Source organism: Herpailurus yagouaroundi, unplaced genomic scaffold (assembly GCF_014898765.1).
Source record: "Herpailurus yagouaroundi ecotype Mexico unplaced genomic scaffold, PumYag 140, whole genome shotgun sequence".
Classification (NCBI taxonomy): domain Eukaryota; kingdom Metazoa; phylum Chordata; class Mammalia; order Carnivora; family Felidae; genus Herpailurus; species Herpailurus yagouaroundi.
Window position 1 is genome coordinate 62,901,106 of NW_024412395.1, and position 144,179 is coordinate 63,045,284.

Genomic DNA, 144,179 nt, shown 5'->3' on the forward strand with positions numbered 1-144,179 from the left:
TGCATACTACTCTTTTTGAAGTTTTAGCCTTTCTTCAATGGCCAACTTAGTTTCTATTGATTCTTGTTTTCTCCAACTGCCCCAGACCTCATTCAAAAGTCAGATAATATTTTATTTTAAATCTATACCACCTATTTGGAACTCACAGTGTGTTCAGTCTCATTATTAATTAATCCTTAATTATTAATTAATGAGAAATACTCATTTCTGTGTATGTGCCTGTATGTGCTGTATTCCCAACCATGTCTAAGCTTCATGAGATCAGAGACTATGCCCATTATTTCTTGGCATCTCTGGATCTTAGAAGACACAAGATTATATATGTGTTATTCCATGAGAGATTTGAGGTAGCACAAAACATTCAAAAGGGTTATAAAATGTCAATAAAACTCTGGAGCACAGAAAGTATAAACTGAAATGGGAAGCCACACATAAAGAGGAAAGAAGTACAAAGTATAAAATAGGAAAATACAGATTGTAAGAATATATTTTTAAATTTCTAAATATTGAGCTACATATTTGACTCTAAGATAACGGATTTGAGATACATATGCTATTCCTGGTAACCTAAGTGAAAAAGGAGATATGGCCAATTGTAAATTACTGTTGAAAGAGGGAAGAATTTTCAGTAGAAGCAAATCTATTTCCTACCACTAAATGCTTTACAGTGCAGGACTAAGAAATATATTAGAGAATGTCCCTAGTAGCATTTGCATGTCAAATACGGTGATGGACTTATGAGGCTGTTTCTTATAGCACCCATCAATAAAGGGCATGATACCAAACACAATAGTGAATGTCATTTTATAGAGGGTCAAGATTCAGTAGTCATTTTCTTATTGTTTTCAAATAGGGTAAGAAAAAAATAATAATCAGAGCAATAACATAATTGGAGCAATGCATATACTTCGAACAGTCATTAATACCTAATATTCTTTTAACCTGACTTCTGAGTTAGGCTAGATGGTGGAGAGTTTAAGGGTGTAGATAGCTATGTATTTGACACGTGACATCATATAGGGAGATGGCACAAGATAAAGCACACAGGCTCTGCCACTTATTTACTGTAGAATACCGGGTAAGTTACTTAAGTTATCTTTGCTTTGATTCATCTATAAAATGAGAATAATAATAGTACCTATTTCATTGACTTTATGTGACCATTATAGCAGTAATACTAATAAGGTTCTTGGAAACTTACTTACTTAGAAACTTACTGCTATAAAACTGGTTGCTCATTCATTTTACATAGATAGTAATGTTGAAATACATAAAAATTGAGATTGTGGACTGGGGTTTTTATTTCAATAGAGGCCCACAGATCATTCAATTCTTCCTGATTACGAAGAGAATGGCAAGAGCTATTAACATTGATGAAACTTTTACTTTGTAATTCACAATTTTAGAATCATGTTTTTCATATGTTTTCTTTTAAAATTTGGGTCACTGAGGTCTTATCAAGTGGGAGAGAATGGAAAATGCAAATGCAAATATTTTCAATATAATTCAACAGATCAAATCAAAGAAGAGATAGTGTGACAAGACAAAAGCTTAAGAAAATGGCAAATAGTCATCTACGAACTTTGAGATCTTGGGGACTCATTTAACCTCTTATTATTTCTATTTCTTTATCTAAAGTGAATGTGGAATTGTGAAGGCAAATGTCATGAGTTATAAGAAGGATAATCTCTCTCTATGTCATTGTTAAAATGAAGATCCTGGTAAAATACAAGAACTGCTTGTTAGTGAATCAAAGGTAATATACAGTGATACTTTCCTGTTATGTTACAGTGAAAGAATGTGCTAAACGCTGAGTTATACAACAAATTTATATTTAAAAACAATAATATTTAAAATGTATATAAAATAATCATACGACTTCACTCATGTGAGGACTTTAAGACACAGAACAGATGAACATAAGGGAAGGGAAGCAAAAACAATATAAAAACAGGGAGGAGGACAAAACATAAGACTCTTAAATATGGAGAACAAACAGAGGGTTACTGGAGAGATTGTGGGGGGGGGGGGGGATGGGCTAAATGGATAAGGGGCATTAAGGAATCTACTCCTGAAATCATTGTTGCACTATGTGCTAACTTGGATGTAAATTTAAAAATAAATTAATTAAAAAAGTAAATTATATAAGGTTAGTTCATTTTAAAAAATGAATAAAATATATATATGTTTAAATATATAATATATTTTTAAATACTATCAGCATAAAAATTACTTTAAATTTCAGTAAAATTGATGTCTGAGAGTAACAACAAAACCTGAACAATTTTCAGGTCTCTAATGCAGTAGCAACTTATTGGGAAGGGAATCAGGATCCATTATGCCAGCAGAATCCTAAATATACCACCTAGCAATAACTCAACCCTATCTCATTATCCAGAAGAGGTCCTTTTTAAAATTGACCTTTTTCTGTGTTAACTTCCTAAGAAGAGCTAATTGTCATCTTTGTAAGACCTCATGATAGTCCACAGATCATCATTTCTCTTATATGTAAGGTATCATCTGGCTCCTATTGGAAAGATAATTTCAGAATGTTTCATAAGCTTCTAAAAAGCAGAGACCGTGGTTTTTATCTCTCTATAGATTTAGGAAATGATGCTGTGCCTGACATTCGACAACTATTCAGTAATTCTTTATTATTGAGAGAGTGGAAGTCAGCAAGATGTCTTTCCAGGAGTATATTTTATGAGATGGAGGAAATGGGAAGAGTGAGTGTTCCCTAAAGAGGAGTGGTGGAGAGATTCATACAATAATGTCTCCTTTTCTCTCAGCCAAGGAGAATGCTTCAGGAAGGTAACTGAAAGTATCTGGTAAGGGAGAAAGGCAAGAGTAGAAAGTTGTTTAAACCTCTATTTGTTTAAACAGCCAGCCTTCTCTTCAGAATTGAGACTTACCTTAAGGCGTAAGGCAATATATCAGTCCTGCACCTACTAAGAAATTGTTTGTTTCATTATAAAACCTATTGCTAAACATTTATATAGTCTATATGGTGTTTTAGAAGTGAATAACAAACAATCTCATATGCCACCACTGGAGGAGATAACTACATCCAATCTTCACTCTGAAAAGTGATAATTAAAAAAAAAGAATTAAGTATCTAACTTGCCTTTTTGGGAAGCCTAATTCATCACCATTTTTAAATTGCCAATGAAATACTAATTTATTCAAATATCAAATAATGTTAAAACCACTTGGGGTAAGGATGGTAGGGAGCAGGCTTTGCCCCACATGTTATTCCATAGTTTGCTTGGGAATTATGTAATATCTTTTACAGCACAGACATTTGACTGTGCTTTCTGAGCAAACTCTTGGAAGGACAACCTGCCTTATGTGCCTTTTGGGAACTAATATAAAGTCAACACTGATGAAATATTCCTGCCAAAAACATTTCATCTTATATACTTAAAATTTACTAACAGGATAGATTTTTTTTAATTTATATCCAAATTAGTTAGCATATACTGCAACAATGATTTCAGGAATAGATTCCTTAATTCCCCTTACCCATTTAGCCCATCCCTTCTCCCACAGTAACCCTCTGTTTGTTCTCCATATTTAAGAGTCTCTTATGTTTTGTCCCCCTCCCTGTTTTTATATTATTTTTGCTTCCCTTCCCTTATGTTCATCCAGTCTGTGTCTTAAAGTCCTCATATGAGTGAAGTCATCTGACATTTGTCTTTCTCTGACTGACTAATTTCACTTAGCATAATACCCTCTAGTTCCATCCACATGGTTGCAAATGGCAAGCTTTCATTCTTTTTGATTGCCGAGTAATACTCCATTGTATATATATACCACATCTTCTTTATCCATTCATCCATCGATAGACATTTGGGCTCTTTCCAAACTTCAGCTATTGTTGATAGTGCTGCCATAAACATTGGGGTGCATGTACCCCTTCAAAACAGCATACATGTATCCCTTGGATAAATGCCTAGTAGTGCAATTGCTTGGTCATAGGTAATTCTATTTTCAGTTTTTTGAGGAACCTCCATACTTGTTTCCAGAGTGGCTGCACCAGCTTGCATTCCCTACAACAATGCAAAAGAGATCCTCTTTCTCCACATCCTCGCCAACATCTGTTGTTGCCTGAGTTGTTAAGGTTAGCCATTCTGACAGGTATAATGTGGTATTTCATTGTGGTTTTGATTTATATTTCCCTGATGATAAGTGATGTTGAGCATTTTTTCCTGTGTCGGTTGGCCATCTGGATGTCTTCCTTGGAGAAGTATCTATTCATGTCTTTTGCCCATTTCTTCACTGGATTATTTGTTTTTTTTTGGGTGTTGAGTTTGATCAGTTCTTTATAGATTTTAGATACTAACCCTTTATCTGATATGTCATTTGCAAATATCTTCTCCCATTCCATCGATTGCCTTTTACTTTTGCTGATTGTTTCCTTCACTGTGCAGAAGCTTTTTATTTTGATGAGGTCCCAGTAGTTCATTTTTGCTTTTGTTTCCCTTGCCTCCAGAGATGTGTTGAGTAAGAAGTTGCTGTGGGCAAGATCAAAGAGGTTTTTGCCTGATTTCTCCTCGAGGATTTTGATGGCTTCCTGTCTTACATTGAGTTTTGTAAGAGTTTTACATCCATTTTGAGTTTATTTATGTGTATGGTATAAGAAAGTGGTCCAGATTCATTCTTCTGCATGTCAGTGTCCAGTTTTCCCAGCACCACTTGCTGAAGAGACTGTCTTTATTCCATTGGGTATTCTTTCCTGCTTTGTCAAAGATTAGTTGGCCATATGTTTGTGGGTCCATTTCTGGGTTCTCTATTCTGTTCCATTGATCTGAGTGTCTGTTTTTGTGCCAACTAACAGGATAGATCTTAAATTAAACTTTTTCATCACTCTCTCTCTCTCTCTCTCTCTCTCTCTCTCTCTCTCTCTCTCTCTCTCTCTCTCTCTCTCTCTCTCTCTCTCACACACACACACACACACACACACACACACACACATGCAATGGTAACTATGTAGAAGTGATTCATGTTATTTACCTTGGTTATTATAATGATCTTTCCACAGTGTATACATGTATCAAAACATGAAATCCTACACCTTAAATATAATTTTATATGTCAAAGATATCTCGATAAAGTTATTTTTAAAAATCTCATCTGAATTGCATCAAGGCTTTAAACCTAACTTCTATCTTTACAGAAATAGAGGACATAGAAGAACAAACTGAATTGTACCATAAGGAAATCTTTTTTTCTTTCAAATCCAGAATGTATGCTATTCCTCAAAACAGTGTTTTCTCTTAAAAAGCCAGTGTCATGGAGTAAAACAAACATGGGAGATTGTGAGTAAACTAGAATAGATTCTAAGGGGACATAACAACCAAATGTAATTCAAGAACATTAAATAGATCCTGCTTTGAAAAAAATCACCTATTAAAGACATTTTGGAGACAGCTTGAGATATTTGTCTATGAATAAATAATATATGACAGTAGGGAATAGTTTTTCATTTTCTTAGTTATTATAATGGTATTGTAATTATGTAGAAGTTTGTTCTGATTTTTAATCCATGCTAGAATACTTAGTAAGTGTGATAATTTCTGCAATTTTTTTAAATGCTTTTTATTTTTTATTTTACTTTTTTGGAGAGAGAGAAAGACAGAGAGAAAGAGAGAGGCAGGCAGGGGAGGGGCAGAGGGAGAGGGAGAGAGAATCCTAAGCAGGCTCCACGCTCAGTGTGGATCCCGATGTGGGGCTCGATTTCATGATCCTGAGATCATGACCTCAGCCAAAATCAAGAGTCAGATGCTTAACTGACTGAGCCACCCAGGCACCCCTGCAATTTATTTTAAATGGTTCGTAAAAATATATTTTATATAATATATAAATTCTAACAATACAGAAATCAAATAGATTAAAAAACATGTATGCAAATATACATGCACAGTGCTATTATAGTGAGTGAAAGATATATATACATCTATAATATATGTACTGAAGTGCTTAAGAACACTTCTTACAAGATGATTCAAAAGGCTTCTTGTAAGAAAGGTTTATCACAGTATTATTTAAGTGAGTGGAACACATTCCCATTTTGTAATACTTATACAATGTGTTTACACACACACAGACAGACACACACATATTACATGTATCAAATATGGCAAAATGTTAACTTTGTTGAATCTTGGCTAAACGCATACAGGTGTCTAGTGAGCTATTTCACCTTTTCTGTATATTTGAAAGCTGATGTACATAAAAGGATTTTTATAAATTAATGATAAAACAAGCCAGAGAAAAGTAGTAACCCATTGAAATTAACCACCATCACTGTTGTTATTCATAACTCTTTGTTGATCACCTACTAGAACTAGAAACCACACTAGTTGCTATCATACATTATTCATTTTTTTAAATTTATATATGAAATTTATTGTCAAATTGGTTTCCATACAACACCCAGTGCTCATCCCAAAAGGTGCCCTCCTCAATACCCATCACCCACCCTCTCCTCCCTCCCACCCCCCATCAACCCTCAGTTTGCTCTCAGTTCTCAACAGTCTCTTATGCTTTGGCTCTCTCCCACTCTAACCTCTTTTTTTTTTTCCTTCCCCTCCCCCATGGGTTCCTGTTACGTTTCTCAGGATCCACATAAGAGTGAAACCATATGGTATCTGTCTTTCTCTGTATGGCTTATTTCACTTAGCATCACACTCTCCAGTTCCATCCACGTTGCTATAAAAGGCCATATTTCATTTTTTCTCATTGCCACGTAGTATTCCATAGTGTATATAAACCACAATTTCTTTATCCATTCATCAGTTGATGGACATTTAGGCTCTTTCCATAATTTGGCTATTGTTGAGAGTGCTGCTATGAACATTGGGGTACAAGTGCCCCTATGCATCAGTACTCCTGTGTCCCTTGGATAAATTCCTAGCAGTGCTATTGCTGGGTCATAGGGTAGGTCTATTTTTAATTTTCTGAGGAACCTCCACACTGCTTTCCAGAGCGGCTGCACCAATTTGCATTCCCACCAACAGTGCAAGAGGGTTCCCGTTTCTCCACATCCTCTCCAGCATCTATAGTCTCCTGATTTGTTCATTTTGGCCACTCTGACTGGCGTGAGGTGATACCTGAGTGTAGTTTTGATTTGTATTTCCCTGATGAGGAGCGACGCTGAACATCTTTTCATGTGCCTGTTGGCCATCCGGATGTCTTCTTTAGAGAAGTGTCTATTCATGTTTTCTGCCCATTTCTTCACTGGGTTATTTGCTTTTTGGGTGTGGAGTTTGGTGAGCTCTTTATAGATTTTGGATACTAGCCCTTTGTCCGATATGTCATTTGCAAATATCTTTTCCCATTCCGTTGGTTGCCTTTTAGTTTTGTTGGTTGTTTCCTTTGCTGTGCAGAAGCTTTTTATCTTCATAAGGTCCCAGTAATTCACTTTTGCTTTTAATTCCCTTGACTTTGGGGATGTGTCGAGGAAGAGATTGCTACGGCTGAGGTCAGAGAGGTCTTTTCCTGCTTTCTCCTCTAAAGTTTTCATGGTTTCCTGTCTCACATTCAGGTCCTTGATCCATTTTGAGTTTATTTTTGTGAATGGTGTGAGAAAGTGGTCTAGTTTCAACCTTCTGCATGTTGCTGTCCAGTTCTCCCAGCACCATTTGTTAAAGAGACTGTCTTTTTTCCATTGGATGTTCTTTCCTGCTTTGTCAAAGATGAGTTGGCCATACGTTTGTGGGTCTAGTTCTGGGGTTTCTATTCTATTCCATTGGTCTATGTGTCTGTTTTTGTGCCAATACCATGCTGTCTTGATGATGACAGCTTTGTAGTAGAGGCTAAAGTCTGGGATTGTGATGCCTCCTGCTTTGGTCTTCTTCTTCAAAATTACTTTGGCTATTCGGGGCCTTTTGTGGTTCCATATGAATTTTAGGATTGCTTGTTCTAGTTTCGAGAAGAATGCTGGTGCAATTTTGATTGGGATTGCATTGAATGTGTAGATAGCTTTGGGGCATATTGACATTTTGACAATATTTATTCTTCCAATCCATGAGCAGGGAATGTCTTTCCATTTCTTTAAATCTTCTTCAATTACCTTCATAAGCTTTCTATAGTTTTCAGCATACAGATCCTTTACATCTTTGGTTAGATTTATTCCTAGGTATTTTATGCTTCTTGGTGCAATTGTGAATGGGATCAGTTTCTTTATTTGTCTTTCTGTTGCTTCCTTGTCAGTGTATAAGAATGCAACTGATTTCTGTACATTGATTTTGTATCCTGCAACTTTGCTGAATTCATGTATCAGTTCTTGCAGACTTTTGGTGGAGTCTATCGGATTTTCAATGTATAATATCATGTCATCTGCAAAAAGCGAAAGCTTGACTTCATCTTTGCCAATTTTGATGCCTTTGATTTCCTTTTGTTGTCTGATTGCTGATGCTAGAACTTCCAGCACTATGTTAAACAACAGCAGTGAGAGTGGGCATCCCTGTCGTGTTCCTGATCTCAGGGAAAAAGCTCTCAGTTTTTCCCCGTTGAGGATGATGTTAGCTGTGGGCTTTTCATAAATGGCTTTTATGATCTTTAAGTATGTTCCTTCTATCCCGACTTTCTCAAGGGTTTTTATTAAGAAAGGGTGCTGGATTTTGTCAAAGGCCTTTTCTGCATCGATTGACAGGATCATATGGTTTTTCTCTTTTTTTTTGTTATGTGATGTATCACGTTGATTGATTTGCGAATGTTGAACCAGCCCTGCATCCCAGGAATGAATCCCACTTGATCATGGTGAATAATTCTTTTTATATGCCGTTGAATTCGATTTGCTAGTATCTTATTGAGAATTTTTGCATCCATATTCATCAGGGATATTGGCCTGTAGTTCTCTTTTTTACTGGGTCTCTGTCTGGTTTAGTAATCCAAGTAATACTGGCTTCATAGAATGAGTCTGGAAGTTTTCCTTCCCTTTCTATTTCTTGGAATAGCTTGAGAAGGATAGGTATTATCTCTGCTTTAAACGTCTGGTAGAACTCCCCTGGGAAGCCATCTGGTCCTGGACTCTTATTTGTTGGGAGATTTTTGATAACCGATTCAATTTCTTCGCTGGTTATGGGTCTGTTCAAGCTTTCTATTTCTTCCTGATTGAGTTTTGGAAGAGTGTGGGTGTTCAGGAATTTGTCCATTTCTTCCAGGTTGTCCAATTTGTTGGCATATAATTTTTCATAGTATTCCCTGATAATTGTTTGTATCTCTGAGGGATTGGTTGTAATAATTCCATTTCATTCATGATTTTATCTATTTGGGTCATCTCCCTTTTCTTTTTGAGAAGCCTGGCTAGAGGTTTGTCAATTTTGTTTATTTTTTCAAAAAAACCAACTCTTGGTTTCGTTGATCTGCTCTACAGTTTTTTTAGATTCTATATTGTTTATTTCTGCTCTGATCTTTATTATTTCTCTTCTTCTGCTAGGTTTAGGCTGCCTTTGCTGTTCTGCTTCTATTTCCTTTAGGTGTGCTGTTAGATTTTGTATTTGGGATTTTTCTTGTTTCTTGAGATAGGCCTGGATTGCAATGTACTTTCCTCTCAGGACTGCCTTCGCTGCGTCCCAAAGCGTTTGGATTGTTGTATTTTCATTTTCATTTGTTTCGATATATTTTTTAATTTCTTCTCTAATTGCCTGGTTGACCCACTCATTCTTTAGTAAGGTGTTCTTTAACCTCCATGCTTTTGGAGGTTTTCCAGACTTTTTTCTGTGGTTGATTTCAAGCTTCATAGCATTGTGGTCTGAAAGTATGCATGGTATGATTTCAATTCTTGTAAACTTATGAAGGGCTGTTTTGTGACCCAGTATATGATCTATCTTGGAGAATGTTCCATGTGCACTCGAGAAGAAAGTATATTCTGTTGCTTTGGGATGCAGAGTTCTAAATATATCTGTCAAGTCCATCTGATCCAATGTCTCATTCAGGGCCCTTGTTTCTTTATTGACCGTGTGTCTAGATGATCTATCCATTTCTGTAAGTGGGGTGTTAAAGTCCCCTGCAATTACCACATTCTTCTCAATAAGGTTGCTTATGTTTATGAGTAACTGTTTTATATATTTGGGCGCTCCGGTATTCGGCGCATTGACATTTATAATTGTTAGCTCTTCCTGATGGATAGACCCTGTCACTATTATATAATGTCCTTCTTCATCTCTTGTTACAGCCTTTAATTTAAAGTCTAGTTTGTCTGATATAAGTATGGCTACTCCAGCTTTCTTTTGGCTTCCGGTAGCATGATAAATAGTTCTCCATCCCCTCACTCTCAATCTAAAGGTGTCCTCAGGTCTAAAATGAGTCTCTTGTAGACAGCAAATAGATGGGTCTTGTTTTTTTATCCATTCTGATACCCTATGTCTTTTGGTTGGCGCATTTAATCCATTTACATTCAGTGTTATTATAGAAAGATATGGGTTTAGAGTCATTGTGATGTCTGTATGTTTTATGCTTGTAGTGATGTCTCTGGTACTTTGTCTCACAGGGTCCCCGTTAGGATCTCTTGTAGGGCTGGTTTAGTGGTGACAAATTCCTTCAGTTTTTGTTTGTTTGGGAAGACCTTTATCTCTCCTTCTATTCTAAATGACAGACTTGCTGGATAAAGGATTCTCGGCTGCATATTTTTTCTGTCTAGCACACTGAAAATCTCGTGCCAATTCTTTCTGGCCTGCCAAGTTTCAAAAGAGAGATCAGTCACGAGTCTTATAGGTCTCCCTTTATATGTGAGGGCACGTTTACCCCTTGCTGCTTTCAGAATTTTCTCTTTATCCTTGTATTTTGCCAGTTTCACTATGATATGTCGTGCAGAAGATCGATTCAAGTTACGTCTGAAGGGAGTTCTCTGTGCCTCTTGGATTTCAATGCCTTTTTCCTTCCCCACTTCAGGGAAGTTCTCAGCTATGATTTCTTCAAGTACCCCTTCAGCACCTTTCCCTCTCTCTTCCTCCTCTGGGATACCAATTATGCGTATATTATTTCCTTTTAGTGTATCACTTAGTTCTCTAATTTTCCCCTCATACTCCTGGATTTTTTTATCTCTCTTTTTCTCAGCTTCCTCTTTTTCCATAACTTCATCTTCTAGTTCACCTATTCTCTCCTCTGCCTCTTCAATCCGAGCCGTGGTGGTTTCCATTTTGTTATGCATTTCGTTTAAAGCGTTTTTCAGCTCCTCGTGACTGTTCCTTAGTCCCTTGATCTCTATAGCAAGAGATTCTCTGCTGTCAGCTCTACTGTTTTCAAGCCCAGCGATTAATTTTATGACTATTATTCTAAATTCACTTTCTGTTATATTATTTAAATCCTTTTTGATCAGCTCATTAGCTGTTGTTATTCCCTGGAGATTCTTCTGAGGGGAATTCTTCTGCTTGGTCATTTTGGATAGTCCCTGGCGTGGTGAGGACCTGCAGGGCACTTCCCCTGTGCTGTGGTGTATAACTGGATTGGTGGGCAGGGCCGCAGTCAGACCTGATGTCTGCCCCCAGCCCACCGCTGGGGCCACAGTCAGACTGGTATGTGCCTTCTCTTCCCCTCTCCTAGGGGCGGGATTCACTGTGGGGTGGGGTGGCCTGTCTGGGCTACTTGCACACTGCCAGGCTTGTGATGCTGGGGATCTGGCATCTTAGCTGGGGTGGGTAGGCAAGGTGCACAGGGGCAGGAGGGGCAGGCTTAGCTTGCTTCTCCTTAGGTGATCCACTTCAAGAGGGGCCCTGTGGCAGCAGGAAGGAGTCAGATCCGCTGCCGGAGGTTTGGCTCCGCAGAAGCGCAGAGTTGGGTGCTTGCGCGGAGCGAGCAAGTTCCCTGGCAGGAACTGGTTCTCTTTGGGATTTTGGCTGGGGGATGGGCGGGGGAGATGGCGCTGGTGAGGGCCTTTGTTCCCCACCAAACTGAGCTCTGTCGTCAGGGGGCTCAGCAGCTCTCCTTCCCTTTGTCCTCCAGCCTTCCCGCTTTCTGAGCAGAGCTGTTAACTTATGACCTCCCAGACGCTAAGTCGCGCTTGCTGTCGGAACACAGTCCGTCAGGCCCCTCCGCTTTTTGCAAGCCAGACTCGGGGGCTCTGCTTGGCCGGCGAGCCGCCCCTCCACCCCGGCTCCCTCCCGCCAGTCCGTGGAGCGCGCACCGCCTCGCTGCCCTTCCTACCCTCTCCTGTGGGCCTCTCGTCTGCGCTTGGCTCCGGCGACTCCGTTCTGCTAATCCTCTGGTGGTTTTCTGGGTTATTTAGGCAGGTGTAGGTGGAATCTAAGTGATCAGCAGGACGCGCGGTGAGCCCAGCGTCCTCCTACGCCGCCATCTTCCCTCTTCTCATTATTCATTTTTTAAAAATTGTGGTAAAATACTTTTTTAGAAGCATTTTCTTAATTATGGTAAAATACACATGACATAAAATTTACTATCTTAACCATTTTTATGCATACAATTCAATGGCATTTAGAACATTCACATTTTTGTGCAACCATTACCACCATCCATCTACAGAATTCTTTTCATTTTGCACAACTGAAACTCTATACCCATTAAACAATAACTTCTCATTTTCCCCTCCTCCCAGCCCCTGACAACCTCCATTCTAATTTTGGTCTCTATGAATTTGACTACTCTAGGTACCTCATACAGTGTTTGCTTTTTTGTGACCAACTTATTTCACTTAGCAAAATATCTTCAAAATTCATCCATGTCAAAATTTCCTTCCTTTTTAAGGCTGAATAACATTCCATTGCATGTATGTGTGTGTGTGTGTCTGTGTGTGTGTGTGTGGTATATATAGTGTATAACGTATTGAATTTTATTTATCCATTCATGCATTGATGGATACTTATATTATTTTCACCTTTTGGCTATTATGAATAACACTACTATGAACATGGGTATACAAATTATCCCTTTAAGATCCTGCTTTCACCTCTTTTGGATATATACCCAGAGTGTAATTGCTGAATTACATGGTACTTCTAGTTCACAGTTTTTAAGGAACTACCATACTTTTTTCATAGCAGATGCACCATTTTACATTTCCACAAACAGTACAGAGGGTCCCAATTTTTCCATATTCTTACCAACATCTCTTATTTTCTGAGTTTTTTTCATACTATCCATCTTAATGAGTATGAGATGGTATCAGTAGTTTTGTGGTTTTGATTCACATTTCTGTAGTGATTTGTGATGCTGAGCACCTTTCATGTGTCTATTGGCAATTTGTACGTCTTCTTTGAAGAAATGCTTATTCAGGTACTTTGCTCATTTTTAATTGAGTTATTTGTTTTATTGTTGTTGAGTTGTCAGAGTTCTTTATATATTCTAGATATTAACCCTGTATTGGGTGTATGATTTGCAAACATTTTATCCAATCCATGGGTTGCTTTTTCACATTATTGACTGTGCCATTTAATGCACAGAACTTTTTAATTTTGGTAAAGTGTAATTTATCTATTTTCTCCACTTTTGCAACCTGATTTGTTTTTCATATCACTCTGAGAGATTGATATTATAGCCACATTTTATACATGAATAAATTAAAGCTTGGGAGAAACAGTTAATGTGGACAGTTCCACCAACTACTACAAGGTGAGGCTGAGTTTCAAATTCAGTTCTGTGTGGCATCTTTCTACTAAACTATTCTGTAGTACTGGCTTCAATATTTATGCTGTTACAAAATTAAGAATTAATTAGAATAAACTTTCTGTGCCATCCTGAATGTGCAGATTTGTCAGTTCTACAAACATGGAGTTTGATTGAATTAAGAGAAATTCTTCCCCAGATGGCAGAGCTTGGACAGCCAAATGTCTCATATATTATCTTCTTTGACATATGAAGTACTTAGAAAAGGATAGTCACACAAGACTTATGACAGATTGTCATTTTTTGGAATGAAAAAGACAAGAGTTGAAGGGGTCAGATATTACTAAAGGAATTGTCTGAATGTGATAGCAGGTCTATTGTGTGAGATATTCTCAAAAATTACACTCAACAATCTGTAGAATTGCTAAAGAGAGTTGGATGTATACCTTCAAAGTAGATAAGAGTGAGGAATAATTTAGTTAAAATAAAAAGTATCTTTGCATAGAGACCATAAAGGAAGTTTTTTCCCTGTTTTCTGAACCATGAGCCTTAGTCTAGAAGGAGCCCAAGGCCATAAACTAACCCAAATCGTGTGTCCCACACAACAAAGCATAACCTGAATCTATTATCTTCTAAACTCCTTTCTATTTTTTGGAAGGGAAGAGGAAGCAAGTTTAAGGATCCTCCTTAATACCCTACATATCTGTCAAGCTTACCATCTGAGTTTCTTAAGAATTTTGTTCTGATTATAGGAGATAATGAAAACATTGCAATGAAGACTTAAAGGCTTCCAATATATCAGAAAGGCAATATTGTCTAATTTCAAAAAGAAACATCTACATTTAAAGGTTTAAATGACTAAGGTTTGGGCAATGAAATCTGGCAACATCGATTTTGAAATATACAGGTACTTTGACCAGAAGACTCACTTTTCATAAGCTTATTGTTTAACAGCCAAGAGGCCAGGGTGATTGGCAACAACCCTAATGCTCATCAATAGGGGAATGCTTGAATCGGTGCATTTAGACAATGGGAAATTATACTGCTAGTTTAAAAATAAATTAGATCTTTATGTATGAAATTGAAGAAATGAAATTTCTGTTCAATGAAAATAGCAAGTTATAGAAATGTATATATTTTGACCTTACTGTGAGCTCAGAAAGGAAGGGTAAACAGTGGAATGTTAACATGGATTACTTTAGGACTGGAGGAAGAGTTGAAGGAGATATGATCCATGTTTTTAGATCTCATATTGCCATCTTGTTGCAGCAACTAAGTACTACTTTGTAACTTTGCATATAGTAAAGAAAAGAATGTAAAATTCTGCTCTGGCCTTAAAAATACAATTCCTAAAATCAAATTCTAAGCAATGGAGTTATTCCACTTTCTTTTTCCTAAAAGGCACTTTGTTTTCTAATCACATATAAGGGGAAAAAAATGTTTTTACTTTGAGTGATATAAATAACACAAAAACAGTTTTGCAAGATCATGAACATTTAATTCTAACTTGGTTGAGTATGAGAGGGAAACAGTGAGCCTAACATATCCTAAAATAAATATCCTACCATGGATTTAAGAAATGCTTTTTGTTGGCCATTTGTGTTGGAAGGCAGAGATGCTTAATGGAGCATCAACTCTGCAGTCAGACTGCCTATATTCAAATCCTATCTGCCACTCACTTGCTGTGCAGGCACATAATGAATCTTCAGTAAATGAGTTAGGCACTCTCCTGTAGGATTCAGTCCCTGCTCTCCAATAGCCCATAGTGAAGCAGGGAGACAAACTTCTAAAAATTAACAAGTGAATAAGCTACTGAAAGATTCCTTCTGCAAAGGATCACAAATATTTTTAATTGTCCCTCAAGTGACATGGTCTGTGGGAGCTTGGAGATCAGCCAAGGACTATCAGTGTATATAGTCACTTACAATGTCATTGTTGGCATAAGTCTGAAAGGAGAGCAAATCTGAGAAGAGAAAGATGACTTTTTTCTCTCATACCTGGAAATAAGCATATGGTATATTCAGAAAGTTGAAATGAGAGACTTCCTGGGAAGATAACAGAGTAGGAGGATCCTAAGCTCACCTCGTGTCACAGATAAAACAACTAGATAACACCCGTAGCAGTGTAAATAACCCAGAACATGACCCAAAGACAGGCAGAACAGACTCTCCACAGCTAAATGTAGAGAAGAGCCACATCAAAGAGGGCAGGAAGGGTAAAGACATGGTGTAGAACAAAACTGACCCACAGAATTGTCCATAGTTAGGAAGAACGTGGTTGGTGCAGAGAAGGGAGAGGAGTAGGCCCCCAAACCAAGCATGAGGAAGATGAATCCACATAATATTTGGCTTTTAAAACCAGAAAGGCTTAACTCCACTAGTTCTTATAATCAGTGGGACTTAACACTTGAAACTTCAAAAATCAGCAGACTCAGCTCTGGGAGAGCCAGAAGGGTGAGAGAAAATTAAGTCCCTGCCCTTAAAGAGACAGCACAACAAAGAGCCCCACTGAGATACAGTATAGAGTCACCAGTACGAAAAATACCGGTACACGGGAAGGGGACTTATTTACTAATCTCAGTGCATGTGCTGTAGGGGCAAAGGTTCTTTGGGAAATTTCTCCAAGAACAAAAGAGCTGGTGAGTGTCATTTTCCATCCCCGCTCCCCAACCTAGATACGTGTACCCCTGCAGAAACCAACACAGTACCAGCACTCTCTACCTAGCTTGCTAACAGTGTGCCCACCCTCATATTTTTCTATGGTCCTGCCCCCTCCAACCCAGCAGATCTACCCAGAGTTTTCTCAGGCAGCTATAGGCCCCCTCCTGCAGCAGACCAGGGTGGACATTGGTGGCACCACATACCTCACCCCCATGTTCTCCTGTGGACCTGGCCCCACCTTTGATATCCCTTGGCTGAAATTCATCCAAAACAGTGCCATAAACCTGGCAGTGTGCAAGCAGCCCCAAGAGGCCAGCAGTGCTCCAAAGTGACTCCTGCCCCAGGAAAAGAGGAAGATAACCACACATACCCATCTGATTGCAGCCCTAACAGTGGGCCAGGGCAGATATTTGCTCTGACTGCAGGCCTTACCCACCAATGAAAACTTCTCAGGGGACAACACAGGGAAATTGCCTTGCAGTTAGTGCTACTATCTATGGCAATGCCTGGTCTGACCCAACTCAAGCCCAAGGCAGCACCAGACTGGCCCACTCACAGCACAAGGACCAAAACCTGCCCACAACAAACAAAAAGAGCCATTGCAGACAACCACATTGAAGGGAAAAGCATCTGAGCCACAAAAGTAGAGCACATACGACACACATAGAAAACATTAATGAAGCACCAGGTTTTGGTGAATAGGGAACATTGCACTGCAGGGCACTACAGGACCTCTTCTTCATAAGGCCAGTACTTTTAAGAGCAAGAGACATAGCTGACTTTCCTAACACATAGAAACAGACACAGCGAGTTAGAGAAAATGAGGAGAGAGAGGAATATGTCCCAAATGAAATAACAAGACAAAAATCACAGCAAAAAAGCTAAATGAAATAGATGAGCTATAGGCCTGGGACAGAATTTAAAGTAATGGTCATAAAGATACTCACTGGACTTGAGAAAAAAAGTGGAAGATCTCAGTGAGACCCTCAACAAAGAATTAACATAAAAAAAATTAAACAGAGATGAAGAACTCAATAACTGAGATTAATAATATACCAGAGGAAATAAATAGTAGACTAGAGGAAGTAGAATAATGGATTAGCAAACTGGGAGATAAAATAATGGAAAGTAATCAAGCTGAATAAGAAAGAGAAAAAAATAACAATTAATGAAAATAGATTAAAAGAATTCAGCAACACCATCAAACATAATAACATTTGCATTATAGGGATCCCAGAAGCACAAGAAAGAAAAATGGGCAGAACATTTATTTAAAAAAATAATAGCTGAAAATTTCCTGAATCTGGGGAAGGAAATAGAAATTCAGATCCAGAAGGCACAGAGAGCACCCAACAAAATCAACCCAAGGAGGTCCACACCAAGACTCATAGAATTTAAAATGGCAAAAAGTAATGGTAAAGATAGAACTCAGAAAGCAGCAAGAGAAAATAGCTCCATACAAGAGAAACCCAGTAAAGCTATTAGATGATTATTTTAGCAGAAACCAGAAGGGACTGGTATGATATATTCAAAGTGCTGAAAGAAAAAAAAAAACAGCAAGCAAGAATCTTCTTTCCAGCAATGCTATCATTCAGAGTAAATGGGGAGATAAAAAGTTTCCCAGACAAACAAAAGTTACCAAAATTCATGACCATTAAACCAGCCTTACAAGAAATGTTAAAAGGGACTCTTTGAAATATCAACAATAGCCAAATTATGGGAAGTGCATAAATGTCCATCAACTGATGAATGGACCACATCTTCTTTATCCATTGTATGTCTAAATATATATATATATGTGTGTGTGTGTATATGTGTGTGTATATATATATATAATATTCCATTGTGTGTGTGTATACACACACACACACACACACATACACACACACACACACACACACACACACACACACACACAATGGAATATTACTTGGCGATCAAAAAGAATGAAAGCTTGCCATTTGCAAAAACATGGATGGAACTAGAGTGTATTCTGCTAAGCAAAATAAGTCAGTCAGAGAAAGACAAATATATGATTTCACTTAAATGTGGAATTTAAGAAACAAAACACATGAACATAGGGGAAGAGAAGGAAAAAGAAGGTAAAAAGAGAGAGGGCAGCAAACCCTAAGACACTCTTAAATACAGAGAACAAACTGAGAGTTGTTGGAGGGGTATTAGGTAGGGAGATGGGCTAAATGGATGATGGCATTAGGAGGACACTTGGGATGAGCACTGGGCATTGTATGTAAGTGATGAATCACTAAATCCTATTTCTGAAATCATTATCACACTATATGCTAACTAACTTGGATTTAAATAAAGTTTTAAAAAAATAAATAAAAGACAAGTAGCAAAAAAAAAGGGGGGGTGGGGGTGAGGCAGGGACTCTGAGTGGAAAGGACAGACCATAAGTGGGAGTAAGAAAACTAAGAAGCACAAAAGCAGTAAAATTAAGTATATCTATTAAAAATCAGTCAAGGGATTCACAAAATAAAAGTATGTAAAGTATTGGGAAGAGAGGAGTAAAGAATGGATACAAACTTTAGCTGTCACAAACTTAATATAGACTGATACATGCACAAGATGTTATATATAAACCAATGATGATCACAAATGAAAAAACCAGTAGTAGAGATGCAAAAAATAAACAAAAGGAATCCAAGTATATTGCTAATGAAAGCCAGCAAACTGCAAGAGAGCAAGAGAAGCAAGAAACAGAGAAGAACTCAAATTCAACAAGACAAATAACAAAATGGCAATAAGTATGTGCCTATCAATAATTACTTTGAATGTAAATGGACTAAATGCTTCAATAAAAAACGTAGGATGACAGAATGGATTAAAAAACAAGATCCATTTATATACTGCCTACAAAAGACTCATTTCAGACCTAAAGACACATGCAGATTCAAAGTGAAGGGATGGAAAAACATGTATCATGCAAATAGAAGTGAAAAGAAAGCAGGGATAGATCAATACTTATATTGGATAAAATAGACTTTAAAACAAGAGGCAAAGGATGACACTATATAATCATAAAGGGAACAATCCAACAAGAAGATATAGTAACTGTATATATTTATGCACTTAACCCGGAAACACCCAAATGCATAAAGCATGTATGAAGACATAACAGAAGTAATCAATAGTAATACAATAATAGTAGGGGACTTGAACACTTTGTTTACATCAATGGAAACATCATCCAAAAAGAATGGAAAGATCATCCAAAAAGAATGACACACTGGGTCACATGTATGTAACACATATACTCAGAACATTCAAAACAGCAGAATACACATTCTTTCCCAGGGCATATGGAACATTCTCCAGAATAGATTGTATGTTAGCCACAAAACAAGTTTAAACAAATTAAAAAAGATTGAACTCATACCATACATCTTTCCTGATCACAACGTTATGAAACTAGAAATCAAACACAAGAAAAAATATGGAAAGAGCATAAATACTTTGGAGGTTAAATAACATGCTACTAAGCAGTGAATAGGTCAGCCAAGAAATCAAAGAGGAAATAAAAAATACATGGAGACAAATGAAAATGAAAACATAATAGTCCAAAATCTTTGGGATCTTGTTCTAAGAGGGAAGCTTATAGCAATACAGGTCTATTTCAAGAACCAAGAAAAAAATCTCAAATAAACAACCTAACCTTATACATAAAGGAGCTATAGAGGAACAAATAAAACCCAAAACCAGTAGAAGGAAGGAAATAAGAGCGACTAGAACAGAAACAAGTGAAATAGAAACAAAAAAACATAGGACAGATCAATGAAACCAGAAGCTAATTATTTGAAAAGATCAACAACATTAATAAACCTCTAGCCAGACTCATAATAAACACACACACACACACACACACACACACACACACACACACACACAGGAGGGGAGAGGACTCAAAATCAGAAATGAAAGAGGAGAAAGAGTAACTAACAACACAGAAATACAAAGAATTATAAGAGAATATTATAAATAATTATATGCCAACAAATTGGACAACCTAGAAGAAATGAATAAATTCCTAGAAACATAACCTCCCAAAATTGAATCAGGAAGACAGAAAATTTGAGGAGATTAATTACCAACAATAAAATTGAATCAGTAATCAAAAACTCCCAACAAGAAAAAGTCCAGGACCAGACAGCTTCACAGGCATTCAACAAACATTTACAGAGTTAATACCTATTCTTCTCAAATGATAGAAGAGGAAAAAAACTTCCAAATTCATTCTATGAGACTAGCATTACCCTGATACAAAAACCAGATAAAGACACCTCAAAAAAAGAGAACTACAGGCCAATGTTTCTGATGAAAATAGATGCAAAAAATCCTCAACAAAATATTAGCAAACCAAATCCAACAATACATTAAAAAAAATCATTCACAATCTAGTGGAAGATATTAATTAGATGCAAGAGTGGTTCACATCTGCAAATCAATCAACATGATACATCACATCAACAAGAGAAAGGTTAAAAATATGTGATCATTTCAATAGATGCAGAAAAAGTTTTTGACAAAGTACAACATCCATTCATGATTTAAAAAAAAACCCTCAATAAAATAGGTTTAGTGGGAATATACCTGAACATAATAAAGGCCATATATGAAAACCTACAGCTCACATCATACTCAATGGTGAAAAACTGAGAGCTTTTCCCCTAAGGTTAGGAACAAGACAAGGATGTCCACTCTCACCACTTTTATTCAACATGGTACTGGAAGTTCTAGCCAGAACAATCAGACAAGAAAATTTAATTAATTAATTAATTAATTAATTAGCATCCACATTGGTAAGGTAGAAGTAAAATTTTCACTATTTTCAAATGGCATGATATTAAATATAGAAAAGTTCAAGACTCCACCAAAAACTACTAGAACTTATAAATGAATTCGTAGGGTCCCAGGATACAAAATCAATATACAGAAATCTGTTGCATTTTTATGCACTAATAATGAAGTAGTAGAAAGAGAAATTAAGAAAACAATCCCACCCATAATTGCATTAAAAATAATAAAATACCTAGGGGCTCCTGGGTGCTCAGCCAGTTGAGCATCCAACTTCGGCTCAGGTCATGATCTCATAGTTTGTGAGTTCGAGCCCCGTGTCAGGCTCTGTGCTGACCACTCAGCTTGGAGCCTGCTTCAGATTCCATGTCTCCCTCTCTCTCTGCCCCTTCCCCACTTGCGCCCTATCTCTCTCTCTCTCTTTCTCTTTCAAAATTAAATTAAAACATTAAAAAACTAAAAATAAAGATAATTTAAAATAATAAAATACCTAGTAATAAACTTACCCAAGGAGGTGAAAGACCCATCCTCTGAAAACTATGAAAGTACGATGAAAGAAATTGAAGATGATACAAACAAATGGAAAGACACTCCATACTCATGGATTGGAAGAACAAATATTGTTGAAATGTCCACACTACTCAAAGCAATCTACAGATTTAATGCAATCTCTATCAAAATACCAATAGCATTTTTCACAGAACTAGAACAAATCATCCTAAATTTTGTGTGGAACCACAAAAGCTAAATAGCTAAAGTAAACATGAAAAAGAACAAAATGGAAGTATCACAATCCGGGCTTTCAAGATATACTATAAAGGGGCACCTGGGTGGCTAGTTGGTTAAGTGTCTGACTTTGGCTCAGGTTATGATCTTATAGTTCACGGGGTTCAAGCCCCACAATAGGCTCTGTGCTGACGCCTCAGAGCCTGGAGCCTGATTCAGATTCTGTGTCTCCCTCTCTTGCTGCCCTTCCCACCGCTCATGCTTTGTCTTAATCTCTCTCATAAATAAATAAATATTTTTTAAAAAATTTAAGATATACTACAAAGCTGAAATAATCAGCTGGTATGATACCAGCACAAAAATAGACATGTAGATCAATAGAAGAGAATAGAGAGCCCAGAAATTAAACCCATGATTATATGATCAATTAATCATCAACAGAGCAGGAAAGACTATGCAATGGGAAAAAAAGTCTCCTCAACAAATGGTGTTGGGAAAACTGGACAGCTACATACAAAACAATGTAACTGGAACACTTTCTTATACCATACACAAAATAAACTCAAAATGGATTAAGGACCTAAATGTAAGGCCTGAAACCATAACAATCTGAGAACAGAGCACAGGCAGTAATTTCTGTGACATTAGCCATAGGAATATTTTTCTAGATATGTCTCCCAAGACAAAGGAAACAAAAGCAAAATTAAACTATTGAGACTACATCAAAATAAAAAGCTTCTGCACAGCAAAGGAAACAAAAAACTAAAAGACAACCTACTGAATGGGAAAAGATATTTTCAAATGACATGTCAGATAAAGGGTTAGTATCCAAAATATATAAAGAACTTATATAATTCAACACCCAAAAAATAAATAATCCAATTTTAAAAATGGCAAAAAACATGAGCAGATATTTCTCCAAAGATGACTTCCAGATGGCCAACAGACACATGAAAAGATGCTCAAAATCACTCCTCATCAGGGAAATGCAAATCAAAACCACCATGAGATACCACCTGACATCTATCAGAATGGCTAACATCAAAAGCACAAGTGTTGTTGAGGATCTGGAGAAAAATGAACCCTCATGCTCTGTTGGTAAGAAAGCAAACTGGTGCAGCCACTGTGGAAAACAGTAGGGAAGTTCCCAAAAAATTAAAAATAGAATTATCATGATTCAGTTATTGCACTACTGGGTACTTACTGAAAGAATATGAAAACACTAATTTTAAAGGATATATGCATCCATATGTTTATAGCAGCATTATTTACAGTAACCAAGTATGGAAGCAATCCAAATGTCCATTGATAGATGAATGGATAAAGAAGTGGTATATATTCAAAGGAATATTACTCAGCTATAAAACAATGAAATTTTGCCATTTGCAGCAACATGAATGGATCTAGAGGGTATAAAGCTAAGTGAAATGTCAGTCAGAGAAAGACAAATATGATACGATTTCACTCATATGTGGAATTTTTAAAAAAATGAAGAAAGAGTCAAACCAAAAAAACAGACTCTTAACTATAGAGAACAAACTGGTGGTAACAGGGGGGTGAGTGGAAAAGATAGAGGATTAAGAGTACACTTCTCAGGATGAGCCCTGAGTAATATATAGAATTGTTGAATTACTATATCGTATACCTGAAACCAATATAACACTGTAATATTAACTCTACTGGAATTAAGATAAAAATTTTTAAGTTGGAGTTTTTAATTACTTTCATATAAATTTTTATAGCAAACCAATATAAACTAGAATGATTTGAATTTTAAAAAGATGACTTTGGGCATTCATTCCATGAGAAAAGCAAGTAGTAAGAAAATGTCTGTCTGGTAAAAACCTTTTTATTCCTACTGATGCCATCAGCACTTTATTTCATTAATGGCTCACCATAAGCACTACGATTTTATTAAATGCAGATAAATATCCAGACCTTATTTGTAATCCACTTAGGCTAATGACATTTGCAAAACAAACTGTAACTACTCCCTTAATTGCTAACAATAAATAAACATATTAACCATTTGAAATTCCTAAATTTACCTCTTCCATGACAATTCACCATATTCCAAAGAATCCCTTACAGGTTGAATTGTATGACCCAAGAAGGTATGTTGACAGCCTAACCTCCGATACCTCAAAATATGGCCTTATTTAGAAATAGAGTCATAGCACATGTAATTGATTGAGTTAAAATGAGGTCATATTTGAGTATGATCAACCCTTAATCCAATATGTCTGGTGTCTTTGCACCAGAGACACAGATACAGGAAGAACACCATGTGATGACAGAGGTGAAGACTGGAGTTATGCAGCTGCCACAAGCCAAGGAACACCAGAGATTCCCAGCTGACCACCAGAAGCTAGGAAGAGGCAGGAAAGGATTATCCTATAGACTTTAGAGGGAGAATGGCCCTGATGATACCTTAATTTTGGACTTCCAGCCTCCAGAACTGTTGCATGATGAACTTCTGGTGTTTAACACCCCAGTTTTGTTACTTGTTACAGCAAATCTAGGAAACAGATACATATTGCACCTTCATTACAGATGTAATCCTTCACCAGGCCAGCTGTGGTGAATTGCAGTGTATCTAAAATGCTTAGGATACTCTAATTTTAAACTTGATATAAAATCTTTTTTTTATAAATGACATAAAAATATTAATGAACTCTTTCCTATTACCAAGTCAAAATAAGATCCGTCATTCATAGGCTATTGAATTCTAGCCTCAAGAGCCATATTAGTTTTCTAGGGCTTCCATGATAAAATATCACAGAGTGGTTGGATGGCTTAAACAGCAGAATTTATTTTCTCACAGTTCTGGGGACAAGAAATCTGAGATCAAGGTGTTGATGGGGATGGTTTCTTCTGACGTTTGGTTGGTTCCTCCTTGGCTTGTAGATGGCCATCTTCTCCCAGTGTCTTCATAGGGTCTTCCCTGTTTTAAACCTAAAGAGAGGAACACAACAACCTTTTAACTTCAGTAGAGGGATAAGATGTGGATATGGGGGTGATAGGCATTGTATTTCAGCCCTAACTCTCATACAAATCCCATTTAGTCCTTAATATCTGGTGAAAATCACCTTGAAAGTAATGGTATCTTCCAAGAAATCTTATCAAGCTGCATATCCTGATGAAAACCAGATTTACATCAACATGGCCCATAGGACATCCCATTTTAAAATTAATGGTGTGTTATGTTTATGAAATGTATTTTAGGAGTCTCTTCCCTCTTTGGTTACTTTTCATTCTTCAATGTTCATATTCTTAGTGGTTTTCCATTAAAATTTGCCTTTAGAACTTGGGCATATTCATGAGTCAAATCACAGAATTAACTTAGAAACTATGTAAGTTTGAGCATTTTTTATGCCCTAATTCAAAAAGCAATTCAGAATTCCAAATTAACTGACAGTATACAACTTTCTTTTTTTTTTCAACGTTTATTTATTTTTGGGGGGACAGAGAGAGACAGAGCATGAACGGGGGAGGGGCAGAGAGAGAGGGAGACACAGAATCGGAAACAGGCTCCAGGCTCTGAGCCATCAGCCCAGAGCCTGACGCGGGGCTCGAACTCACGGACCGCGAGATCGTGACCTGGCTGAAGTCGGACGCTCAACCGATTGCGCCACCCAGGCGCCCCAAATACAACTTTCTTTAAGGCAACATCAATCCATTTTCTTTATCTTACAACTTTTGATTTCCACCCACGTGACTTTGTTTTTCTCATGATGAAATAGATAATAACACAAGGTTAACAAGGAGGGCAACATCTGTGCTGATTATTCAGAGTAGCACAATATTTCTCATCTTTGTACATTTGTTGGAAGCAGAAATAATTTTCCTCTTCGTTTCCATAGATACAGTACATCTGATTATTAATCAGAATGATAGACCATAAATTATGAAGCCAGTTGAATATCATCGTCCTTATTTAATATTCCAAACATTTTCTTATTTACTAATTGGTTCCATTTTTTTTATGCCATATATGATTTTAAAAGCTGGTTTGATATAAATTTAGATTCATTTCAGATGTACATATAAAAACAGTGGTCTTAAGATGCTTGGCAATAGATAAAATATGATCAAAGAAAGATGTAATACAGATCATATGAAGTAATGTATCCCTTGTTTTAGGGAGACAGGTCAGAAAGACAATGTTTTCTCTAACCCTGTATTAGAATTGCTTCAGGTTCTGTCTCCACCATATTTCTCCTATAAATTATGGGCTATTTGTTTCCAGTTTTCCTCCTCAGCATATAACCTAGAATGTTCAAAGACAATATATTTTTTAAAACTTCACAATTGAGTGATAAATATTTTATGGACAGTAGAAAGTTAAAGCAACACAAAAGAGCAGTAACTAGAAGGAATAAGAAGATAATAGTAGGGGCTCCTGGGTGGCTCAGTTGGTCAAGTATCCAACTCTTGATCTCAGCTCAGGTCATAATCTCTCGGTTCATGAGAGTGAGCCCTGCGTTGGGCTCTGTGATGACAGCGAGTGGAACCTGCTTGGGATTCTTTCTCTCCCTCTTTCTCTCTCTGCCCTTCCTCTGCTCTCTTTCCATCATTATCATCATCCTCATCATCACCATCATAGTAAATATATTGGACAGCACATCTAAGCTTGAACCTTTTAAACTCCTCTATTCAGGCACCACAGGAAACACCATTAACATAGGAAGATTGACTCCCATTGCTCTCACTGACCGTGATTGTGAACCAATTGTACCACACTTTGAACTGCTTCCAAACATCCCAGTTATTTACATTTCCTACCCATTTTTTTCTACTACTTTCCCCTGAGGACACTTGTGTTATAATAAGCACAGTGTTATTTATAGCAGAGTTCCTCAGTCTTGACACTGTTTACACTTTGGACCACATAACACTTCGCTATGGGGCACTGAGCCTGTGCACTGTACGATTTTTAGCAGCATCTCTGGCCTCTACCCACTAGATGCCATAGCACTACCTCTCTCAAATCTTGTTAATCAAAATGTGTCTAGACATTACCAAATATTCACTGGTAGGCAAGGTCAATCAATCACCCACATTTGAAAAACACTGGTTTACAATGACATTTGTTAATTTATGCATTGATCCCTTCAAATAAATGTCTATTCAGATGCATGCTTTGTGTCAAGTACTGGACTACAACAATAAGAAAGATGTAGTGTTTGCCCTTCCTATCCTGAAGTCTAGTTATAAGTGTGAATAAGGAAATTGTCAATTACAACTTAATATATAAAATATTATCACAGAGGTAAGAACAAAGTACTACTGTAGCATAATGAAAAGGTACTTATAAGGTAAGTACTTCTAACCAAGTATGGGAGGGGGTAGGGAGTCCAGCTTTTCACAGAGGAGGAGACACTTAACCTGACACCAAAAAGATGAGTGGGAATTAGTTCAGTGAAAAATTAAAAAAGGACAGAGTGTTCCAGACAAAGAGAACAATTGAGTGAAAGCCTGTAGGTGAGAAAGCAGATCAACATTACTGAGGCACTAAGAACTGTAAGCAAGGACCAAGTCACATGAGGTGATATGTTTCATATTAAGGAGTTTTGACCTTTTTCTAATGATCGTGGTGAGCTATGATCTTGCTTTTCATGACAGTCACTCTGGTTGGCTAACTTTCGTAACTTCAGATAAATGTCCTTCCAATGTAAGTCAGTCTTGAGTACCTGTATGCCAGCCCAAAACATCCCCAAATTCTGTACTCTTTTAACAGCAACAAAACACAAAACATCAATCTTCCTTCCTAGTCTATCATTTAAAAATGTAAAATTATCTCTGTAATTAAAACTGAAGCTATCCTAAATTTTTCACTATTACACAAATAACTCTAAATTATAAAGATATTCCATGTGGTTGTTACCAAAGTATGAAGTTGTCTGTGTACTAATTAAACTAGAGCTCAAAAAAAAAGGAAAAGTTCTTTGAGAAGATAACAAAAGTGCATAGTTAGCTTGCCATTTAAGTTTTTTTTTTTTTTTAAGTTTATTTATTATTTTTGGGACAGAGAGAGACAGAGCATGAACGGGGGAGGGGCAGAGAGAGAGGGAGACACAGAATCGGAAACAGGCTCCAGGCTCTGAGCCATCAGCCCAGAGCCCGACGCGGGGCTCGAACTCACGGACCGGCGAGATCGTGACCTGGCTGAAGGCGGACGCTTAACCGACTGCGCCACCCAGGCGCCCCTAGCTTGCCATTTACATACAAAACTAAGAAAAAAGCAAATCAATGGCATGTCAAGTTTGGACAAAGCCTGCTGACTTCCCCTTCTCCAAGCCTTGAGGTGTTATATCTTATTAGGTTTCTCTAGAATGCAACTGGAAACTTCTGAATTATAAAGACTTTTTAAAATAAAGTGTCTAATATATATATTACATAAGCAATAGATTTGGTTCTTTGTGTGAATTAAAAACATTAGGGGCATCATGGGGCTCCTGGGTGGCTCAGTCAGTTAAGCGTTCGACTGGCTCAGGTCATGATCTCTTCAGTCAGGGTTCGAGCCACACCCATGTCAGGCTCTGTGCTGACAGCTCAGAGCCTGGCATTTGTTTCAGATTCTGTGTCTCCCTCTCTCTCTGCCCCTTCCCTGTTCTCCCTCTCTCTATCTCTCTCCCTCTCTCAAAAATATATAGACATTTAAAAAAAAAAAACATTAATAAAAACATTAGGGGCACTTGGGTGGCTTATTTGGTTGAGGATCTGACTCTTGGCTGCAGCTCAGATCATGATCTCATGGTTCATGGGACCGAGCTCCACATTGGGCTCTACACTGAGAGCACGGGGCCTGATTGGGATTCTCTCTCCCTCTCTCTCTCTCTGCTCCTCCCCTGCTGGTGCATGCTCTCTCCCTCTCTCAAAATAAGAAAATAAACATTTTTTAAAATAATAACTTTAAAACATTAAATAGGCAGGTGATGTTAGTTCCATATACCACAGAACTAAAGAAGACATTTAGCATGAGAAAACAACTTGATGTGACTTTGAGTAATATCTGAGTCACATACAAGAAAGTCAAATGAATGCTCAACATGTTGGGAGAATTTCTTTTTTAACCAAGCAGTGACTGTATTTTAACAGAATGTGTTTTTGATAGAATCAATTTGGAGTTTGAAGGACGAAAAATGGTAGGGTTGCTTTGCTGTTTAGTATTCTTACTCAAAGCAAAGCTTTGTAGAATATATCTGTTAGCAAGTAAATACGTTTGAATTCATTTCCTCCTCATCATCTGTTCACTACAGCATGAAACAGAGGAAAGAAAGCTCTGGGGAAAATAAAACAAGAATGAGCTTTCCCTCCAGTTCTGTAAGGAGCCACCTTTACATCTAGAAAAGTGGGTCAGTGACCTCTACCTTTGAACCTTAGCACACACTTCAAAGCAATTCTTGTCGATTGACTTTTCTCTCACAGGTAAAAGAAGTTCCTGGAGTTTTAATTTCCCATAAATTCTTTCTCTTGCATTTTTAATTCTAAATGTTTACAAAGCCTTCAAGTGCTGGAAACCTGACCTTCCCTAAAACTCCTACTTCTGTCTAAGTTTTCTTTTAAAAATTAAATTTAAATTTCACAGCAGGGCCCTTAAAAATCAGCATATTATCTGCCATCTAGGTTTAGAAAGGAGCTCATCCTTTGTATGTGGCTATATCTAAATGTCCAGTTAAGATAATAAAACCTACGAGGGGAAGATTGGAACTTAATTCTCTGTTCCTAATTTTTTAAATTTTCAATGGTATTCAATAAAGGTTAAGTTAAAGTTTAAAATTGTAAAGTTAAATTATCTTTTGCCACTATTAGATTGTTATCATTTCTTTAATTTAGCAACATTAGATCTGATTTTTAAAAAGAAAAAAAGAAGAAGAAAGGATATAAGAGTAAGAGAAGAAAAAAGAAAGGAAGAATGGAAGGGGGGGAGGAAGAGAAGGAAGGAGGGGGACATGAAGAAGGGAGAGAAAAGGGGGAGTAATACAGTTTATGTCATAATTCATAGGTGCTACAGTGTGACAGTCTCCACTGAGATTTAGAGTCAATGAATAATGCATGAATGCGGAGATTACTGGCCAAAAAAGACAAAATTTAATCTGACCGAATATAATAATATCCTTAAAGAAAGCAAGTTTCCATCATGAATTAGTGGAGGTTATGGAAAATCAGAAGTGTTCTGTAATGAAAGTCTTAAAAATGAAAATTGAAATAGCAAAAACTGGGGGTGCCCCACCAAGCTTCATCCAAGGAAGGAAACATCCTAACCAATTACACTTGGAGTACTCAATCCCATGAAAAATGCTCTCCCTTTAAGGGAGATGGATATATCAGACTAAAGAAATTTGTATCTAAATCTCACTGCTCTGATTCTGTTTCCAAATGAATGTGCCTATAGGTCAATACTCTGATCATGCCAATACTTCTGAATATTGTTGCATTAATAATTATATGCTATATATCAACCTCATGAATCCATTTAATGGCAATTCATCACATCAGTGGTTAGCACATCCACTGTCAGAGTTAACTATACAAGATTTAGGATTACATACTTATCAAGATAATAAATGCCATCTGTGAGTCTCCTTGGCCAATTATCAGCCTGTCTTTCTTAAGTGGACACCTTGACTATTATATTAGCTATTTGCTCTCTCCATTTGAAATTTCTACAACTAAACACTCACCCATTTCTTCTGAATATTAAATCATCTGTTCAAACCATAAATACAAATAATATGTGTTCTTTCTGAATGTAGAAATAAGTGTATATAAGTATCAATGTATTAATTCATCCTTTATTTTTTTTATATGAAATTTATTGTCAAATTGGTTTCCATACAACACCCAGTGCTCCTCCCAACAGGTATGCTCCTCAATGCCCATCACCCACTTTCCCCTCCCTCCCACCCCCTATCAACCCTCAATTTATTCTCAGTTTCCAAGATCTCCTATGGTGTGGCTGCCTCCCTCTCTTTTTTTTTCCTTCCCCTCCTCCATGTTCTTCTGTTAAGTTTCTCAGGATCCACATCAGAGTGAAAATATATGGCATCTGTCTTTCTCTGTATGACTTATTTCACTTAGCATAACACTCTCTAGTTCCATCCACGTTGCTACAAAAGGCCATATTTCATTCTTTCTCATTGCCAAGTAGTATTCCATCGTATATATAAACCACAATTTCTTTATCCGTTCATCAGTTTCGTTCATCCTTTAAACATAGCTACCTTTTTGTGCTAGGTTCTTTGGTAAGTCCTGGGAATGTGCCATTCCCACTTTGAAATAGTTCACAACCTAGCAGGAGAGACAGAAATGTGCATAAATGTGATGTGGTATGAAAACACTACAATGGTAGTTTGTAGAGGTGAAATTGAAACAAGTGGAGACCCAAGAGATTTTACCAAATATTCTGTTACATTTTCTATCTCATGTACCAATGAATTGCAGATCTTGTACTTGTAAATTTTCTGACTTATGAATAATTAGCCCAGATATTTCATAGGCAAAGATTTTCACTAAAATTTAGGGAAATCTTTGTTCTGGGGGTAAAATTTATGTTTGAAAAACTGACAATAGCATGTGTTCCCTCCCCCCCCCCCACCGCATTCTCACATATATTTGCATCCACCAATTTGTTTTGGAAATGACTTGCCTACTAGCGAAAGAACTCATCCGTGTTCACAACAGGAACTCAGACATACTTCTAATATAATCCTCAGGAAAGCAAGCACTATGTCTGTTTTGTATACCATTGCGTCTCTAGGAACTATAACAGTGCATATAAGATGCTCAGTGTAACGTACTGAATGTATGCACAAATATTTAAGCATGTAAAAAGCATCACAAGATCCTGTAGTAGCCAGTGCCACAGAAGATTGAAGCTGTCCCTTGCCCTTTGGGAACTAATCTAAGTAAAATTAGTTATGCTCAACAATTAGGCTATTTTCATCAATATAAATAGTAGGTAAAAATTATATAGGTCTTTGCTCTGAAGATCTCTCAATCCATCAGGTGTTTATTACAGAGAGAGTAAGTCTCAGACTGAATTCTGCAACACATCCAAACATACATTAGCAAGTAGGCACAAAAATAGTTAAGTTCTAGTTCTCTGACCTCATAGGAACTCCAACTAGCACCTCCCATGAAAGGTTTACTGGAAGGAATTGCAGCAATATTTTAGTAGCAGATGTCAACTAAATTTCTAGTTAGAAGCAGAAGACAGACTCCTCAGTTAATGGCTACACATAGAAATAAATAGAATCCTAGACCTAGGGCACCACTCTGAAGAGTGTGGGCTACAGTTTCTAACATTGACATTACCAATATTTTGGGCCAATAATTCTTTGTTGGGGAGGGGGACAGGGCTAAGGGGTAGGAGATTTCTGCGCATTGTAGCATTTTCAGCAACATCCCTAGCATCTACCCACTAGATATCAGTAGCAACCCCTTTCCCAGTTGAAAAATCATAAATGTTGACATTGTCAAATTGCAAAGTCACTCCCTAATGGAGAACCCCTGGTCTAGGCTGCTTGGTTCACTGGATACTCTGTTTCTTTTTATGCAATGTTTCTAACCAACCCATGTATCTTGAACATTCTCATTTCACCAGTGAGAACTCATTTCAACATTCCGTATGTTATAATAAGGACACCTACTATAGTACTGATCAAGATCTAGATAGTGAGAGTCCTGGTAGCAGGTGCCTCCGGAGAATGTTCTCCTGATTGGATTCTTTCAAATGCTAACTAACTGCTTGAGTGTGTGCCTGATTAGAGTATTTCAAATGCTAACTAACCATGCCTTTGACTTCAAATAAAATTAACACTTGGTATCTAATTTAGACCCCAGATTGGTAGTACTTACAGGCACTTTGCAGAGGCAACCACTAGAAAACATAAAGACTGAACTCTCAGGGAAAAAGTAATAAAACTGAGAACAATAGTGCAAACATATTGAACAACACAAATCCACATGCTGTAATTCTGTTGGGAGAACAGCTAAGATGTGGCATGCTTTACATCTTCTAGCTCTGAGTCCTGCCCAATTAAAATGATTTTGTTGATGCACAAACATATTCATTATAGCAGGTTTTCAGCTCAAGGAATGAAGTATGGGTAAAATTTTTGCAAGAATATAGAGTAAATGGATAATGAGATTTGAATAGTGGGCGATGTCTGTATATAGGATGCCTTTCTTTACACCTGAGGGCTGATCAGTATCTTCCCATTATCAGGTTCAATGAGACAAAATTGAGAGGCATTATAGTTTTATATTATTTCAATTTTGGTTTTTGTTATAAGTAGGGCCTGAGTAAAACGATGATTATGCTGACAAAAGTCAGCTAGTCTTTTGTGTACAAAATACAGGCAAAAATAGAATAGGCCAAGCCAAGTGAATCCAATTAAATAATCACAGCCCAATGGAGGTGTTTTTGATAAAGTATGCCCCTTGCCAGGGCAGCAGAGATTTTACGCCTAACCCTGAGAAAGAGAATGAGGGAATCAGAAAATGAGTCAGAGAAGGTAAAGAGGGCAATTGATACATTTGTCAAGGCACACATACCTTTCATACACACTGTTCTCCATCTCTGGACAATGTGCCTATACCTGCTGATCCACCCAGGGAAGAACCAAAAGCATTAACAATCTAGGTAACCCAGAGGTCTTATCTCTGAGAATGCAATAGTCTCTGAACACAGAGGAAAGCACCCACCCAGTAAGAGATCTAGTTGAACATCTTAAGAGAAAGAGGAGTAAATGCTACCCAATAGTTAGACTTATCTACACAAGACATTATATCTACCTTCATTGACTTACATGGCTGGAGTGGGGGAGACAGAGATGATAAACACACCCTCTATAAATTGGTTAGGAAAAGGGAAAACCTTATTCCTCTCGTCTCATGTTTTTCTGAGTCCTTTAAATCCCTCATTACTCACTCCACCTCCCCATAAGAAGAAAATTGATGTACCTAATTAGTGCATCTGGGAAAATAAATGAGTTTGCTTGACTTAGTATGTTTGGGTTTTCTCTTTTGGACCTTCCTGCCAATAGAGAGAAAACACTCTAGGCTGCTCTCAACCCTATCGGAAACCCATAGTGCTAAGTTACCGTTGTTTAGATGTGTCACTTCCTGAATGGCTAAGGCAGGAGTGACGTGTTAAGAAACTCATTACAGCAGTACATCTACACTACAGTCTTCAGTCCAGTTTTCACCTGTTATGAAGCTGAGATCTTGATTTCTCTCTGTTCTCTTATCTATGTCTCTGTTGGTTCTGTACTCAGCAAGATAATAAAATAATAAATATTTGCCAAATCACCAACAGAATAAAACACAAGAAACCTTGAGAAATAGGAACAGGGACTAGCGTATGAAGACCAACATAACACTTAAATATTGGGATTTCTGGCATGATCATTGTAGGTGGCTCTAAAGTTTGACAGTTTAGAAAGACTTAAGTGGGATTCTGACGTTGTGGTTTCCCAGCAGTTTATTGTAGCTTTACCCACAGATCAAAGGCTAAACTCTTATGTTCACAAGGCTGTCAACAGGCTAGAAGTCTCCATAGACACACACACACACACACACACACACACACACACACACATGTACCTACATGTACACACATGTACCCACACAGCATAATGGTTTTAAACTGGCTCTAACTTATTAATTATATAATCCATGACTATGAGACCTTATTATATAGGAAATATGCCATCTTCTTCAGTTGATATATATAAATAACTCAAGAAAATTATTGGAAATACAACAGCTATGTGGGCAACTTAAAATAACTGTTCCTGGAACAATCTGTCTCTAGAAATCATATTTGCTCAGAAAAAGAAGAGATTGAATTAGCTGTAAAAATATGCTTAGACAGAAGCATGATAATGAAAGAATAATGAAGGAAGGCAAGAAGCAAGCAAAAGATTGAGCTAGAAGAAAAGGATGAGATTTTGGAAATCATATTGAATGTATATAAATGGGAAAAGTAGAGGGACCCCAGTCTAGTTCTCTTAAAGAGGGGATGTTGAAAAGATGAAGATGCTTAGTTATTACCTTTTCAGAAAGCATGACTGGGGTTCAACAATCTGACAAAGGAAAAGACCTAATTCTTCAAAAAGCAGACTGGCCCCCAAAGGAAATCCAGATTCAAAAACACACAGTATTTTCTTTTTAAAGCTTCAGAGAAATAGAACCTATCATAAAAATAATTACAAACTTATTTCTGTGGTAGCATAATAATGTCCATCCTCCAAGATATCCACACCTTACTCCCCAGAACCTGTGAATATGTTATGCCACATGGCAAAGGGGGCTTTTTAATATTATGAACCTTAAAATAGGGAGATTATCCTGGAATATCCAGATTGGCCTAACCCTTAAAATTAGAACAGGAAGGCAAAAGAGTCTGTCAGAAGGATGTGGCAGGAAAAGACAAAACAGAGAGTCATGGCAGCATGAGAAGGGTTCAAGGCAGCACCGCTGGTTCTGAAATATAGGGGGTTTTGTGCAAGGACTGGAGGGAGTACTCCAGGAGATGAGGGCAGCTTTCAGCTGGCAACTAGAAGGAAATAGAGACCTTAGTGCTACAACCACTTGGAATTGAATTCTGCCAACTACGCAAATAAGCCTGGGAGCAGATTCTCCCCCCCGGGAGCCTCCAGAAAGGAACACAGGCCTGCTGACACTTTGATTTCAGCCTTGTGGACTTGAAGCAAAGGAGCTTGAAACCAGGCCCCTCTTGGACCAGACCTTTGGCCTACAGACTGCAAGAGAATAAACTTGGGTTGTTTTAAGCTGTAAAGTTGCTTGCAATTTATTACAGCAACACTAGAAAAACAATATAACATTCCTTAGAGATTGAGACAGAAATAAAAAGAGATAATTTAGTGATTTGACAAAGAAGATCAGTGAAAAACACTCGAAACATTAGGTAGGAACACAGGTATTTACTGTGCTTCGAGAAACATTCTGTAAATATGGGTTTAAGAGTCTTTGCAGGAGGCACAGATAATAAATTAAGGCATAACTAAAAGGCAGCCAAGCAGGATTTCCATTTCCAATCAAGATGGAATAACAGGGATATAGCTTACCCTCCTGCCTGAAACATCCAAAAAATTGGCAAAATATCTGAAATATTGGTCTTCAAGACACAGAATGTTAGACAACGAAGGGTCAGTTTAGGGATGGCAAGAGTTGAGAAACAAATAAGGTATACCCTATGTTGCACCAGCTTACTGCCTTGAGAGGGTTTCCAAGCTGCAGCATAGGAGGGAGATCTAAGAAGAACCAAGTTGACTCCCTGATTTGAGAAGACAGAACTGAGAGTCCTGGGTGAACCAGGCAGCTAGGATTTGAAGGACAGAGCTCCATAGGTGAAAGAACTGTGCAGAGAGAGAACTCCAGAAAACAGCAGAAGGTCCCGGTCAAGCATTTGCCTGAGTACCAACCAACCAGGAATGTAAGGAGACTACCTGGGGCCAAGAAAATAACTACCAAGAAGATTAGTTGTTCCTGTGCTTAGAATTCACACAGGACCAGAGATATTGCTGGCTCCCACCAGCCAAAGTGGAAGATTCATGTTTCACAGGACATGGAGTAGAGTATACAAAAAGGTCTTCCCTCAGGGTTGGAGAATGATCAGCCCTCGATTGAGAACGGCTAACATATCTTGAAAATAAGATTTGAAAGAATCAAACTGTTTTCTAGTAACTTTACTGCATCCCAAAACAAAGCCCAAAAATGTTTGTAGGAACACAAAAATATCCAGCACCTTGCCACTCCCTCCATCAAAAGATTGACAGTTTCCGTTCCCTGAGCTTGATGAACTCTTTGTGAGTCCTCTTTAAATACAATATAGTGGAAATGATGCTGCATAACACCCAAGGCTAGATCATAATAGATAGTGGGCTTCTACCTGGATCTGTCCCTTTTGGAATGCTACTCTTGAAACCCAACTACCATGTTGTAAGGAAGCCTAGGCCCACATGAAACGATGATGTGTAGTTGTTTGGACAATCAGCCATCATCAACTGCCAGACATATGAATGAGCAAGTAGGTCTTCAATGATTCCAACTCCTTTGCCTTTGAGCTGTCGCAGATGACACTAAATAGAGTAAAGATGAGCCGACCCAACCAAGCTCCGACAAAATTGCAGATCCGTGAGCAAAATGAATGCGATTGATGTTTTTAGCCACTTAGTTTTGGTGTGGTTTTCTATGCAACAATAGATAAATGGAACATTCCTTTTTTGAACTCGGTTTCAGAAACAAGTTTGTTACATTCACACTTTTACATAATCAAATATAAGTTTCATCAATTAAATAGTAATTATATAATATGTAAATTTCTGATGATCAATTAGTTGGGAAATATAAGATATCCTCTTCTTTTAGTACTTTCACTAAATTAGTGTAAATTAGTAATTAGTAAATTAGTGATAGTCATTTGGGTCAATATCCCCAGGTAAGCTCTTTCAAAATATATGTTCAGATATATAGTTTGTAATTTTAAGAATTTTTTTCTTAAACTTTATATGTTGATATTTATTCTTTCTTTCTTTGGTTTTTCTTCTTAAAAAAATCCTTATGTTAGATTTTCTTTGTCTATCTTCAGTATCTATCACTTTCTCTCAAATCTTTTATTTTAAATTTCTTTTTGATTTTTGAAATTTTTCTTTCTTTGCCTTATATTTCTTTTAAAGCATTATTTGTTGTGTTTCTTCAGTCTTGTATTCCTTCAATTTAATTTTCATTTCTGAAGTGATTTTTCTTCTGCTTCCAATTCTTTCTTACATTGTCACTTTGTTAGAATTTCTCATTCTTATTTGTATTATTTTTCATAACTTGTATCATTTTCTTTAATGTTTGTTTATTTATTTATTTTGAGAGAGAGTGCATACACGCAAACAGGGGAGGGGCAGAGAGAGTGGAAGAGAGAGAATCCGAAGCAGGCTTTGTACTGTCAGAGCAGAGCAGGACACAGGGCTCTATCTCTGGAACCATAATATCATGACCTGAGCCGAAATCAAGAGGCAGTTGCTTAATAGACTGAGCAACCCAGGCGCCCCTTATAACAACTTTTTGAGTTTTAATCTCAATAATTTCTGGGTATTTTATGTAAAATTGGTTCTCATGAATTTTTAGAATTCAGCTATTTTTTTCATTTTAGGGCTTCCTGATCCACTGTTGTTTGTATAGTGTTAAATAATAAGCAGCTTGCTGAGATTTCCTGCCTCTGTCTCCTCCCCCAGTCTTATCTAAACACTGTCCTTTGGTCCTATGATTGTCTCTCTGTTGGCCAGTTTTTAATCCACTCTAAATAGTTTCTCCTTGGTGTGGGATCCTGTCTTGAAAGGAAATCTTAGCTGGTCAACTTTAAGAGTCCAAAGGCCCTAGACTTCTTTAGTGCTTTCAGGCCTTACTGAAAGCACTCTTGACAGTGGGCAAAACCCACTCCCAGTGTCAGCTGCTGCTCTCAGATTGCCTCCACTATATTTTCTAGTGAACATTAGTGCGTTATTTTAGGATCTCCTGTCCCAGGTCCTTCAGACTCTCCATTGTTTCCCTCTGCTTTCTCCTGAACATAAGCCAGTATCTTTTGTATTTTTCCTCTTGGTAGTTTGAACCTACTTGTACTTTTGGAATTCAAGAGAAGACCATGCCACCTAATTTTATTATAAATATTGCCCATGAATATTTTTGGTTTTGCTATCTAGTTGCTGTGTTAACTTCTATGTGGGGATTTGGGGAGATCCAAAAATCATCTCTATCTTCCCATCAAATGATTTTTCAACAACATAATTTATGATGACATGTCATCAGAGTTCAAAAGGAAATATTATTTAAGATTTCAAGTTAACACTACATGCCTAATGACAAATATTCCATGTATCAAATATATTGATTGCAATAGATCAAGACAAGTTAACTTTATTTCCTAACACTAAGTTTTTGAATGTGAAAATTGTATCAAAAGAAAAGTGACTTCTCATTCTAATTGCCAAATATTAATTCATATGATAATGGTTAAATATATTATCAAGAAAGACTCATTTGTCATGATCATTTTCATTACTTTATTAAAATAGAGTTGCCCCAAAATCAAGAAAATATTTGTTGTACAAAAACAAAAAAAGGGGGGCGCCTGGGTGGCTCAGTCGGTTAAGCGGCTGACTTCGGCTCAGGTCATGATCTCGCGGTCCGTGAGTTTGAGCCCCACGTCAGACTCTGTGCTGACAGCTCAGAGCCTGGAGCCTGTTTCAGATTCTGTGTCTTCCTCTCTCTGACCCTCCCCCGTTCATGCTCTCTCTCTGTCTCAAAAATAAATAAACGTTAAAAAAAATTAAAAAAAAAAAAAACAAAAACAAAAAAAGGAAACAAAAAGCTGGAAAAGAAACACTTTTCTTGACTAAAGTAATATGCTTAAAGAAAGCAATGCATTGTCTCAAAATGCTTCCTAAAAAAACAAAGAAGTTCTGAAACAAACATGCTTCGTTAAATTAATTTCCTTTTAGGATAATTCATGGAGATATTTGCCACAAAGTGTATTTTTTTTAATTTAAATTTGAGTTACATAACATACAGTGTAGGCTTGGCTTTAGGAGTAAAACCTAGTGATTCATCTCTTACATATGACACCCAGCACTCATTTTGAAAAGTGCCGTCCTTAATGCCCATCACCCATTTAACCCGTCCCGCTACACACAGCCCCCTCCAGCAACTGTCAGTTTGTTCTCTGTGTTTGAGTCTCTTATGGTTTGCCTCCCTCTCTGTTTTTATCTTATTTTTCCTTCCCTTCCCCTATGTTCATCTGTTGAGTTTCTCAAATTCCACATACAAGTGAAATCATAGAATATCTGTCTTTCTCTGACTTATTTTGCTTAGCAGAATACCCTCCAGTTCTATCCACATTTTTGCAAATGGCAAGATTTCATTCTTTTTCATCACCGAGTAGTATTCAAAGTATATTTAAAATGCAATCTGGGGTACTGGGCGGTTCATTCAGTTAAGTGTCCAACTTCGGCTCAGGTCATGATCTAGTGGTTCACCAGTTGAGCCCCACGTTGGGCTCTGTGCTGACAGCTCAAAACCTAGAGTCTGCTTCAGATTCTGTGTCTCCTTCTCTCTCTCTCTGTTCTTCCCCCACTCATGCTCTCTCTGTCTCTCAAAAATAAATAAAAACACTTACTTTTTTTAAAAAAATGCAATATTACAGTCCCATACATATGCAGAAACTTTGCCAGTTAAGGAGAATTAGCTTGATGTTCTACTTTTTTAAAAATTTATTTATTTTGGAAGAGAGAGAGTGTTCGAGCATGAGCAGGGGAGAGGCAGAGAGAGAGAGAGGGAGAGAGAGAGAGAGAGAAAGAGAATCCCAAGCAGGCTCCATGCTGTCAGTGCAGAGCCAGAGGCAGGGCTTGAACTCACAAACCATGAGATCATGACCTGAGTAAATCCAGAGTCAGACACTTAACCAACTGAGTCACCCATGTGCCCCGATTGATGTTTGACTTCTAATTAACCTTTGCTTCAACCTTTGCTTTCTTTATTTTAACGTTAGACATGCAGGGACTTGTATAAAATTATTTGAAAAAAAGATGGAAAAAAACCCATAGGTGTTTGATGTTTGTTCACCAGTTTCCATGTCACAGAGAATGCTAAAGCACCTTAGGAATCCTGGGGTGATGGATGCCAAAAGCAGATGAATGTCTCCAAGTACATGCAGACCATGATGGTCAGTAAATCCCTGTCCCTTTGGGGTCATTTGCAGAATAAGAAATGAAATAGAAAATGGATAAATACATTCTCCGAGTTTTTTATTCTAGAAAGCAAATCTTCCTAGATATTAATATCAGCACATATAAATTAAACTTTCAGACCTTTCAATTATACTATTCTTGGATATAAAGACTATGTTTACTTTATATAAGGCAAGCCACATATGTACACACATTCGCAGACAGTAGTTTTTAACAATAATAATAATGCTGACACTTGAAACTAAAAATGTGACTCAAAAAAAATACACAGATTTTACAAGTCAAATAAAGTGAGTGAGAACATTATCTACAGGTGTTGTTATAAACATAGGTGTTATTGACTCAGAAGTATCATAATGGTTACTGTCCTTGAGGTCTCTGCCCCCTATAAACAGGTTAACTCTGACTTCCCTACCACCTGCTGGTGGAACTTGGGATCAAACCTGGGATTTAAACTGGACAAGTATGCCCTTGAATCCAGTTACGGATAAAGTTCCTTTCATTACTAAAAGATTAGAAGGCAGATATTACGTCTCAGGAAGGCGAACAGAAGAGCATGATAGCCAGACCAGAAAAAATGGGAGGGATTGGCAGAGGTCAAATAGAATTCCCATTGTTCCACTGTTTTATTATGTTGTACTCAAGGAATTTGGGCTCCAAGATGGCATAATGTGATTCCACTTAACACAGGACAGAATAATCCCTCCTGATGAGTCAGACTCGTGGGAGAGAATCAGTGTTGGGTTTGAAAACTCCTTTAGAGTTTCTGCCAAGCAGCATCTTATACTAAAAAGATATATAATTATATAGAATGACTAATTCATTTCTGCAGATCTCTTAGATGTTATGTTGGATGAGGTTATATATTTACCTAACTTGTCTCCACTTCATGGCCTGTGTCCTTTGGGACAGGGACTGCATTGTCTTCATCCTTTCATATCTGTTGTCTAATACAATACCTGGGATATGTTAAGTATCCAATAACTGTTGTCTGAGAGCTGAATAAACACATGAGTCTTTACTCAGAAAAGCTAGTGCATCTGCAAATTTGAGCATTCCCTGTGTGCTTTCAGGTGTTTGAGAAACTTCAGAAGAAACTGCCTTAAAAGTGCCTGAGAATTGCTTTTTCTACCCAATACTATCCTTCTCCCATTCCTTTTGCTGCTTATTTTTACCTGTTTATTAAAAATTAAACTTATCAAAACATCTTTGAATCTATAAATATAGTGTAACCATAGATTCTTCTCAGCTTACAAACAAAAATGTCTGTGAAAATAATGTGGAGTCACTCTTACCAAAGTTTATGCTATGATTTATTTCTAAAGTGAGCTTGTATTTCTAAAACAACTTAGCCTCAAATTCATTTTTCACTTTCATTCAATATTTGTGTACATTAAATCTGACCCAAATAACGTATTCATTCCTAGGTTACCAAATTATGCAGAGAATACCATCAGCTTATAACTCTCTAAACCTCATCTCTAGATAAAGTATGGCCCGTTCCCCAAAGTATTTCTTGGTAAAGATTTAAGCAATTGTTGAGTATCTGTACTGTCTCCTTTCTAGCCCTCATAACAACTCCTACACAGTGACTATTGAGTAGTACTCCTTTGTGTTAGCAGCTGGCTTCCTTTCAATATATTTTAAGAACCGTCCTACTTGCAAACTAAAGCGCCATTAAGGTATTCCTCAAATTCTTTTTGACTAATCTAAGATTTGGTTTCTACATGGCATGCCTTTTCTTAGTCCTACATAAACCAGATATTAAATGGACTTCAAACAGATTTCCAAAAATAATTTCAAAAAAAAAAAAAGTTGGTTTTTTTTTTAATAGGATCACTTCATGTATAAATATACCTTATTAAACATTTAGTTTCCTTAAACATTTAGTCTTCTTACCTACAATGTATAACTACAGAATTTTTAAAAGTTGTCTTTAAGTAAGGTGATGTTCAATATATTTAATAACTCATTTAGCACAGGTATTGACCAATCTGAATGGATCTGGTGGCCATAGCACTGAACCTGGGCCCTGGAGGCCTCCTTAATGTGCCAGATGTTACCTTGTTAAGGGTTGAATCATGGGAGGCAGGGATAAGTTTCAGGGGAACATCTGGATTAGATGGAATGGTAGTAGGAGGTACTAGGGGATTTATGGCAATGTCTGTTTATCAACAGGTAGAGTGATATTTCGATAATTTAACAACTATACATGGTTAATAGTACATATAGGTTTAAAGTAAACCTGTTTTAAGTCTTTTTTGTTATTTTGTTATTTTTTTCTAATAGAAATGAAAATGGAAGATAAAGACGGCTGAAATAATAACTGTTTCTCTTTGACGAAGTCCCATCTTGTAGTATTCTGTGATTCCACGTAATCAGGTTAAGTGAGGTCTGAAGTTTCTGAAATTTTTTTCTTAAGAAAAAAAGAAAACACCTGTCTTATGCAAATTTTACAAAAACATACATTTATATGAACACATTCCTAGAGGTCCTTCTAGAGGCCTAAATCTTCAACTTCATTATCATCACTAAATCCACCTCTATGTATTATTCAGAGGAAGTTGTGTAATTGACTCTTCAAATGATTCTCCTGTGCACAATATAAATTATGAACCTGGAAAATTGAGATATCTATTAAAATCCAGAATTAATATCGTATATGACATTAACTATGTTTTCATATATGTGAACAGGAAAATCAATAGGTCAAAGATGAAAATTAGGTAATATATAGTTTTCTATCCTAATCAATTCTTTCCAAAACTGGGTCAAAGATTTTTCTCATGCCTTAGAATGGAGAAACCTCCAACACCAGGAAGGCTATCTTTTTCTCCCCTAGAAGTCTGTGTCTGGAATTCTTTCCTTATAAAAATTGCCATGCACTTATACTTTGAGCACCAAACTAAAATTCAGATTTGTCTGGCCACCAGGTGGGTGCTTCTATATGATTTGTTTGTTAGGATCCAAAGGAAGACCACTATTTTGAAGGCACCTGAAATAGAGACTGGGAGAATGTGGAGAGGAGCACAATGTTGGTCTCCTGTCAATGACCATACACCATAGATTCTCAACCTTCACAACACAGTGGAATCACCTAATGCTGGGCCCACCCTAGGTGGATTAAATCAGAACCTCCCGGGGTGGGGCGTCAGCATTTTTAAATGGATGATTCTAATGCACAGCCAAGGTTGAGAACCATTACTAAAAAAACCTATAGCACAAGCAAATGAAATCAAAAGCTGAAAAAAGCAAACAAACAAAAAAACTGTTTCATAAAGGAGTATCTAAAATAGAACACGCATAAAGGGTGTTGCTTCAGTCTCCAAGATAAAAGTCTAATTGAGTAGGCTGTGTTCTCTCCCACTTTGGGATTTGGCAGCTATGGAAGTTCAAAGAAAGTGAACACTGGGCATGGTCATGGAGATACCTGCAGGTACAGCACGAAGCCCACTGAAGGAGAGAATAAAACCACGATAGACAATATACCAGTGACTGCACATGACACACTTTTCTGAGACACATATGAGGCACCACCCCACCACATTCAACTAAGGTTGACGTATTAAACTGGTGAAAACTTGCAAGTTCTTATAGGTAAGGGGAGAGCAAGGGACAGTGAAATTGAGCTATTAGTAATAGACAGATGATCCCATCTATTACCAGAGTCTGGTGATGATTTTTAACAATTGATTTGCCTTTTAAGTATTTTTATTTTTTTAACGTAATGTTCACTATGTGCCAGGTCACTAAATTTAAAAAGAAATAAGGGTATCAAAGTTAAGAACTATAAGTAACTATGAGACTATTGTATAATATGAGCTGTTCACATCAATAATAAACTAGATGATGGATGGATGGATGGAAGATAAAATGCCAGAATTTATCTTGTCTGGCAAAGACAAAGAGAGTAAGGCAAATGCCAAGGTCTCAAGGAAAGCTGAAAAGTAACCAGCAAGCAGATTTTAAAAGTTAATAATAATAGAGGCAAATGAGGGGTGGAGGATAAGAATTTTTCATACAAGGAATCTAAATACAGGATCCGGGATTTGGTGTCCCTCTTAGACTTAAGGAATATTCTGTAGATGTAGTTGAATATCAAAACCTTGGGATTTCTGAAAAATTTAAATACATGAAGATAATGAAATTGTATACTATCTATCTTGGAAAATCCAGTGTATGTGGTTGCCATGCCTTCCTAAGGGGAAATGCATTTGGACACACATGAAGGAGCTATCATGGTTCGATGGATAGCCTGAAGGAAACTCTGAGAAACCAGTGCTGTTAGACTGTAGCAGAGGAAGAGAGGGACTAATAGGCCCACACACAGCATGAGAACTGAAGGGTCCTGGGAAGGTCCAGAGAGGTTCAAGGGAAGGGAAGTAAGGAGAAAAACAATTCAGGCAGGAGAAGAGGGAACTCTTTCAGAAGAGGGAACCCTGCTGTACATGTAAATAGTACTCTAGGTTTTAGCTTTATTTTGAGTAATGTACAAATGTCCTTTACAGTATAAACATCTCCTGACATTGTAAGTCCTCAAGGAAAAAGACTCAACCTTCAAAATCTTTCCCTACAATATCCACACATGATGTCTGTTAAAAAATCCTCTCACAAAATAAAGGCCAAATATTCTCTTTTGCTTTTTTCTTTTGTTGTTTGGCAGTTTGGAGACTTCTTCAAAGACATTAAAACATGAAAGTCTCTTTTCACCAAATTTCTTTGTTCTCCCATGAAACTTTCTGTTCTTTAAAAAAAAAAAAATCCTAGGGGCGCCTGGGTGGCGCAGTCGGTTAAGCGTCCGACTTCAGCCAGGTCACGATCTTGCGGTCTGTGAGTTCGAGCCCCGCGTCAGGCTCTGGGCTGATGGCTCAGAGCCTGGAGCCTGTTTCCGATTCTGTCTCCCTCTCTCTCTGCCCCTCCCCCGTTCATGCTCTGTCTCTCTCTGTCACAAAAATAAATAAAAACGTTGAAAAAAAATTAAAAAAAAATCCTAGATGCCCTTGTTTCAGAATTTTAAAGAAATGTTAAATTTAAGTAACTAAGTCAGCATGGTGGATCACCCATCCAAAATTATTACAATCTGTTTCTCAATTTATCAGTCTCCCTAGAGACCATTAAGTCCTATGCACAACCACAATAGTTTCATTTTAAATGCTCAGAAGCATAGCCTGGAAATTAAGATGGGAGCTTAATTTATTTCTTCTCCATTCAACTCTTATTCTTTTTTCCAGTGCTTTGTAAACGGATTTATTTTTAATTACAGTTATTCTAAGAAAAGAATTTTAAAGAAAAAGAACACGGATCTTTGCCATTCACCTTGCTTTCACACTTCCGTTTCTCATTGTCCATGTCCTATATTGTCTGTCAAGTTCTGCCTTTAAAGTGTGGTGGGGGCGGGAGCCAGGAGGGAAGTTCCACCCTATCCAAACTTTTGGTGACTGCTTCCTCCTCTAAACTCCTATGGCACAGATTATGTTAAACATTCACTTTGTACTTAATATGTGTATTACACTTACTATTACCGCATAACAGTAACAAAAGAATTACCCCAAAATTTAGTGGGTTAAAACAACCACTTTATGATGCTCCAGGACTAAGAAAGTCAAGAATTCAGATACCACACAGTGGGAATGGCTTATCTCTGTTCCACGACGTCCACACTTAAGCAGGGAGTTAATGCCTAGAGGCTACAATCATCTGGAGATGATTTCACTCACATGCCTGGTGGTTGATACTGGCTCTAGGCTGCTACCTCAGTGAGACTTAAACAGGGGTTGTCAACCAAAGGACCTACTTCAGCCTCTCCATGTGGCCTGGGCTTTCTTACAGCATGATGGCCTCAGGTTAGTGGTGGTCTTCTGTCTGGAGGCTCAGTGCTTCAACAGTGAGCAAGGCAAAAGCTGCAATGCTTTTCATGACCCAGCCACCTCTGTAGTGATGCAGCAGCATTTCCTCTGCCTTCTGTTGGCTACAAGCAAATTCCTGAATCTAACTAGATTCAAGGGAAGGGACATACACTCCACGTCTTATGGGATGTCAAACAATTTGTGGATATATGTTTTTAAACTGCTACAATGCATTTCCTTATGTCATTACTTTTTATGTATATGTCTTGGCTCTTCAGCTTCATATTGTCCTAAGCTGATAGAATTGCCAGAAATAGCAAATAAAAATATGGAACTCCCCAATAAATGTGACTTTCAGATTAATATTTTTTTAGCATAGATAGGTATCTCCAATCCAGTATATAGGACATACTCATACTAAAAAATTATTTGTTGTTTATCTGAAATTCAAATTAAAGTGGATGCTCCTTTGTTTTAGCAGATAATCCTACTCAAGCATATACCTCTGTGCCATAGGTATCAGAGAGATTCAGTTATACCTGTTATCGACCCAAATATTGTATCTGATTATATTACTGAATAACTACATATACCAGATCACTAAACTCTACTCCCTATACAGGAATCATAAAGTGAAATCACCTATTCTACACCCAGATCTTCAGGTTGCTACCTCAGCGTGATAAGGAAGACCCTTAGAGCCTGATCTGGGCACAATCTTACTTTGCTTCCAGAAACAAAATAAGTTATTAAGTAAAATTTTTCAGATTTTAAAGTTGCCATTAGATTTGAAAACTCCACAGCAAAGGTTTCTTAAGTTTTTAAAAGAAAATTGGCCATTTTTATACAGCTTGTTTTTAAAAATAACAATTAACACTACTTCAAAATGTTTATGCTTTCTTCCGTCGTCATTGAACAGTTGTCTTTCTTCTGTTTTGGAGTTTACGTTATCTGAAAGATTCTTGCCAAATGTGCTATAAAATTTTCAACAATAGAGGGCACTTAGTGGGACTCCAACACTATTATAAGTTTATAAATCCTAAGCCTTATTTATACACTGATTAGATAAAAGTACTATAACTATTTTGTGAGAATTCACATTTTCATCTTTATATTTGTTTAGCTATGAGAAAAAGATTTAAGTTGTCTACTGAAATATCATGGAGAGAGCTATTTTATTTATAAACATATGTCATCAGTAAGTTTTTTAACAAAAATTAGGTTCTTTGGAGGTCGGGATTTAGATGACACAAGATCACTCTATTGTGCACCTGAAACTAATATAACATTGTATGTTAACTATACTGGAATTAAAATAAAATAAAATAAAATAATTAAAATAGATGACATAGGAAGAGTTTAAAAGAGATAAAGTGCTTTGCATAAAATAAACAAGAAATGGGCAAGATTGAGTTACTGAGACAGGGTAGAAAGAGAAAAGTTCAGAGGAAAAGAAGCCCAGCAATGTAATGGGATATACGTGCTCTATAAGAATAGATGACCAAAAAAAAAAAAAAAAGATATAGAAGTTAGACAATGTTTCATAGATTATTTAGAAATTGGCTTAATAATTCTCCTTCCTATTTCCTTGCCCTTGACTATTTCCCTTCCACACTGATTCTGGGCTTGGCCACGTGACTCGCTGTGGCAAAACTGACATAAGCAGAGATTTGGAAAGTGCCTATTTATTAAAGGTTTATCTCTTGCTACTCTTCGGAACTCTGTTGCTGCTACCATGTTAAAATCCAAGGCTAGTCTTCTGGATGATAATAGACGCATGGCCCAGTCAACCCAAATACCCTAGCCAACAGCCAACATCAAATGAGAAATGCCATTCTAGAACACCCAGCCCACAGATGGCTGTAGAATTACATGGTCAACCCACAGACTCATAAAATGAGTTGTTACCTTAAACATAAAATAGAACAACCATAAAATGATTGGTACCTTACCTTAAAGTTTTGAGGTGATTTGTCATGGAGCAAAATCTAACAGATCTAAATATTATCTGAGTTTAAATGGTATGCTGCTCTGTAATGTAAACTTTCCTTTGTTCTAAATATGCAATAAAAATTTTCTAGAGAATCAGCCCATGTTGGTGACAATTAGGAAGCAGAATAAAATTGGACAATGGTGGTAATTTAGAGGCAGAACAATTGGATGACATGGTATGGGAAAAGAATTAATATAGGCAGAAGATAAATAGTACAACAGACAAAGAGGATAACATAACATCTAGAACTCAAGCCAGTAGTAACTGGCATTCATGAAACTGAAGCTTTAAAAAATGACACTGGATTGGAAGTTGGAGCCAATTTTATGAAGAGATTGATTAAAAATAATAATAAAAATACAAGATAACCCAGTAGACCTATTGAGCATCTAAGAGGCTGACATGGGTTATATGTTAATAATAATAATAATAATAATAATAATAATAATAAAGATATAATGGGGAGGCTAAAATATACTCATTTTGTCTACTCATCTTTGAAATTAATTTGAAAGGCAACATAGGACATCTGGATGACTCAGTCAGTTAAATGACCCACTCTTGATTTCAGCTCAGGTCATTAACTCCACCTCCGGGTGGGTTCAAACCCCACCTCTGGCTCTGTGCTGGCAGTGTGGAGCCTGCTTGGAACTCTCTCTATATCCTCTCTGTCTCTGCCCCAGCCCCTGAATAATAAAGAATTTACTTATTAAATAAATTAACTTAAAAAAAATGTTTTAAAGGTAACTTGGTCAGGACTAAAGATTAACCATATCCATGGCTGTACTTGAAGTGCACAATGTTTTTTCTTGCTTCTAGAAGTTCCTTTATCTTTCCTATCAGTAAGTAGTTGTTTAAGAATTTACCATTGAATTTGCTCATATTCACTCCATGAAAATGGTATTAACTATGACCACCCTGGTGACCAGAAGAGGGTGGAATAGGAGGGGTGAGTTGAAGTTTGTTAATACTTGTAGAATGCAGGTAAAGTCCTCAGATAAAATGCAGACCATGAGAGTAGCAAAATAGAAAGTTTGTATTAAACAAGTCATTGAAGGTCTATTTTGTTCAACAAGATATGGCCTTCAGTTAAATTCATTTTTAAAGACAGAACTCAGGTTAACAGGAAACATTATCCAAAAATGTAAATTCTATACCAAGAAAGAAGCACATCACTCATATGAGGACTTTAAGAGACAAAACAGATGAACATATGGGAAGGGAAACAAAAATAATATAAAAACAGGGAGGGGGACAAAACAGAAGAGGTTCATAAATATGAAGGAAAAATCAGGGTTGCTGGAGGGGGTGTGGGAAGAGGGATGGCCTAAATGGGTAAGAGGCATTAAGGAATCTCCTGAAATCATTGTTTCACTATATGCTAACTAATTTGGATTTAAATTTAAAAAAATAAAAAATAAAATTAAAAAAAAGAAAAAAGCAAAAAAATCAATAAATAAAATAAAAATAAAGCAGCAGAATATTAATAATATTTAAAATTGCAACAATTTAAGCCTCTATAATTTCATAGAGTGATATCTACATTCTCATTTCATTTTGAAATATTTCAAACCACTAATATTTCATTAAGTTAAAAGTAAACCACCTTTTTAAATGTTTATTTTTTGAGAGAGAGGAAGAGAGAGTAGGGAGGAGGGGCAGAGAGAGAGAGAGAGAGAGCGAATCCCAAGCAGGCTCTGTGCTGTCAACACAGAGCTCAATTCGGGTCTCAGTCTCACAAACCATGAGTCATGACCTGCACCAAAATCAAGAGTCAGACATTTAACCAACTGAGCCACCCAAGCACCCCAAAAGTAAACCACTTTTATAGATATATTCTAAAATAAATTACATACTATTTCTAAGAATATAGTTTCCATAAATATATACAGTTTCCACTTTTCCTAAAGAATGGCCAGAACTATACATAAAGTGCCTATAAATTGCAAAGAATTTGCAAGAATACTACATAATAAGAATTTAAAAATAATATTTGAAAAGAATTCTAATGAGATATAAGCAAATTTTATCTTAATTTTTTTTGGAATACTTTTTAGTTAATTTATGGTGTCAATGCATTAAAATATATATCCCACTTACATGTAACAGTGTTTGGATAACTAGTCCCATTATCTCAAAGTGTTATCAGCTTTTTGAGCCATTACTAAGCTAGCAATCACAAATTTAAGATATCACACAAGAAATTTCAAGGGGAAATTTGTTAATTCTTGAAAATCTCCCAGAATACTAACTGAATGATCTTTATTTTAAACATGCTGTCAATCATTATAATTATCAGAGAAGATAAAATTATATTCAGGAAAAAGAAAAATAGCATTTCCTATGAAGAACCATTTAAAATGATAAAAGTAATCATTTGCTAAGCCCAAGAACATGGAGAACACAGGGAGACATTAAGGAAAAAAAATCAATGACAGAAGTTGTAGGTTTTCAAAAACCAAGCTTTTTTTAACTTTCTGTTTTCAGAGCAGTTTTAGGGTCATAGCAAAATTGAGGGGAAAATATAGAAATTTCCCATGTTCCACTTGTCTCCACATATGTATAGCCTTCCTTATTACCAATAATCCCTACCAGAATGGTATATTTGTTACATTTGATGGATCTACACTGAATGTCATTATCACCCAGAGCCCATAGTTTACATCAGGATTCATTCATGGTGTTGTACATTCTATAGATTTGAACATTCTGTGGGTTTAGAAAAATGTATAACAACATGCATCCAACATAGTGTATCATACTGAGTATTTTCACTGCCCTAGAAATCCTCTGAGTTCCACCTGTACATCCTTCCCACTTCCTTAACACCTAGCAACCACTGACCTTTTTATTGTCTCCATAGTTTCGCATTTTCCAGAATTTCATATACCTGCAATCATATAGTGTGCAGCTTTTTCAGACTAGTTTCTTGCACTTACTAATATGAATGTAAGTGTCCTTCATGTCTTTTCATGGCTTGATGGTTCAATTGTTTGGAGCACTGAATAAAATTCCATTATCTGGATGTATCATGGTTTATTTATCCACTCACTTACTAAAGGACATCTTGTTTGATTCCAAGTTTTAAACATTATGAATAAAGTTGCTATAAACATCCATGTACAGATTCTGTGTGAATATAATTTTTCAACTCCCTTGGGTAAATACCAAGGAGTGTGATTGCTGGATCATATGGTAAACGTATGTTTAATTTTGTAAGATACCACCAAACTGTCTTCCAAAGAGGCTGTACCATTTCTGCATTCTCACCAGCAATATATGAAAGTTCCTGTTTTTCCACATCCTCACCAGAACTTATTGTTGTCACTGTTCTAGATTTTGGACATTCTAATATGTGTCTAGTGGCATCTCATTGTTGTTTTAATTTGCATTTTCCTAATACTCTTGATGAGTATATTTTCATGGCTTATTTCCATCTGTATATATTCTTTAATACAGTGTCTGTTAAGTTCTTTGGCCTATCTTTAAGTATGATTGTTTTCTTATTGTTGAGTTTTAAATGTTCTTCATATATTTTGACTAATAGTCTTTTATCAGATATGTCTTTGGCAAATATTTCCATGTAGTCTGTAGCTTATCTCCTCATTCTCTTGATAATGTCTTTTGCAGAGAAGAAATTTTTAATTTTAATGAAGTCTAGTCTATTATCTCTTTCACGAATTGTGTCTTTGGTATTGTATCTAAAATGCATGATTATTCCCACCAACCACATTACAGGGTTACTCTTTCTCCACGTCCTCAACAACATCTATTGTTTCTTGTGTGTTGTTGAGTTTAGCCCTTCTGACAGGCATGAGGGATACGTCATTGTAATTTTGATCTGTATTTTCCTGGTGATCGGTGATGTTGAGCATCTTTTCATGTGTCTGTTGACCACCTGCATGTTTTATTTAGAAAAATGTGTATTCATGTCTTCTTCCTAGTTTTAATTTGATTAATCATTTTGGGGGTGCTCCAGTATATAAGTTATTTATATGTTTTCAATACTGACCCTTTATCAGATACGTCATTTGCAAATATATTCTCCAATTCTGTATGTTGCTTTTTAGTTTTGTTGATTATTTCCTTCACTGTGCAGAAGCTTTTTATTCTGATGAAGTCCCAATAGTTTATTTTTGCTTTTGTTTTCCTTGTCTCTGGAGACATAACTAGAAAGAAGTTGATATGGCCAATGTCAAAGAGGTTACTGCCTGTGTGCTCCTCTGGTATATTTATGGTTTCAAGTCTCATATTTAGGTCCTTAATCCATTTTGAGTTTATTTTTGTGTATAGTGTAAGAGAGTGACCCAGTTTGATTCTTTTGTAGGTGCAGCCAATCTGGAAAACAGTATGAAGTTTCTTCAAAAAGTTAAAAATAGAACTACTCTACAATTCAGCAATTGCACTACTAGATATTTACCCAAATAATACAAAAACACTAATTCAAATGGATACATGCACCCCAATGTTTATAGCAGCATTACCTACAATAGCTGAATTATGGAAACAGCCCAAGTGTCCACTGATTGATTAATGGATAAAGAAGATGTGATGTGTGTGTGTATATGTATGTATATGTATGTTTTATGTGTATATATATGTATATGTATGTGTATGTACATATATATATATCATAGAATATGTGTAATGGGATATTACTTAGCCATAAAAAATGAAATCTTGTCATTTGCAATAACATGGATGGAGCTGGAAAGTATAATACCAAGTGAAATAAGTCAGTCAAAGATAAACAAATACCATATGATTTAACTCATATTTGGAATTTAAGAAACAAAACAAAAGAGCAAAGGGAAAAGAGAAAGGGAGAGGCAAACCAAGAAACAGACTCAAAACTATAAAGAACAGACTGATAGTTACCAGAGGAAAGGTGGTTAGGGACATAGATTAAATAGGTGATAGGGATTAAGGAGGACACTTGTGATGACCACCAGGTATTGTATGGAAGTGTTGAATCACTGTATTGTACATCTGAAACTAATATTACACTGTATGTTAACTAATTAATTTAAATAAAAAATAAATAAAAAACATGAATTTACCCAAGATCATCTGTTTTCTCCTATGTTATCCTATAGGAATGTTATAATTTTGCATTTTACATTAAGGTCTATGATACATTTTGAGTTAATTTTGTGGTAAGTGTGAAGTCTGTGTCTAACTCATCTTTTGGCATGTGGCTGTCCAATTGTCCCAGTACCATTTGTTTAAGAGACTATTTTTGCTCCATCGTATGGCTTTTGCTCCTTTGCCAAAAATCAGTTGACTATATTTATGGGAATCTATTTCTAGGCTCTGTATTCTGTTTTATTCATCTATTTGTCTATTCTTTCACCAATACCACTTTGTCTTCATTACTGTGTATTTTAGTAAGTCTTGAAGTCAGGTAGCATCAGCCTCTTACTTTTATTTCTCTTTTAATATTATGTTGGCTATTCTGAGTCTATAGCCCCTTCATATAAACTTTATAATTAGTATGTTAATATCCACAAAATAACTGATGGAATTATTATTAGAATTGCATTGAATCTATAAACCAAGTTGGGAAGAACTGATGTCTTGACAATATGAGTCTTTCTATGTATGAACACGGAATATTTTTCCACTTATTTAGTTCTTCTTTGACGTGCATTAGCAAGGACTTCCAATACAATGCTGAAAAAGAGTCATAGGAGGGGATATCTTTGCCTTGTACTTGATCTTATTGGGAGAGCTCTGAGTTATAATGCCCATATTACATAATGATGGATTATATGTCATTATTCTTTTTTCCAAAGCCGTAGAATATATAACACCAAGAGTAAACTCTAGTGTAAATTATGGACTCTGGGTGATTATGATGATTCAGTGCACATTCATCCTTCATAAAAAATGTACCAGTCTGGTGAGTGATGGTGATAATGGAGGAGACCATGCATGTGTTAGGGCAAGGAATATATGGGAAATCTCTGTATCTTCCCTTCAATTTGGCTGTGAACTTAAAACTACTCTTAAAAAATTGTCCTAATTTTATAAAAATGTAAGACAAGACCAACAGCTCAAAATTTAATATTATTAGATAAAACTAAATTATAAGAAACTCATAAGACTAAAAAAAAAGCAAAAAGATAAATTGAAAAGTGAAAGTAAATGAGGTATCTTACAAACTAGAAGATAGAAGGCAAAGACACACTCTTAATTAAGAATATAAGCTATTAATGCATAAAGACTAAGTATAAAAAAATAAAAGTTGTTCCAAAGTGCATGAGAGATAAGGAAAGCAAATGTAAGCTTAGTGCAGACGATGTCAAGAATTTCTGTTTTGATTACTTACTTGCCATCTGAAGATACAAATCTCTTTGAAAAGATTCCCAAGTGAAGTCTTTAGATGAAGAACAAAAGCTGAAGTTATGAGAGCCTTTAGGGATGACCTTTGTCATTTCTGTCCCTCCTTCCCACAATTCTCCCTCCTGGGCACTCCTCAAGCAGTAAATGTGGGCTCTACCTTTATTATGCCCAGTTTCCTTCATGTCTCCCACAACCTCCAGTTCCCTGACCTCCATAACTGAAATGCACAATTAACTGATTCAGCCCACTGCCAATTCCATATACTGCCATTTTGAGATGCTGTATAACATAGAATTACTTAGCACCTAAGCCACTCAGAATTCCAAACTATTTACCACCTACAGTGTGGGTGTGGGGAAGAGAGCTAAGAATGGGCAGAAACTAGGAAAACTAAGCCTTAAAACAGCACTAGATGAAAGTGACTTCAAAGAGAAGAAACACCTTCCCCCTCAAAAAATGTGTCTTAAATATATATGCCAAAAGGTAGATTTGACGTAAAGTAATTCCAAGGCATGGTAGTTCTCTTTGATTATGCTTTTCATCAGTCTAGTCTTCTCAACCAGTATCAACAGTCAGCAAATTTAAATCTCAATTCATTTTCTATTTTGTTTGAAACAACAACAAACATGGTTTGTTTTCTGGATTCCAGAACCATAAAGCTAGTAGACTCTAAAAATTACATAAGCTTATTCCTCTGCCTTAAACTATAGCCTAAAAAGCCCCAGAAAAATCTACCCTATGATTAAAGATTTCCAAATATGGTGACTCTGCAGTTTCCCTTAGTAATTACTTTTAAATTCAACAATTTACACCATCAAGAAATATATATTGGGAAAAGAATGAGGAAAAAAAATCAGGTCTATTTAAAAACCAAAAGAATTGGAAAGTACAAAAATAACCAAATGTTAGGAATTATAATATTTGAAACTGATGATTGACTTCAAGTAACAAGTTAAATATAAATGAAAGATGATGTTTGCCAAACGACTACTTTACTCAAAACAAGAATAGCCAGGCCTGCTGCTCAGATATCTTCCATGCCGCTCGCAAAATATCAACCTCAACACTGAACTCTGCACCAAACCAACAGCTCCACATTCTCTAGTCACTCTTAATGAGATGAAAAAGAGTCAACTCAAATCCACTTTGCTTCACAAAAGACTCCAGCCCAAAAGAACTATGCACAGTATTTTAATATTCAGAACAAGCTGTAAATTAATGTCAAAATAATCTCATTTATAGAAATTCTGTATTCTTAATGTATGTGGTTAATATTTAACAATTTAGTCCTTATGAATTGTGTTATCAGGTTGCTTAGACAGAAACCAATTTCATAGGTATTCGGGACGGGAAAATATCAGAAAGAAGGAATATTATGGATTGAAATAGCTTTTTATAAGCTACTGTTCAGAAATAGTGAACAAACTCTAATACTTAACTCGCATAAATCCCACATATTTATGCTTCCATATGCAAATGCAACAATGGGAATTTATTTATATTTTGAGCACCTGTAACCGGGACTGTATCTGGAACCTGCATGTCTTTAGTCAGATCATATCCAAGTATGGAAACAGGAAAAAAAAAGCCATATAATATAAAGATTTCCAAATATTTTTGTTCAGTTTGTTTATAAATTAGTTATAAGGCAAGAGTCAAAGTGGCTCTCATTATACTCTATTTTTCTTTTCATTGATGACCCTGCAAATATTTAAAGAAACAAAAAAGTAAACATGTTATATTTTCTGTCCCTACTTGTTAAGATGTCAATTAATTTGAACAAAAGGAAAGTAGGTCCAATCTAAAATATTTGCATAAAAATTAAATGAATACAAACCGTATTATTTTACAAAATTTTCTTCTAGCAAAATTATGTATCCAACAGGAGAGAATGGGAAAAATCATTTGTGGGATCAGTTTTATCCATAAACTGCCAATATTTTTCATTTCTGAAGTTTCTTGATCTTTTTATGAGTTTCATGATCATGAGCTTTTACCATCTGAAGCAAATCTGCAAGACAAAAACTATTTTGAAATGCAAATTCTGTGGTTACAAATTTTCACAAGAGAATTCAAGTTTACTTTTTTAATGTTTATCTAATCATTTTGAGAGAAAAAGAGAGAGAGAACAAGCAGGGGAGGGGCAGAGATAGAGGAAGAGAAAGAATCATAAACAGGCTCAGCACTGTCAGCATAGAGCCAGACGCAGGGCTTGGACCCACGCTTAACCAACTGAGCCACCCAGGTGTTGCCATGAAAATTCAAGTTTAAAAATACACAGTAAATTTGGGGCGCCTGAATGGTTCGTGCTGTTGGGCATCCAACTTCAGTTCAGGTCATGATCTCACAATTCGTGAGTTCAAGCCCCACGTAGGGTTATGTGCTGACAGCTCATAACCTGGAACTGCTTCAGATTCTGTGTCTGCCTCTTTCTGCCCCTCCCCAACTCGTGCTCTATCTCTCCCTGTCTCTTAAAAATGAATAAACGTTAAAATTTTTTTTTAATTTCATAGTAAATTTAATATCCTGGTTTAAATAATCCTAGTTTAAATGAAATATAAGAGATCCAAACATTTCTGCCTCTGTTATTGGAGATAAATCACATGCATGAAACTATTTTTGATAGTTGTTTTAATATGTTTTTAAAATTATATTGTTGAGGAACAATTTTCAATGATTCATTCATTTCTTCTACACGTGACTTCAAATGACATTAGTAAAATTTAAGTTTACTTAGTTTTTAAATAGGATTCCATTGAATGCCATCCTGATAAACCCTTAGTCAATAAGATCAAATATCTTCAGTTATTAAGGTATTTTGAATGTATAAACATACTATGGTTTCAAGTTCTAATTTCAACACTTACTAGATATTTAATTTTGAGAAATTACTTAACCCTGAGGTTCCGAAACTGGTGTTATGATAGAATTCCCACGGCACCATAGGATAGTTTACATTTTTGAGGGATTCACGATGGTACTTGACATCTTTTCAATACAGTGCAAACTACTAACTCAAGCTAGTTTAGGGTCTCAACATCGGACAATGCCACATTTCTCTGAATGATGACATATCTTCGCAAATTTTATTTTTTTTAAATTTTTTTTTCAACGTTTATTTATTTTTGGGATAGAGAGAGACAGAGCATGAACGGGGGAGGTGCAGAGAGAGAGGGAGACACAGAATGGGAAACAGGCTCCAGGCTCTGAGCCATCAGCCCAGAGCCCGACGCGGGGCTCGAACTCACGGACCGCGAGATCGTGACCTGGCTGAAGTCGGACGCTTAACCGACTGCGCCACCCAGGCGCCCCTATCTTCGCAAATTTTAAACAATTGGTGCAATAAAAAGCAAGTATCATTTGAAAGTCAATGTAGAACAGAAAATGAAAGCAGTAGTGTGTAATCTGTGCAAAGTTTGCACAGTTGTGCAGATTCCAACAGGCACACACATCCTACTAGTAATTGTGGGCATTTAAAAATGAAGCATAAATATTAATTTTGGTTTTAATTTGTGTATTTTTATTTTCAAGTGGGTACTAAATTGTTAGAACCTAAGTTGGGACCGACAACTTAATAAAGCAACCTTTTAGGTGTGTCTTTTGGCAGAATGGTGCCATGAAAAATTACTAGAACACAAAGGATATAGTGAACTGAAAAAATTTAGGAACCTCTGACTTAATCCCTTGGAGGTACATTTTCTGTGTGTGCAAAATGAATATAAAACCAATTTCACAGAGCTGCTGTGAAAGAGTGCATAATGCATGTAAAAGTATTAACCATAGAAAGTATAAATTTTAATTCTTTAATTTCCTGAATGATTGAACATTTCATTTTTGCAACATTGTGTGAAAGCTTTATGAAAGTACCACTTTATTATATATCTAAAATAATCTAGTGTATCTATTCAGTCATACCTGGAGAGACGGTATTCTGATCCTAGACCATAGCAGCAAACTGTTTTACAAACTAGTAAGCATAAAGTACAGTCTGCCCTGTAGAATTTTAGTATTGAGGGGATATTTAAAATAGATAATTCCTATATGACATGTATAGAAAGTCTTGGTTAACCAGAATCTTTGATTAACTAGAATACTCTATTTTCCTGAAAGTTCATTTGGAATTGAGTTCATTTTCATGCCATGTTCACTGCTTCCTGTAACTATGTAGCTATGACAGATGATTTGAGGATATGTGAAATTATTAAATAAATTTCTTTTCCATTTCCATGAGAATAAGGTCCAGTGAAAGACTCCTGAATAAAAGCCAATAGATTGAGATTCTACTCCCATTTCAGTGAGTAACTTCAAATCACTTGACATCCCTAGGTGTCAATTTTGTTTCCTCTAAAATGACAAGATCAGTTCTTGTCATGCTCCAAGATTAGTAAGGGATGAAAACAAAATACAAGCTGGTTTTTATATCTTATATCTTTTGGGGAAGATATGTTATTAGGAAGATAAAACTTACAATCTAATTGGGAAGATAAAACTATAACACTTGGGAAAGTTCAAAAGCAATACAAAACCTTACATTGTCATATACTAAGTAAGCAATTTCCCTGTTAATAGATTAAATATATTTATCCCAATATATCAGTTTTATTAATAGCATTATTAATGTTAAAGCCATGAACAAATTATTTAACTTTAATAAGTCCTAGTTTCTCAGCTATCAAATGAAAATTATAATGACATCTATTTCGCTGTTATAATGGCTGTTATAAAAATTAAATGAGCTAATTTATATGTCATGTGTTAAACTAAATAATTTGGCACTGTGGCCGTAATAAGGTTTCAACCATTTAATCCTAGGACGACTTATGTGTGTACCTACTATTATTTCCAGTTTATCAATGAGGTAGCTGGGGCTCAAAAGATTAGCTAACCTGCCCCAGAAGGTGAAAGGCAGCAGCTGGAATATTAGGTAAATTCATCCAGATTGCACAGCCAAAAGACAGGTTACCTCTGATGATAGATGTCCACTCTTAGGATAAGGTACAACTTAGCAGAAGTAGAGTAAGGCCTCATGAAAACTGGCATGTCTGTCTTGATACCTCAGCAACTCCGGTAGAAAATCATTCTCTTGACTCAGCTTCTTTGTTTATGCTTCTTCTCCTGAGGCTGCATCTTTGTGCACATCCACTGCCAGAGTTAGGATAAAGAGCATCATGCTCCTGAGAGCATCTTCACTAGGCAGAATTCTCCCAGGTCTTCCATGCAGTGGTTCCCATAAATTAGAATCACCCAGGGGGGACTTTAAAAACAATCCTGGATTGTTAAAAAAAATCCTGGATCTGGTCCAGACAAATTAAATCAGGATCTCTTGGGTCAGGGGTTTAGACTTAAACATGAGCAATATTAAGTGCCCCTAAGTAAGCCCAATGTGCAGCCAGGGCTGATATCCACCAGACCTCAGTGAATTTCTGAATCAGAAGCTGACCCCTGGTCCAATGAGGAATGCCTTACATAAGACTTCCTCTAAAGGAAATATGACTGGAACTTCAGAGTTTTCTGGTGTGTAATAAAGCATTAACCTTGCACAAAGAGAGATGGGCCTTTGCCTGAGATCATGCCCTTGGAATGTCTTGCCAGATAATAGTGTTGTTTGTTTGTTTGTTTGTTGTTTGTTTTCTTGGGAACAATGGGCCATGTCAGATGGTCTGTGCTAACAATGTCAATTATGGTTGAGGAACCTTAAGTCACAGAGTGTCAGCTTGACCACTGGAGGGGCTAGAGACTGAGATCAGCCATGTGGGTAGTCAAACATATCTACATGACCAATAAAAACTCTGGACACCAAGGCTCAAGTAAAGTTCCCTGGTTGGCAGTACTTTGTGAATGCTGTTGCACATTGTTGTTGGGAAAAGTTAGTGTTGTCCTCAAAATTCTACTAGGAAGGGATATGTGGTAGCTTGTGCCTGGAACATTCCTGGATCCTGCCCTATGCACCACTTCCTTTGTTTCATTTTAATCTCTAAACTTTCTGTAATAAGCTATCACCTCAGCGAGTTATGTGAGTCCTTCTAGTAAGTTACTGAACCTGAGGATGGTTTGGGGGACCCTCGAAGTTGCAGTTGAGATCAGAAATGAGGGTGGTCTTGGGGACTTCCTGTACTTTGTGTGTGGCCTATCCAGTTCACTGGGCTCAGATGGTCTCTGTGGAGACACCAACAATCCACACTGAGTAACTCTGCTTGAGTGCAGCCCCAGCACTCTGTCATATCTTTATGCCTTTGCATCAGCTTTTCCCTTTCTGGGAATGCCTTTACTCATTTCCATCACCAATTCACTCTTCCTCATTTGTTATAAATTGTCTCAAGTGTCACTTGCTTCCAGAAACCTCCACAACCCACCTGGATTATATCTTAGCCCTTCCTGTTCTCATAGGACCTCATACTCACATCTAACATATACTTATGGTATTAGAACACTCAAGTCTGAGGGTTGGTATTTTTGTTTTCTTCCAAATTCGTATATCTTTGAGAGGACTTTGATGAAGCCCCAATTTTAGCATCAGAGGAACTTCAAGATTTCATATCCATCTTACTCTCTTTCTCATCCCTGCTTTGCTCCCTACTCAATGTCTTAAGGTCATGGGCATTGTGTTATTACGTTTGAGTTTTTTATTTGTGAGAAATTGCTGGAAAAAATTAAAAATATATGAGACTCAGAGAAGGAATTAGAAAAGAAAAAAATGAAAAAAGACTGGAAAATAATTTACTGGTTCCAAGGGAAAGTAGAGGCAGTGAAAGGGTTTGATGAATAAGGCAAACAATACAATGATAGTCAAAGAGTGGTGGAGCCAAAGAATTTACAGTAATTTACAGAATTTATCATCATAAAAATGATAATTGTTTACAAAAAATGAGAAGATGCAGATGGGAATTTAATAAATATAGAAAGAATGGAAAGCTTTTTCTGCATATTGTCAACAGGTTTACTGCTTTAAAAGATGGTACGCATTACATTTGTTTTATGTATTTTCAGTGTACATGGCTATTTCCAGGAACGTGAGTCAGTAACAAGATTCAACTAAAAAATTATCTATTTACAGACTGCGAGTTTCAGGAGGCAGGGACTTTTATCTCTATGTCCCTGGCACAAAGCACAGGCCTGGATTGTGTTAGTTAAATAAATGAGTGCCCTACAAAGAGAAGATAAACCTTGGAGAAAGACAACTCCTGTTTTGACACCATGTTAGAATTATGGGTGCCATTGAAATTGGCCATAATAAGAAGGAGGAATTATCCAGTGCAATGACTCCCATATTCCAGGCCTTAGTCCAGCACCAGTCAGTTACTAAGTTGTCATTGATTTCTCTGTTAAAGAAAAGAAAAATACTACAATAAGTTTAACCTGAAGGTAAATTAATTCCACATTCTTAACTTCTTCCATTATGTTTTCTCTATTCCCCTTACAAAAACATTCATTTGCCCAATATAATAAAAATGGGTAGTAATTAGTTTGTTTTATTAACATACTCACTTGGCCAAATAGAAAAATAACACTATGATAATTCTCAAAAGTTGAGAATTTTACAAAAGTTGAGAATATTACTGATCATGATGTTCAAGTTATAAATGCCTCAGAAAATGAGAATGAGCAAGCTCTGAGAAGACACTGTGTGACCCAAACAAGCAGAGAAATGTGCAGTCAGTTATGTTCCCCAGTGACCAGAAGAGCAGAGTCATGTGAGCAAACCACAGCAACAGAGGGAAATGCTGCAGACCTTGTCAGAGCCACACACAGAGTGGCTACATGACCCCACCATGAAAAAAAAAAAAAAATCTCCAGAGAGGTTTTTGAAATTGGGAAATATTCTTTGTGAAACACTGATATTCTAAGATTTTTACATCACTGTAACTAACCTGTAAATGAAAAATATTTCTGTTCCTTTTATCAAATTTTCCTTCTGATACATTAGAGTCATAATACATACAAATTCAGGAGAATTTCATGCCACTGGACTTTCAGAGAAGATTTGCTGGGCTTTTTAGTGGGAATTAAGCCAAGTGCAGGATCCCATAAAATATAATTTTTTAATGTATTTATTTTTTCAATAGTAATATTAATTAAATGAGTCTATTTGAGTAGATAGATGGGAATGCATATTTATATTCGTATGATTTTTAATTATTTTATTTTTAATGATTTTTAAAATAGCTTTTGGTCTTCATTTATTGTTTTAAACATCTAATTGAAATCCATTTTTTCCCACAATTTTTTGATTTTGATCATAGCACCTATAAATTTATTAAGATGTATATGGGAAATTATTCTTCCAAGAATATTGTAACATTGTGGAGGTATCTTCTGTTGTTATCCCCCATCCAAACTGAGTCAGGCTGAACCAGAATAAATAGTTAGACCAAAGATTTAAAAATGATTAAATAAATTTTACAAAGCTCTTAAAAAAAGAAATAGAGGCTATAAAACTATGTAATTAAAGCCTTTTACAGTTACAAGATTTTTTAATGCCATTAAAAGAATGTAAATGGTAATAAATACTCATCTTTTTCAGATTCCTAAAGAATATAGTTCCACAGACTTATATACAAAAGTATAATTGTCTATTTTCCTGAAACCCAATTTCTATTTTGAATATCTGTCTCATCAGGATGATAAACCTTAATCTTAGCTAATTTGACATCCCAATTTTTATTTTTCTAGAGCTCTAAATCCTGGGTGTTTACGTACTGCCACAGGATTGGGTAGAACACATCTGGTCCTCAATTGAGAGGATATGTAGACATTCACTAGGATGTCCAGCATCCCATCCAATCATCAGCTCACATGGGACACTTAGGAAATCCTCATTCTTGCCAGGGTTTAGGTTCAGAAGTTCTCTCCACTGCCTCTATATTAATCTTAGTGTGTTTGTATTTCAGGGCTGCTGTAGCAAAAATACAATAGACTGAGGGTTGCTTATAAACCACAGAAATTTATTTCTCAAAGTTCTGGAAGCTGAAAGACTGAGATCAGAGCACCAGCATGGTCAAGTTCTGGTGAGGGCCCCCTTCCAGAAGGAAGGTAGGTTGCTGATTTTTCACTGGATCCTGATAAGGTGGAAGGGACTTCACATGGTGAGTTACCTCTGAGGGCTCTTTTATAAAGGCACTAGCCCCATTCATGAGGGCTCTACCCTTATGATCTAATTAGTGCTCAAAGGCCCCACCTCCAAATGCCATCATAATGGGCATTAAAATCAACATATGAATTGGGGGGAGGGGAATATAAACACTCAAGTCCATAGTACTTAGGGACCCAGGAATCATCTCCACCAGGCTCTCTCTGTTCTTTCTATCCAAATACATCAAGCAGTCATTTCCTCTCTGAAGCTTTGCCAAATCCCAAGCCTTTAAGTCTGAAAATTGAAGATTTTATCTCAGAAGCAGGGGTATACATCTCTTTCTCTGTGACCAAAAATCACCAGCTCCCAGCTTCAAGTCTGGGGTAATCTTCAGCTATCTCCACTTGAAACTTCCACCCGTAATCTTGTTTTGAGAGTAGAAGAATCTTTTCTTTTTTTATCAGATGTTTTTGCTTCAAAGAGCACCTAATAAAATCTCCAGTGTGGCTGTGCCTTTGGAAACACAAAAGCCAGAGACTCTAATCTTATTTTTTAGTTTCCAACCTAACAAACACACTCTCCTAAGGGGAAATGTCAGTAAGAAACATCAATTTTTTAAAATTATATTGTTATTTTCTAAACCCATCAACTATTTTCAACCATTTAAGATGGCTTTTCTTTCAATCTTTATCATTTTACAGATAATCCATTGTTTCTCCTTCCCTCTGAGTATGTTGCGGTGTTTTAGATTTCCAACAGGCATTTTAAAAGTTTGATTTTTGTGTGAATACAGCAAAATGTTGTTTTTTCCAACATTTATAAGATTCTGGAGGATTTCACAGTATTTAATTTCTACATAATTAAGCTCAGGATGGTAGACAAGAAAAGTATAGCAGCACATCCTGAAGAAAAATGAGGTTTGTGATTTAGTCTGAAATTTACAGGATGTGAATTACAGTTCATGCATATTCTTTTGTTTGCTAATTTATAATTAATTTACGTGATAATGGAAATAGCCTCAGGAGAGAATTGTACGTTTTCAAGACTTTGGAGGATAAGATTTGAAAATTTAATTAATGGTTCAATTTATTAACTATTAAATACTATAGAATGGTTAACCCATCTCCAGATACATAAATGTTCTTAAACAAGAATTGAAAGGTGGGTATGTTTTACATACTTTTAGTTTCAAAGAGAACTGATTGGGTGCGGGGGCGGGGGGCTGGGGGAAGGAGAATATTTAGTATGAGATAGAACTACTATTTAAAATTAGAAAGCAAGTGATTATTTGGAAAGCTTGTTCTACTCCTATTGGTTCTCAATTCTAGCTGTATATTGGAAACACCTTGGAGAATTTTTTTTAAATGCCTATGTTTTAGATCCATCCATAGAGATTTTGATTCAACTGATCTGGAATGAGGCATTTTTTTCAAAACCACTCAAGGTTATTTAAAATGTGCAGCCAGGTTTGAGCACCGCAATTCTATATCATTAGGTCAGAAAGCAGCAAAACACGAGAAGGAAAATTATACAGTGCTAGTTTCCCAAAAGAATAAAATTAAACTCTCCTGAACCTAGTTCTTACAAGACTAACAGTATTCCACAATGTAAGGAAAAACAAATATTCTTTATATAGGGCCTACACAGCAATGACAGGAATGAATATATATTATTTTTAGAAATCAGTTCATCCATTTTCCATGCCCTGATGAGTAGTAGGAAGCAAAGTCATTGGCCTGGGCTGAGTCTTAAAAGGCTGAGCTAGATTTGATAGAAGCCAAAGCTAGCCCAGAAATTAAAAACTCTGGAAGACTAGATGTCAAAATAGGTCCAAAATGAGAAGAAAACTGGGACTAGAAACAACAGGGGACAGACAAATCCAAGGACATACTCAGAAAAATGGAGTCCCAAACACCAATCGTCAGTGGAAGGAAGCATTTTAGTAACAACAGAGAGTCCACGGGTGTGGAGCACAGTTAGAACAACCACCACCAGAAAAAGGATTTGGCTTAATTTTTAAGAAATGATACTTGACAAAGTCATTATTATTATAATGAGGTATTGTACTTGAATCCACAATGAACTGCGATTTGCAGATAGTAGACTGCAGCTCTGGAATTATCTATGTGCACTAATTGACATCCGTAGAAAGTTCTGGGGTCTGGGAAGAAGAAGAAGAAGGAAAAGATAAGAATATGTAGGCTTGTGCATGCACTGAACTAGGAATCTAGTGAGAGGAAGAAATGAAAATAGAGGTCAAAGCACAGTGAGTATCTTCCTGCCTAGCCCAGTGGACTGGCATAGACATTATGTGGAGAGAAACATCTGGGAGCAGAAAGACCTAGTGTACTTCTCTAGGAAAGCCTATGTGGAAGTCAGGCACAAGAAATCTCAAGGAATCTTGTTTCAGGGCTAGGAGACAGACACAAAATAAAATTAAAGCAAGAAGCATTTTACATGCTCTTCCCCAGACTAGGGTTAAGCCCTGGGGCTCAGGGTTGTCACCAGCAACCTGACTTACAGGGCATAGAAGAGATATTAGCAAGGAACCACAGGGGCACCTGAATACCTATGAGATAGCTTCAGAAGATAAGTAAATACACATGGAGAACTTTGGGAGTTAAGAGCGGGTCTTGCATGAGCAGGGTAACTTAAAAAGCCCTCTTTATGTGGATTTTAATACCAAATAACTTCATTTATGCCCACAGGCTTCAGCCTGGGTTATTTGAATTTCATGGTTACTTAATGAAACATTGTTTCATACACTTTCTATAAAGTCCTCTCACTTTATAGAAACCCAGTAGATGATGACACAAGTTTTACTCTCGTTTTATATTGAAATTCAAAAAAGATAAATACCTGGTCAGTATCACCCATCATGAAATTTAACTTTGTTTCCTTATTTAAAATAATAATAACAATAACAATAATAATAGTAATAATAAACCCTGAGTTACAACTTTCTGTTATTTAGAACAGTAAGTAACAAAGAACTATACCTTTCATCTGTCTCATCGACCCCAGTGTCAGTGTGTTGTTCTGCCATAAAAATATAAAATAAAATACCTTTAAATCTGTTATAGACTGAATGTTTCCCAAAAATTCATATGCTGAAGCACTAACCCTCAATGTGATGGTATTAGGAGATGGGGCCTCTGGGAGGTAATTAGTTTCAAATGAGGTCATGAGGATGGATCCTCCATGATGGTATTAGTGCCCTTATGAGAAGAGGAAGAGACATCAGAGTTTCCTCTCTCCACCATGTAAGGATACAGCAAGAAGGCATCTGTCAGCAGGCCAGGAAGAAGATCCTCACCAGAACCCAATCTTCCTGGTACTGATCTCAGATGTCTAGCCTCCAGAACTGTGAGAAATAAACTTCTGTTGTTTAACCCATCAAGTCTATGGTATTTTGTTATAGCAACTAGAGCTAAGAAAAAAATCTTACAAATACCATGGAATGAAGGCAAGATGAGGTAGCTCTTTGGGAGTACAATATGTTCTGGTGCTCTGACTTTACACAAGTATGGAAATTGGAGAATTAGGTAGTTAGCTTGACTCTCTTTGACTATTTCTTCCAAATATCTGTTACCTCCTCTGGACTTTTAACAGATGAGATTGAGTTTGAGGCACCTGCCTAAATGCAGGAACATCACCATGAAAAGAGATCTCTTTGTTTTAGTGAGCAGAATACAAGTGGCCCCAATTTACACTAGGTTTGGAAAATAATTCTTGGCTGGCTGGGTGGTTGGATACAGGGCCATGTCACCAGTTCTAGGAGAGTCTAAGTCTTCTAGCTTTCATGTGAGAACACTTAGTAACGTTAAAACATGAAAATGAGAGATCAGTTTACATTGCTTTTAACTTGTTAATACCACACAATATCAAAACCCCAAGATATATTTTTGAAGGGCCTGGGGATAGAAAGTCAAGCCATCGTGTACTTCTAGCTCAAAAGAAAAGAAACCCAAACAGTTATGTTTACTAATAAAGACATCCTTCCTCACGCACAGCAAAGTATGCCATATCGTTGGCATCCATTGTGACTTATGTTTGGAAAAAAAACAAAAGAGAAGACAGGGAGTTAGGAAGACTTACAAAGTTAAAAGTCAAACAATGACCAAGATCAGAGACAAAGAGAGAACTTTGTGTCCTACAATTGTAGATGATAACACTAACAAAGCATTAATGGCTGGCTGATTCAGGTCACCTGTTCCTCACCATTGCCTTTGAAATCTGTAGGGTAACCGCATGTGGAAGGTATGTAAGGTGACTGAAAATTAGACTAACTTGAAGCTATATTTGATATGTTCTCACTGATTTCTGAAGCAAAAAGCAAACTTCAACAGCAGATAGCTTCAGGTCACTATGAAACAGGAAAGGTAAATAAATTCCTGGCATTCTACTTAAAGCTTTTTATTGATGAAAACTAGAATAGCACCATGAAATTCAATTTCAGAAGAAGGTAAGAAAAAGGCTTTGAGATCTACAACATATTGAATGGAAGCAAGGACACTTGAATTTTTTTTAAGCCTAAGAATATAAACTTTTTAAAGTTAGCAATTTAGGCTGTTTCTTTGGAAAGTTCTAATCATTTCAAAGACCTAGTAAGTATATTAAACTAATTTTAGAGCTTGTAATATTAATCCTTATACTGGTATGGAAAAATCCTAGTAACAGAGGTCATTCTGGAGAATGCTATAGATATCACATACAAATTTAGCAGCAACCTGTAGGTCTCATAAGAAAAATGTTTTCTAGTATATGGGAGACTTGGAACAAAGAAATGGCCAAAGAAAAGAGCAAATTGCCTTCATTTTAAACAATATAACCTCTTTCAAACAAATCAAGTCACTTTCAGTGCACTTGAAATGAGATAGTTCATTTAAATTGCTTTTCAAGTTTGATTAGCATTCATTTTATCTAAGGAAAAACATTGTTCATACACAATATTATAATTACATCTACTTGCCATACTTAGCTAAAAGAATTTCCAGACATCTGCAGCTGATAATTAAAAATTAATTCAAATTTTTCCTATACTATTTTCACCTTAGCAGTGCTTCTTTCCACAAAAAAAAAAAAGAAAAGAAAAATATACCTTTAGAGAGTTGTTGGCATTAGTTGGCCTAGAAATGAAATCCTAGTGCCCTAGAACTATTGAATGACTCCAGAGGAATTTGCACTTACAAAGTATCTTATTTATTCTTGCTTGGCCTCAATCCGATTATTATTTTTAATTTACATTTTAAGAAAGAAGGATGTGAGGCAAGCAGTGGCTCTCAGCAAGCAGTGTCTGAGAGGAAGCAGTGTCTGAGAGGACCCATTGGGGTCTAAGGGCCTCCAGCAAGAAGCTAAAGAGAGTTTGTCCAAGAAGAAAATGCCCCCAAGTAATTTTTATGAAATCTGAGATAAATATATTTTCATATCTTTTAAGTTAGCGTATGTCTCATAATTAATGATGCTAGAAAAGCCTAGTTTAAATAGCATCCTATTTTCTTTCATTGTGGCACACAAAATAATGAGCCTTTGACAACTGAGGGCATGCTAGAATGGATGAAATATGGAGGAAAACAACAGGGCATGTTCTTCGTGAAAAACCCCAAGTGACATGGTACCATATAGCCTATTAATGGTCTGTGAAGAACCCAAGGGAATGAATAATACAAATGATCTGAGACATGGTAGTCACTTTCTTTTTTAAAAAATATCTTTATTTTAAAAAATTATTTAATGCACATGTACAATTTTATATAGTATGATTATATTTCTGTTTTCATAGTATATTTCTGTAATCATAGTAAGATTACATTTCTGTTATGTTTCTGTTTTCTATTCGTTTTTGGTCTTTTTGAAATATTATTTCTTTTCATTGTTTGCTTGTGTCTCTGTAATGGACACACTCTAATTTTGAACCCCTCCAGTGATCTGTATCCTTGTAGTAATTCCCTGCCCTCGGGTGTTGGCAGGACCTTTCTCCTAACCAATAGAATATGGCAAAGGTGATGGGATGGGATATCACATTTCTGATTACATCCCTTTTTATAAGACTCTATCTTAACTGATTTAGCAACAGGAGTTTCTCCTCCTGGCCTTGAAGAAGCAAACAGCCATGTTGTGAACTGACTAGAGAAAGAAACACATGACAAGGAATTGCAGGTGGGCTCTAAGACATTAGGGTGGCCTCAAGCCACCAGCCAGTAAGAAAACAAGGCCCTCAGCCATACAGTCACAAGAAAATGAATGCCACCAGGGTGGCTGGGTGACTCAGTTGGTTTCCTTCTGCCTTTGGCTCAGGTCATGATCTCACAGTTTGTGGGTTCAAGTCCCACGTCAGGCTCTGTGCTGACAGCTCAGAGTCTGGAGCCCGCTTCAGATTCTGTGTCTCTCTCTCTGCCTTTCCCCCACTCACGCTCTGTCTCTCTCTCTCTGTCTCTCTCTCTCTCTCTCTGTCTCTCTCTCTCTCTCTGTCTCTGTCTCTCTCTCTCTCTCTCTGTGTGTCTCAATAATAAATGAACATTAAAAAAAATTTTTTTAAAGAAAGAAAATGAATGCCACCAACTGTCATGTGAGCTTGGAAAAGCATCACAAGTTCAGAAGAGAATTCTGTCCTCGCAACACCTTTACTGCAGCCTTGCTAGATGCTGAGCAGAGGATTCAGCTGAGCACATTTTTATCCTGACCCATAAAAAATATGAGAAAATAGGTGTATGTTGTTTTAAACTTCTACATTTGTGTTAACTTGTTATACAATGACAGACAATTAATACATTACCCTTCTCTTTTTTCTTTCTCCTGTCTACCCACAGCATCACTATCACCGTCACCACCTGGGTAACCCAGGTGACAAGGACTCTTAGATTACAAAATTATAAATATTTACAAAATACACATATATTTAGAGTGCGGGGAATCTCACTTATATTTCAAAACTTGGATCTTATGCAACATCATCTGCATCCTGATCCATTTCTCAGTCACCAATACTGCATAGAAATCTTTCTGAGTTTCCAAGTATGGTTCTATACAGTCTTTAATGGATACAAAAGAGTCCATGGTACAAATGTGCTATGATGGGCATTCATTTTGTTTCCAATTCTTTGCCACTATGAATAATGTTACAACCAATACTCTGTATACAATCTTCATGAGTGCTATTATTTCTACTGGCTAGATTCCTAGGAGAGAGACTGCTCCATCAAAGTCAACTATGCATTTGTTTCTTTTAATAGTACCACATTGCTTTCCAAAAAGGATGCAATAATTTACATTTTTGTTAGTAAAATCTGAAAATATACTCACTTCTCCATCCCTGGGCAGAAAGTGGTATTTTCCTTCTTTTTAATTTTGGCCAGTCTGAGAGATACACAGGTGTAAACTTAATTTACTTTTGCCTGCCTGTAAGGCAGGCAATCCTTTTTATTAGATCTTCTATGATTTGCCTGGTGTTAGCCTTTGCATATTCTTTTCTTGGATTATTTCCTTGTTCATGTGTAAGAACTCTTTATGCATTATAGATATTAGCCTTCTGTCTGTGTTCTGCATACAAATATATTTTCGAAATATATTGTTTTTTCTATTCACTTAAAATTTTTTTTTAACATTTATTCATTTTTAAGAGACAGAGAGACAGAGTGTGAGTGGGGGAGGAGCAGAGAGGGAGGAAGACACAGAATCTGAAGCAGGCTCCAGGATCTGAGCTGTCCGGACAGAGCTGATGTGAGGCTCGAACTCACGAACCACAAGATTGTGACCTGAGCTGAAGTTGGATGCTTAACTGACTGAGCCACCCAGGTGCCCCTCTATTCACTTTTTTTTAATGTTTATTTATTTATTTTGAGAGAGAGAGAAAGAGAGAGTGTGAGCGGGGGAGGGGCAGAGAGAGAGAGGGACAGAAAAAAATCCCAAGCAGGCTCTGCTCTGTCAGTGCAGTGGGGGCTCAGATCTCACAAACCGTGAGATCACAACTCAGCCAAAATCAAGAGTCAGATGCTCAACCAACTGAGCCACCCAGGCGCCCCTCTACTTACTTTTTAAAAAATAAAACTCTTTACCCTCAGTTTATACCCATGTTCTTCTGGATTTTTTTGTAGGTCTTCATTATTGCGTTTTTGTTAAATTTAATTTTTAATCCACCCAAAATTCATCTATATGGCGTGAGGTACTGGTGCAATCATATTTACTTCCTGATGGATAGCCAGTTGGGCTATCACCATATGGCACAAAAACCATCATTTTCCCAATGAGCTAAAATACCACCTTGGCCATATGTTAAATTCTCATCCTCACCAGGAACTATTTTCAGACTTTTGATTCTTTTCCACCGGTCTGTTCTGATGCCAATGCCATATTGATTTAAATACAGTAAGTTACAGCATGTTCTCTTCTAGTAAGGCAAGTTCTCCTTTCTAGTCCTCTTCTCAAAAATACCTTGCCTTAAGTATTTATTCCTTCAAAAAAATTTTTGAAGACTTCATCGTATTGAAAAAGTTAGTTTGTTGGGAGTTCTAATTAAAACAGGAATTTAGGGGCGCCTGGGTGGCGCAGTCGGTTAAGCGTCCGACTTCAGCCAGGTCACAGCCAGGTCACGATCTCGCGGTCCGTGAGTTCGAGCCCCGCGTCAGGCTCTGGGCTGATGGCTCAGAGCCTGGAGCCTGTTTCCGATTCTGTGTCTCCCTCATCTCTCTGCCCCTCCCCCATTCATCCTCTGTCTCTCTCTGTCCCAAAAATAAAAAAATAAATAAATAAATAAAATAAAAAATAAATAAAACAGGAATTTCACTTTTATATTAACATTTAGAAGATTCACACCTAATTGTTATTAGTCCTTTGCACCCAAAAATGTATTCCAGCCCCTTATTCACATCTCGCATTATATTCTTTGAAACAAATCTGTAGTGTTCTTTGTATGTTAATTTTTTTTAATGTTTACTTATTTTTGAGAGAGAAAGACAGAGAACGAGTCGGGGAGGAGCAGAGAGAGAGGGAGACCCAGAATCTGAAACAGGCTCCAGGCTCTGAGCTGTCAGCAGAGAGCCAGCCGGATGCAGGGCTCAAACCCACGAACTGAGAGATCATGACTTGAGCCAAAGTCAGAACTCAACCTACTGAGCCACCCAGGCACCACCAGATCTGTCGTTTTCCACATAAGGATGAGTCCAGCACAAGTTCTCTCCTTGAGACTCTCACTGGATCCAGGGACTCACTGTAACACAGACATAAGCCCAGCAAATTTTCTCCTTTTCTCCTTTCCCCCTCCATTTCCTTTTCTTTTTGATGTTTACTCATTTAATGAGAATTTGGGTCCCTACAATAGCAAAACACTTAAACATGATTAGGTATTACATATTTGGGGATTTGCTTTAACAGAAGTCAGCTTAGTAAAAGCAAATTTTGCATAAAGGCAACTAAAAACTTTTGCACAATCCGCTTTTCTTCCACTCTGGCAAGGTTTCCACATAGAAATATTTCTCTTCAGTTTTATCAGGTATCATGTTAGGAAATTGTCAAAATTTGTAATATTTGTTGTTCTTACAAATATAAGTTGAACTCAAGAGTGCAGAAGAAATGGCAATAATATTTGCTTTTGTAATTCCCATAAGTAGGAAGTGTTACCAGTCAAGTCAATGGAATCAGATACATTGATAGTAAATTATAGTGGGTGCTTTCTTTTTCCTTTTTTTATGCTAATTGTAAACAACTTTCAGAGCGTTTTATTCATTGCCAGACTGAAGTACGGAAGATGTGAGAGAGAGTTGGTTTGGGTTGTGAGGAGATAAATGGAAAAGGAAGAAAGTTTTCAGGATAATAACATGTAAATGCATGAACGTGAGTACACACAAACACACACACACACACACACACACACACACACACACAAAATCAGGTATATTTTTTTCTAGACAAATATTTCATCAGATTTGAAGTCAAGCAAAAACACAATAGGTTTTCTTTAACTGTACCACCACTGAAAATAAGATTTTAAATTGCCAGTATATTTTAACCAGACCACTTTTATCCTAGAAGCCAAATATACAAAATCTGAGATTTTTACTATCAACTTTGCAAGATTTCTCATTCACCTGAGTAAATGAAAGGAGAAGTGCAAGCTTAAAGCTTCCATTTTAGGGGAGCCTGGGTGGCTCGGTCGGTTAAGTGACCAACTTCAGCTCAGGTCATGATGTGGTTTGTGAGTTTGAGCCCCGCATCAGGCTTTGTGCTGACAGCTCAGAGCCTAGAGCCCGCTTCAGATTCTGTCTCCCTCTCTTTCTGACCCTCCCCTGCTCACCTCTGTCTCTCTGTCTCTGTCTCTCTCTCTCATAAATAAACATTAAAAACAAATTTAAAAGCTTCCATTTTACATATTCAACAATACATAATTATATTTCCCTTTTATTTGTAATTATGTCTCTGCTGCTCTAGTTGCCTTTTTTCTGCCTCTAGTGATAAGATAGCTCTGTTAGACCCCAAGGAGTAAGTCTTTTACCTTGAAAATTATGCTTGCTTTCTTTCATAACTCCTTTGCCCAACTGGGTTCTAAACTGATGGTAAGCAATTTCCTATTTTTGCAAAGTTAAGAAATAATGTTTCAAGTATCTCTATAACTGAAAACAAATGGAATACAACAAACAATTATTTATAGCAATTCAAATTTCATTTTTAAAGATTATTACACACAGGTTTACATAGGTCCCCTCAATTTTAAGTAGGAGAATCAATTTCATGATGTAGCACAGTCTCAAATTATGACCGCTATACGGTGACAATGCTGCTTTGTTTCTCTCTGAGTTTACTTCATTAAATAAAAGGCATGTGTTTTTCTTTTTTGAAACTGAAGAAAACATAAAATGATTTTATGACATCACAGTAAAATCAAACCATGTGACTTGGTAGCATTCAGGTTCTACTCTATCCATTTAGGTCTTACACACTTACTTTCCAATCATGCTACATTACAAATAAAGATGAATGTCATGGTGGCTCCATTAGCTACAACCAAAACAAATTAAAATTTAAATGGCATGATGAATAGACTTACTCAAATATAGTGAAGACTGAAATGTCTTGATAACAGGTAGGCTTGAAATGGGTTGATATTACAATATGAATAAGATTTTAGTTACTCAGGTCAACAATATGCCATAGATTGCATGGACAGTTTTTAAAATAATAGCTTTATCCAGGCTCCTGGGTGGCTCAGTCTGTTAAGCATCTGACTTTGGATCAGATCATGATCTCACAGTTTGTGAGTTCGAGTCCCACTTCAGGTGAGCTCACGCCCCACTTTGTGTGAACACGAGCCCCACTTTGGATGAGCCCCGCTTCTTTCTCTCCCATCATGGGACTCTCTCTCTCATCTCTCTGTCTTTGCCCCTCGCTCACTTGCAATCAATCAATCAATCAATCAATAAAAGCTTTATCCATGCAGTCAAAGAGATTTTCCTCATCTAATACTGGATTAAGAAAGTCCACTCTGTCCCACCCTGCTCCAGCCCAGTATTTGTGCTTTTCTTCCTGTTTCTTATACACATTATCTTCCAGGACCCCCAAAAGTGCCAGTCATTTTTACAAAGCCTAAAAACTCATTCACGGTAAAATAAAAATGTCTAGTACTTTGTATTTGGAATATTCTTAATATTGACATGAAAGTCTTTGTCCCTTATTAAAAGGAGCCATGGAGAAAAGGTAGCAGTGTGTGTGGGGGGGGGGGGGGGGGGTGTTAACTTGTGACGTGAGTCATGGACTTCTTCCAGAGGGAATAGGAAGAACATGACTTTTAGATCCACATTTTTCTCACCTTGCCCCCGTTCCTATGCCATTCTGCCCTTATATCAGATATTCTCTTAAATCTTTCTAATCAGTTTGCCTGCATCTTAAAAAAACACAGATCCCAAAAATACACTTTTACCTATCTCAAAAATTTAGGTCCACATGAAAGGATTAAAAAGACAGCCATTCAGGGGCGCCTGGGTGGCTCAGTTGGTTGAGCGTCCAACTTCAGCTCAGATCATGATCTCGTGGTTTGTGAGTTTGAGCCCTGCATCGGGGCTCTCTCTCTCTGCCCCTTCCCTGCTCATGCTCTGTCTCTGTCTTTCAATAATAAATAAACATTTAAAAAAAATTTTTTTAAAAATACAGCCATTCAACTTCAAGTTTAGTAGAAATCTTCTTATCTGACATATCAGCTAGTGAGTTAAAGTGTAAAGAGGTGAATCATCAAAAAGTATTATATACATACTTTAAACATTTTACTTGAATTTAAAATATACAAACATATATTCATTTTCCAGTTTTTTCATGTAGAGCCCAAAATTTTTGTGAGTATAAATTTTTGTGAGTATAAATGTGAGTTTTGCACGATGTCCTGTGTAAGCCACACTCCTAATGCAGTCTAGGATTTTCAATTTTCATTTTATAATATGAAGAGAAATCTCAGAAATGTGGCCCTTCAGAGTAATCTGAATAGGAAATAATTTTATATTGTATAATTCTTTTCTAATGTTTTTACTGATACCTAATAAGATTTTTTTCAACGTTTATTTATTTTTGGGACAGAGAGAGACAGAGCATGAATGGGGGAGGGGCAGAGAGAGAGGGAGACACAGAATCGGAAACAGGCTCCAGGCTCTGAGCCATCAGCCCAGAGCCCGACGCGGGGCTCGAACTCCCGGACCGCGAGATCGTGACCTGGCTGAAGTCGGACGCTTAACCGACTGCGCCACCCAGGCGCCCCACCTGATAAGATTTTTAAGTGATCTTTTTAATTGAGTCTTTCCAAAGCATTCAGGTTAGTTATCATAGAGACATCAGTTTCTTTTCAGTCTGTCAGCCTATGGAATATTTAATTAAAATGATCTTCTTGTGATTACCAAAAAAGCTGACAGAAATAAAGTGTGGGGACAAGCTCCCTGACTTAAGGTAGGTAAATATTAGCCTGTCCCAGGAGGAGCAGAAATGACAGAGCAATCCTCAGCTATCCACATTCAGTTTGCTCTGGACATGGCTAGGTTTTGCAGAGGGAATGCAGAGTACCAGTTTAACTGGCAAGGTAGATAAATGGAAGATGAATTGAGGTACAGAGCCTCTACTCAAATACAATATGACCTCATGGACCAACATAACTCCAATAAAGCTTGAGCCAGACGTAGGAAAATCCGGTTATCCCAGAGAGTTCTCTCAAGAGACTTTCTCTGCAGAAGAGATCAAACACAGAGGATGTACCATGACTATTTCCAATGTGTTTACAATACTAAGATAATAAGTATTGGAGGAAATGAAAATAACTCCAGGAACAGGGTAGACTAAAGAGCACAAACAACTGAAACAAATCAAGCAGTAGCAGAAAAAGAAGAAGTAGCAGCTTTGCTGAAAGAAGTTTTTAACTGTCATTTTTGCAGCATGAAACTGATCCTATTACCATTTTCTGTTACACTAAGGATTGCAGGTGTCACTATTATAATGCAAAATCCTCATCTCACATGGGTAGTGTTTTGTGGTATTCAGAGGAGGAAAAAAACAACTTTAATGTGAGGACTAAAGGAAAATAAAAGTCTACAAAATACTTGATAACATAAGAATGAATTGTTTTAACAGCAGTGGCATATCAGAGTGATCAAAATTCGTGTAGTATATATAGATGATGATTCATCTTTAGTAGACCCTTAATTACTACATTCATCTTAATGATTTGAATCTGTTCCAGAAATATTTAAACCAGGTGCAAAATAAAAGGTAGCATAAAACGTTGCTCCATGTGAAAATAAACTGCAGTTACCATTATTATAAGTAAGACCATGCGACTTAAAGGATATCAATAGCATAGTCTGAATTCTAAAATTTAGAAGAATAAATCAGATATCTTTCATTATGAAAACATGCTCTCATAATCTGATTGTGAGGAGGAGAGAATGGGATACATAGCTACATTTTGAATTTACTTATTTACTTATTTCATCAATAGTAAAATCCTTTATTTTTTCTTTTTAAAATTTTTTATCTTATACACCATGACCAAGTGGAATTTATCCCAGGTATGCAAGGCACATTCAACATTCAAATATCAATTAATGTAATCATCATCAAGAATAAAAATCATATAATCATATTAATAAATGTACAAAAAGCATTTGACAAAATCCAACACCCATTCATGATTAAAACACACACACATGCACACACACACAGACACACACACCTCAGCAAACTAGGAATATAGTGGGAATTACAGTGGAACTTCCTTAACTTGATAAAGAACATCTACAGAAAACCTTCAGCTAATGTCATATGTAATTACGACAAACTAAAAATCTTCCCCCTAAGATCAGAAACAAGCCAAGGATGACTCCTCCTACCACTTCTGCTCAAGATTGTACTGGAAGTCCTAGGTAATGCAATAAGACAAGAAAGGAAGTAAAATATATACAGATTGGGAAGCAAGAAATAAAACTATCTTTGTTCACAGATGACATAGTTGTTTATGTAGAAAACCCCAAAGAATCAAAAAAAATCACTTCTGGAATTAATAAACAATTATAGAAAAATTACAGGATATAAGATTAATATCCAAGAGCGGCATTATTACCAAAGACTTTCTCATTGATATAATTGAAATTAAAAGGCACCTTAAAAGGGTCTCAGTGTTATTTAGTACCATGTATGTATTTCTCTTCCCAAACCAAATATCGTACCAACAAAACCAACTAAACACACCCTTTTTATACCGACCTTTCATTGAAAATTCACAGCACATGTATTTCTAGACAATTTAAATATTTCCTCTTGGATTCTTAGCTCCAGCTGAGATGTTGTGCCTTCCAACTCCATTCTTAGTAATTCCCATGGCTTGGCAAAAAAAGGCTCCTTTCAGCATAGATGCGAAAGAGCTAAGAAAGAATGGTTTAGGACAGGGATATGGTGGAAGGTTAAGATGGCAGAATGAAGTTTTCACAAGATGCAACTTTGGCCTTTGCTTTTGTTTTCTACCTTAGTGAAAAATTTGCCATTTCTGCCTGATTTCAGGTTGAATAAAACCATGTTGTGGATCAAAAAAAAAGAATTTTATATTAAAGTTTCTTTTAATTCAGACTTTTAGATATATAATAGATAATTCACATGGTCAAAAATTACAAAGTTTAAAACAATGTACAGTAAAGATTCCTTCCAAGATTATCTCCATCTGCCCAGTTCCCAATTGTTTCCTTCCCAGTAACAACTGTTTTATATAATGAGTGTATACACACACACACACACACACACACACACACACACACACAAACATTTTGTCAATTTACACAAATGGTTGCATATTATACCTTCCTATACCTTACTTTTTCATTTAACACTGTATCTTTAAAAACTTTCTAAGTCAGTACATAGAGCACTTTCTTCTTTGTTTGTTTTTAACAAGTGAAAAATATTTAATTGTATTAATGTGTCATAATTTATTTAACCAATATACTCTGTAAATTGGCACATCTATCATTTGACACGTTAAGAATTTATCTATGAGAAATAAAGCTACTGGTTTAAAAAAGTGAAATGTACATTTGTAATTTTGACAAATATTGTCAATTGCCCTTTATATGCAGTCACTTTTATTTATACCACTCTGAGCAATGAATAGGAGGGCTTGTTTCCCGTTACTGATAGATTACATTATAAAACTCAAAATTTTGCCAATATGACAAAAGAAATCGCTCCAGTGTAGCCTTTGTATGCATGTCTCTAATATTCAGTGAGGTTGCCACCTTTTTATATATTTTTAAATTATTTGTATTTTGTTAATTCTGAGCTATCTGTTCATATTTTTTGCCTTCTTATATTTTGGGTTATCAGTCTTTTGTTGAGCCCTAGTATCTTTCCATATAATGGTGAGATTAACTGTTTGTTTGTGATGTGGGTTACAGAATTTTTCCAAATTTGCAATTTGTCTTTTGACTTACCATGTGGTGTTTTGTCATGAAGATTTTTTTCTTTTTATATTTCCAAATTTGCTAATCTTTTTTAATTGAAGTTCCTGGATTCGATTCCTATGTAGAAAAGCCTTCCCATTGAAAAGTGAATTTTCATCTAGAATTTAAGGGCTTCTTTTTTTATATATGTAAATTCTTAATGCATTTGGAATTTATCATAGTATATAATTTACAATGTGCATCCAATTTTATTTTTTCCAAAAAATTACCCATTGTCCTAAGACCATTTGTTAACCAATCCACTTTTACCCTCCTGTTTTGAGATAGCCCTTTGTAATATACTAGATTGTTGTATCATTTATTTGTAGCTGCTATTTATTGATATACATATTCTTTGTTGAATATTGAGACATGAAGTGTCTTATACCAGGAAATCCATCCCCTACAAGTTTTGCTCCTTTTTTGAGAGTTTTTCTCAATATTCCCATTTGTATATTTTTTCTATGAAAACATTATAATCAGTTTTCCTAGTATAAAAACACTTGGTGTTCTTTTGGGTCACTTTACATTTGTACCATGAATAATTGAAGGAATTTACATTGGACTATTTTATAATTTCATGAAGAATTGATAACTTCATGATATTTTAATTTTCCTGTCAAAACCTTGCTATGTCTTCCCATTATATCATTTCTTTTATGTCTTTCGGTAGCATTCTAAAGTTTTCTAAATATAGGTTTTATATTTCTTGATGTGTTGATTCCTAGGTATTAAAATAATACCTGGAGTCATTTGTTCTATTATTTCATAGTTGTCTCTTGTATAATAAAAACTGTTGAGGGGAGCCTGGGTGGCTCAGCTGTTGAGCGTCCAACTTCGGCTTGGGGTCATGATCTCACAGTTTGTGGGATGGAGCCCCGTGTCGGGCTCTGTGCTGACAGCTCAGAGTCTGGAACCTGCTTCAGATTCTGTGTCTCCCTCTCTCTCTGACCCTCCCCCGTTCATGCTCTGTCTCTCTGTCAAAAATAAATACACATTAAAAAAGATTTTTTTTAAACTGTTGATTTCTCTATATTAATTCTACATCCCACTACTTTACTGAATGTTCTTATGTGATAGGTTTTCAATTGATATTTTTTTATGCAATCGTATTATCTTGAAATAGTGTTTTTATTTATTTCCTAGTAGTTACATGGAGAATAGATAGGAAAATATTCTTTGAATTCTTTCATGTTCAAAACAGTTTATTCTAGCCTTTAATCTTAAAGAACATTTGGCTTTGGCTGCTTAGAAAATTACTGGATCACACATTATTTGAGGATCTTGTAAGATTTGTTCCACTACCTTCTAAAGTTGAATTTACCTGAGAAATCTGAGGTCAGTGTGATTTTTCATATATAGATATAGATATAGATATAGATATAGAGATATAGAGATATAGATATGACTAGATGTCCAAGAGATTCATTCTTTATCCATGAAGTTTCATATTTTCATGAAGTGATATTTCAATATTGACCATTCTGGGCTAGTTTCCCTGGGCACATGGTGTTTCCCTTCATTATTTAGATTCAAATCTTTTATTTCATTATTTTACTCAAATCTTTCATTTAAAGCCCTAAAGAGCAAAGATAGAGATCAAGATAATAATTTTCTTGAATTCTATCTTTATTTTAGGGATTCTAATTATGCAATGTTACATTTTTATTGCCTCACTTCAATATTTACCATCTTTCTCTAATCTGAATCTATAGATCACTTTGTGTATGGATCTTTTTAAACAATATTTTAACAATATTATAACAATAGTAATTTTAAAAATATTAATTTTTCCAATCTATTAATGTAGAACATCTTCCCATTTATTTATGCCTTTTTTAATTTTCCCATCAATTTCTTAAAGTTTTTAGGGTTTAGATCTTTTGCTCTTGGTTGCATTTATTCCTAAGTAGTTTATTCTTTTTGATGCTATTGTAAATGGGATTGTTTTCTTTATTTTGTTTTCACATAGTTCATTATTAGAGTGTAGAGACACAATTGATTTTCATTTGTGGGTTTTGTATTCTGACATTTTACAGAATTCATTTGTTGTAATACTTAGAGACAATTAGTCATTAGAGTTTTCTATAGATAGTATCATGCCATCTACAAATACAGACAATATTACTTCTTTTACCATTTAGATGCTTTCTATTTGTTTTTTATTTCCCTTTTGATTTCTTCTCTGTCCCACTGATTTTTCAGGTGTTATTGTTCAATTTCCACATATGTGTGAATGTCTCCAGTTTTCCTTCTGTAATTGACTTCTAGTTTCATATCAATGTGGTAAGAAAAAATACATGATGTGATCTCAGACTTCTTATATTTGCTAAGTTTTGTTTTGTTATTTAACATATTATCTATCCTGGAGGATGTTCCATGTGCACTTAAGAAAAATGTGTATTCTGTTCCCATTACATAGGATGTATGTGTCTTAGGTCCATTTGGTCTAAAGTATATAGTTCAAGTTCAAGTTGACTTTGTCTCTGGATCATCTATCCATTGTTGTAGGTAGAGTATTAAAGTCCCTATTATAATTGTATTGTTGTCTATTTCTCCCTTCATATGTTAGTATTTGCTTAATACAGCTAGGTGCATGCTGGGTGCATATATATTTACAATTGTTATATCTTCTTAATAAATGGGCCCCTGTATCATTATACAATGTCCTCCTTTTCCTCTCCTTATAATTTTTTACTGTAAAGTATGTTTTATTTGATGTAAATATAGCTAACCCTGTTCACTTCTGCTTTCAATTTGCATGGAATCTCTTTTTCTATCTCTTCATTTTGAGCCCATGTGTGCTTTTAAAGTTGAAGTGAATCTCTTGGAGGAAGCATATAATTGGGTCTTTTTTTTTTTTATCTGTTTACTCACTCTAAGCCTTTTGATTAAAGAATTTAATCCATTTACATTTAAAGTAATTATTGATAGATCAGCACTTATTAATGCCATCTTTTTTTTTTTTTTTCTGGCTATTTCTAGTTCCTTTGCTGTTTTCTTCCTCTCTTGCTGTTTTCCTTGTGGTTTAATGATATTCCATAGTGGTATACTTTGATTCCAGTTATTTGGGCTTATTCATCCTAGACTTTAAAAGTTAGTCATTATGATGAATAAGGAGAAGATATGAACTTATAGCTCACAATTTATTATAGTTTTATATCCTGAGAACACCATTAGTCTTCTTTCACGACCTCATATAATGACTTAATTCTTCAACTCTGACTAGAGACCTCTGCAAAGTTTTTCTGAGGTAAGAAAACAATTTTATTGTTTTCAAGTAACATTTTTATTGCTACTCTTCTTTGACAGATATGATAATCATCTGGAAGTTTTAGTACTTCAGTATAGCTGCTATTCGGGGTACATGAGACACTATATGTCTTCACATTTTAAGCAATCTTCAATTGTCAAATGATGTATCCAGGAAAGAATATCTACACAGTTTCCTAATTTACTATGACATACTTCCTAAGATATCTGAAATCCTTATTTGAAGACACTGTAGAAACTACTTCTTTCCTAAGCAGTTATATGTACTCTAATTAATTAAAGACAAAGACCTATATGAGAAAACTTTTCCTATTAATAGGCTTTATGGGGCAAACTTATCTGTTATTTCTAAAGCAATAGCAAACACTTCAAAAAGGCCTACATGTGATAAGGAATCCTATGGTATTAAACTATTTTTAGACAAAACATATTTATTTTTGCTTGGCTAAATTATAAATTATATAACATTATGAGAAATATATGTAGCTTAACACTGTGGAACTATACAAAGCCAGAGCACTTTTCAAGATCAAGTGACAGAAAAACACAAGTGTGAAGGCCAAAAAGTGCATCTCTTGCTGAATCCAGTAGTTAAAATGATATCATTAGGACTCATTAGGACTCTGTTTTCTTGTCTGCTTTGCTTCAAATCAGACAGGATTTGTCTGTGTGGCAGCAAAATGCCTGCAAGTATTCCAGAAACCTGGAGGAATCTGAATCATCCAGTGTGAGTTTGTGCCTATCCCCATGGCAACCACTGTGGTCAGATAAAAGCAGCGCTCTGAATGGTCAGGCCTGGACGGTAAACTAAGGGGGGTTGGGAAAGTTTGGCCTGGCCAGGCCTAGCCAATCATTATGAAATAGGAGAAGGGGTGGCTTCCTAAATGTGCTGAAGACGTTTATCTATACGTTTTTTTTTTTTCACTTAATCTGTTGCCAAGGTATCAAGCCCAGTGGAATGAGTTTTAGAAGTTCTGAAAGTTTCTTTGCAGCCCTTCATATTCAAATGTTGGAACCCTGAGTTATTTTGGGGAAACATCATCTGAATTCAATACCTGGAATTGGGTCTTCCAGTGGCACTTTAGACTTCATAGTGGCATCCATTACTCTCTCTAATCGGCTCAAGCAAAGCTTTCCACTTCTATAGGCAGAAACAAATGATACCAATTGACAAACTTTAAACCAAGTCTCAGGGACAAGCACATGCTCAAGCATGGAAGATCAGAAAGTTTCAAGAGGGCAGATCCTGAGATTTCTTTCTGTCCACACCCTCCTCTTGGAGAATGTACCCTTTCCCTGCAGTCCTGCAGGCCAGACAGTCTTTGTTCTTTGCCCTAGCTGTAAGCAGGCTACTGCTGGGTCCTGGCTTTCCAAGAGTCCAAGCCCTCCTCCACCCCGGCTATTTCTTGCTGCTCTCCAGCTCCATCTTAAGATTTTACATGTAATTGCAGTTATAGCACATTATGCCCACATTGAGGTAGGTATAATTCTCAATTTATAGAGATTAGAAACTGTTGCTCAGGGGCATCTGCATGGTTTAGTCAGTTAAGCATCTACTCTTGATCTCAGATCAGGTCTTGATCTCAGGGTTGTGAGGTCAAACCCCTCATTGGACTCCACAATGGGCATGAAGCCTACATAAAAAAAATAAAATAAAATAATAAAAAAACTGTTGTTCAGTGATATTAATTAACTAGTTGCCCAGACTGACACAAGAAAGTATTGAGCCAGGTCTTCTGCCTAAGTGTTGTGCTTTTCCCCCCTCTATCAGCTTCCAGGTTCTCTCTGGGTTTATGCCTGGCCCTAGATATTGCTCTCAGTCCTCCCTTGTCTCTTCTGAGCTTACCATCTCATCTCAGATTCTTCCTCAACCCACATACATTGCATAACTTTCTTCCCAATATTTTTGCTCTAAAGCAAATAGTAGTAGTTTGGTAGTGAAGTTTTTTTGGTAGGTTATTTTTTTAAGTAATTAATGTCGAAGTAGAAAAGAGGATTAATGAGAGAGAGAGACATACCTATCATCAGAACCATCACAATTCTCCTTCTCGTCCTCACAGGGGGAAAGAAAAGGTTTGGAAATGGCAGACCCAAAACAATGGCTACAGTTCAAAGAGATACTACAGTGAAAGGAAATAAGAGACCATTTGTCAGATATTTAAATAAGAGAGTTGAGGGGCGCCTGGGTGGCTCAGTCGGTTAAGCGGCCGACTTCGGCTCAGGTCATGATCTCGCAGTCCATGAGTTCGAGCCCCGCGTCGGGCTCTGTGCTGACAGCCTGGAGCCTGTTTCAGATTCTGTGTCTCCCTCTCTCTGACCCTCCCCCGTTCATGCTCTGTCTCTCTCTGTCTCAAAAATAAATAAACGTTAAAAAAAATTTATAAAAAATAAATAAAAATAAATAAATAAATAAATAAGAGAGTTGATATGAAGAGTACTTGCTTTGGCACATCTGACAAAGTATAAGAAAATACAGTACGGCAATTTATTTGCAATATATTTAAGCTACTTATGTTGATTGCTTATTAAATCAGACTGGGAATTCAGCCAACTCCTGTTGACTTATACTTCCAAAAATTCCTTCTTTAGCTTATATTGGATGATAAATAAATGCTGATGACTGATATGTTACAATGTTCCCTTTCATTGACTCCTCAGAAACCACAGTTTGCCTAGAGTAAGTCAATGCTCTTCAAAAGCCTAATGGTCATATTTAATTTATGTTAAGTCAAAATACCTTCTCTCTAACCAGTGATTACACAAAAAAATCTTGTAACAAGCTTCTGTACCTGAGGACTCACTAACAACCAAATAACCATACATAAATGTGGGCTTTTCCTCCTAATTCCTGAAGGTTAGAGTGATAAAGAAATATGTATATCTTTATACATATATCCTTATATATATATCCTTATATAAATTTATCTCCTTGAATATCTCCTAATATGTTGTCACCTTAAATATAGATAGATAAAGATATATAGATACATAGATATAAAATCATCTGTGAAACCCAAAGTTGTTATTAGATCCAAACCCTGGAGTTTGGGGTGGTGATTTCCAGAACTAATGGATCAAAAGCTAATTGAGTAATGGATTTTAGGAAAGCCTAAGTCACAATTAAATAAATAACAAGTTGGTCTCTGTAAAGTTCCATGTGGGAGTGCCTGGGTAGCTCAGTCGGTTGAGCATCTGACTCTTGATTTTGACTCAGGTCATGATCCTGGGGTCATGGGATTGAGCCCCATGCTGGGCTCCATGCTGAGCATGGAGCCTGCTTGAGATTCTGTCTCTCCCACTGCCCTTCTCCCTTGCTTGTACTCTCTCTCTGTCAAAAGAAAGAAAGAAAGAAAGAAAGAAAGAAAGAAAGAAAGAAAGAAAGAAAGAAAGAAAGAAAGAAAGAAAGAAAGAAAGAAAAATATTTTTTTCAATATATAAAATTTATTGTCAGATTGGTTTCCATACATCACCCAGTGCTCATCCCAAAAGGTGTCCTCCTCAATACCCATCACCCACCCTCCCCATCCTCCCACCCCCCATCAACCCTCAGTTTGTTCTCGGTTTTTAAGAGTCTCTTATGCTTTGGCTCTGTCCCAATCTAAACTCTTTTTTTTTTCTTCCCCTCCCCCATGGGTTTCTGTTAACTTTCTCAGGATCCACATAAGAGTGAAAACATATGGTATCTGTCTTTCCCTGTATGGCTTATTTCACTTAGCATCACACTCTCCAGTTTCATCCACGTTGCTACAAAGGGCCATATTTCATTCTTTCTCATTGCCACGTAGTACTCCATTGTGTATATAAACCACAATTTCTTTATCCATTCATCAGTTGATGGACATTTAGGCTCTTTCCATAATTTGGCTATTGTTGAGAGTGCTGCTATAAACATTGGGGTACAAGTGCCCCTATGCATCAGCACTCCTGTATCCCTTGGGTAAATTCCTAGCAGTGCTATTGCTGGGTCATAGGGTAGGTCTACTTTTAATTTTTTGAGGAACCTCCACACTGTTTTCCAGAGTGGCTGCACCAGTTTGCATTCCCACCAACAGTGCAAGAGGGTTCCCATTTCTCCACATCCTCTCTAGCATCTATGGTCTCCTGATTTGTTCATTTTGGCCACTCTGACTGGCATGAGGTGATATCTGAGTGTGGTTTTGATTTGTATTTCCCTGATGAGGAACGACATCAAGCATCTTTCCATATGCCTGTTGGCCATCCGGATGTCTTCTTTAGAAAAGAGTCTATTCATGTTTTCTGCCCATTTCTTCACTGGGTTATTTGTTTTTCAGGTGTGGAGTTTGGTGAGCTCTTTATAGATTTTGGATACTAGCCCTTTGTCCGATATGTCATTTGCAAATATCTTTTCCCATTCCGTTGGTTGTCTATTAGTTTTGTTGGTTGTTTCCTTTGATGTGCAGAAGCTTTTTATCTTCATAAGGTCCCAGTAGTTCATTTTTGCTTTTAATTGCCTTACCTTTGGGGATGTGTCAAGTAAGAAATTTCTGCGGCTGAGGTCAGAGAGGTCTTTTCCTGCTTTCTCCTCTAAGGTTTTGATGGTTTCCTGTCTCACATTCAGGTCCTTTATCCATTTTGAGTTTATTTTTGTGAATGGTGTGAGAAAGTGGTCCAGTTTCAACCTTCTGCATGTTGCTGTCCAGTTCTCCCAGCACCATTTGTTAAAGAGACTGTCTTTTTTCCATTGCATGTTCTTTCCTGCTTTGTCAAAGATTAGTTGGCCATACATTTGTGCGTCTGGTTCTGGGGTTTCTATTCTATTCCATTGGTCTATGTGTCTGTTTTTGTGCCAACACCATGCTGTCTTGATGATGACATCTTTGTAGTAGAGCCTAAGTCTGGGATTGTGATGCCTCCTGTTTTGGTCTTCTTATTCAAAATGACTGGCTATTCGGGGCTTTTTGTGGTTCCATATGAATTTTAGGATTGCTTGTTCTAGTTTTGAGAAGAATGCTGGTGTAATTTTGATTGGGATTGCATTGAATGTGTAGATAGCTTTGGGTAGTATTGACATTTTGACAATATTTATTCTTCCAATCCATGAGCATGGAATGTTTTTCCATTTCTTTATATCTTCTTCAATTTCCTTCATAAGCTTTCTATAGTTTTCAGCATACAGATCTTTTACATCTTTGGTTAGATTTATCCCTAGGTATTTTATGCTTCTTGGTGCAATTGTGAATGGGATCAGTTTCTTTATTTGTCTTTCTGTTGCTTCATTGTTAGTGTATAAGAATGCAACTGATTTCCGTACATTGATTTTGTATCCTGAAACTTTGCTAAATTCATGTATCAGTTCTAGCAGACTTTTGGTGGAGTCTATAGGATTTTCCATGTATAATATCATGTCATCTGCAAAAAGCGAAAGCTTGACTTCATCTTTGCCAATTTTGATGGCTTTGATTAGTTTTTGTTGTCTGATTGCTGATGCTAGAACTTCCAACACTATGTTAAACAACAACGGTGAGAGTGGACATCCCTGTCGTGTTCCTGATCTCAGGGAAAAAGCTCTCAGTTTTTCCCCATTGAGGATGATATTAGCTGTGGGCTTTTCATAAATGGCTTTTATGATGTTTAAGTATGTTCCTTCTATTCAGACTTTCTCGAGGGTTTTTATTAAGAAAGGATGCTGAATTTTGTCAAATGCCTTTTCTGCATCAATTGACAGAATCATATGGTTCTTATCTTTTCTTTTATTAATGTGATGTATCACGTTGATTGATTTGCAAATGTTGAACCAGCCCTGCATCCCAGGAAGGAAGCCCACTTGATCATGGTAAATAATTCTTTTTATATGCTGTTTAATTCTATTTGCTAGTATCTTATTGAGAATTTTTGCATCCATATTCATCAGGGATATTGGCCTTTAGTTCTCTTTTTTTACTGGGTCTCTGGTTTAGGAATCAAAGTAATACTGGCTTCATAGAATGAGTCTTGAAGTTTTCCTTCCCCTTCTATTTCTTGGAATAGCTTGAGAAGGATAGGTATTATCTTAGCTTAAAACGTCTGGTAGAACTCCCCTGGGAAGCCATCTGGTCCTGGACTCTTATTTGTTGGGAGATTTTTGAACACTGATTCAATTTCTTCGCTGGTTATAGGTCTGTTCAAGCTTTCTATTTCCTCCTGATTGAGTTTTGGAAGGGTGTCGGTGTTTAGGAATTTGTCCATTTCTTCCAGGTTGTCCAGTTTGTTAGCATATAATTTTTCATAGTATTCTCTGATAATTGCTTGTATCTCTGAGGGATTGGTTGTAATAATTCCATTTTCATTCATGATTTTATCTATTTGGGTCATCTCCCTTTTCTTTTTGAGAAGCCGGGCTAGAGGTTTATCAATTTTGTTTATTTTTTCAAAAAACCAACTCTTGGTTTCGTTGATCTGCTCTACAGTTTTTTTAGATTCTATATTGTTTATTTCTGCTCTGATCTTTATTATTTCTCTTCTTCTGCTGGGTTTAGGCTGCTTTTGCTGTTCTGCTTCTATTTCCTTTAGGTGTGCTGTTAGATTTTGTATTTGGGATTTTTCTTGTTTCTTGAGATAGGCCTGGATTGCAATGTATTTTCCTCTCAGGACTGCCTTCGCTGCATCCCAAAGCGGTTGGATCATTGTATTTTCATTTTTGTTTGTTTCCATATATTTTTTAATTTCTTCTCTAATTGCCTGGTTGACCCACTCATTCGTTAGTCGGGTGTTCTTTAACCTCCATGCTTTTGGAGGTTTTCCAGACTTTTCCTGTGGTTGATTTCAAGCTTCATAGCATTGTGGTCTGAAAGTATGCATGGTATGATTTCAATTCTTGTATACTTATGAAGGGCTGTTTTGTGACCCAGTATATGATCTATCTTGGAGAATGTTCCATGTGCACTTGAGAAGAAAGTATATTCTGTTGCTTTGGGATGCAGAGTTCTAAATATATCTGTCAAGTCCATCTGATCCAATGTATCATTCAGGGCCCTTGTTTTTTTATTGACTGTGTGTCTAGATGATCTATCCATTTCTGTAGGTGGAGTGTTAAAGTCCCCTGCAATTACCACATTCTTATCAATAAGGTTGCTTACGTTTATGAGTAATTGTTTTATATATTTGGGGGCTCCTGTATTTGGCGCATAGACATTTATAATTGTTAGCTCTTCCTGATGGATAGACCCTGTGATTATTATATAATTCCCTTCTTCATCTCTTGTTACAGCCTTCAATTTAAAGTCTAGTTTGTCTGATATAAGTATGGCTACTCCAGCTTTCTTTTGACTTCCAGTGTTATGATAAATAGTTCTCCATCCCCTCACTCTCAATCTGAAGGTGTCCTCAGGTCTAAAATGAGTCTCTCATAGACATAAAATAGATGGGTCTTGTTTTTTTATCCATTCTGATACCCTATGTCTTTTGGTTGGCGCATTTAGTCCATTTACGTTCAGTGTTATTATAGAAAGATATGGGTTTAGAGTCATTGTGACGTCCGTAGGTTTAATGCTTGTAGCGATGTCTCTGGTACTTTGTCTCATAGGATCCCCCTTAAGATCTCTTGTAGGGCTGGTTTAGTGTTGACAAATTCCTTCAGTTTTTGTTTGGGAAGACCTTTATCTCTCCTTCTATTCTAAATGACAGACTTGCTGGATAAAGGATTCTCGGCTGCATATTTTTTCTGATTAGCACACTGAAAATCTCGTGCCAATCCTTTCTGGCCTGCCAAGTTTCAAAAGAGAGATCAGTCACACGTCTTATAGGTCTCCCTTTATATGTGAGGGCACGTTTATCCCTTGCTGCGTTCACAATTTTCTCTTTATCCTTGTATTTTGCCAGTTTCACTATGATATGTCATGCAGAAGATCGATTCAAGTTACGTCTGAAGGGAGTTCTCTGTGCCTCTTGGATTTCAATGCCTTTTTCCTTCCCCAGTTCAGGGAAGTTCTCAGCTATTATTTCTTCAAGTACACCTTCAGCACCTTTCTCTCTCTCTTCCTCCTCTGGGATACCAATTATGTGTATATTATTTCTTTTTGTGTATCACTTAGTTCTCTAATTTTCCCCTCATACTCCTGGATTTTTTTATCTCTCTTTTTCTCAGCTTCCTTTTTTTCCATAACTTTATCTTCTAGTTCACCTATTCTCTCCTCTGCCTCTTCAACCCGAGCCGTGGTTGTCTCCATTTTATTTTGCAGCGCATTAATAGCATTTTTTAGCTCCTCCTGGCTGTTCCTTAGTCCCTTGATCTCTGTAGCAAGAGATTCTCTGCTTTCCTTTATACTGTTTTCAAGCCCAGCGATTAATTTTATGACTATTATTCTAAATTCACTTTCTGTTATATTGTTTAAATCGTTTTTGGTCAGTTCATTAGCTGTCGTTATTTCCGGGACTTTTTTTTAAGGGGAATTCTTCCGTTTTGTCATTTTGGATAGTCCCTGGAGTGGTGCAGGACTGCGGGGCACTTCCCCTGTGCTGTCTTGAATAACTTGCGTTGGTGGGCGGGGCCGCAGTCAGACCTGATGTCTGCCCCCAGCCCACCGCTGGGGCCTCAGTCAGACTGGTGTGTACCTTCTCTTCCCCTCTCCTAGGGGTGGGATTCACTGTGGGGTGGCATGGCCCGTCTGGGCTACTTGCACACTGCCAGGCTTGTGGTGCTGGGGATCTGGCGTATTAGCTGGGGTGGATCAGCAAGGTGCACAGGGGTGGGAGGGGCAGGCTCAGCTCACTTTTCCTTTGGAGATCTGCTTCGGGAGGGGCCCTGCTGCATCAGGAGGGAGTCAGACCCACTGGAGGGATGGATCCACAGAAGCACAGTGTTGGGTGTTTGCGCAGTGCAAGCAAGTTCCCTGGCAGGAACTGGTTCCCTTTGGGATTTTGGCTGGGGGATGGGCGAGGGAGATGGCGCTGGCGAGCGCCTTTGTTCCCCGCCAAACTGAGCTCTGTCTTTCTGGGGCTCAGCAACTCTCCCTCCCGTTGTCCTCCAGCCTTCCCACTTTCCGAGCAAAGCTGTTAACTTATGACCTCCCTGATGCTAAGTCCGCTTGCTGTCTGAACACACTCCGTCAGGCCCCTCCGCTTTTGCCAGCCCACTCGGAGTCTCTGCTTGGCCGGCGGGCCACCCCTCCACCCCGGCTCCCTCCCGCCAGTCCGTGCAGCGCGCACTGCCTCTCTGCCCTTCCTACCCTCTTGTGTGGGCCTCTCGTCTGCGCTTGGCTCCGGAGACTCCGTTCTGCTAGTCTTCTGGCAATTTTCTGGGTTATTTAGGCAGGTGTAGGTGGAATCTAAGTGATCTGTAGGATGCAGTGAGCTCAGCGTCCTCCTACACCGCCATCTTCCCAGAAGCCCCTATCTAAATTATTTATAAGAAATTCATAATACCACTGGCTGACAACAGGCCATATGACGTACAAACAGGACACAGTTCAGAGGAAAGGAAATAGGTTCCACACTAACGAGTAAGTAAGCTACTTTTAAACTCATTTAGCCTATTTCCTCATTTGTAACATGAAGATGACAGCATTATTTACTACAATGGGATGTTGTGAGGGTTTAACAATGTCATTTTTGCTGTAATTATTATGTCTGTGATCTTCAGCATGACAATCTCTCCGTGCCTCATTTTCACATCTCTGAGTGGGAAGGATATAACCTGCTTCAGGGAATTGTACTGATTAACTATGACAAAAGAGGTGGCATAGGTGGCAAAGTGACTAGTACATGGTTTCCTTTTCTTTCCCAATCCTATCTAAGATATAAGCAAGGCCAGTGAAATTCCTCAAAATGTTTGAATATAAATGGATTCTAAAATAAGAAAAAATCATATGAACACATATATTTGAAATATAAATAATAGTATTAAATTATTTCAATTTTCAAACGCATAGTAATTTGAAATAGCATAAATAATTTCCTACATCCTCAGGCATGCCCACATCTGCCACATTTTTTCAAATACTTTCTGTTATGGATTGTTGTTTTAATGTGAATGTTCCTTTTGCCTTATGAAATATTATTTCTTTGGGGTATTCTTTCTAATAAAATTGTCACTTATCTTAAAATCATCACTGCCAATTTATTTCTTTTCATATTTTCCATATCTGTATAAAACCATACAAACATGGTTGGCATTTCTTATTCAGAACACATCAATAACATTGGAGGCCAGGGTATACTTATCTTTTTTCTGTCAAACTAAAGTACTGTTGTGCTATTTGGAATATTAATGGAGAGCCTGTCAGATATTCAAATAATAGTGGAACAATGTTTATCAAAATCATTATGCCCAGAGGGAAAAAGGGCAAAAACCATGGATATCTAAAGTAAATGAAACATGAAATTTTTTTCAGATTACCCTATTTAAGTCTTCAATTCATAATGAAAATTAAAAAAATAGTATGTGGCCAGTGCTGAACGAACTATGCTAAATCCAAGTACAATGTATTCAGAATTGGTAATGTGATGTTTCAAGTATTATCTCTCTCCTAACAAGGTAAATTGTTGTTCATCTTAATGTCACCCAGAAGTAAAGCATTTGCCTAAAATGAATTTTCTCTCTTTTTAAATATGCCACATTAGTGATTCATATCTTCTCTATTTGGGGAATATAATGTCATGTTTCATTTGAAAATAACTTCTGATAGGCTATGTGAGGATATAAAAGATACATAAATGAAAGAGGATAGGGCTAAAAAAAAAAAAGAAAAGAAAAAACGTCAGCCTACTCCTCTGTGTCATTAGTTTGATAAGAATATAGGTCAAATTGGTCATGAATAATTACAGTAATATTTAAACAAAGCCACCCGAAAAAGTATAATTCTCATATCAGTGAAACATGAGTTAACTCAATTAAAAGTTGTGATATAGCTGAAGAAACTATGTGTTTGTCAGAAAAAAAGGTTGATCTGCTACAAAATCATAGGGCAGTCTTTCCCAAACATCGGCAGTGCCTATCCAGACTGCATCCAGGAAAAAATAGTAAATTTAGCCACCAGTTTTTCTGGTAATAAAATTCATTTCTATGCAGTTTTACATGGAGTGAAGGCAGATTCTGGCCATGTTGATAGGATTCCACTTTTTAACACAGGTGTAATGGCAAAGTAATAAATTGGCACTCTGGTTTTAAACATTAGTTTTAAGAGTTTGTGCTTTACTTAAATTGAACCCAATTCTGGAACTGACTGAATTAGGATTTTAAACCTATCCAGCTGAGGGCCACAGCAAATGCTCCGACGTACCTCCACTCCAGGAGGAGAGACAGTAGCTATACGATTTCATTCTTGGCCTTGTGACTTTCCATGTGCTCTGTTAGAGTTATGTGAGAACATGACAGTGTAGAATCATCACTGGGTAGCTTCTCAGTTTTCAAGATGAATATTTACTTCCAATCTCTTCCAGTGGCAGATGTTACATTAGATGGCATTCCTTTCCAGAACATCTTATTTCTTGACACAAATAACAATTCCATACTTTTTCATTTTTCTTGTGGGATATTTATATGTGTGCTTTGTTTTTATAGTGTGCCAAGGGCCTCCTAGAATTTAGTTTAAGAGTCATTGAGATAATCTGGCAACTTCTGCAGAATACAATAAGTTTATTTAGGAAAAGAAATATCACCTCCTTCTGAGAAGGTAGTAAAAGAATTCAAGATCCAACATCATCTGGTTCCAAAACTCTATAATTATTGGGTGGCCTTTAGAAATACTATGGGGTAAAATCATCTTGGGTGGGTACAATTTCAGAATCATTTTCTCCAATTCTATTCAGGACAAGGAGCATCTGTAGATCAAATGGCTTTCCAAACCCAAATTACACAGTGGGCCGATAAGCTATCACAATGAAATTCTGTTGTTGACAGGAGGAGCTCAGCAGTGGAGGAGGGAAAAAAGAAAGAAAGATGCTCCAATTCATCTACAGAGAAAAAGATGTAGAAAAGGAAGTGAGCATAACAGGTTAATGTCACACCATTCTAAGAGACTGTGCTCTAGAAAATTGATTTTGAAATTTTCTTGAAGATAAGAACTGTCTACAACCCTTTTTGAAAAACTCTCAGGGGCGCCTGGGTGGCGCAGTCGGTTAAGCGTCCGACTTCAGCCAGGTCACGACCTCGCGGTCCGGGAGTTCGAGCCCCGCGTCGGGCTCTGGGCGGATGGCTCAGAGCCTGGAGCCTGTTTCCGATTCTGTGTCTCCCTCTCTCTCTGCCCCTCCCCCGTTCATGCTCTGTCTCTCTCTGTCCCAAAAATAAATAAATGTTGAAAAAAAAATTTTTTTAAGAAAAGCTCTCAGATCTCATCCCAGACCTACTAAACCACAGTGTGCTCAGAGATTAAACCTGGTAACCTGGCAATCTGTGCCTGTTACAAGGTCTGAGGGGATTCTTCTCTGGTAAGTTTGTGATACACTGTTTGAAAAGAGAATGTCAAGTTGCTAGCTAAGAAGATGCTTCTACATGCTTATTGTGATATTTTGAGCCTTGGGAATAGTGAGTCTCATTCCTAATAAAATAATAATCCACTTGTCAGAGTCAGAATAGAAGTTCAAATTAAAAAGAGCAGAACAAAAATAGTAAGGCTTCACAATGTAGGGCAAGAGCTTAAGCAGACTCAATAACAACAAGGAATTCAGGGAAGGCAGTAAAGCATATTACCAGTTGCAATTACTTTAAACAAACTAACAAAAAGTGCTTTGATGTCTGTAGTATGAAGTCATGGGTGCAAATCTTGACTTTTTCACCCACATTTTTATCATCTATACAAAATGAGTGATGGTATCCAATTTATAAATGCTTATTATCAAAGCTGATATGACAAGTAAGTTAAACAATGTGTTTGAAAGTGCTACCTGAATGGATTATGACTACCAGGTGAAGAGTATGAGGGCAACTGTTTGTGTCAGGAGAACTCAACAAGGTGTGGAAAATTACAGTGAGAATATATAGAACGTGGCTAACTGGCAGCAGAAAACATAACCCCCTCTAGTGGCCCAATAGTTCATCTGCAACGGCCATCTCCAGACCTAGAAGGTAAAACAGGATTCAAGTTACTTGGAGAGGAATCCAGTGAGTAACTGGAAAGTTATCAAAATACAATTCAGATAGATGGAAGAAAACTCAGTACCCACTTCCAGGAAATGGCGTACATGATGGGAGCTTTATATAACACAAGTTATTAGCACTGAAAGCAAAATCAGTCAGAGCTATTCCTAAGGCTTCAATTCCCCTTGGTCAAGTCTGGCAAAGTTGAGCCTACAAATGGAAATCAAATCCCAGCTGTGAAGAATGGGAAGTTCAGGAAACTAAAGAGGTTTTTAGATAAGGGCCAATAAACCAAATTAATGAGACAATGCTTATTGAACCACAAAACGGTGTTCAAGACAGACATCTGCTGCCCACAAAAGATTCTGGGTGTATCCAGAGGTTTTAAATGCACATAGCTTTTTATGCACCAGGAAGGTGAAGTATAACAATGGGGGGGGGGGGGAATGTGAGTGTTGTTAGAATTTAAAATACGATATTCTAAATTAATAATCTAATATAAAATTAGAATTTAAATGCAGCCCAATACAGATTTTTTAAGACCTACTGACAAACAAAAATGGTCTCTCAGCTAAATTAAACAACCAAGTGACCAGATTCTGACTATCACCTAGCCCATGAAAGGCCCAGAGAAGAGGGCACAGATACAGATAGTGTGATATCTTCATTAATATTAAAAGTTTTCTTATTCTTTGGATTCAGACTTGAGAAACATTCAGTTAACACCGACTGTAATCCAGGCACTGGATGAGGCCTTCCCATGTATTATATACATTATATTTAATGTGAATGTAATTAGGGGGAAATCAAAGTATTATGATGATCCTACTCCCAGAAAACATCTCAAAATTCTGACTAAAGCGTTTTAATAGTAATAGCAATAATAATAATGTTATTGCTAACAATAATAACCAAGTAAAGAAATTAAGTAAAACATAATTAAGCAATGCAGAGAAAACAATTAGACCTATAAGTATTAGAACATTTAACCTTGGAAATGTACATGTATTCTCTGGAGAACTTAATTACCATCCAGGCATTAAAGAACATAAACTATCCCAAGTGAAAACATGTAACACAAAACACAAAAGTACCATTAATCCATACTGATTTCACAATCTTGCATAAGTACTCTAACCTTCTTGTAAGTGTTCACGATGAATTGTAAATATCTGCATTCATCTCTGCATTTGAAAGAATTTCACCACCTCTTGAAAAACAATAGGAATAGAGTGCCCTCTAGAGTCTCACATGTATTTAACGCCAAATTGAGGGGAAATCTCATTTTAATCATTTCCGGCTATGCTCATTAAAATTTAGAAATGTGGCAGATTTGTCTGTTGCTGCTACAAAAATGCACACATCTTAAAAATTCAAATTCAGAATAATTCCTTTTTCCCCAAGAGAAATATCTTTGAACGTTAGCTCTCTATGCAGAACAAAAAAAAATTACTAAAGATTTTTTTTACATTTTTATTTTACTTTCTTTTTATGAGCTACATGAAAAAAATACATTTGAAACATATCTAATACCCAAAGGGCTATTTTAATCTTTTATGTATACATGTTATTTGCTTATAATGATGCATTTATTTCAGTCTATAATTTCCCAAAAGGAGAAATAATGTTTGTTAATCTAACATCTGAAGCTTCTACATTAAACTGAGACCATTCATGAGGGTGACTAACAAATACTTTTACAAGTAGAAAATCAACAAACAGTGTTAAAATAGAGGCATAACTAGATATGTATTGCCATGTTTAAGATACATAGATCAGGCCAAAGCTGTAACTATCAGGCTGTATATAAAGATTGATATATATTATATATAAACCTAATTTATATATAATATGTGAACCCTGAAGTTGCAAACCTTGAACCAAAAACTAAAATTCAAGGTCTAGAAAGACAAACAGTTGTTTCCTGCAGTTTAATAAAAGATAGGCTTTGCTTTAACATCCAGCTATCATCTCTTTATCAATAACGTCAAGGATCCAATTTCCTTATCTCTAGAATGGGTATAATTTTGCAGCTGAGCTGTATATATCCAATGTGAAAACTCATAGAAGGGCTTTATAAGCTATAAAAAAGTGTGTGTTTGTGTGTGTGTGTTTGTGTGGTAATATTTATTATATATATATATATATATATATATATATATATATATATATAATTGAGAATGTTAAGTTTGGCTAAATGAGGTCATCCTTAAATAAAAACATTAAGCATTCTGGTATTACCCCTGGCCACTCTTCAAGCTTGTCTGCCAGTCTTCCTCTTTGCACATACAAATATTTTACATATTCTTTGGGACTTTTCCCCATGACCTTTCTCTTTTCACTTAAAATTCTTCCTAGGGCATCTCTTTCCCTCCAATGTCTTCAAGTACGTCCCCCAGTCTGGAAACACTTTAACTTACTTTTATAGATTTACTTTCTAACGTCTAGAATTATATTCCAGCCTCCTTCATCCACAGCATCAGAGAAGCCCTGAGACTAAAATCAAAGACATACAACATGTTTGAAACAAGATGCTGTAGGTGCAAAATGAGTCCAAACATACTTAGAACTGTCCTCCCCAGTCACAGCTGTACTCAGAGAAATGACCAAGAGGATGTGAGGGCACCAGAGGCACCTTGAGATGGTCCACCCCTGGTCCTACTCAGATCCACCTGTGCTCTACATTAAATGAAATCTGTCACTGAGAGTTCAAGGTGTTGGCCTCTTCAAAAACCTTAATACACAAGGGCTAGAGGCACAAACTACAGATGCTGCAACTTATACCCAAACCAAAATTCACATTCATCATCTCACTTATCTATCATTCTCTATATATATTCTTCTCTCTTCTGTCTGCCAAGTTGCTCCATCCCTCCCCCACTTGTCTAAGTTGCTTGCCTAGTGGAGTGACACAGAGTGGAGTGTCACAGCTCTTCAGCCTGAGAGTCTGAACTTTTATTTGCTTTGTTCTTACCATGCTATCATCACTGCAGTTGCTGGTTCATTATTATTACCAGACATGGAAATACCTGCTTCATATCCTCAGTTCCACTGTTTAGTAGCACTCCTATCTCTTCATGAACTTGAGGTTCATTTCCTCATGAATATAATTCTTTTCTTACCTGCTGGTCCACTGCCATGAGAGGCCCATAATAAAACAGGAGTTACTTTTCACTCTTTTGAAGTAGTCACAACTTCAGGCTCAAGGGACACACTGCATTACTGAGTGAAAGTATTTCCTCATCTAGCAGAGCTGAAATATCAAGTAGGGGACGTGCAAATTCAACAAGTAGACATCAAGATGGTGAGAAAGACCAGTTTATTTCCATGTCTTGGTTCTTGGATCTGTGTATTTTAGCCATGAGAAAACCTCATTATATATAAGCCAGTGATTCAAGGCAGTCTTGAAGGGCATTGGCTAAACCATTCCATAATTCTAATTATCCTATTGTTTTTAGGTGATGGGGTATGTGATAGAACCAGAGGATCTGTTGCCTGTGCACCTACTTTTACACCTCTTTCTCTATGAAATGAGTCCTTTGATCAGAGGGGATGTTATATGGTATTGATTTTGTAAATCACACATTGAGTGAGTGCTTCTGGTATTGCAGAAGCACTGTTAGCAGGTATGGAAACCCATATCTAGAGAAGATATCAATTCATGTAAGGAAGAATCACTGTCATCTTCAGAGTGGAAAGGTATTGGTATAATCAACTTACCATCAAGTAACTGGTTGACCTCTGAGGAATAATAACGTATCAGGCGCTAATCACTGAAATCTGCTTCTAGTAGGTCCAGCATTCAGTAGCAGCAGTAGCTAGATCAGCCATAGTGAGGACTCCATGCTATCGAACCCATATACAGTCTCCATATCTTCCACCAATGCTCCTCTGTCTATGAGCTCATTGTGCAAATATTGAGGTGACTCAAGGTGGAAGCTGACCAATATCCACCAGAAGGGTCATTCTGTCCACCTAATTGTTCAGTCTTTCTTGTGTGTTGAATGTGTTCCAGTGGATAGTATCATCATATAGGAAGAGACACACACCCTGGTATGTCCAGCTCATGCCTCTAACTCAGACCTTTTGTTCCTAATCTCATCTTGTCCATTTTAGTTTTCTGACTAAGCTTGTCCTTTCTAGTTTCTGACCTTCTTGGAAGGTATATCTTTACCTCAGGCCACTTGTTGTTCATACAAAATAAACAACCATGTATAATGCTCACATCTCTGCTCACTAGGAATATCCCCTCCTTCCCAACTGTTCTTTAGGGCCACCTCTGAGCAGCATTAGAGTGAGGCAGCAACTCACATTTGGTTCCACATATGGAGTCAACCTATCTGTGAACTAGTCCTTATATGTGAGATGAGGGAGTTACAATTCTGTTGGTACAACAAAGTTAAGTAAAACAGAATTGGGGTCACCTGTTAAAATAATTTATTTTCCTTGTGATCTGCTTGCGTCTGATCCCAAAAGAACCACTTCCGTTTATTTTAGTCCATTTGGATTCTGTAACAAAAATACCATAAACTGCATGGCTTATAAGCACCAGACCTTTATTTCCCATAATTCTAGTGGCTGGCAAGTCCAAGATCATGGTGCCAGCAGATCTGGTATCTGGTGAGAATCTGTTTTCTCATAGATAGCTGTCTTTTTGACTATGACTTCACATGGTACAGGGTGCAATTTGGGCCACTTTTGCAAGGGCACCAATTCCATTCATGAAAGCTCTGCCCTCATCATCTAATCACCTCCTAAAGACCCCACCTCCTAATACTATCACCATCTATGTTCTAACGTTCAGAACATAGAGCCATTTAATAATGAATTGTCACCATGCTTATACAAACTTTTTATCAGTGATCTACCCAGGTCATGGTGAGCAGCTAGCTAATGGGCCGGTATTCAGTCTCTGCCAGCATTGCACCAGCAGTGCAACTGGTAATTTTCTTCTGCAGAAGACATAGTCTTGCTCTAAAACCCTAGATGCTGCAACTTTCTTGTTGGGGCTTCCAGAGACTCCAGATGGAGTCCTTATCTGGTTTTTACATAATTGGATCCACCTGAAATATAGGGCAGCTTACACTATAGCCTAGACCTTCTACATAGCCATCTTTTTCCATGGGCCCAATTTGAAACTGGCAACCATCAAAGTCATCCCATAAATGAGTCAAAGCAGTATCTTTAACTGCAATGTATGCTGCCTTCAAAATCTGAAGAGGCCCACTTAGTACTCTGCCTGTTTTCGTAGTTGGACTAGGTATAAAGTACAACAACTTGCCCTTTACCATGGAAAGAATGTCCTGGAATGTCTAAGGTCATTGAACCTCTGAAAACATTTACAATAAAGCAGTCCCCTGAAACTTAGAGGTTTTATCACCATCTGACATGAATGGGCAACTAGGGTAATTTCTTCTTCTCACACATCAGATCCAGTTAACAAGATGGCCTCCATATAGTGGACCAGGGTAATGATCTGTTAAATGTTAAGATAATCAAAGTCCCTGCAGACTTTATTTTTATAGAGAGAAATAGCATTAATAATGTCCTGAGACAAGATAGTAAATGTGTACCACTGTCCATCTAACATAAAGGTAAATTGACCTTGAAAGACTCTTGATTCACAAGGATTGAAAAGAATTCATTTGCTAGATCAATACCAAGTACCACAGGCTATATTGATTTGTTCCAGTGGAGATAAAATATTTGGCACACCTGTGATTGGACCCACTATTTGGTTAAGTCCGTGGTAGTCTACTGTCTTCTGTCAAAATCCACATAGTTGTTATATGAGTCAAAGAGATGAATTGAAAGGAAATATGTTGGAAATAAACCTGTGTCCTTTAGGCCTTTGAGGGCGACACTAACCTCTAGTTTCTCCTAGTTTTCAGTTTTACTTATGATTCTTTTCCTTGGTGCCAGGAGTTTGACTTACTATGTGACAGATTTAGGCCAGGACTCCATTTAGCACCTGCTCTCCCAAAGTTCCACCTTACCCAAGGCTCATGATAACGCTTCTGCTCCCCTGTCATAAGTACCAGCTCAAATTATTTACCCAAAACCCCTTGAAAGGTCTTTACCCAATGTATCACTATCTGATAGGTGGATACAAATCCTTCTGGGTAAGGATTGAAGAAAATATTATTGTGTATACTGGAAGTAGCCTTTCGATGTCCTTTCTCAAAAGAACTGAGGCTTCCCTCAATCAATAGGCTCTGCATCTGTGAACTATCTCAGATCACTCTGGCTAAGATATGGAATCTATTTTCCTTTGTTCCTGTTAATATCAGTCTTCATAACTCATTTTTATATACTGAAGTTAACAAGCTACACGCTGATGGACTTTCCATCTGTCTTCTTCCAGGAGAAGCATGATGAATGAACCCTTGGCACAGACCCCAGTAGGCCAAGGCTTCCTAGTTGCCATGCTGGCCTTGTCACCCATTACAATAATTATGTCCAAATACAACCATTTGGCCTCACATATTCTGGAATCCTATCATTCTCCTGTTCTCTTGACAACCACAGATAACAATCTCCAACTGTGAGCTGTAGCCTAGAGAGGACAGCTACTATAGAACTTCTCAAAGTTGCCAATATCTCCATCAATACTGCATTCCTTATTGCTTTAGTGAATGAAGTGTTATCAGGGCTCTTCCAGGTAAGACAAGCAGGGATTGTTTCTCTAGCCTCACATAGTAAATTCATTCTAACATGCCCACCTCCTGAGCTTCTAATGCTGTTCCTCAATGTTCTGTCAAAGAAGTTCTGGCTTGTCCTCTTAGCTTCAAAGAGCCATGTCGGCAGGATATTACAATGGGCTCCTGGTGTCCTCTCTAGCACAATAAATGTTGAGTCATGGGCATATAGACATTGAGTCTATAAACTCTCCACTTTCCAGCCTTGTTTTCTGCACAAGCCCTAGGCCAATGCCCTTAAGATGTACTCCCACACATATTCCAAAGTTCCAGCTGGTACACCATTTCCATCTCCTACATTTCTTTGGAAAGTAAGCGATCCTCTTCCCCCCCCTCCCAAGCCCCCATGCCCAGGCTTTCTCTCTCAAGCTATGCTGCTTTGACTCTTGTTTCTGCTTTTTAGGCAATGAGAGAAGGAAAGAATATGTCTTAAGTAAGTCAAGCACCATTTGCAAGGCATTTGGCCCTGTTGAGGTCTCTCATGCAGGGTCTTTCATCCCCAGGCAAGAAGAGGTTGCTCTTCCCTAGCATGTAGGTCAAGGAACAATGAGCCCAGGGGAATTAATAGTTCACATTTCTCAGGGTGCCCGGGTGGTTCAGATGGTTAAATGTCTGACTCTTGATTTTAGCTTAAGTCATGGGCTTTGTCCTGACAGTGCAGACCCTGCTTGGGATTCTCTCTGTCTCTCTGTCTCTGTCTCTGTCTCTCTCTCAAAATAAATAAGTAAACATTTTTTTGAAAAAAACAAGTTCAAACTTGTCTAGCACATCCACCCAATTTCCTTATCCCATTTCTCAAGTTTCCACTATAAGGGCCCTGATGATAACTTAGGGCACCTGTCAAGGCTACTTTCTCCATCTCCTTTGCATTTTGACCACTCTCACATTTCAGTTCCTGTCCCAGTCCAGGCTCTGGCTGCAAGAGGTAAGAGACACTTTAAACCCTGCCTTCTGGCTTTCACTGAATCCTGAGTTGATAACTGGCTGATCTGAGCTTAAGGTTCTTCTTCAAGGCTTCCAGAGCAGGCCAACTAGTATACAGTCCTTATTTCCCTCACATCATTCCATTAGTAGAGCTACCAATTGTGTCACGTTAGCTACTGCATATCCATCCACCACAAGTAGGATTCTTAGCCATCATGACACCACATCACCCCAGGAGTTATCATTCTACTTACCACCAACACATTACTTTTCTTCTAAACAAACAAACAGCCTCTGAGACACATTAAGCACAAAGCTAGGAATGGTATATACTTAGCAAAGCAACTTTCAATACAATCAAAACCTCTGAAAATCTATTTTCATATAATTCAAAAATAATTTGATTTTCTCTTTCTTTTGTCAGGCAAGCCAGCTGTGGTTTACCTATAATGCACATTCTATGATAATTTCACTTTGAAGCTATTTTAATGGAACTGAACTGGGAAAACACAATAGAATCATTATTTATTTATTCTGGGTACAGCCTTTATCAGAGTTATAAATCTTCAGCAAATGTGAGTCAGGCTCTTCTCTTCTCTGTGCCCTAGGCTTAGATTTTAACATCTGTGAAAAATGAAAATGAATCTTAAAAATGTCCTTTTACTTAGCTTGCAATGGGTAGCTCCACCAAAAACATAAAACACCTATTAGTAGAACCCAGTGATTCATCACTTACATACAACACCCAGTCCTCATCCCAACAAGTACCCTCCTTAATGCCCATCACCCATTTTCCCCACCCCCATCAACCCTCAGTTTGTTCTCTCTATTTAAGAGTGTCTTATGGTTTTTATCTTACTTTTTCTTTCCTTCCCCTATGATCATCTGTTAAGTTTTTCAAATTCTACATATGGGTGAAATCATGTAATGTCTGTCTTTCTCTGACTGACTTATTTCACTTAGATAATACCCTCCAGTTCCATCCACATTGTTGCAAATTACCGTGTTACTTTTAATATTTTTTCTTTATTACCATATTTTACCAGTTTAATTAAAATATGCCTTGTGGTGGATCTGCTTTTGTTGAATTTGATGGGAGTTCTCTATGTCTTCTGGATCTAGCTAGATATTCCCCAGATTATGGAAGCTGTTAGCTATTATTTCATCAAATAAATTTTCTGCCCCCTTTTCTCTCTTCTTCTTCTTCTAGGACTCCTATTATATGAATATTGTTACATTTCATGGAGTCACTGAGTTCCCTAAGTCTATTCTAACTATGCATAATTCTTTTTTTTCTCTTTTGTTCACCTTGATTACTTCCTATTACTCTGTCTTCTAGGTCACTAATTTGTTCCTCTGCTGCTTCCAGCCTTCTGTTCATTCCATCAAGTTTTTCTCATTTCATTTATAGAGCCTTTTATCTCTGCTGTGTTATTCCTTATCTCTGTGTTAAGGGCCTCATTCATGTCTTCCATTCTTTTCTCAAGTCCAGGTAGTATCCTTACAATCATCACTTTAAATTCTTTATCAGGCATGTTGCTTGTATCCGTTTTACTTAGATCTCGGGCCATGGCCATGTCCTATTCTTCCATTTGCGATAAAATTCTCTGTCTGCTTATTTTGTCTAAGCCTCTGTTCCTGCTTCTGTGTGTTAGGAAAGTCAGCTACGTCTTCCGTTCTTGACAGTAATGGAGGAGAGGTCCTGTAGTGCCCTGCTGTGTAGTGTTCCCTGTGTCCTGTGTCCTGGCACTACCAGAACATCTTCAATGTGTGCTCTGTGTTCTATTGTGTCCTTATCCTTCAGGTAAGTCATCTTCAGATGTGCGCTCCCCTTTGTGCCCTTCTCTCGCCCTTCTCTGCAACCAAGACTCCCTCCCTACCACAGCAACCACAATCTGTTTTTCTTCCAAACTGCATCTCTGCACTTCCTACCTTCTTCAATATGTCTTCTTCTTTACCTCTAGTTGTGGCATTTGTTCTGTCAGTCTTCTGGTCAATTTCTGGGTATTTAGAATGATTTGATAGTTATCTAGTTATATTTGCTGGACAAGACAAGCCTAGGATCCTCCTACTCTGCCACCATATTTCAACTTCAGTAAGCAATATTCTTAAGCTGGTAGATCTTCTATGATATGAAGAAAAAAAAGAAAATACTCTAACATATTTATATTTTCATTGGCATAATATGTTAATCCTCCTGGAATGTTTATATTTTAAAAAGAAATATTAATTGTGGGAAATGGTGAACTTTCAGGCATCAGTAGGAGATGTAATTTTTGTTTCTAATGCTCCTATAATCAGACCATGTGAAGCAACCCCAGATGGATAAAACCATTCCTAAGTTTAGCTGTCCCTTTATAAATGGGTGATCATCAATAAGAGTGTGGTATAATGGCTTCTATATCAGAGACCATTAGCTGTGTGACTTTGGAAAGTTATTTAAGACTTCTGAGTCTGAGTCTTTACATCTGTAAAATGAAGATAATATCTACCTTGCAATGCTGTTATGAGAAGAACAGTATTGAGGTAATGTGTGTTTTGCATGCAAGTAGTTGTTAAAACAACCAAAATTTATTCTCTCACACTTCTGGAAGCTAGAAGTGCTTCCCTCCTAGATTCTGTTAATACCAGCAAACTTTGCCATTCCTCAGCTTGCCACTGCATTACTCCAGTCTCTGCTTCTACCGTCACATGGTATTCTTCCCGTGTGTGTCTGTATTTCCACATGGCCTTCTAATAAGGACACAACTCACTGAATTTAGAGCCTACCCTAAGGCAATATAGCCACATCTTAACTTGATTATATCTGCAAAGACCTTATTTCCAAATAATGTCACGTGCACACGTATCATAGGTTAGGACTTCAACATATCTTTTGGAGGTACACAATTCAACTCACAACACCTCTTGATTCTGTAATGACATCACTTTCTTCTATACCGTAACTGAGAGATTAGTCCAAGAGAAGATAATTGAAGGAATGGATTCTAGTAACAAGCTTAGCAAGAACACGGTAGAAGCAGCTCAATAAGTGAGAAAATGTTTGTCATGTTGTGCTGAATCCAGCAAGTATGCACAAACAGCAGCACATTCTCTCCATCATTCAATTTTGTATTAGTTTAAGGACAGTATCTTTTCAGAAATTGCATAACCAGAAGTTTTCTCCCTTACACCACTAATGTGTTTAATTGCCATTTTCCACTCATTTTTAAATTCTGCTCTACTTTTAAACATTAGCAAATCCTTTTTTCCCGTTTTGAAGAAATATTAACCAGAGAATCCCTGCAAGCCACCAAATTACTGACAGGGAATGGAATATGGGGTCAGGAGAAAAACTCACTTCTCACCACACATTCTTTTGATCTATTTGAATTTATCACGTATCTATGTTACATGAAGAATCATTTAATTTAAACAGTCTCCAGTCCACGATTTTGTACCATCTTTCATCATGTTTGTAAGCTTCATCTACTTAACAAAAGCCACTTGCGTTGTAGAATTTCCTCATAAATCTCCAAACCTCATGAATATTTCCATTCTGGATATTATTATCTTTCTTTTGTTAGAAAATTTGCCACCAGACAATGAAATGTGGATGATAAGGTATAGTGTACGAAGGGCTGTGAAATCCTTGAATAAATCTAACAGGCATGTTTTCCATTTGTTCCCTCTTTTAAAGAAGAAGATATACAGCCTCATAAAAATACAAGGAGAATGTGAAGCAGACAAGAAACATATGCCAAATTATAAATGATAGAGCATAATATAAAATAAAACCAATTCAAAAGGAATTACAAATAAATCATAGGAAACCAGTTCAGAGTTGCACAAAATAAGACTATACACAAGAATACCCCTCACTTCTCTGTCTTTATTATTTAATGCAAATGTAAGAAATACATTTACAAACTCTTTCTACTCATGTGGCAATGAAGCAGATAAATGAAAAAGGTTTATACTTGAAGTCAGAAATCGTGGGTTCAATTCCCTGTTCTACTCAACCCTACATGTGCAATTTGGGAAATGACCGATGTTGGCCTCACTTTCCTCCCCTACAACAGAGCTGATAGGCATAATAACATAAAATGTGGTATGACACCTTGTAAACTATAAAATGCTGCTAAAATGTAGGCACTCCTAATAAAGTGCACGTCTCCCAAAAGTAAAACAAAATGCCATGAAAATGGTCTTTCTGTCATTTTAGAATTATCTAATGCTCTCATAATTTTTTAAACATTCTATATTCAAACTGGAAGAAAATATAATTATATCACAGCCTATTACTGACTAACAGCTACACAATATTAAAATTCTACATAAATCACCAGAAATATTGTAACTATGTGTATGCACATGTGTGTGTGTCCTTGTGCCTTTGAATGTAGCTGAAACAGCAGCTTAAAACCAGTGAAACCCAGAAGCTCTTGAATTAAAGTCTATCAATTATCCAACTACCAAGTGTCACATGAAAAAAATGTCCCCAAGCTTACCTAAGAAATAAGGCTAAAACCAAACTATCAATTTAAGGCATATGGCAGTTTAAGGCATGTGCAAACATTTGGAAAAGAGAAAGATTTGTTGAGACCTTCATACAACAACAATGCCATGAAATAAGAAAGAAAATGTTTATCTGAGAGAATGGAAGAAGGAAAGTGACCTTCTATATATGAGTGTATAATAGCTGTGGCAGTCAGAATCCTAAAATGATCCCCATTGACCCTCAACCTTGTATAATCCTCTCCCCTTGAGTATGGACAGACCCAGTGAATACAATGAGGTATCACTCCAGTGATTATGTTATATTACCTGGCAAAAGAATTTTACAGATGTCATTAAGGTCCCAAATCAGTTGACTTTGAGTAAATCAGAAGGAAGATTACCTTGGGTGGCTCTGACCCAAGGGTGGGCCCTTAAAAACAAGAATTTTCTCTGATTGGCTTACTAGAAAGAAAGCAAACAGCCATGTTGTGAACTGACTACAGTGTTGGCTTTTAGTTGCTTAGAGTGGTCTCCAGCTAACAACTAGGAAGAACACAAGGACCTCATTCCCAAAGCTGCAAGGAACTCCTGCTTTGGTCTTCTTCTTCAAAATTACTTTGGCTATTCAGGGCCTTTTGTGGTTCCATACAAATTTTTGGATTGCTTGTCCTAGCTTCGAGAAGAATGTTGGTGCAATTGTGATTGGGATTGCATTGAATGTGTAGATAGCTTTGGGTAGTGTTGACATTTTAACAATATTTATTCTTCCAATCAGTGAGCACGGAATGTTTTTCCATTTCTTTATATCTTCTTCAATTTCCTTCATAAGCTTTCTATAGTTTCCAGCATACAGATATTTTACATCTTTGGTTAGGTTTATTCCTAGGTATTTTATTCTTCTTGGTGCAATTGTGAATGGGATCAGTTTCTTTATTTGTCTTTCTGTTGCTTCATTATTAGTGTATAAGAATGCAACTGATTTCTGTACATTGATTTTGTATCCTACAACTGCTGAATGCATGTATCAGTTCAAGTAGACTTCTGGTGGAGTCTATTGGATTTTCCATGTATAATATCATGTCATCTGCAAAAAGCGAAAGCTTGACTTCATCTTTGCCAATTTTGATGCCTTTGATTTCCTTTTGTTGTCTGATTGCTGATGCTAGAACTTCCAACACTATGTTAAACAACGGTGAGAGTGGACATCCCTGTTGTGTTCCTGATCTCAGGGAGAAAGCTGTCAGTTTTTCCCCATTGAGGATGATATTAGCTGTGGGCTTTTCATAAATGGCTTTTATGATGTTTAAGTACATTGCTTCTATCCCAACTATCTCGAGGGTTTTTGTTAAGAAAGGATGCTGAATTTTGTCAAATGCCTTTTCTGCATCAATTGACAGAATCATATGGTTTTATCTTTTCTTTTATTAATGTGATGTATCACATTGATTGATTTGCAAATGTTGAACCAGCCCTGCATCCCAGGAATGAATCCCACTTGATCATGGTGAATAATTCTTTTTATATGCTGTTGAATTCTATTTGCTAGTATCTTATTGAGAATTTTTGCATCCATATTCATTAGGGATATTGGTCTCTAGTTCTCGTTTTTTGCTGGGTCTCTGTCTGGTTTAGGAATCAAAGTAATGCTGGCTTCATATAATGAGTCTGGAAGTTTTCCTTCCCTTATTATTTTTTGGAACAGCTTGAGGATAGGTATTAACTCTGCTTTAAATGTCTGATAGAATTCCCCAGGGAAGCCATCTGGTCCTGGACTCTTATTTGTTGGGAGATCTTTGATGACTGATTCAATTTCTTTTCTGGTTATGGGTCTGTTCAAGTTTTCTATTTCTTCCTGTTTGAGTTTTGGAAGTGTGTGGCCTGAATGAGACGGGAAACCATCAAAACCCTAGAGGAGAAAGCAGGAAAAAAACCTCTCTGACCTCAGCCGCAGCAATTTCTTACTTGATACATCCCCAAAGTCAAGGGAATTAAAAGCAAAAATGAACTATTGGGACCTCATCAAGATAAAAACTTCTGCACTGCAAAGGAAACAACCAACAAAACTAAAAGGCAACCAACGGAATGGGAAAAGATATTTGCAAAAGACATATCAGACAAAGGGCTTGTATCCAAAATCTATAAAGAACTCACCAAACTCCACACCCAAAAAACAAATAATCCAGTGAAGAAATGGGCAGAAAACATGAATAGACACTTCTCTAAAGAAGACATCCAGGGGCGCCTGGGTGGCTCAGTCGGTTAAGCGTCCGACTTCGGCTCAGGTCATGATCTCACTGTCCGTGAGTTCGAACCCCGCGTCAGGCTCTGTGCTGACAGCTCAGAGCCTGGAGCCTGTTTCAGATTCTGTGTCTCCCTCTCTCTGACCCTCCCCCGTTCATGCTTTGTCTCTCTCTGTCTCAAAAATAAATAAATGTTAAAAAAAAATTTAAAAGAAGACATCCAGATGGCCAACAGGCACATGAAAAGATGCTCAACGTCGTTCCTCATCAGGGAAATACAAATCAAAACCACACTCAGATACCACCTCACGCCAATCGGAGTGGCTAAAATGAACAAATCAGGAGACTATAGACGTTGGTGAGGATGTGGAGAAATGGGAACACTCTTGCACTGTTGGTGGGAATCCAAACTGGTGCAGCCGCTCTGGAAAACAGTGTGGAGTTTCCTCACAAAATTAAAAATAGATCTACGCTATGACTCAGCAATAGCACTGCTAGGAATTTACCCAAGGGATACAGGAGTGCTGATGCATAGGGGCACTTGTACCCCAATGTTTATAGCAGCACTTTCAATGATAGCCAAATTATGGAAAGAGCCTAAATGTCCATCAACTGATGAATGGATAAGAAATTGTGGTTTATATACACAATGGAATACTACATGGCAATGAGAAAGAATGAAATATGGCCCTTTGCAGCAATGTGGATGGAACTGGAGAGTGTGATGCTAAGTGAAATAAGCCATACAAAGAAAGACAGATATCATATGTTTTCACTCCTATATGGATCCTGAGAAACTTAACAGAAACCCATGGGGGAGGGGAAGGAAAAAAAAAAAGGTTAGAGAGGGAGGGAGCCAAAACATAAGAGACTCTTAAAAACTGAGAACAAACTAACAAACTGAGATGGGGGGTGGGAGGGAGGGGAGGGTGGGTGAGGGGTATTGAGGAGGGCACCTGTTGGGATGAGCACAACCAATTTGACAATAAATTTCATATTAAAAAAAAAAGAGCAATAAGACAATGATCATTAATAGCAAATTATAAAAGCAACAGCCATTGAAGCAATTTGCTAGTAAAAGACCTTAGCAATGGTCACCAGATTTATAGTGTGCTAATAAGATTAGAAAAGACAAAGAAAGAAAATGAAGAACTGCCTGGATACCTGAATTCATATTTTTTTTAATAGGAAAGAAAGCAGACTAAAAATAGAGTCAACAAAATCATTGGAGATTGGGCAGCACGTCGTCTTGGACAACATCTTACCATTTTACCAAGATGAAACATATTCTGATTACTTGTCAGACCCAATGGAATAAGTTATCTTCTTATAAAAATCAAATATATCAATGCTGGGAATGCGAGCTGGTGCAGCCACTCTGGAAAACAGTATGGAGGTTCCTCAAAAACTAAAAGTAGAACTACCCTACGATCCAGCAATTGCACTACTAGGCATTTATCCACGGGATACTAGTGTGCTGTTTCGAGGGACACATGCACCCCATGTTTCTAGAAGCACTATCAACAATAGCAAAAATATAGACAGAGCCCAAATGTCTATGGATGGATGAATGGATAAAGAAGATGTGGTATATATATAAAATGGAGTATTAGTCGGCAATCAAAAAGAATGAAATCTTGCCATTTGCAACTATGTGGATGGAACTGGAGGGTATTATGCTAAGTGAAATTAGTCACAGAAAGACAAAAATCATATGACTTCACTCATCTGAAGACTTTAAGAGACAAAACAGATGAACATAAGGGAAGGGAAACAAAAATAATATAAAAACAGAGAGGGGGACAAAACAGATATGGAGAACATAAATACACTGACATAACATAAATATAGAGACCTAACATAAATATGGAGAACAAAATGAGGGTTACTGGAGGGGTTGTGGGAGGGGGGATGGCTAAATGGGTAAGTTCATTAAGGAATCTACTCCTATTGTTGCACTATATGCTAACCAATTTGGATGTAAATTTTAAAAAATAAAATTAAAAAATAATAATAATAATAAAGCTGCAAGGAACTGAATCTCTGCCAATAACCTAAATGAGCTTAGAAGAAAACCCAAACCGTAGAAGAAAATTATAGCACAGCTGGCATCTTGATTGCAGCCCTGTACGACCTGAGGAGAGAATCCAGCTAAACGGTGCCCAAACTCCTAACCCACAGAAACCTGAGATAATAAATTAGTGTTGTTTTAAGCTGCTGAATCTGTAATAATTTGTTACAAAGCAATAGAAATTAATTGAGTAGCAGAATAGCAGAACTTGCTTTCCTTCTCCTAATACCTACTACTGGTTTACAAAGAAGGCAAACAGAAAAACATAGCTTCTGAATGACATGCTTAACATTTGAGTGTTTATGCCTAGTGGGCTGGTAATAACAGATGTTTAAAAACAGCAGTTTTGTCATAAATCAACTCTCCCCAGTCACAGAGTAATTCCCTCCTGTTTATCACAGAGATTAGAAAGATTCCTACATATTCAAGTTGACATCTACTCTGGATAATTTAAGATGTTACCAGATTGCAAGCTGTAATCACTTTACCCGTAAGCATATAATTTTCTAGGATTTTTATGCCTGATAGAAATGCTCTTACATAATATATGTCCATATACCAGGAAAAATAATGAAATTTAAATCAACAATTATTTAATAAGTATCTACTGTGTACCAGAAACAAGATTAGGTGCTAGGATTAAAGACTTTCCCTACCATTGTTTACAAACATCCATTCAGAGACTTCAGGGTAAACAGCGAATTGTTAGAAGCATTGCCACTAAAAGTAGATAGAAGACTACGAGCTATCACTACATTATTTGACATAGTACTAGAGAGTGTTCTTTAAAAAAAGAAGAAATAAAAAAGATGGAAGTATTGAGGAAAAGAAGGGAAACTGACATTGACATTTTTATTAGACAATATTACTATCTACATAAAAGTCCTATAAGAAACTACTGATAAGTTATTACAATTAATTGGATGCAAGGTATCAAATACATTCCTATACACTACCAATAAATTGCTGAAATCTAGCATTTTGAGATATATTTTGTAACATCACAACAAATGCATAAGGTAGCTGGGAATAAATCTAGGAAAAGATATGTAGGACATTTATAAACTTTATGAAAAGATATTAAAGAAAATGAAATAATATAAGGATAGAGACTTCTCCCCATTTAATCTGTAAAATTGATACAATTCCCACCAAAAGTCAAGAAAATATATATGAATTTGATAATCTGATTCTAAAAAGAATTGATGTGAAAAACCAAAAAGCCACAATAGCCAAGACTATTTTAAAAAACTGAAAAATATGGAGAAGGCTAACCATACCTAAAACAAGACATATTATGTAGCTTTAGATGATGTGACATGACCTCAGAAGTAGATACATAGAACAGAATAACAAACTGAGGAACAGTTGGGAAAAAATATTTCACAGTGAAGAAAGATTGGAGTAGCAAAAAAACAAAAACAAACAAAAAACAAACAAAAAAACCATGCTGGAATAACAGAAAAATGAACTTCAAGATAATTGAAAGACTACATATTAAAATCAAACTTCAAACTTTCTTAGAAGAATATACAGAAGAACTCAAGAAAATTTAAATCTTCTTTTTTTTTATGTTTATTTTTTTAGAGTGAGAAACCTTAAGCAGGGAAGGGGTAGAGAGCAGCTAGCCCAACGCGAGGCTCAAACTCATGAACAGTGAGATCATGACCTGAGCCAAAGTGTGACGCTCAACTGACTGAGCCACCCAAGCGCCCCCAAAATTTAAAACTTCTTAAACAAGATTTTTCTAAAATAAGATAAACCATAAAAATTGAGTGTTAAAATCCCCAATTTTTTAAAAGTGAAAAGATAAGACATAGACTGAGAAAATTTGTCTTCAACCCTTACAAGTAGCAAAGGATTAGTGTCCCAAATGCATAAAGAAAAATTGATGAGAAAAAGAAAAACAGCCCAATAGAATAATAAGCAAAACTTTTAAATAGGCAATTTACAAAAGAAACCCAAGTTCTCTATAAACATAGTAGTTCCACTACTAAAGAACTTTTTGCATATATGCCCAAAGAATCATACACAAGACTTACTTATAAGAGCAAAAAAATTGAATGCAACCTAAATGTCCATCAATGCTATCGATGAATAGATATGTAAATTGTAGTATATTCATAATTTGGAAAAACACATAGCTATGAAATGAAGGACAGAGCTACATGTATTAAAATGGAAAAATCTCACAAGTGGCAGACGATAGATAAAGTCTAACATTTATATAGTTTTGAAACATCAGCATATTGTTTAGGGATGAATACAAATGTAGTTAAAATACAAAGACATACATTGAAATACAAATATCACATACAAAATTATGGATCTTTTGCGGAGGTATGGGAGAAGGAAATATGGTTGAGTTGAACATTTAAAAGGACACCACTGCCTATCCAAGTATCCTAGTGTCTGACAGAAAGAAATAACTCTACCTTAAAATTATTTCTAATTAGTCCATACATTTGGATTTTCTGAATCACTAAAATTGCATACTTCATAATATCAAGGAAGTGCTGCATAGAGTGAATTTACTGCTTTGATGTCATTCTAATGAGATACATAAATCAATGGATTGCATTTCTTTTTCATTCTCAGACTAAAACAATGTATATTTCAGGTCCACAAAGTCTTTTGATAATGGCTTGTAGCATTACTGTTTTTCTAGGAAAGGGTAAACTCAAAATACAAAGTACTTATTGACAAGGTTAGTCGTTCCTTAGAAGACATCTTCTTTTGAAGTTTGTAAATTGTTTTCTTGACTAATTTTAATCAAATTAAATTTTGTTTTTCTTTTCCCAATGTATTTATTATTGAAAAATTTCAAACATCCAGAAAAATTGTTAAGACTATTACCATGAACTAGATTTTGCCATTTTCACCTTAACTTATTTTTTCAAAGTTTATTATTATTATTATTTTATGGTTCAGAGGTTTACATGGTCTTGTCACAAAAAATCTACATGCTTATATAAATCAGCAGTTTTACATCTGGCTTAATGAAATAAAGATCACTACATTAAAAAAATGAACAGAGCCAGATGGCAGAATAAAAAGTCCACTGTTCATATCCTTCCACAGGAACAACAATTTGGCAGCCACCCATGGGCAAAAGTGCCTTTGTGGGAGCTTTGGGATCCAGGTAGGAGTTTGCAAAACTCCAGTGGAGCCCAAGACCAAAAAAGGGCTATTTCAGAAGGAAGGCCCACATACAGGTGGCAGACTCACCGGCTGTGATCCTGACTACAGACCCAGCTCCACCCCACTGTGGACTCAGCTACAGCCTTATTTGGCCTTGATCCTGCCACTAGCACCAGCTGCCAAGGAACCTGGGAGGAGTCACACTGTCCCATGCTTTAGGTAACAGGCCCACCAACCTCAGCCACAGCTGTGGACTCTGAAAGCAGGCCGTGACCTGGCTCCAGCCTCTCATGCTGTGATTCAGGAGCAGTGCTTCCCAGATAGGGATCCAAAGGGAGATGCACTCATGTGTACCCCCAAAGACAGATCCACCAATCTTGGTCTGATTGTGAATCCTGAATGTGGGTCCAGATCATCCAGACATAAAAGCAACAAGAAAAACAGTGGACTAGAATATCACTATACACCAAATGGACTGAAGAAACATATACAGAACATCTCATCAATAGCAGCAGAATACACATCCTTCCCAAGTACATATAGAACAATGTCCATCTGGATTATATGTAGGGCCACAAAGCAAATCTTTGGAAAGCATACCAAATATCATTTCTGACCACAATAGTATGAAACTAGATATCAATAACAGAAGGAAAATTGAAAAATTTACAAATATATGGAAATTAAGCAACATAGTCTAGAATGACCAATGGATCAAAGAAGAAATCAAAAAGGAAATAAAAACATATCTTGAGACAAATCAAAGTGGAAACACAAGAAACCAAAACTTATGGGATGCAGCAAAAGCAGTTCTAAGTAGGAAGTTTATAGCAATAAAAGACTGCATTCTGAAAAAGAAAGATCTCAAATAAGCTACCTAACTTTACACCTCAAGGAACTAGAAAAAGAACAAACTAGGCTAAAGTTAGGAGAAGGAAGGAAATAACAAATATCAGACAGAAATAAACAAAGTAGAGACCAGAAAAAAACAATAGAAAAGATGAACAAAACGAAGAGTTGGTTTTTTGAAAGATAAAGTTGAGAAACCCTTAGTTACACTAAGAAAAAAAAAAAAAAGAGTAGACCCAAATAAAATGAGTTTTGAAAGAGGAAACATTACAACTGATACTACACAAATGCCAATACACACAATGGGGAAAGGATTGTTTCTTCAAGACATGGTGTTTGGAAAACTGAATATTCACATGCAAAAGAATAAAATCGGACTCTTAAACATTATGCCATAAACAAAAATTAACTTGAAATTGATTAAGGACTTAAATGTAAGACTTGAAACCATAAAACTCCTACAATAAAACATAGGGGAAAAAAGACTCCTTGACATTGATCTCCATGATAATTTTTTTTAATATTACAACAGAAGCCCAGGCAACAAAAGCAGAAATAAACAGTGGGAGTATAGCAAACTAAACATATTCTGTGCAGCAAAGGAAACAATTAGCAAAATTAAGAGCAACCTATGGAATGTGAGGAAATATTCATAAACCATATATCTGATAATAGGTTAATATCTAAAATATATAAGAACTCACCATTCAGTAGCAAAAAAATACAAACACAAAAGACAATCTGATTTTAAAATAGCAAGTGACTTGAATAGACATTTTTCCTAAGAAGACATACACATGGACAATAAGTATTGTCCATGAAAAAGTATCTAATATCACTAATCATCAGAGAAACACAAATCAAAACCACAATGAAATATCACCTCACATCAGTAAGAATGGTTAGCATCAAAACGACAGCAACTGTTGGCAAGGGTGTGGTTAAAAGGGCACCTTTGTGTGCTGTTGGTGGGAATGTAAATTGGTACATCCATTATGTAAAACAATATGATGTTTCCTCAAAAAATTAAAAATAGAACTATCATATTACCCATTAATTCTACTTCTGGGTATATATATCTGAAGGAAATAAAATCAGTATCTCAAAGAAATATCTGCATCCCCATATTCATTACAACTTTTCTTACAATAGCCAAAATATGGAAACAATCTAAGTGTCATCAATAGATAAATGGATTAAAAATGTGGCACATATACAATGGAATATTACTGAGCCATAAAAAGAAGGAAATTCCACCATTCCCAGAAGCATGGTTGAAACTGGAGAACATTATACTAACTGAAATAAGCCAGACACAGAAATACAAATACTGTGTGTTCTCACTTATATGTGAAAGCTAAAAATGTTGAACTCATAGAAGCAGAGAGTAGAATGGTGGTTTCTAGTGGTTAGGGAGTGAGGAACATGTGGAGAGTTTGGCCAAAGGGTATAAACTTTTAGTTATAAGATGAACCAGATCTGGGTATCTAATGTACAGCACAATGGTAATAATTAATAATACTGTATTGTACACTTGAAATTTTCTAAGAGAATAAATCTTAAGTTTTCTCACCACCAAAGAAAATAAATGGTAGCTATGTGAGGTGATGGATGTGTTAATTAACTTAATTATGGTAATCACTTCACAACATATACATATATCAAATCATCACATTGTACACCTTAATATATACAATCTTATTTGTCAATTAGATCTCAATAAATCTGGGGGAAAAAATAATGGATAATAGACTCAGAGGAATAAAATTTGATGAGGCAGCAAGAAGTAGAAATTTTGCTAATTGCCAAATACATCTATTCCAATTACATATTCAGGAACTAGGGGAGAAAACACCAGCAAGTTTCTATTCAGTCTTAGGTCCATGTAACTCAAACTTAGGCTAAGCCTCCTTCTATCCCTTGGCCACCATAAGCTCCCATCTTAATTGGTAGGTGATGGTGGGTTTGGTGTACCCAGAGAATAACATCAATTTATATACCATATCTAATAAACTCTGAAAACCATGGGTATTTCCATTTCACATGTATGCATCATTCTAGTAGTGGCCCATTGGGAAAGGCTTGGAGGAAGATTTACAGTATGTATAGTATGCTGGCAGTGTGCAGTATCTTTCTTCAAGAGGACCAGGCCTCCCCTTCAGTGAAGGAGTTCTAGGTATGTGAACTAACTTAGGTCTAGAAACTATGTAGAAATTCATCACTCTCCATAAGGTGACTCATGTCAGATTTTTAGCCATCAGGCCTACAGCTTTTCCTGTTATATAAATTAAGCAACATTTTAGTAGGCTGCCCATCTATTTCATTCTTGGTGATGCTGTGGTCAAGACAGGAGATATTAACAGGACCATTATGAGTGGGGACAAATGAGAAGAACCATGGACTTTAACAGAGGACGCCTACACACTAGTCAAAAACCAGGGTGGTATAAACATGCCTCTGCAGGAGTAGATCGGATCAAATAACCTCATTTTAGTGGATATGATATGACACAAAAAAGGGGCAAATCTCAGGGTAATGGAGAGACAGACCATCATGACTGAATGTAAGCTACCATCACCACCACCCACAAACACCTACTCTCTTGAAACAGAGGAAGGCGAAATGAGACTTGAGAGAGAAGAGAAACAGCTTTTTAGGAAGTTTGAATTTTGAATTGATTGACTACATCCCCCAAAAAGGCTATTCTAGGCAGAAAAGACTAAATGATCTTTAATGGACAAGACTAAGGATAGCCATCTTCTATCCACCAAGGATTCCAAAGAAAGATCAGTTCTCAAAATGAGAGGACATGACTTATTCTGGCAGTTGTGTTTGTCAGGTATAACTTTTAATAAATGGTCCAGTGGGCTCAAGTATTGCTATTTCACTGATCAAAGTGATAAGAATTTGTTGTTTTGACAAAACCTAAAATTGTTCTCAGGGTTTTATTTTTTAAACCCATAGCACCTTTTGACAAATATTCCCATCAGTCAAGTAATATTTGTTGAATTTTTTCCCATAGTTTGAATGTGCAAAAAAAATTTAGAGGTTTATTTTGTTTGGCTTTCTGCTTTCAATCTCTGATTTCACCTTATGTGTAGATCTCACACTTCTTTAAAACAACAACCATCTTCTCTAAACTATTTTTCCTTTCTAGTAAGCATGTTATTTCTTTCTTGTCTTCTTGGTTAATGGTTTTATTTAAAAATTTTTTTAATTTATTTATTTTGAGGGGTGGGGAAGGGGCAGAGAAAGGGAACCCCAAACAGGTTCTGCATTGTCAGCAAAGAGCCCAACACGAGGCTTGATCTCACAAACCTTGAGATCATGATCTAAGCTTAAAACAAGAGTCAGACACTTGACCACCTGAGCTACCCAGGCACCTGAGTTAAGGATTTTAAGTTAACCATGTTTTGTTCATCATTAATTCCATATTTTCTTCATCATTAATTTTCTCTATAATCCTTTGCATCTTAAATTGTGTTCCACCTCTTTACTGGAATAATACTCTCAAAAAATCTCCATGACTTCCTCACCATACAGTCCAACCCTGACCTCTCAACAGACTCATGTGGTTGAACACACTCCTTACTAAAAGACTTCATCTCAAAGACCTGATAATTCTTCATTCTAAATATTTCCTCTTTCAAAATTTCTCTTTCCATTTTTACTGTCAGTGCTTCAGTAGAACAGCTCTCAACTACATTATTCTATACTGCATTATATCTATACTGCATTATTACAGGTGTTTTTCACACTCCTTATCTCTCCCATTTTAATCCATTTTTTTTACCATCATAAAAATAATGGGTCCAAAAGGTCCATCTCGTATGTAACTCCCGTTTAAAAAAAAATCCAAGTTTCCTTCTATTTGTTCACACCTACACTATTTAATAGTATTTCTCAATTCTGATTGTACATTAAAATCACCCGAGGAGCAATAAAAACCTATGGATTCCTCAGTCCCACAATAGCACAGATAAATCGAGTGTCTCAGAGTAGAGCTCAGCTTTCAATCCTTTTTAAGGGCTCCCCAAGTGATTCTATTGTGCAGTCAAGATTGAGAATCATTGTTCTGGAACTAGATCAAGGCAAAGTTGGGATACACTGCTCTAGGCCTAGGGCAATGGTGCATCACAATCAAACAAGCTGAAGGAGATTATTCTTGGACTTCAGATCTACTGAATTAGAATCTCTGATGGAGGGTGTTGAGAATTTCTATTTATATTTTAAAAAGCTTTCCAGGCATTCTTATCTAGCCAAAATGGTCCTCAAGCATGGGAAACCAATCACATATCAATGTGTCTCAGTCTCTAATGTGTCTCAGTCACTATACAATAGAACTGCAGCTGTATTGTTTTTAAATTTGCCCCCAAATTCATCTTTCTTTACATGGATAGAAAAGCACTCTAGAAAAACACAATGAAACAGGGTCCTGGCCTCCTGTAAACCATCCCTTAATTATCCCCTTGAAATTCTTATTACTTTAATCTATGTCCAACTTTAATTTATAGTAATATCGTAGCTGTGTGTGTGCATTTGGCAGGTAAAAAGCCAATACCATCTCTATTAATATAAAATCTTAGGATGCAAAGCCTAGAGCAAAATAAAAATTGACACACAGTTCTGAATTTCATCACATTTATTAAGCACAAAGTTTCATTCCTAGACCCATTTATACCCTACCCAACCCAGTCCCGCACACAAACTTGTCCATCATCTTTTCAAAATTGCCACTTCTCATCATAGTGAAATATGAAACAAATTCAGTGGTAGATTCAAAGGCATATAGTCAAAGAAGTATCATTTTCACAACCACTTATACAAAACTCAAGAAGCCTGGTTTCCACGTACAGTGCTTCTTCTGTACATTCTTTTTTTTTTTAATGTTCATTTTTGAGAGAGAGCTAGTTGGGGAGGGGCAAAGAGAGAAAAACAAAGAATCCCAAGCAGGCTCTATGCAGTCAGCAAAGAACCCGATGTGGGGCTTAAGCTTACGAACCGTGAGATCATGACCTGAGCAGAAATCAAGAGTCAGACGTTTAACCAACTGAGCCACCCAGCTGTTCCTTTCTGTACATTCTTGACAGCCTATTTTATCAAATGATGCTCAGTTAGGCCCAGGAATTATCTTCTCCTTCAAAAAAAACAAAAAACAAAAAAAAAAACGCTCATTAAAATGGTAATAGGTAGAAACGTGCTCAATCTATCACATCTATCAATCTATCAATCTATCCTGAAAGCCAGGAACTTATATAACAGAAAAATACTAGAACCATTCCTTTAAAAGACAAGAATGAGACCAAGATAAACACCATCACTACTATTTCACAGCGTATTGGAAGTATAAGTTTTAATTCCATTAAGAAAGAAAAGGCATTTAGGGCATGTGAATTGGAAAATTCTTTCAATGCCTTCTCTTGCTTAATAACATAATTATATGATCTGTTATTATACATACTTGAAAATCCCAAGAAAATCAGTAGGAAAGCAACCACAAACAATAAAATAATTTAGCATGGTAGCCAAATGTATAATTAATACACAGAAATTAACAGAATTAAAACAACAAACATTTAAATGATATAACGGAAAGTAAAATCTCATTTAGCATCGCTAAATATAAAATATAAAAATATAAAAAATAAAATATTAGAAATATGCTTAAGAAATATAAAACCATCAGGGGTGTTTGGGTGGCGCAGTCGGTTAGGCCAACCAACTTTGGCCCAGGTCATGATCTTGCAGTTCGTGGGTTCAAGCCCTGCGTCAGGCTCTGTGCTGACAGATCAGAGCCTGAAGCCTGCTTAGGATTCTGTGTTTCCCTCTCTCTCTGCCCCTACCCCGCTTGCGCTCTGTCTCTGTCTCTGTCTCTCTCTCTAAAATAAATAAACATTTAAAAAAAAGAAATATAAAACCCTCTATGAGAAAAAATTGTCAAAACACTTCTGAAATAGATAAATAGAGACTTGAACAAATGGAAGGCATTTTCTGGAGATATTTCATGATGAGGAACGCTCAATATCAGAAACGTGTCAGTTCTCTCGGTATTGATTCATGAATTTAATGCACTTCCATTTAAATTATCAACATCTTTCTTCCTAGAGATCATGAAATTCATTCAAAAGTCCATATGAAAAAATAAGCAAGCAAAAATAAGACCAAAAAACCCCTAAAATATAAAAACTATGTGTGGGGATGTGGGCATAAGGAGGAAGATTAGCTAACTCTACTAGATATTAAAATATTATCAAGACTCAGGGTGCCTGGGTGACTCAGTTGGTTAAGCATCTGACTTCAGCTCAGGTCATGATCTCATGGTTTGTGAGTTCAGTCCCCACCCCGAGCTCTCTGCTGACAGCCCAGAGCCTGGAACCTGCTTTGAATTCTGTGTCTCCCCCTCTCTCTGCCACTCCCCTGCCTTCACTCTCTCTCTCTCTCTCTCTCAAAAATAAATAAACATGAAAAATTTTTTTAATAAATAAAATATTATCAAACCTCAAAAATTAAAATAACATGGCATTGGCATATAAGTAGTTAGACTGACCATGAAACAAAATTGCATGTCAGAAATAGAAAAATTACATATACAAATTTAAAGATAAAAGCAATATTTCAAATAATCAGAAAATATGTGTGATCAGTTCTGCTGTAACAGAAAATATATGTTCCCAAAAATCTCCCCATTGTGCAAAATCTCAGAATAAAAAATTATAGGGCTTATGGTTCAACACTCAAAAACTTCATCAGTGACACATAAAAAAGATAGGAATTTAATTTTTAAAAATACAGCATAATTTTATACATGCTAAATGATTAAGAAATATGTACATACTGTAATAAAAATGGCACTCAACCTTGAAAAAGACCTGAAGTTTGCTTGTAGAAGTGCACTTGGGAAGGGTTGCAGCCTGTAACTCACTATGAGGTAGTAGAAAGAGAATTATCACAATTTATGAGGTTTTACATCTTAAATACTTAAATAGCCTGTTTTTCTGCCTTTGAGACAGAGACCTTTCAAGAAGTGCATTTTTTATAGGTACTTGTTTCAATCAAAACTGCAATGTCCACACTGTATAGCCTACTTCTTCATTGACATCTGTCTGTTTAAATGCTGGAAATTCTTTCATGGCTTTCTTGTTTGTTCTCTTAGCTTCGCCAAATAGCTCATGACTTTGAAACTATAGTCATTTTTCAAGTCACCAAACCAACAGTCTTAAAAAAAAAAGAAGTCACTTTTCCAGGATTTGGCAATGTCTGTTTAAGGCCTTATATATAGATTATGCTTTCTCTTTGATTGTGAGAAAAGTTGTTGACAACACGGTTTAGTCTTCAAACCATATTCCACAATCTTTCCATTTCTTCCATTTTGTTAAGATGTTGTTCTTACTGATCGCACAGCACTTGAAATTGTTCCAGCCATAGATGCTTCTTTCATATTTGTGGAGTCTCTTCATTGTCAGCAATGTAAATTCCTTAATGCCTTTTGCTTGAGAGGAATCACATACTTTCTCATTTCTTTGAAAATCATTACTATTTCAGGTTTTATAGTTTTCCTCTTCTCTGCACTGCTTGGCATTTTTGAACCAAGATATTTACACATATTTGAGATGTGGAATGAGCGTTTTTTTTTTTTAACAGAAAGTTTACAGGGGCACCAGGATGGCTCAGAGTTCCCGAGCTGGCGCCCCACTTCAGCTCAGGTCATGATCTTGCTGTTCACGAGTTTGAGCCCCGCGTGCTGACAGCTCAGAGCCTGGAATCTGCTTTAGATTCTGTGTTTCCTTCTCTCTCTGCCCCTCCCCTCCTCTCAGAAATAAATAAATTTTAAAAAAAATTTTTTTAAGTTTACAAATGTGTAAAGTAATAGCAAAACACAACCTTGTAGGATAAAACATATGGTGAACTGGAGTAGCTGGTAGATAGTTGAGGGTTTTCTGTGCATGTGCATTGTGTACTCCTTAATAGTGTAACTCAGATAGGCTGGGTAATTTTCTATGTGCATTTAGTATTTCCCATAGAAAAAACTGTTCATTCGCAAATGAAAAACTTAGTATTATGTTCACACTGTTCCCTAATATATCAATTTCATTGGAACAATATGTGTCTTCAAGTCAAGTACTACAGTCAAACTGACTGAACTTTCTAAATACAGAAAAATAAAAACTGAGTCCACAACGATAAACTCAAAATAGATCAAACATCTTAATTAAAAAAAAAATTAAACTATACAATTTTGGGGAGAAGACAAAGCTATGCTGACAGCTCAGAGCCTGGAGCCTGCTTTGGATCCTGTGTCTCCCACTCTCTCTGCCCCTCCCCTGTTCATTCTCTCTCTCTCTCTCTCTCTCTCTCAAAAATAAATAAACATTAAAAAAAATTTTTTAAGTCACATGGTCTATAGACTGGGCCAGCCAGGCACTCCGTGCATTATTCAAATTTTTAATTGTAACCAAAAAAGAGCAACCAGTGGAAAATAAATAAACAGGCAGAAAAGCTTGCAACTTTTCACTGACAAAGGGCTTAACTACCTTCTAGAGATTTGAAGAACAAGAAACAAAGAAACAAACAAGTAGAAAAATAGACAAAAACACAATCAGCATAGGAGTGCCTGGGTGGCTCAGTGGGTTAAGCCTCTGACTTCAGCTCAGGTCACGACCTCATGACCCTTGGGTTCAGGCCCTGTGTGGGGCTCTGTGCTGACAGCTTAGAACCTGGAGCCTGATTCAGATTCTGTGTCTCCCTTTCTCTCTGCCCTTCTGCTCACACTCTGTCTCTTTCTCTCAAAAATAAACATTAAAAATTTAAAAATAATTTTTAAAAAGACACAATCAGCATAGAAAAAGTGAACTAAATGAAATACAATTGGCCCTTAAACATATGAGAATATGCTGGACCTGATTCATAACCAAAAAAATGCAATTAAGATATCACCTCTTACTCTCAGATTGGTGAGCAAAGTGTGACAACACCTTCTATTAGTAAGGCTTTGAGCAAATTGCTGATAAGAATGAAAAATGGTACAAGACAGGATCACATTTACAATATTTTTTAATTACATATATTTTTAAATTATATGACAAGCCAAAACTATTTCTAAAACCTCATTGCAAAGATAAACTGGCAAAAAATTGAGACAAATGGTTTGATATACTCATATATATATATATATATATGTTACATATTAAATATTATATATTTGTTTTCTTTTCTTAAGTTTATTTATTTTGAGAGACAGAGAGTGAGCAAGGGAGGGCCAGAGACAGAGGGAAATAAAGAGAATCCCAAGGAAGCTCCAGCCTTTTAGCACAGAGCCCGATGTGGGGCTTAAAACCATGAACCCACATGAAATCATGACCTGAGCCTAAATCAAGAGTCGGATGCTTAACCAACTGAGCCACCCAGGTGCCCCTGTATCTTTTATTTTCTGATCAATATTGACTTCTAATTAAATATACGAGAAAAATAAACTATGTGGACATTTAAGCTAAACAATTCCAATGAAGAAAAACTCACTAGTTTATTTTTTATTCTGCTTTAAAGTAGACTACAAACCTAATCTGGAAACTCTTGTGTAAGTAATCACCCTCAAGGACTTCAAAGACAGGCTTTCCTGAAGAAGCGATCTTTATAGCTTTTTTAATGCAAAACATGTAATTTTTAATCCACCAGACAAATATAAAAATCATGATTTGTTAAATGACATACCAGAGAGCTTATATCTGTGTCTTTTATATTCACATAAAACCCAGAGAGAGAGAGAGAGAGACAGCAAAAATGTGTGTGTATATATATATATCTAGAAACTGTGTAAAACCTTGGCTATCAAAGAGAGACAGATGGTTGGCCTGGTTTCAAGGCTTAATGAAACTTATATACTAAAGAAATAGAACAATCCCTACTGGCTGTTTTTCCTCTTTGTGTTTGACAAAAAGGACATTTTCTACTTCTACATTTCACTTAAGTTTTGAGTAAATCAGTTAAGGAAATATTCATATGCTTTGTATAATATGTTTATGCAATACTCATCTCATATTCTCATTACTGAAGAAAATTATTTCATGGACTATTCTTTCCTTTAATTACTTCAATGGAAACAATACTGACTTTAGAGACAAATTTGGAATTAACATTTGGCTTAGCATTTGAAGAGCTGGGTCACCTTGTGCATGACAACGTCCCTGAAATTCAGTCTTCTCATCTATAAATTCTGAACATAGTGCTTGCTATTATTAAAATGCCTGTCAGAAGCTGGGGCCATGGAAGGCACTTCTTGAATGCTAACTCTTCTCCTGTCTGCCCATCCTCTGAATCTACCCTTCCCTTTCTCATTGAGGCCTCTGTGATTAGAGCATAGACTTAAAGACTCACCATAAGCCAAAGTGTTAGGTCAGTAAACTGATCTCCTGAAGTACTTTTGCCTCCTTGATGGTGCACTTTTCTCTCCATCTTAAGTATCCAATATATTTTTCCTCCTCTCCACTTCCCTAACACTGTAACTGTTGTAACTGGCAAATTACCCCTGCCAAGATCATTTGCATTTTAATAAGACACAAAATCTATTCCATTAGTCATTAGAGCAATCTTAATCATCATATATCATATCATGATTCCGTACTACATAATGAACTTGATTTGAACCAATTTGAACTTGATTTAACTGGCCTTTGCAACCTGCTTTTCTAGAGGAAAAATCTGTGGAAGATTGTCCATATTCTTCCTTTATTTAGTCTTCTCTATACAAGTTTATGGACAGAAAAATTTTTTGAGTAGTCCAAAAGCTATCTGCAAACTGGGTGAGAAATGAGTTAAAATATACCCTCCAAATATGCTAGCAATACCAAAAAGAGGAAAACATCAGTTAATAAAATTACACGGTGTTTCTTTAATCACCTAAGGTAATAATTTGCATTTATACATTTCCTAATGTTATACCATCTCTTGGGGCTCCTCGGTGGTTCAGTTGACTGAGTGTCTGACTCTTGATTTTGGCTCCGCTCATGATCTCACAGTTCATCAGCACAGACCTCACTTTGGGATTCTCTCTCCCTCTCCCTCTACTCCTTCCCCACTCATACTCTCTTTCTCAAAATAAATAAACAAACATAAAAAAAAAACTATCTCTCAATGCTGAAAACCAAAAAAAGTCACTTGTCTATCATTTATTATTCTTTAATACATTGCTGAATTTAATTTGCTACTGTTTTATGATATTTGTGTGTACATTCATATATATTCATATATATTTTGTTTGAATGATTCTTACCAGTATTCAGTATTAAGGTTGTCTTTGAAAAATTAATTGTGGTTATTTTGCATGCACACACGAACTAGTTTTTAATTTTATTAAAAACGCTGTGGTCTGAAATAGTTAATAATAGAAGAGTTATGTCCTTTGAAAGTCAGGTTGAATTCAGGTATAAAGCAATCTGGACCTGGTGACTTTTTATGATTATCTGTAAAAACCTTTCCCATTTCCTACACACTAATCAGTGCAAACATGTCTACCTCTTCTTGGGCCATTTCAGATAATTTATATTTTTCTAGAGATCTATGACTATATCTTACCTAATCAGAGATTACTTATTAGTTTTTTCATAAATCCATTTTCCAGCTCTCTTTCAAAATTCCTTTCCTAGGGGGAAAAAATAAAAGTCTCGTCATGTCATTGCCATTTATCCAACTCACCTGTTTCTGGACTGTGGCTTGGCACAGTTTTTAATATTGATGTTTCATTTTTTAATTGAGATAAAATTCACATTCCATAAAATTCATCCTTTTAAATTGTACAATTATGTGATATTGAGCAAATTCATAAGCTTACTCATCCATCACCACTATGTAATTCCAGAACATTTTCATCAGCCCAAAAAGAAACTCCATACTCATTAAAAGTCACTCCCCACTACCCTCGGCAGCTTCTTCCATTTCTAAGGATTTGCCTATAGTACACATTTCATCTAAATGGAATCCTACAATTTGTGCCCTTTTGTGTCAGGCTCCTTTTCACTAGGCATAAAGTTTTCAAGGTTTATCCATGTTATAGTATGTATCAGAACAACTTTGTATGGCCCAAAAATATTCCATTGTATGAATATATCACATTTTATCATCCATTCATCAATTGGTAAGACTTTTGGATTGTTTCCACTTTGGGGCTACTATAATGAATGTTGCTATGAACTCTTGTGTATAAGATTGTGCATGTATGTATGTTCTCATCACTTTGAGGTATATCCCTAAGAGTGGAATTATGGGATGATATAGCAACGTTTTAAGGAACGTTTTGAGGAACCATTAGGAAGTAACTGCATCTGTTTACATTCCCACCAGAAATGAGGGTTCTGATTTCCCTACAGCCTTGTCAACATTTGTTATTAATCTTTTTTGTTTCAGCCATCCAAGTGTATGTGAAGTGGTATCTCTGACTTTATTTGCATTGCCCTGATGGCTAATGATGTTGAGCATTTTTTTAATTGCTTGCTGACCATTTTGGATCTTCTTTGGAGTAATATCTTTGCTCACTGTTTAGTTGGGTTATTTGCCATTTCATTGTTGAGCTGTAACAGTTATTTATATATATTCTGGATACTAGACCCTTATCAAATATATTTTTTTCAAATACTTTCTCCCATTCTTGGTGTTGTCTGTTCATTTTCATTTTTTTTTCTTTTTATTTATTTTATTTTACAGAGAAGAGTAGTCTGAATTGGGTTATGAGGCTCTCAGCTGGGGTACCTTATCTCAGCCATTGAGCTCACTTTGCCAGGAGAAAGTCTGTTCCAAGCTCTGTCTTAAGGAGGCACCCTCTAGCACGCCCGCCCCCCCCCCCACCAAGGGCAGGGTTCATGGCATGTCTGTTCATCTTTTTTTTTTAATATTTATTTTTTTGGGGGGAGAGAGAGTGCACATATGTGCAGGGGAGGGCAAAAAGCAGAGGGAGACAGAATCTCAAGCAGGTTCCATGCTCAGCACAGAGACCAATGTGGGGCTGCGTCCCACGACCACAACAAGATCATCCCACAACCTAAGCCAAAACCAAGAGTCAGATGCTTAGCCAATTGAGCCATCTAGGCACCCCTGTTCATCTTCTTGATAAGAGTCAAACTTTTTAATTTTTAAGAAGTCCAATTTATCTATTTTTATTCTTTTGTTGCCTCAGTTTTTGGTATTATATCCAAATATCTAGAAGACCATTTCCTAATATAAACTCACAAAGATTTATACCTATATTTTCTTCTAAGAGTTATATATGTAACTTAGCTCTTGCATTTAGGACTTTGATCCATTCTGAGTTCATTTTTGTATATGGTGTGAGTAGGAGGAGTCCAATTTCACTCTACTGTATGTGGGTATCTGGCTGTCCCAGCCCCTATTTAACTGTTTGGCACCTTCATTGAAAACCAATTGACCATAAATGTATGAGTTTATTTCTGGATTCTCAGTTCTACTCCATTGATATATATGTATATTTTTATATTGGTATCATACAATATAAAGGTACAATAGGCTCAAATGGATGCTGTGCATCTAGTGGGCTTATGTTGCACCTGAGGAACACTTAGCTTAGGGAATGCACTGCTTGTACAGCAACCAGTAAGCAAGCCTGATCTTTGTCTAGAGAATGTATGTCACCTCCTCACATATTAGATGCATAAATAATCCATGGGAAATAACCCAGGTGAAAGAGCAGTCAGGGTCTTGCAGTGTGGGACCAAAAGATGAGAGATCTCTCCTAACAGGAGGAAGTCTCCTTACATAGAGTTGTGATTGCTATAGCTGTCCCAAAAGTTACAGATAGATTCATCACTTGAGAAATGCCAAAGGCCAAACTGACCCAAACCTCAATTCATCTGGTCTACCAAGAGGTCTGAAATTCCCACCATCAGAGTTGCTTCTCAATGGTAATACATTACATATTTAAAAAGCCTCTATTAAAATGAGAATGGGACAGGCGTGCAGTGAGACTCATGAAGACAATAGTGCTCAACAGCTCAATGAAAAGAATGTGGGCCTTGGGGTCTGGGTTTGAACATTGGCTCACTTGCTGCCTGGCTATGTGAACTTGAGAATTGCTTAACTTATCTGAATTTCAGTTTCCTTACCAACAAATAGGATTCCAATCCTTATAATATTCTTTTGAAGACTATTTGTAATAATTTGGGAAATTAAGGGATCCAGATCCTAGTTCCCTTTGTCACATTTCCATGAGGACACATGTTTTCTATACCCCTCCCTCGTCAGGACAGGAGGATTGGGTGACCTGATTGGTTTACAGAAAGGCGGTTCCCCATTGGTCCAAAGTAACCAAAAGACATTGCCATGTGGACAGGAGACTGCCTTTTGTCTTCTGGGGCTCTCCTGTTCTCTTACACAATGGGCACCTGTGTTTTTAATCTTTAAATAAGCAGGCCAAGAGAGCCTGCTTTCTCAACTCCAGCTTCTCACCTGTAAGCAAGTAGATAAGTGACAGTCCTGTGGATTCCAAAGTCTAGGTTTGGAAGGAAACTGGAGATGTTTCACATCTTTTAATCCAGCTTTACCAGTAACATGGCTAAATCTGGAGCACTGTTATACTCAGGTCTCTGATACTATATTCTATTGACCACAACCATAAGGGGAAAAAAGATGAGGGGTAAATCGAGGCAACAAACCCTACCATGTAACTCCAACAATAATACATATAAAAATGGAAGCACTGTGCCTGGACCAAGAAGGCACTCAACAAATGCTAGTTTCCCTTTTTCTCCTTAAAGAATTTATCAAGTTGAAAATATGTTGTTTTCTGTTAAACTCCTCTACTGCATCAGAAGAGCAGCAAAGATCAACATTTTCTCTTAGTAACAGTGGTGGTTATTATCAGTGACAGAATGCAACTTCCATATACAGGTCTTATATGCCCTGTTGCCATTCCTAAAATACAGCTTCTCAGAACTACCTTCAGGTGTCGGATATTAGAGATCTGATTGGGTTTTTATTAGGAGAAAGTTCTTTGCCCCCTACTGAAAATGTCTTGTGGGAGTATACTTTGACCCTAAATATACCTTGGACCCTAAAATTCAACTCTTGAGAATCTGTCTTAAGGTAAGAAATATGAAGCAGCAAAGATTCTATGCAGAATGATACATCAGCATTACTTACATTAGCAAAGGGAAATCTAAAAACAAGTTTAAAAACTGAATATAACCATTGGGTGACTGGTTAAATAACTTATGCTAAATCCATTTAATAAAATATTATGCACTACACTGTCATTAAATATATATTTATCAAGATTATAACATTAAAAATACTTATAGTATGATTTTAGAGTAAAAAGAATAAAACTATTTTTTCAATATTTTGGCAGATTTGTAAAAACTAAATGTGTTAATAGTTATTATGTTGGGATGGTAGGCATACAAGCAATTTTTCTTTTTCTACTCCTTTTTATGCCTATGTCTATCATGAAAAAAAATTTTCCCTTTAAAGCCCAGAGACATTTGCACACAGTGAGCACAAGACACACCCCATCACCAAAATGAAGGGATACAACTGCTGGGCAATGACCTCATCTCCCCTTTAAGGTTGTTCTCGCTGTTCATTTCAAGCTGATTTCATCGCTAAATATACTCATGTGGGAGAACATGAGAACATAGTGTATTTGGCCCTGCGACCTCTAGTTCCAAAGGAACCTCTTCAGGCACTTGGCAATACTATCAACTAACAGGAGGACTAGGCAGTAATATATTGCAATTATTCTTAAATATTAAAAAACTGTATGTCTATTCCTGACATAGCCCATTATCAGTAAAAATGTTGGAATCTTGACCCCTGTTTGACTCAAATATCTGTGATTATTCATTTTTTTAAGAATTTTATTTATTTATTTATTTTGAGAGAGAGAGAGAGAGAGAGGGGAGGGGGAAGGGCAGAGAGAGAGGGAGACAGATAATCCCTAGCAGTCTCCATGCTCAGTGCAGAGCCTGACATGGAGCTCGAACTCACAAACTGTGAGATCATGACCTGAGCTGAAGTCAGATGCTTAACCGACTGAGCCATCCAGATGCCCCGATTATTAATTTTTAATTATAACTTGAGGATAAAGAAATAAGTGGTAATATTCAGGCTCCACAGCCCTCACCCTGAACCTCCCCAGAGGAACCCAGACCGGGAATTGTATTCATCAGGATAACTTATGCTTCTACATAAAACTCTGTACTACCCGCTACCCACACTACTATCCACAATCAGGAAGCAATTCACTCTTTCTTTTCTCAGTAAGGAAATGGGTATGATCTGCTGATTGTTTCAAACTCACAATGTGCTGCATTTTGATACATATGCCAAATTTCAGGATTGAATTTTTCTTACTTTTTAGTTTCTGAAAATTGATTCCATCAGTTCCCTGAGGGGATAATAAAGTGCTGCTGCTTTGGATGAGTGTGATATATTTTACAAGAAACTGAATTAAAATCAAGAATACAGATGTACGTATGATTTTACACTGCATGATACTTATCTGACTTGAATGAATTCATCTTCAAAAAAGTAATGGAACATAGGTGGTTTCTTAGATTAGAGTACTTTTTGATGACCGTTGCAGGTTCTTAAGAGATATTTCAGGGCACCTGGGTGGCTCAGTTGGTTGAGCATCTGATTCTCGATTTTGGTTCAGGTCATGATCCCAGGGTCATGGGATCAAGCCCCACCTCCATGCTCAGCATGGAGCTTGTTTGAGGTTCTCTTTCTCCCCCTCTTCCCCCCTCTCCTGCTCTCTTTCTCTCTTTCTCTCTCTCTCTCTCTCTCTCTCTCTCTCTCAAAAAAAAACAAAAACAAAAGTGAGATTTTTACTAAGCTAAAATAGCATGAGGAAATACCATTCTCTGCTTAAGGAATGTTTCTATAGAAAGAACAAGTTTGTTTTTTCCTTTGTTACCATTGTGAATGTTTATTATGTACCAGGCTTTTTAAAAACATCGTCTTTTATAATTCTCAAAAGAATCTCTGACAGCATCATTATGACTATTTTACAGATAAGGAGAAAAGGAGTTAACTGATTTGTCCAGGACTAAAACGGCACACCTGGGATTCAAACCCAAGTCTGTCTCATTCTCCTGTGACCCTGCTTTTGATCACGGTGCTCAGGCTACTGCTAGACTGCTGGTCATCTGATTCTGTGTCTCTCCTGAAAAAACAAACAGACAAACAAGACTTTATTCCTTTATTCTCCTACTTTCTCTTCTCATGAGGAAAACTACTTTTCTTTGCCGCTGTACTATCACTCCTCTTGTCAACGCAAGCACTTTTATAGTAGGTCATGTTTCCCAAAATATAAACATCAGTGGCTTACTCAGGTTGGCTGCAGTGTGAGGATACCTCATTCTTGTCCCTAAATGTCTCCAAAATACGACATATGAAACTTAGTTCTGGGGGACTTTCCCATTAAAAAAAAGTAATCCATGGAATGCATAGCCTCATTAGTTTTCATTAAAGGAAATAATGTCTTTCCCGACACAAATACTGTGTTTACTTTCTGCCCGGTTTTAGTTGTATGTTATTTCATCCTACACGTGAGGTATGTTCATCTTTTAAACCTGTGTCCAAATGACAAAGAGTACTAGATCTGTCTGACATTACCTATTCACTTTCAGTCTTCTGTGATTCGAGGCCATCTTCAAAGATATGACAGGAGATGCAATCTCCACGGTATGATCAAAGAACAGAACTTTTATGCCAGCAAAAGTAATTGACAGAGACAATACTAATAATACCAGTTTTAATCATTGTTTAGGAGGTTCCCTGAACTTTATGTTAACACTCATTTAAAGAATATAAATCAATAAAGAAATAAATAAAATCTAAGCAAGACAATTAAATTTGAGGCTCTAGATTCTAGATTTCTCTAAAGAAACCAATATAGAATTAAGATTAAAATTGTGAGAGAAACGTTAGCATGTGTGATGAATAATAATTTATTCCTATGAATATTTATTGGACATATACAATATGCAAAGCACAGTACTGCTTTTGGTGAGGGAGGCAAAGAAGAAACAGCAGGTTCTCTGGCCTTATGAGCTTGCACGCTAGTGGGGGAGGGGGAAAATGTGCACAGGAAGTTAAATGTGATACACATCATAAAATATGTACAACAAATTAATAAATGAGGTCAGAGAAAATGGACACTCATCTTATTTTTCATAATTATAAAAGCTATAAAAATATTTCTAAATAAGGAAATATAGAAGAAATTGATATTACATCAGAAAATACTTTTTATTTTTTTAATGTTTATTTTCGTTTTAAGAGAGAGAGATACAGAATTTGAGCTGGAAAGGGGCAGAGAGAGGGAGACACAGAATCTGAAGCAGGCTCCAGGCTCTGAGCTGTCAGCACAGAGCCAGACGCGGGGCTCAAACCCACAAACTGTGAGATCATGACCTGAGCCGAAGTCGGACGCTTAACCAACTGAGCCACCCAGGTGCCCCAAATCAGAAAATACTTTTAAAAGTTATTTTCTTAATTTTTTAGATTTTTCTGAACTTATTTTCATATGCCATCTTAATCGCTTTTACTTGAATGAGTCTAAACTCTTTATTAGCGGTGTTGGAAAAACTGGACAGCAATGTGCAGAAGAATGAACCTGGACCGCTTTTTTATACCACACACAAAAATAAACTCAAAATGGATGAAAGACCTAAATGTAAGACAGAAAACCGTCAAAATCCTAGAGGAGAAAACAGGCAACAACCTCTTAGACCTCAGCCGCAGCAACCTCTTACTTGACATGTCTCTAGAGGCAAGGGAAACAAAAGCAAAAATGAACTATTAGGACCTCATCAAGATAAAAAGCTTCTGCACAGTGAAGAAAACAATCAGCAAAATTAAAAGGCCACTGACAGAATGGGAGAAGATATTTGCAAATGAAATGCCAGATAGAGGGTTAGTATCCAAAGTCTATAAAGAACTTATCAAACTCAAGACCCAAAAAAACAAATAATCCAGTAAAGAAATGGGCAAAAGACATGAATAGACACTTTTCCAAAGAAGATATCCAGATGGCTAACAGACACATGAAAAAATGCTCCACATCACTCATCAGCAGGGAAATACAAATCAAAACCACAATGAGATACCACCTCACACCAGTCAGAATGGCTAACATTAACAACTCAGGCAACAACAGATGCTGGCAAGGATGCAGAGAAAGAGGGTCTCTTTTGCACTGCCGGTGGGAATGCAAACTGTTGCAGCCATTCTGGAAAACAGTATGGGGGTTCCTCAAAAAATTAAAAATAGAACTACCCTATGACCCAGCATTTGCACTACTAGGTATTTATCCAAAGGATACAGGAATGCTGCTTCAAAGGAGCACATGCACCCCAATGTTTATAGCATTTGGCTATCAACAGTAGCCAAAGTATGGAAAAAGCCCAGATGTCCATTGACTGATGAATGGATAAAGAAGATGTGATATATATATACAATGGAATATTGCTCAGCAATCAAAAAGAATGAAATCTTGCCATTTGCAATAGTGTGGGTGCAACTAGAGTGTAGAGTGTATAACTAGAGTGTAGAGTGTATAACTAAGTGAAATAAGTCAGTCAGAGAAAGACAAATATATGAACTTCACTCATGTGGAATTTAAGATACAAAACAGATGAACATAAAGGAAGGGAAGCAAAAATAATATAAAACAGGGAGGGAAACAAACCATAAGAGACTCTTAAATATAGACAACAGACTGAGGGTAGCTGGAGGGGTTTGGGCTTGGGGGGATGGGCTAAAAGGGCAAGGGGCATTAAGGAGGACAGTTGTTGGGATGAGTACTGGGTGCTATATGTAGGGGATAAATCACCAAATTCTATTCCTGAAATAATTATTACACTATATGTTAACTAACTTGGATATAAATTTTTTAAAATAGTAATAAAAAAAGAAATTAAAATATAAATAAATAAACAAACAAACTCTTTATTGGCAACGTGGCTGGTGTTACTCCCCTACTACTGTTGATGTAACTGGTTTAAGTTAAAGTCTTTTCCTGCTGAAAATAAAATGAATAAATAGCAGCTAAAATATATCAGTTTGGATTTGTGTGAATTATTCACTCTTTTCCTTGTGATCTTTCAGATATAGGAAAGTCACACAAAGTACTTTCTCAAAGGATAACCATTACTTTTTAAGATTTTAAGTTATAATGGCAAATAGAGATGAAAGTTAATGACATGAAACTGTTCATGTACTTTCAGTTGATTGTTAAGGCAGAACTGAACAACCAAATTGTTCTAAATAGACAATGAAAGCAAGACAGAATTTCTTTGAAGGAGAGGGTGTGGGGAAGTAATTCAAGATGTATATTTCATGTTACGTAAAAAATCCTACTTGGGATTTGATCTTTATTTCTAATAGCTCTTCAGTCTCCAGTGGCAATTTATTTTTAAGTTCCTCTTAGATTAATTCCAATTTACATTCTGGAAGAAACAGGCCTGTCTTCACTCATTAATTTTTTCAGCCCTTGAAAGGTCAGTGACTCTCCATGATAAAAGATCTCTGATTGCAATGGTTTTATGAGCAGAAGGAACAGTTAGAAATTCTGATTCTGATCAGAGAGCTGAAATGATCTGAGAGAAAAGAGAAAGAATCCTAAAACAGCTAAGCAGAACTTAACTCTTAAGTTGGGTCAAATTTATGCCTCCATTCTACAAAAAAAAAAAAAAATGTATTTATTAAATGTCTATTATGTTCCAGATCTCCCTCATTGTAAAATCTAAAGAGAAAAAAAAAAAGGAATTGAAAGATACCTTTTGTTCACCCGGACTGGCAGGGAATCCTCACTCGGCAAACTATGTGTGCTGCCTTGAACAAATCATTTCCAAAGCTAGGTTTCTTCACCCATGAAATGAGTCAATTATGCAAAGCTCCAAACTGTAGGATTAAAAATAAAAAACAAAGTAGCTAATAGAATATCTGACATATTATAGACCATCCATAAATGGTAAGGTTCTAGCTCTGGTCAGTTCTTACTGCCTTGGTTACATGAATATAGGAGTTACAAGGAAAATGTTACCAGTTATAAAATCACAGTTCTTTGAAGCTCACCCTTTGTACTCTTATCTTCTCATACCTTTCAAGGAATTTTGCCTCTCAAGTCACCAAGTTACTCCAGGTATTCAGGACTCTAAATTCAGGATCTAAGGTAATTGACCTCACAGTGAATCTAGAATTGGGGGTGGATGGGGGCATAGAAAACATGAACTAGAAATGGAGTTGAAGTCATTAAAATGATTAAAGATGTTAGGCTAAAATTCAAGTGCACAATTCTCAGGATATAATGATAAAAGTAGGGAGTTTTCTTGGCAATTGGATCAATTAGTCGTTCCCAAACATTTGTCTCAAGATCTTTTTACACCCTTAAAATTATTAAGGACTTCTAAAACGGTTTTTTTTGTGTGTGTCCATTGTGTCCATTGATAGTTACCACATTAGAAATTAAACAGAAATTTAAAATATTTATTAATTCATTTTAAAAATAATAGATCCTTTACGTATTAACATGTTTATGAAAACTTTCCCTAAAAAAATTAATGAAGATGATAGTACTCTACATTTCTACAAGAGTTTTTAATGTCTGTCCCTTATAAATGAGAGCTAGATTTTCCTACCTGTTTCTACATTCAATCAACTGTGATATGATACATCACATAGCCTCCAGAAAACTTCACTGGACACTTGTAACAGAATGAGCAAAGCACATTAATATCCCACTGTTATAAAAATCATTTATATACAATTTAATCTTACTATTATTATGAGTGCAATTATAAATAATTAACATGTCATTATTATCATACAAATGGCTTTGACCTCCTTGGATATCTGGAAAGAATTTGGGGTCGCCAAGAGTCCCTAGATCATACTTCACGTTCTGATGATTAATTGAAGTATTTAAAGAGTTTTTTTCTCGGATATGTCCTAGATAATGTGGCAAACTGTAGTTTTCTTGCTTTTGCAACTGTAAAATTGATAAAGCAGAATAAAAATCAAATAAAAGTTTGTGTTTACTTTATGAATATAGAAAAAAATGAAAATCTCCAGTTATCTTTAGGACCAAATATCATGTATGATAATTTTTCAAACAGAAATTCTATATGAAGTCTTATTCCCTGGAAAGATACTTTTCCTTGGCAGCTCATTTTGCCTAATTATTAGTGGATGGCACCTTTCGCTGCCTCAGTGGCATTTTTACGAATTGAACAAAAACAATAATAATGAGACAGGAGGACAGGCAGAGTGACAGTATGTTTGCTGCCAAGAACTTGGTGACAATCTGCCCCTCAGCTTTGTAAATTTAAAAAAAAGTTATTCAACTAATTAACATTAATAATTAATGAAGGAAAAGGCATCAACGAGGACATTTTTACAAGGAGTAGATTAGGTCTTTGGGATGTAAATTAATCTTGATGAGGACTAAGTCTTCAAGTGAAAAATTTATGGCAGTAGACTTAAACAGTAATATTTAACTGCAGAATATTGCTGATTTCACTACTATACTATAAAACGTTCTTATAAATGCAATAACTGCACCAAAGTAATCACTGCTGTTGAGAAGAACAGATCCAGATTTTTGTGCTCAGGTATGCCAACAGAATTTTTTAATCTAATACTAAGCTCTTGTTGAAAAGTCTATTCTAGAAACTGAAACTTTTCAGTGGAGAACAGGTAGAAACCTATATCAAAATGTGAGAGGTTGGCTGTTAGGTATGAAAAGTTCAAAAGATCTCATCACCAGGTCAGACACTTATACCTAGACAAACAGGAACAGTGGTTCAGTGTTCAAAAACCTCAAAGAGCCCTTCAGTGTCCACTCCCTTCCCTGAAATCCTATTCCCTCATTTAGGGACACAGGATTTTGTCCTATCTCTTTAGCATCCAGATTCAACATGGAAGATGGTCTTTTGCAGCATATTAGTGTGGCAGCTGAAGTTCTAACATTTTCATGTAATCTTAACTTTGAATATATTAGTTTGGGCAAGAGGCACATTCAGTTCTGTTTGATGTTTTATAATGTTGAGGAAAGGAAAGGAAAGGAAAGGAAAGGAAAGGAAAGGAAAGGGTCTGGAAACACCATTTAGTAAAAAAATTATTTTAGGTATAAAATAAATTCATTGAGGGGTACCAGGGTGGCTCAGTCCGTTGAGCATCCAACTCTTGGTTTTGGCTCAAGTCATTATCTCCCAGTTGGTGAGTCAAGCCCTGCTTTCAGCAGGGAGCCTGCTTGGGATTCTCTCTCTCCCTCTCGCTCTGCCCCTCTCCTGCTCACGCTCATGCGTGCACATGTACACTCTCTCTCTCTCAACCAATAAATGGATACATTTTTTAAAAATAAATAAATACATTCATTGAGAAAGAGAGAGTCATTTAACTTGAAATTGGTTCTGAGTAATGCATTCCAAGGTAGACAAAGTAAGCTTTTCTGATTGAAAAAGAAAATCAATGAAGCAACAAGGTTTTAAAAACAAACAAACAGGGACGCCTGGGTGGCTCAGTCGGTTAAGCATCCGACTTCGGCTCAGGTCATGATCTCGTGGTCCATGAGTTCGAGGCCCGCGTCGGGCTCTGGGCTGACAGCTCAGAGCCTGGAGCCTGTTTCAGATTCTGTGTCTGCCTCTCTCTCTCTGACCCTCCCCCGTTCATGCTCTGTCTCTCCCTGTCTCAAAAATAAATAAACATTAAAAAAATTTTAAAAAAATTTAAAAAATAAAAATAAAAACAAACAAACAAACAACAGCAGCAACAACAAAACATATACCTGTGTTCTTTTCTTGTTCTGGCCACAGAATTTTAATGGGCACGCAGCAAGCAAAAGTTACAAAAAGAAGTTGTGGCTCAGGGCACGTGGGTGGCTCAGTAGATTGAGCGACCAACTCTGGATTTCAGATTAGGTCATGATTTCATGGTTCCAGAGATGGATTCCCACATTGGGCTCTGTGCTGACAGCGTGGAACCTGCTTGGGATTCTTTCTTCCTCTCTCTCTGCCATTTCCTGGTGTGCGCGAGCACGCACTCTCTCAAAATAAATAAATAAACTTAAAAAAAGAAGGAAAAGGAAAAAGAAAGTGTGGTTCTCTCTTACTCACTGAGTCTGGTTAATTAAACAAACCAATTATATATTAGTACTATAAGAAAATCTGGGCCCTTGAAGCATTCCTATTTCACACTAGTAGTAACAAAGGGGTATGAAAGAGTAAGCAGGGTTTATAGTAGCAGAGATAAGAGAATTTAGACCCTCCTTAAAACAGAATGAGGAAACCCAAAGGTAAATTTGGAGGTGAAAAATAATAGCTGATGCATAACAATTATTATGTGTCAGGCACTATTCCTAAGCACATCACTTCTGCCATGGTCTATTCACTTCTTCACAAAAATTCTTCCATATATACACTAGTGTATTCTCCTTGTTACATCTAAATAACCCATAGGTCAAAGAAGAATTATAGGAGACATTAGAAAATATGTTGAACTGAATGAGAATAAAAACACAAGGTATCAAAATTTATGGGATAAAATAGTACTCAGAACTTAAAAGAGGAGGAAGGATCAAGATGATGACCCAGGAAGCTCCTGAACTTTGCTCCTCCCACAAATGCACCAAAGTTACACACAGAAATTCCCTCTGAAAGAAATCCAGAAACTACTGACTGACTCCTGCATATTGTGCAAATGAGAGCATACCCACATCAAGATGGCTAGGAAAAGCTGAGACACATTCTCACCACAAACTCCACCCTGCCATGGCACCATATAAATAGGACGGAACCCCCAGCTTCCAGCTTCTCCCTGAGAAGTGAAGAATTTTGGTCATACATCTAGCACCCAACTTTAAGACTCCCATCCAAAGAACAAGACCCCAAGTTATCTGGCTCTTGAGGGCCAATAGGGCATGCATCATAAGACCCATGGGATGAAGGAAAGCAAAGAAGAAATTCTTAAAAGGTGCATGAACACTCACCACAGCTATCAGCCTCAGGGCTCAGTGCAGAGGGAGCAGGCAAAGGCACCCACTTCTCATGGCTTGCTCCAACCATAAAACAAGGCTGCCAGTATCTCTTTGGATGGAGCTTGTACAAATGTCTGGAGGCCCCCCCTTTCCCAGTTGCCTGAGGGATGGGACCTCAAATTGCTAGGCTCTGATAACCAACATGGCTTGCATTCATGAGTTCCACAGGACTGTAGCTAACAAAGAAATAGTTTTTAACAAGTGTGTACATGATCACTTGCCACAGCTCCCCTAAGGCTCAAAGCAGAGGGGGCAGGCAAAAACACCCATCCCCCAGTTGTTCCCTAAAATGGATCTAACTGCATACTTTACAAGCTGTTGCCTCAGGGTCCAGCTTCTACTTTGACATGCATCTAGGGACTGGCTGCTATCTTCCGTGGAGACTGGGGGAACTAGTGGACACATCACCACCTTTACCATCCAGCTCATTCCAACAACAAAATCAAGTCCCTAGTATCTCCCCAGAAGGCATTTGTTTATATAACTAGCACCCCAACTTTTATAGCTGCAACCCAAAAGCCAGGCCACCAAATCACCTAGCCCTGATAGCCAACAGAACTTGCATTCACAAGTCCCATGTAACTATAGCAAAAAAATGAAGCAGTTTTTAATGGTGCAGAAGCAATTCCCACAGCTGTACACTTGGGGTCCAACAGACATAGATCATCTCAGGTAACATTCTTCTAATACATAGATCATATGTGGGGCCACAAAACAGTTCTTAAAAATGTAAGAAGATTGAAAGCATATCAAGCATCTTTTTGAACCACAATGATATGAAACCAGCAATCAATTATAAGAAGAAAACTGAAAAATTTATAAATGTGTGGGGACTAAACAACATTCTCCTAATCAAGTAATGGATCAGAGAAGAAATTAAAAGAGAAATCAAAAAAGACCTTGAGACAAATAAAAAAGGAATCACAAGATACTAAAATTTATGGGATGATGAAAAGCAGTTCTAAGAGCAAAGTTCAGAGTTATAAATGCCTGCATTATACCCACAAAAAAGATCTTAACCTAACTTTCCTCAAGGAGCTAGAAAAAAAAAAGCCCAAGATTAGTCAAACGAAAAAAAATAACAAATACCAGAGCAGAAATAAATGAAATGGAGACTGAAAAGATCAATGGCTCTAAAAGCAGCTTTTTTGAAAAGATAAAGGAAATATATAAGCCTTTAGCTAGACTTGCCAAGAAAAATAACTTTATAAGTTATATTATAAATGTTATATTACATTATATTATATTAATAATATAATAAGTTATATTATAAGGGAAATAAGTTATATTGTATTATACAATGTTAAGTTATTTTATAAAAGAAATAAGTTACATTATAAATGAAAGAAGAGACATTGCAACAGATAACACAAAAATACAAAGGTCATAAGAAATTACTGTGAAGAAATCAGATGCCAACAAATCAAATAACCTAGAAGAAATGTATAGAATCACACTACCTACCAAAACAAACCCATGAACAAATAGAAAATCTAATCAGACCCATTACTAGTAAGAATGTCGTATCAGTAATCAAAAACCTCCCAACAACAACAAAAAAAGGTTGAGGACAACATGGCTTCACAGGTGAATCTACCAAACATTCTAAGAATTAACAATAATCTTTTACAAACTCTTCCAGAAAATTAAAATGATGGGAACACTTCCAAATTCATTTTACGAGGCCATTATTAACCTCATACAAAAGCCAAACAAGGACACTACAACAAAAGAAAAGCACAGGCCAGTATCCCTGATGAACATAAAAGCAAAAATCCTTAAGAAAATATTAACAAATCTAATTAAACAGTACATTAAAAGGATCATACACCATGATCAAGTGAGATTTTTTCCTTGGGATGCATAGATGCTTCAACATATACAAATCGATAAATTTGATATGCCACATTAACGAAAGAGAAAAATCACATGCTCGCCTCAATAGATACCAACAAAGGATTTGGCAAAATTCTACATTTTTGTGTGGTAAAAACTCTCAAGAAACTGAGTGTTGAAGGAACATACAACAACATAAATAAAGGCCATATATGACAACCCATAGCTATTGTCATATTTAATGGCGAAATGCTGACAGCTTTTCCCTGAAAATCAGGAATAAAACAAGTTTGGCTACTCTCACCACTTTTATTTGGTATACTACCAGCAGTGCTAGCCTGAGCAATTGTGCAAGAAAAAGAAAAAAAAGTCATCCAAATTTGAAAGGTAAAAGTAAAATCTGCAGATAGAAGTCTCTATTTGCAAATGACATAATATTATATATAGAAAACCCTAAAGACTCCATCGAAAAAAAACATGTTAGAACTAATAAATGAATTCAGCAAATTTTCAGAATATAGAATCAAGACATAAAAATCAGTTTATTTTTATATGCTAACAATGAGCTATCAGAAAGAGAAATTAAGAAAACCCATTTACAATTGCATTAAAAAGAATAAAGTACTAAGGAATAAATTTAACCAAAGAGGTGAAAGGTCTGTATCCTGAGAATATAAAACATTAAAAAAAGAAATTGAAGACACAAATCAATGGAAACATGTTCTGTGCTTATGGATTGGGAGAATTAATATTGTTAAAATGTCCATACTATCCAGGGGTCCCTGGGTGGCTCAGTCCGCTAAGGGTCTGACTCTTGTTTTCGGTTCAGGTCATGATCTCACAGTTCATGAGTTCAAGCCCCACATCAGACTCCATGCTGAC